The sequence below is a fragment of the Equus quagga genome, chromosome 3 (genome assembly GCF_021613505.1).
Source record: "Equus quagga isolate Etosha38 chromosome 3, UCLA_HA_Equagga_1.0, whole genome shotgun sequence".
NCBI lineage: Eukaryota > Metazoa > Chordata > Mammalia > Perissodactyla > Equidae > Equus > Equus quagga.
Genome location: NC_060269.1, coordinates 123,186,926 through 123,310,534, shown reverse-complemented (window position 1 = coordinate 123,310,534; position 123,609 = coordinate 123,186,926). Strand labels below are relative to the sequence as shown.

Below are 123,609 nucleotides of genomic sequence, written 5' to 3'. Positions count from 1 at the left end.
TCCCACATATAAAGTAGAGGAAGATGGGCACAGATGTTAGCTCAGGGCCAGTCTTCCTGACCAAAAAGAGGAGGATTGGCAGCAGATGTTAGCTCAGGGCTGATCTTCCTCAAAAATAAATAAAAAATAAAGTAGAGTTCAAAGAGATTAATCTTCAGGCCATTTACCTGGACTGCCTTTCCCCAGAGCAGTGGTTCTCAAACTTTAGTGTACACAAGAATCATCCACCAAATGCTCAGCTAAGATACAAATTTCTGCCTTCCTTCAGACTTCCTGATTCAATCTCAGAAGGTTCGGCCCTGAATTTTAAATAAATACCCCAGATGATTCTAATGCAGGGGGGCCACCCCTTAAGAAATGCTACCCTATTGAGATAGCCTGCCACAAAGGCTTTATCCTTTTCTTAGCTATTCAAGGTACCGTTCCTTGGCTTCTACCCCAATCCTGGTTTGCAGGTCCCCAGCTGTAATCCACTCTGCCACGGGAGATAGAAAGAAGTATTTACTCCTTTAAGTTTACACTCAGTAACTTATTTAATCCTCATAACAATCCAAGGAGGGAAATTGAGGCACAAAGAGGTTAAGCAACTTGACTAAGATTACGTAGATAAGAGGTGATGGAACTAGGATTCCAATCAAGGCAATCAAGCTCTATAGTCTGTGATTTAACCGTGATGTGTATTACCTCTCAGCAATGGTCCAAGAAGCTCAGACTTACAATTTGTCCAGGAGAAAACCATGAAACATTTTACCTGGACTGTCATAGTAAGCTAAAGAACCTTACTGCCCTCACTGGCAGTCTCCCCAAAGCCCATCAGGCTTCCTTAACAGTCTCTTCAAGGCCCTTTAAGTTTTCACTAATTTCCTCCTCATGGTCCTTCCAGTTTCTGTCCACTGCCAAGTCCCAAAGCTACTCCCACATTTTTAGGTTATTTTTATAGCAGAACCCCCTTTTGGTATCAAAATCTGTATTAGTTATCTATTGCTGTGTAAGAAATTACTCCAAAACTTAGTGGCTTAAAACAACAATAAATGTTTATTATCCTCAGAGTTTCCCAGGATTCTAGGAGTGGCCTAGCTGAGGGATTCTGGGATGGAGTCTTTCATGAGGTTGCTGACAAGATGTCAGCTGGGACATCAGTCATTTGAAGGCTTGACTGGGGCTGGGGAATTCACTTCCAGGGTGGTGGCTCACATGGCTTGTAAGTTGGTGCAGGTTGTTAGTGGGAATCCTTGATTTCTCCCTATATGGGCCTCTCCACAGGCTGCTTGAGTGTCCTTACAACATGGCAGCCTTCCCCAGAGTGGGCAATCCATGAAAGCAAAACAGAAGCTGCAATGCCTTTTATGACCTAGTGTTGAAAGTCTCGTACCACTATTTCTGCCAAATTCTATTTGTTAGAAGCAAGTCACTAAGTACAGTCCACATTCAAAGGTAGGGGAATTAGCTCTACCTTTTGAAGGGAAAGAATGTCAAAGAATTTGTGAACATCTTTAAAAGCCATTGTGTCTACCATATGCCAGGTACCGCTTGGTACTTTGCAAATGTATCCAATATAATCTTTATAACCACCCTTTGGGGTAGGTATTATTGCCCACATGGCAGAGGTTGTTGGCTTACCCGACAGGTAGTCTTCCTTCTTATTATAACAACTCTGTTTGTTCTCGTATCTGGTGGCAATGTGCTCAGGAAAGACTGACCTCTCTCTAGCCCCAGAGGGTGAATTATGATTGGTTGAAAAGGCAATCATGACAATCCCATTTCTCTTTGCCAGTGATTGGTTAAAAGGTGGATATATGACCAAACCAAAGGAACTTGAGGAGAATTCTACTAGGAGGGTTCTAGGAAAGGTTTTCCTTACTAATATAAAGAGGCATGTGAGAGGAAGTGTACCCTTCTTCAGCAAGACTTTATGTCTGTATGTGATGCCTGGAATTTTAGTCACCAATGTTGTAACAATGAAAAGATAAACCTAAGGCCCAAGCCAATGTGCTAAGATTGGTGGCGCATAAAGAGGAAAGAACTTTTGTTCTTGATGACATCATTGAGCCGCTGAATTAACCCTGGAACAGACGTTTAGCTGTCTTATTATGAGAGACAATAAACTACTTTTGGTTGGATTTTCTGTTACTGACAGTTGAAAGCATCCTAGTGCATATACCCCATTTTACAGATTAGGAAACAGATGCTCAGAGAGATTATGTCACTTGCCCAAACTATCCCAGCTAATGAATAGGAGAACCAGGTTCCAGATTGTGATCTGTATATTCTACCTTGTTTATTGTACCTGTTTACCATATCAATTTGTTTATAGTTATTATTGTTATTGTGTCACTTGTTTATTGTATCATTTAAGTGATTTTTCCCTAGCAATTCTCAGAAGTCAGGGATGAGAAACAGAGACATCAGTTGGGTTAAACTGGGTTAGTGATTGGCAAACGTATGGAAGAAAATCAGTGTGGGAAAGAAGGGAGAAGGAATTTATGGTGCTGTATGCATGAAGTTGAAATGGTTGACTCAGAGATACAGACTGGATAAGGGGCCAAGTGGAATCTAGAGGGGGCTGATAGACTGGGGAAATGGAGGTGAATAGTGAAGGTACGGTGTGGGTAAAGAACAGATTCAGAAAGTGTGAGGGAGAGGGAAAGTGGAAGGAGGTTGTAGGAAGGGAGAGAATTTCAGAGTTCAAGATATTAGGGTTGTGGATATTTGTTCCCAACAGACTTTGATTTGTGGCTGAGCATGGAGATGATGGTGATCAGAGTGGAGAAGGTCACAGAACTGATATAAAATTTCTGGATCAGACATTTTATGTACATATAGCCCAGGAAGGTGATAGGTAATGGAGTGGAGAGGAAGATTGAAAGTCAGTCTGCTGAAAATATGGATGAATTAAAAAATGTTTTCTTTATTTGCATGGTCCCACATCCTTCACACTGATAGGATCTGACTCAACACAGCCCCACTTTGAGGAAAGATTTATAAGGATTATTCTGCCTTAATCTACTGTTTTGCTCCTAGAGGGATGAGATGGATGCAGTCATTGGGAGGAGCTGAGAGGACTGTGGGAAATGGACAGTTTCTCAGGCCTTTCTGAAACAATTCTTTGCAGTGGGATTTCACTGTTATGGTTCAAGTCACTTCCTATTCATTTACCCCTCTGAATATATGAAAACCAATGGAATATACATTAGAAATTACCCATTATTTTGGATTATCTCAGTTTCTCTGTTTATATAAACAACTGAGAATTGATGGCGCTCTCCTGAATCTCTTTGTTAAGATTCTGAAGTGGATGGAGCTGTACAGTAAGAAGCGCTCACTGTCATTTTAAGCTCTAGGCTAAGTTTTTCTTTTCATTGTTCTGTCTTTTCTTAGGTAAAATTAATTTCTTCCCTTCAAAATTAATGTCTGGCATTTGGTTACTTAGGAATCTATTTTTAAAATACCTTATTAATTTTTTATTACACTTGTGAAATGAAATTATTAACTAGAATTTCTGAATATAGTTTCTCCCTTCGCCATTATATTTCTTGATTCCTATCCTTGGAGTCACGTTAACAATTTTAGGTCATGTGCCTGAGATTTCACTGTAAACTAACTCAAATGTTTTTAGGAAGCAGGCAGGATATAAATCAATCTATATGTTTAAGGGAAAAAAAGCAGGGTGCAAAAGGGTACTTACACTATGATCCCATTCGTGTTTTTTATAAGGGGTATATGTCGATAGATCCACTTATATATTGTCTCTCTCTTTCTCTGCACACACGTGTACACACACCCACACACATACATACATGAATGCAAACCCACACATGAAGTGGACAGAATAGATCCCAGGTTCCTAATGACTCAGCCCCAGAGGGTATCATGTTCAGAAGACAGTAAAAGTAATTCTACTCTTTATTTGTATTCCTCAAAGAACTTATATGAAACACTTGTATTTTATGTAACACAAGTTATATAAAACATAACTTGTATGAACACCTCTTTACGTCTGCATTCCCACATAGTCTTTCTGTCTCCCACTCTCTCATATTCTGTAGATACCCCAAAACCTCTGGCACCATATTTCTTACTTGCCCCCTTTCACCAAAACCCTCCCTGATACCTCTGCCAGTGACAGGCTTCATCTGTCACCTCTCCCTCTTTCTTTCCATTTCTGTTTTTCTTCCCCTATAATGAATAGGCCTGGGCTTTTTGGATATAAATCTCCTACCTCAGCTTCTTTGTTTCTTCCCTTAAAAGCCCCCCCACTCCGCCATTTGTCCTATCTGCATAATGAGGCAGTGGGAGGTAGGAAGGTAGGAGGTGGGAAGGGGTCAAGGGTACAAATGTCAGAATTTTTTTATTAGTAGATAGGAGGATGGAAAGAAGCTATGAATACTCCCACAGTAATCATTTTTGTCCCTGTTACACATGAAGAATTTCTGAAAGGTTCTATAAAAAACTCTGAAGAGCAGTTGACCCTAGGGGTCGGCCTGGGGAGTCAGAAGTAGGAGAGGGAGATTTTACTTTCATTGTCTGGACAGATTTTTAAAAAACTGTGTGCATTGCTTTCCGAATATTATTTTTTTTAACAGACATAATTAAATTATAGATGCATATTTTAAAATATAGTGAAAAATGTCATACTTGATAGCGTGAATTATCTAGTGTGCAAATTATGTATATATTATTATATTTCACTTTAGGCCACTTTCTAGTATCAAATGTTACAGTCAGATAGTTTAGCTGATGTCTGTGATGATCCAGCACTATCAGGAAATGCATTAATATACCTTTTCAAACTCTTAAATGTTTTAACTGATTAAACAGTTAATGGCAACTCTGGTGTATGTGTATATTTATGATTATATGACCAGGGAGAAGGCTATGTAAAGATAAACAGCAGGTAGTTAACTGAGATTGAGGGGCTAGATGGAGGCCAGAGATAAACAAGAAGATAAAAGTACACACATACCTACCTACATACATACAAATACAAGAAAGTGCTAGTAGATAAAAATATGGAAAGTGGGTGTGGCAATGTTGCATGTGTATCTGAGTTCTAAAGAACAAAATTTAGAACAATAGAAAAGGCTGTGATATGGACCAGATGCAGTGAGCTTTACAAGCTGCATTATCTCTATGGAGCTCTTGTAATTCATTAAGATTGGGGAATTACCAATTGCATTGCCTACGTTAACAGAAATAGACAACTCAAAATGATAATCCTGTCATCATCAGGGAAGATAATTTTGTTTTTCTTGAAACACATTTCTCCCTGAATTTTATCTTTGCTCTGCTATTATTCTAAAAATAATATTGTGTTAGCAATCTTTCTCCTTAGTGGTGTAATCTCTGACTTATGGGGCCAACGTCCGAATTGGTTACATCCACTTTATGGTTTAAAAATTTTAAGTGTACCTAGTTATAAATGATAATGGAAGGATTACTTTCTGATATCTAAACACTACATTCCTTTTGATGTATCAGTATTGCTTTTTGTTTTTGGAAATACTTTATTATGTGTGATTAAGTGATATATCTACATTTGTTAGCTCATGTATGGGTACTAATTATCCACACCTTTCTTTCCTCTCCTTGCTTGCTTTGAGTTTTCTCCTAATCACTAGCACTCTGAAGAGGTTGGGGAGATGAAGAGAAGAGTCTGAATGCAAACCCGAGTACTGTTGCTTTGCTTTGTCTGGAGTTCTTGAATAAGTCTTGCTTGCATGAGGCTTGAAATCAGCATTTAAGTGGACATCAGCCAAGGAGTTCACTAATGTCCCAAACCACCCAGGGTCAAAGAGACCAATTCCTTCTGAAATTGTGGGTGACTGTCTTCCTTTTAGTCCTTTATAGATGGATTCTCTCCCCAGTGTCAGCAGCAATTTAGAGTGGAGTATGATATATTCGAGGACCTTATTGCAACTTTACCACTAGAGGTCAGAAATTAGCCCATGAATCTGGCACAACTTCATCAAGAGTCCTGGTAGCTAATGCTTTATGTATTTTTCATTTGGTTCATGCACTTATACAAACTTACCACCCCAATGTAAGTGTTCATTGTGGTAATACATTTAAAGATTACAGATAAAACAGAAAATGAACTAGATAGACTTCTAGTAAGGATACGTGCATGAGGTCAGCAGACCTCATCCATTTTTGTGCTCTAATTGGAAATTGTTGACTATATATATATTTCAGCTGTATCTTTTTGGCCAGATGCTACCAAATGAGATCATTTCCTGTTCAATAGTTGTATCAAGTTATGCATTAACTTAAATGATTGAGTTAATGTGTCACGGTCCATTTAAGACAGTGCAACCGTATTTCAAATATCCTCATTTTGATCAATGATGTCTTTCTACTTTAGTTCCTCTTTGGTGCGTCGGAAAGGGATTGGAACTAGATAATAAGTGATATGAAATGTATTTTTTACATGTTTACAACTGAAAGATTTAATTATTTTTTGGAACACCTTTGAGATTCACTTTTAATATTTCAGTGAAAGCAGATTGGCGCATTTTATTTGGTGGTGTCCAGTTTAATGATTGTATCAGTTATGTTGGGGTTTGGTAGAGGCGTTTAGATATGTTTAGCCTGTCTGGCTGGGTTGCATATGTAAAGGACTGGGCTTCTACTTTTCTCAGGCTGTCTTCTGTGTCCTTGGCAAGCCCTTGCAAGGTGAAGTGCCAGATACACCATCACCGTCATTGTTTGCTGTGCGCCTTTCCCTGCTGCCAGGAACTGGACAGGAAAACAGTAGCCGAGCTCAAGGAGAAAGCTGCCAACCCCCTTGGCAGGGTGAGAGTGGCATGTTGTAACTTACCTATTGCTGCTGTGATTGGTGTTCCTGCTACCCTTCCTCTCAAGGATAATGCTGGGTGGCAGTCCCCATGCAACACAGCCAGAGAAGCAGTTCAAGGCTGTCTGATGACATTTGGATTTAGTTTTGGATTACCCTGTAAGATGTGAGTGGGTATTATGGGTTGAATCGTGTCCTCCCAAAATTCATGTGTTGAAATCCTAGTTCGCAGTACCTCAGAAGGTGATATTTGGAGGTAGGGTCTTTACAGAGTTAATCAAGTTGAAATAGGGTCATTTGGGTGAACTCTGATCCAGTACATTGGTGTCCTTATAAAAAAGGAATATTCGCACACAGGATATGCATAGAGGGAAGATGATATGAAGAGACACAGGGAGAAAATAGACATCTACAAACCAGGGAGAATGTACTGGAACAGATCCTTACCTCACAGCCCTCAGAAGGAACCAACCCTACTGACACCTTGATCTTGGGCTTCGAGCCTCCAGAACTGTGAGACGATAAATTTCTGTTGTTTAAGCCCCCCAGTCTATGGTACTTTGTATGGAGGCCCTAGGAAACTAATATAGTGGATTTAGATCAATTCAACTCAGCTGTGTGTGTAAGTCTGTGACAGTCACCATTTTACTACAACTTTCCTAACAATATATGTTATGTAATCTTCCAATATCCAGCACGTGGCCTGACCATGATAGTATTAATGTTTCGTTACTAAGTAAATGAATGATTATGTTGACTCTCTGATGTTCCAAAGCTAAGAACTTTTTGTCTTTTTGCAAAAGCACCACCCAGTATTCCCTGCAGGTACCGCTGGGAGTACGTCCAGTTGACACTTCCCTGATGTTGTCTATTTTCTCCTCCAACTTCCATCCCAGTCACCACCTACATCTAGCTCTACTCTCACCATCAATAGAGGGCATCCCTTGCAATCAGGCCAACTTCCTTTTGAGCCCCTTGTTTCCTCAGAGGGGCCGGTTTAGGAAACCTGTCTGCTATCCCACCTCAGGAAATTGCTCAGATCCTGGATGCGAGCCAATCGGTAAGCCAAAGTTGCAAAAGGCAAGGCTGCCCTAATGCCAAGGACTCTCTGGAAGGTACTCTGTAATGACAGAGTCCTTGCTTTGAATACAGCTGGAGGAGGACTCAAATGCAATCTCTACCATGTTAGGTACTGTGGGGATACGGAATAGCGGGAAAGCACGTAATTCCTATACTATGAGGCAGCATTTATGGTAAGTACTACAATAGAGAAATGGGGACGAGGCTATAGGGAAACAGAGAAAGAAGCTTATTTTGATTGGAACAGCTAGAAAAGGCTTCATGGAAGACAAGCACCTAAGCAGGATTTTGACAGATGGAGATGCAGGTAAATGTGCTCTGTGTGAGGAGATGGTGTACACAAATGTTCAGCGATGGTCAGGATATTCCCAGCAACACCTTCCCTTGTGAAGTGAGCCTGCAAACAGGCTAACGTTCTGTGGGAATACGCCTGTGTGGACCAGTTAGTTACAGTCCAACTGTGTGCTCATTGCATGGAGCCTGGGCCAGACTCTCATTAAATATTTTGAATATCACCCCTACTGGTAAACCAACGGTATTTCCTTTTCTTTTTGTTATAACTTTCTCCTCCCATCTCCTCCTCTCTCCTCCCTCCCCCCATCTTCCTTTCCTTTTCTTTCTCTAGAACTGACTGTAAGAAACAGAAGGTGCAGATTTGAAGTTTACCCATAAACCTCTCTTGATTTATTTCTGATTATAAAAGCAACAATGCTTCTGAGAGAAACACTGAAAAGCCAAAAAAAAAAAAAAAAAAGTATAAAGGGAAAAATACCCTCTCCATTACTCCCATTAAAAACAAAAGTCTGCTAACATTTTGTTGATTTTCCTGTCTAATCTTTTTTCTGTGTATATAAATTAAACATTTAAATAGTTGAGATCATATTTTATATATTTTTGTACCCTACATTTTGCAATAAAAGTTAAAGCATGCATCATTTCTCATAGTATTAAAAGTAGTTATAATAGTATAAACACACTCCATAATATGGATTACTGTAATGTAATTTATTTTCCTGTTGTTGGACATTCATGCTGATCAAAGTTTTCATCATTAGTCATATGATGAACATCTGTCCCCATTTCTAATTATTTCCAAAACTAGATTCCTAGATTCCTTTTCATCTTTTATTACTCCCTTCTTCTTTGATTAGATCATTGTTTATCATTCAAGGAGTAAAAAGAATATAATTTTGACCAAAAACTTCCAAGGTGATTCGAATAGGCATACCCCCTGTCCCCAGCTCTGGTTAAGAACTGCAAGATTAAGACAATGAAACCATTCTGTGGTGACTGGGAGAAAATATGAGAAGGACAGGAGCCATAACAGAGGCCCGAATAATTGTGACATATCTTTTTTCACTGAGTTAACTTTAATTATCCAAGTTCCCTGCGCTTGCATCTAAACTTCTCAGTTGAAGCAGATGTCATCAACATTAGGCCTTGTTCTTCTGCCTTCCAGAATTTTCCTCCAATTTCCAACCTGGAGGGAAGGGGGAAGCCTGGGGCAGTGCCTGGCTGAAGCTCAGCTTTGAAAATAGAATTTGTACAGTATTTCAGACTTGGGTTGCTTATGAAAGGAAACAGTTAACTAGGTTCTTTTCAGGATATTGGGTGATCTGGTATCATGCAGCGAGAAAGAAGGGAGGAAAAGAGGTAGTTCTTCGTTGCTTTGTTTTTTAAAGACTTCTTGCTCAACTGGAGGATAGACACAGTGTGAAGATATCTGACTTTTTAAAGTCAGACAAATGATTTCATTATCTCTCATCAGGTCCCCCATTTGCAGAGTGTAAGACTTTGGCTCTCCTTAAGGCTGCTCCTGGTTCTAATGTTCCACCATTTTCTCCACAGTCATCTTGCACACTGGCCTTTTTTTGAGAGAGCAACTCTTCTTTTATAAATCGTGTGTAGTCTAGATGTCTGCTGGGGTCACCCTGTCCTTTGAAATTCAAATAAAATTGCCACAACTAAATACTTGTATTATGAAATGACAGTAATTTAAAAGAAAAAGTCTAAGCATTTAACTTAAGCAACCAGAAAACAACACAATAAATCAAAGAAAGTAACAGGAGGATGAATTGTTTGCTCAGAAATGAGTACAATCTAAAATCAGCCTTTACCTTTTCTGTCTCCTGTCAGTATCAATGCAAATGAAGTCGAGAAAATCAGAAATCAGTGAATTGGAAAATAATAACATAAGCTTTGGTAAGTAAAACCAAAAACTGTTCCTCAAGATATATAAATGCTATAGAGAAAACTCTGAGAAGACTCATCAAGAAAAAGAAGAGAAAAGAAAAAAAATTCAGCTTTAGGCACAAAAAAGGTACTCACAGATACGGAAGAGATTAAGGAATTGTAGGAAGAACTAGTGGTACTCGGGCGGCATGTGCCTTTTGTGTAGATTTCAGTGATTATTAACAAAACACGGGCACGCTTTATCATTGTAAAAACAATGAACAATCTTGGTGTTCCAGCTATAATGCTTCACAAGGACAATGGACAGGCTCTCGAGATAACTACATAAAGTTGCTCAGGAATAAATCAAAGTTTTTGGAAGGTTTGAATATAAGTCCCTGCAACTTGCTAAGTGTCTAGGCTGAATGTATAGGGAAGAAGCCTCCTTTGACTGGGAATGGCCCATTTGCCTCTGATGGGATGAGGCAGGTTTGTGCAGCTGCTGTTTGAGAGCCCTGTGGGCAAGACTCCCATAATTCCTACCTTAGGCTCTTCTGTTTGCTCATAACCTGCTGTGTTTTTGCAGCTGGTCCTGTTTGATTTGCTGTGTGGCACTTTGCCCTTCTCACCTGCAGTCTTCAATTTTCCGTCTGTCTTCAGTTGCAGAGTTTCATTTTCACTGATATGAGCAGGTGGCAGAAAGGTTAAGACTATTTATGAGGATTGGGTGCATTTCTGGAGAATTTATTTATGGGGCACGTCAGAGATTAAAGCATTTTGGAAAACTACTGTCATTAACATGTAGCAAAATAATACTAGCTAATGTTTATTGAAACTTGCCGTGTTGCGTGGAGTCTCCTGAACTCCTGGTATGTGCTAATTTAATCCTCAGAACAACCCTCTGAGGTATGGATGCTTATTGTTACCCAACTTCACAGTTGAGGAAAGCAAAGCACATAGAAGTTAAATAACTTTCCTGAGGTGGCACAGCATAATCAAGATTTGAACTTAGGCGGGGTGGTGCTAACGGCTGTAATCTTAACTAGTACGTTATTGCCGTATAATTTTGAAAGAATGATAAATCATAAAATATAGGGAAATATTGTTTACATTTTGGAGTGGTAAAGTCTGTCTAAGCAATCTCTAAAATCGGAAACTTGGGCAAGGCAAAAGACACCATGAACAAAATTAAAAGACAAATAATAGACCTGGAGATAATATTGTAAAATACATCTAGACAGATTATTGATATTTTTAATATATAAACAATTTTTCTAAATCAATGTGAAGACAATAAACCATTCAATAGAAAAAAATGGGCACAAGATATAAATATGTCTTTCAGAGAAGAAATACAAATAAATAAATACAGGTAAATATGGGAAAAGATGTTGAATCTCACTAGTAATTAGGATGATACCAATTTTCAGCTGACGAAAACTAGAGAGATTTATAACATCTGGTGTGGTGAGAGGACAGGCAAATAGGTGCTCTCAGACATCATTGTTGGGCTTCTCCAGAGTGTAATTTGGCAATATCTACTACAATAAAAAATACATCTACTCTGAAACCCTGCGAAGTCACCTCCCGTCACGTATTCCACAAGATTTAACTGCTCATGCACAAGTGCATTCAACTGTTACATGGTTTTGTACAAATACAGCACTGTTTGCAATAGCACAAAAGTGAATTTACATCAATATGGACTGGTTAGATTAATGATGATGCTTCCATATGGAATATTATGCTACCATTAAAGAGTAAATTTAATCTATTCGGGAAGATGTCCATGGCATATTTATTGAAATAAAACAAAAATAAGTTGCAAAACAGTATGTCTAGCATGACCCTATTTCTAGTATAAAGAAAACAATATGCAAAACTATATAAATATATAATTAAAATGCAAAATATTGTCTGTAAAAATCATTCCATATTGAGTGGGAAATACAGCATGTTTACCCGTTTTTCTGGGGATTTGGGGAAGCTTACGCTTATCATAAGTGTTGATTTCTGGCTTCCACTGAATGTACAGCCTTTTGGTGTTTCACTTCTGCCATTGTTTTATCTGCCTTGACCCCTTTCCCTTGATTTTCCAAAAAACTTTGTCACACCAGACTATTGTGTATATTAGATTTTTACTGAGAATTTGGTGGTAACATTAGGGAATTATGTCATAGCAGAATGCAACAGGGGACTTAATATTTAATATTAGTTATCTTTGTTCTTAAAACTCCTTTGGCCAAATCTTTGCCTCCATCCTCTCCCCTAAATAGTCATTGGTGGCCCTGGCTTCTCACTGTATTGCTAGCCCCCTCTCTCTTCTTCAGCCTCTGTTTTCCTTTGCATGCCAGCCTCCAACTCCCAACTTTCTGTTCATTTCTTCTGGATAGCAATTCAGTGACATTGTTGTCATCCCTCTTCTAAAAACATTTTTGCTACTAGCTTATCTAGTAAATTAATACATCATTTAGGATTAGGTTAGATTGTGTGTGACAGAAAACCCCCAAACAATAGTGGGATGTGCAAGGTAAGAGTTTACTTCTCTCTTTGATGCAAAGGAAACCCAGAGGTAGGCGCTCCAGGGCTGGGGTGGCAGCAACACAATCGTTAGGGACCCGGCCTTCTTCTGTCTTGTTTCTCCAAGCTCAGCTCATGGCTTTCATTGCATGGTCCAAGTTGGCTGCTCAAGTTCAAGCATCAGAGAAGGAAAGGACAAAGAAGAGAGTACCTCTTCCTTTAAGAACTTTCCTGGAGGTTGCTGGCACCTCAGTAGCCAAAACAAAGCCACATGACTACCTCCAGCTGAAAGGAAGTCTGGGGCTTATTGCCTTTATTCTGGGCTGCAATGTACTTAGTTGAGAATTATTTTCGATTACTGAGGAAAAGGATTTTGGGGAATAACCAGCAGTCTCTGCCACAACCAGGAATGTTTACCTTGTTCTCAAGGAAAGGCTTTTAAGGCTGAGGTAAGAACATGCACAGAGGCATGAAAGAGTGTTCACTGTGGCTGAAAGAGGAGGAGTGGTAGGAGATGGGGCTAGGAAGGTAGGCAGCGGCCATGTTAGAAAGGGCTTTGCAAGTCAAGCTGGGAAGTTTGATTTTGGCAATAGAGAGCCAAACCTATTCTTATATTTGATATAAATTCTTCCAGAGATTTATATTGCCTGTCTATATAAGGTACTTTATTTTATATTTTTTAATGTTAAAATTGTAACCTATGAGGCCCAATATTTAGAAAATAGAGGAACGGATAAAAGCAATCTATTGGCAATCCTATTCCCCAAAGACAAGGCCTGTTAGTGGTTTGGGTTTTTTTCCTCAGAGTCTTTCAAAACATTTTTGTAATCAGAGTGCATATACAATCTCAGCTCCTATTTTTCTTTTCTTTTCATATAATCTTACATCATGAGCATCTCCTCATGTGGCCACACAGTCTTCCTAAATATTATTTTTAAATGACTGTATGATATCCCAGTAAAATAATCTACCTAACCATTCCTTTTTATTTTCCAGCTTTATTGAGATATATTTGACATACAATATCGTGTATACCTAACCATTTCTATATGACATTCTATACTGTTGGCCATTTAGGTTGGGTATTGGATAAGTTTTTTTACATTTTGTAAGATGTCGATAGCTTCAACTTCAGATTTTTGTTATTTGTTACTATATTGTTAGAAAACATTCAGTTTCAAGTATTAGCATAATTAACTGTGGCTTAGATAATACAAGCATTTAATTATCTCACATAAAAATTAAGAGGTAGTGAGTGAGTCAATGACGTCAGGCTTCTGGCTCTGCACCTCTGCAGTTTTCTTGGCTTTTCCACTTGTCCTAAGATGGCTGCTGTAGCTCTCAGAGCATCACGTTCTCATATGACAACACCCAAAGCATGAAAGGAAGGCAGGTGCTTTCTGACTGTGTCTCCCTGATCTAACTGGTGAGGAAGACCTTTCCCAGGAACACCCAAGACTTTCCCAAATAGTTCATTGACTAGAGCGGGATCACATGGGTACCCACAGCTGCAAAGGAAGCTGGGAAGCCAGGAACCAGAAGCTTCTCTTTCACTGTCTTAGACCGGACATCGTGATTCATCCCCTGGTTCAGGACAGTTTCCCCAACCCCAAATAGAGGTTCTTTTAGCAAGAAAGAAGACATGACTATTGGACAGGTAGTATCCAAGTTAAGGGTTAAACATTGGGACTTATTGTGGAGACAAAGAAAACCACAGAAATGATTTTTCAGGTGAAGTTCTCAAAACCTGCCTTATATTGCTACATGGGCTAGAATGGAGAACTAAGCCCTCAAAAATACAGCACTGTGATTTCACATTAGTTTTTCTTTTTTTTTTTTACATTGAAACCACATCTGCCTTTTTTTTAAATAAAAAATTCCCAGCAAACCAAAAAACTGAAGTGAAACCAAATGCATTACTGAAGAGATTAAACTGTGTATTTATAGCACTTTATTAAAAACAGCTTGTAATGTTTATTTCTCTGATTATAGAGTTAATCCTTAGTGATTGCTAAAAATTTGCAGAGTACAAAAAATTAAAGAAAAAGGAGTGAAAAAATTATCTCCAATTTCACCATTGAGACAATCATTATTATTTGTTATAATTATTTTTAGTCTTTCAGAAATATGAATAAATTTCTTTCATATAAAATTAGGATTTTATTGTACAGATACTTTAGTTTTCTATCTTACTCTTTAATAAATCTATGAATCTTTTAAAATAGCAGATTTTCTCCATTCTTTGCATGTCTCTTTAATTCAATGTGTACCTCTTATTATGATTTAATAAATCAATTTGGAAAAGTAGTTTGTTTTCTGGTAGGGAAAATGCTGTAGAAGTAAATTGATCTAGAGAGTTCTCTCACTCACTGGCTATCTAGCCTTACATAAGTTGTTTAACCTTTCTGAGTTTCAGTTTTCTCCTTTATAAAATGAAAGTTGCTGAGAACAATAATAATGCTTTTTGCTATTTTACAGTGATTTTGTGAGGATCAAATAAGATTATATACACAAAAGTACTTTGTAAGTTGTGTATTGAATCAGAAAGACAAAAATGCAAAGTTAAGAAAAAACTTAGTAATTCAATATTTTTCTTTCAGCACGTTAAAAAAAATCTCATTATTTTATAATTAGAAGATTAATTAAAAGACAGGAATTACAGAGAGCAAAATCAATTTTATTCTGTATTTTGAATAATAAATGCCATAGAGATAAGTTTGCCCCAAATTATGAAAGCCATTTTGTTTTTGGTAAACATTTAAAAACTTGGAAATTTTTATTTGGAAAAAATGTGTTAATAGAAATTTTGCTCTTTTAAAGGTTTATGTGGTTAAAAAATTAAAAAGAGTAGATATTTGTTTATGTCTAATCTTGAAATTTTATGCATAATTTTAAATGTCATTTAAACAGAAAGTGCTCATTAAGGAGAATTTACAAAAATACTCCCCTTTCTCCTAAATGATTCAATAAAATGCACAGCAATAATAATTTAGGTAATAATAATAATAGGAAAATAGCAGGTTTAGTTTGAAACCGAGTCTTGCAATCGTTGACTGCACTTGTCACAAACATGTTTTCCTCTAATAGGCATCGAGCATTTCCACTACCTCTTTCTTTTTGAGCTCAGACAGCGAGTAAGTTTCCCAGAAACCTCCTGCTTTTACTTCTGAGTACTCTTTTATCTTTCCCATAAGAAGAGAAAGCTGCTAGACAACCTAGGAGGTCTTTCCCAGCTGAGATTTTCATTTTAAGGGAAATTTAAGACAGGACTGTAATGCAAAAACCTCTGGAATCTCTTGTTTTTGGAGTGTATATGGAAGTGGAATTTGCATCTGCTTGGAATCATCTAAAAGTGACCCCATGTGTATAGGCTGAACGATGAGGAAGATGACTTTGCAAGCAAGGTTCAGCCATGGCTCAGTGAGTCTTCTCTGAAAATCAACTGCTATAAAATCACTGGTTATTATGCAAAACATATTGCGACTGAAGCAGTGACGGCGGTTTATGGAGAAAACTTAGGTAGCCTTGCTCAATGCAGTTAAAGAAAACAATAATTTTCTCAGCTGGTTCATATAAATAATAGATGCTTATTATGGAAAATTTGGGAAATACAGAAAAGGAAGACATAAAAATCACTGGTGTCCTGTCCCCCGGAGGTTGCCTCTTGTAACATTTGCATATGTAATAAGTTGAAGTCAAGTTCCAGTTTTGTGTCCTGCTTTTTTCACTTAACAGTATATTGTGAGCATGTTCCGTGTCGTTAAATATTTTTTGATTAATAGTGAGCTGAAATTGCCTGCTTCTTAGGCCTGAGCCACCAGCAACAAAGAAATGAAATCAGTGCCTTCTGAAGAAAGTGGTTACCTCTACTGCCCACACTTCCACTGAGTACATAACTGTTTCTCTCTTCCATTGAGTCCATAACTATTTTTCCTGAGAAGCAATGCCAACTGGTGTCAAGTCTCAGCTGGATGACATGATGTCTTGTTTCGGTTTTTATCTATGAGCCTAATTACAATTTATAAGTAAGTACAAACTTTCACACGGTTGTATCAGTAATAAAGTCAATGGAATTCACAATTTTACTTAGTTGACTCAACATTTATCATTTGAGCAAGTGGCTATTTTTCCAAGACAAGAAGTTGATTGGTAAAGAACAGGGAATATGCTAATCTGGATCTGGCTTCCCAAAGCTCTGGCCAAATTATTCCAGGTTTGCCAACTGATCGAATATAAATTTTCTATTGAGGTAAACACGAGCTTAAGGAATATGTTTTTTCCTGGTGAGCTTAAAAAGATCACTAGCTGATTTTCTTAACCATTTTTAAGACTGTGAGTGGAATCTTAAAACAAAAACAAAAAACTACATTCATCCAAAGTGAAAAATCTACACACATTCCGGGCATTGGTGCAAAAATTTTTAACATTTCTATTTGCAATTAAAACACTGCTGGTCTTATTTTTGACTCCTTGTGTTGATTATATGTTCTTATAAGACGTATTTTATTCATTTAAGAGACTCACCTGTTTAGATCATGAACTGACAAGCCAATATCAATTCTAGTTTTATGCGATTTTCAGAAGACGGTTCCAAGGCTCTTCTATAAATCAGTATATATCTGTAACAGCTTCCAGAACTTTATTCAGGCATGCATAGGAAAGCCATTTTTACACATGTCAATTTTACACATTGTCAGCACAACTATTCAGTAGTGGGTGAAATTCCTCTTGCCTATTTATAGGGAGGCAATAGCTAATAAAAACAGTATCTAAAAAAATATGTCTAAAATTCATGCCTTTATGCTAAAGCAGGAAATGAGAGGCATCTTAGAAAAAAAAGACAAAAGGGGCAACAAACTATTCTTTAAAAGTGCGAGGAACACGGAGAGGGCAACGGAAAATATTTCTGTTTTTTTGGATGAGAATAATGGCAGCTTTTGAAATTTAAAATCAATCTTTGTCAATGAGCCATGTGGAATTTGGGCAAACAGACTTGGGAGGTTACTGTACCCACCTGTTGTGAGAGAGCTGATAAATAATATTTAAACCATATTGCTGTATCCTGTAATCACAGATACCAAAGATATTGGCAAAATTCAGCTGGCTGCCATCATAAAGGAACGCAAAGATGGACTATGGAATCAGGCTGTGTCATTTATTGCCTGTGTGATCTTGAGTGAGATACTTAGTCTCTGTGCCTCAGTTCCCTCCTCGGCAAATGGAGATAACAATGGCACCTACCTCATAATTGTTGGGATGGTTGAATAAGAAAATGCATATGAGATGCTTAACTGGCACATGTTAAATGCTCCATAAATGGTAGGCCGGGGTGACTATTATTATTAAGATATATGACTTGGTTAAAGAGATCTAAGGAGCAAAGAGTAGCACTTGAAAGACAAGGCAGCTTGTGTGACCCTGGAGTTTTCCACTAGGTTCTTAGCTCTGGTCATATTTCACTCTAGACGTCAGCAGTCCATCGTGAAAAGGACTTACGAGGATTCAAGGAAGAGACTCAGAGAGGACCAGAAAGATGGAGGAGTGAGCAGTTAAGTTCAAGGCTGGGGCTGAGAGGTGAGCATGCCTAGGAGCCCCTTCCTGCCACGCAGAGCTGGGTGGTCAGCTGCTCTCTCTCCCAGGTACGGGCAGAAGAGGAAGCAGGCCTCCCATCAGTGAAGAGAAGGCAAATGATCATTAAACCTGGGGATGTTAAGGATCATTAAACATTAAAATGGCTAGTGGATGCTTTAAAAAAGAGCTTACCTTCCTCATCTTCTCACCGAGGACCTTTCTGACCACGTTATTTAAAAATGCATTCCAGGGGATGGCCCCGTGGCCGAGTGGTTAAGTTTGCGCACTCCGCTGCAGGCGGCCCAGTGTTTCGTTGGTTCGAATCCTGGGCGTGGACATGGCACTGCTCATCAAGCCACACTGAGGCAGCATCCCACATGCCACAACTAGAAGGACCCACAACGAAGAATATACAATTATGTACTGGGGGGCTTTGGGGAGGAAAAGGAAAAAATAAAATCTTAAAAAAAAAAAAAATGCATTCCACCCAAGCTTCCTACCTCTTCCCTGCTTTATTGTCCTTGTTAGTAAGTAGCACACTGTAACACACTATATTACTAAATTATCCTGTTCGTTGCTTATCTCTGCAGTAGATGTAAACTCATGAGAGCAGGCTGCTTTATTTTTGTGCTTGTTATTGCTCACTGCTATCTCCCTATCACCTAGCACAGCACTTAATAAATATTATAGTTGGGGCCAGCCCCAGTGGCCTCGTGGTTAAGTTTGTTGCACTCTGCTTTGGTGGCCTGGGTTCGGTTCCCTGGAGCGGACCTATACCACATGTCTGTCAGTGACCATGCTGTGCCAGCAGCTCACGTACAAAAAGAGGAAGCTAAAAGATGTTAGCTCAGGGTGAATCTTCCTCAGCAAAAAAATAAAAAAATAAAAAATAAATTATAGCAAGTGTTCAATAAATATTTGTTGAATGTGGAAGGAAAGGGTAAATTCTCATTTATCTCGAGGTATTTGTAGTGTGGTGAGCAGATGACGTCAGAAGGCATTTCTGAAGATTCTGTGATTGTTCAGATTATGCGTAAGGAATAAAATACCATTAACAACTTGATTTAAAGGTTTCTAGACCCTTTTAAACTGTTGAGACAATAAACACATGTCATTAGAATCCTATGCACAATGTATAAGCTTGTATGACTTTATTAAACCAGAATTTGGGCACTGGCAAAGCTCCTCAAATTCTGAGATTCAACAGTTATTATTTAAAGAGGGGACAAGAATGCAAGTAAAAATCTCCAGAAGGCAAAAGTCCAAAACAGGAGTGCTAATAACAGCCACCACGTATCGAGTGCCTGCTATATTCCAAGGAATATACAGCTTTGTACAAAACCCCTCCAACGTAGATATTATTATACCTATTTTCCAGATGGGAAGATCAGGGCCTCATCCTTGCTCACAAGTAGAGCTGGGAAGTGAATCTTGCTTTGTCTGAATCCAAATTTATACTTTCTCCAAAATTTCAGATTGCCTTTGGGTACAAGCTTCAACCTGTTCCCTCCAGAACGGTGCGAGAGATCTGTTATTTTGAAAAGATGGCAAGTTAGCACTCCCTGGGCCCTGTCTTATAACTGAAACGTTTGCAACCCCCACTCTGAGCAGGTGCGCCGAGTTGCAGTTACCCTGTGATGTTTGTGCCTAAACCCAAGATCCCTATCAGGGCAACGGGTAAAATATGAATGCGAGAAGACACAGTGATGGCCTTTTTCTTCCTTTTTTTAAAATAAACCAGTATTTCTACCTTGGAGCGAGTGCTGTGTGCTTTGGATTCCTCTGGGAGATCGTGCACTTGACCCAAAGATGCTGCTTCTACCTTATGTGTCAAACCCCTCTTCTGGATTTGCTCTCAGAGCCCCAGGCACATTCTTTTAAATCTCTTCAATGGTAGCAAATCTTCGTCCTTTTCGGGTGGATTTGATTTTAGGAGACAGCCCTTTGGAGCTACATCCAGTGAATCAGGTGGGTGACCAAGCTGGGTTATAGTTTGAGTCAAAAACAAGTTGTGAATGGAATGCAGTGATCCTGGTTTTCTTTTACGGTTTATTAGACTGTCTCGGAAGGATATTGTAAAAAGGTTCTACAAGTGCTTTGACTCATGTCTGCAGTGTTGGAAAAGTGCATCAGCTACTAAGAGACTGCTTTGAAGGGTAATGGTCATCTGACTGCATCAGCTCTGCTCTGACAGTTAAAAAAAAGTTGTCCCATAGCTTTAGAGCCTCAGCCTGAGTGATTACTTTGGTTGCTATCATCTTCTGCAACAAGGCCTTGCATCGTTATGAATTATGGCTCAGCAATCAAAAGAACCAGGATGTAAATGTTTGCTAGATAAACACAGTTATACAGGGCAAGCAGACCAGGATACAAATGGCAGTTGAGAATGCTGAGAACCTAATATTCAGTGAAACAAAAAGCAATATGTCATGTTACATTAAAACAGTTAAAGAGAAAATAGGTGATGGGAATAACAGCAGGGGAACTGATCTTTTTATGGTTATGGCTATAAGAAGGAAGCTAGAAGATGTTTGAAATGATAATCTTATCTGGCTAGGGAGGGTGTTGTTTATAATGAATTAAAATGCACAAGGAGGAAATAATTCATGTGATTTCTAGCCTGTGACATTCCTAAGATATTTTAATATTTTGAATTTTAAAGGGCATTTTATATGAATGTATTTTTACACTGAAAGTGATACATCAGAATTAAGCTCTTTCTCTTACAAAGAGCAAGCATTTTACAATCCCCATCATGAAATCTCTCAGTCAGAAGGAATGCATGTTTTTGGTTTAATACAGTTATTTATCACTCAGTGGGGAGCTGGGTAAGAATACTTACAGTATGACTAATGCCCTGAGTTTGACACTCAAAGCATTCAGACAAGGCTTTGGTACATATTTCCCATCTTCAGAACCCACTGGAATATTTTATTTTATTAGGTGGCATGTCACAAATGAGGGTCTGTATAAACATTAAAAACTACCCATAAATCTACATCATTTCAGTTAATAAGCTAATAGTAAGAAAAAGACGAGGCATCTTACTACCCAGGGTAAAAATAACTTAGCGAATGATTGATATTGCAAGGTTTCCGAGATTTACGGTTTATTACAATTACCATTGTCGGTAAGGGTTCTCTCAGGTCTAAATGGCAGAGCACTTTTGCAATGAGCAAGAATACCACTTATGCATAAGTTCAGGGTACACAGATGGTTGTCATATTATTTAAAAATCCTCAATAAAAGAGGTCCTTGCTCTTAGGAGACTGTTAAAGAGAAAATAAGCTACTCTTCTGCCATATCAGAGGACATTTCAAACGAAGGTGTGTTGGGGGAAGGACGCCTTGATCCTTAATGCCTTGTGTTTGCTTGGGAATCTCAGAGGAGCCGGGCTCAGGGGACGGAAAATGGACCTGTGACCTCTGGGCTTGGGCTGCCTCTCCCTGCCCTCGGTGGCCCAGCTCTCCCCGTTGGGACAGCAGTGGTGTGAAGAGTCAGGACAGATGGATGGGGTGAATCTTTGATCTGCTTTTCACAGGCCCTATAGTTTCATGTAAATCGTTTAACCAGCTGAGGTCTCCTTGGCTGGAAAACATAGTTAAAAATGTTTACCACATAGGGTTATTGTGAGGATTAGATGAGAGAATCAACCTACTGTTCAGCAAATGGTTCCTGAGTGACTGACTATTCAGTGCCTGAGATACATCAGTGAGCAAGACCAGGCCCTGGGCCTCGAGGGCCTCTGAACTGGACGTTTTGGGTCATTACAGGGCTGTTTGGTGAGGGCTCTGGCAGTGTTCACACAGGTACCATGGGAGCTCATGAGAGGACACCTAACCCGGCTTGCAGTAGGGGCAGGCAGTAGTCATGGAAGGCTTCCGGGAATTCGGCTTTTGACAAGGGTCTGTTTCCACACCCATAGTTTCCTTCCTTCCTGCCACTCTGGATTCCCCAGGGTTTTCCTCCACTTTCATCCCAAGACTGGACTATATATATATATATATATGTTTATAGCGTGTCTGTAAGTGTGTGCATGTTTTTTTTCCTGCTGAGGAAGATTTGCCCTCAGGCAACATCTGTTGCCAATCTTCCTCTTTTTGCTTGAGGAAGTTTTGCCCTGAGCTAACACCTGTGCCAATCTTCCTCTATTTTGTATGTGGGTCGCCACCACAGCGTGGTTGCTGATCAGTGGTGTAGGTCTACACTGGGGAACTGAACCCTGGACCCCGAAGTGGAGCACACAAAATTAACCACTAGGCCGTGGGGCCAGCCCTCATGTTCGTGTTTTTTAAGTCATTTGCTTCCTCCCCTCACCACTACCCTGTCTGTTAAGAGAATGAGTGGGGAGAGAGAAAGAGAGAGAAAAAAAGAAAGATTTCCAGGAAAGGAAGAAAGTTAGATAGCTGATGCCAAACTCCCCCCACCCTCCTCAAGAAAATCCCCTCTGAGATGAGACTGTATGTGAAGATTAGAAGGGTCTAAGGGGCAAGAGGACAAACTGTTTCTCACTGTCAGGAGCAGGAGGAAGCACAAAGCCTGAGTGTATGAGAACGCCTAAAACTCCAATTACAGACCCAGGGAGAGCCAGTCCATCCAAAGAGGAAGAGCAGTCAGCTGAGGAGCCAAGAGGGAAAGCGGAGTCTTGCAGCCAGCACGGCGATGCCCTTCCAGCACCATCCAGGACAGAGTGGGAGCGCTCTGGCCTGAGGACGCACCCCTCCATCCTGGCCCTGGAGTACGCATGCCCTTTTGTGGAGAACACGTACAGGCCTGAGGCGCTGAACTCACAAATCGTGCTTGTGGTGCCTCTTGCTTTGTTTCCTAAAGGGCAGAGTCTCGGCTCACCTTCTGCTCGAGGTGGAGGGGGCTGTCCGTGCCTAACACCTCTGCTTTCACAAAGGGACCCTGAGACACTGAGAAAACCGCCAGATCTCTTCCTGGAAGTACAACCGATTTTGAACTCTTTGCTGCCCCGAAGCTTTTAGAAGCTCAGATGAGAAAACTCTTTTATCCTGAATTTTCTGAAGCATATCTGAAGCCAGTCTTCATCTCTGCGTTAAACTGACACCTCAAAGCAGTGTCCTGGAATCCCACACACTGTACCAATCCCCCAGCACACCCTCCCCTGCGGGCACCCTGGGGTTGCTTTTAGTCGACTCTGGTGAGATGAAGTCAGTCTACCCTGAGGAAAAATGTAAGGAACCACCTCACAAAACTTGCCACTGGCTGCGTTTCGTCTAAGGATGGTGTCTCCCTTCAGTCGTGAGGTTGTCTCTGTGAGAATCCAGGAGCCTAGTTTCTCTTCAGTCTCGGTACCAAGAAGCCAGGCAGCCCTCACCATCCTGAGCAATACGCTCCTTTGATCCAGTGGGCATTCACTTTTCTATGTGGTGGTGTTTGCCGCTTCATACCAGTTGCTTAAAGTCTTAGAACAAGTTGCCATGCGTTTTCTTCATCAACCTAACCCCTGGTTCTAGCTTAATTTTTGTCTTCATTTCTCTTGGCCTCATCTTTTCATTTCTTGTTTTTAATTGGTTTTCTCTTGCTAAGCTGGATGTATCATTACAAGCTGCCCTAAATCTTTTGACGAACAAAACCAGAGGTAAATAAAGTATCCACCAAGCATATGTTCTGCTTACCTAATCATATCATGATGGTGACAGAGGTTTCCACACAAAATTTTGTAGAAGGAGATAATGTGTTCATCAGAGGGCTCAAGGATTTCACCAGACAGATTAAGTTCTTATTGTGCATTAATCAATTGACATTTAGGTTCATGTAAGATTCTCTTATGGGCTTAGTTAATGTGTGTCCATCTTTGAGAATGCTCATCTTGCACTGTTTTTTCCTCTACACACCAGACATATTAATCCTCTTTCACTCCTTTGAACATGCCAAGCTCTTTCTCACCTCAGGGCCTTTGCCTCTGCTTGGAATGTCTTTCCTCCTACTCTCCCAGGTTCCTCTTTCTCATCATTGGAGTGGTAGTGGCACATTAGAATGATCAAGGGAGTTTATATTGATGCCCAGGCCCCAAGCCAGACAAATTAAACGAGAATCTCTGGGAGTGGGGCCTAGGTATTGGTATTTTTTAAAAGCTCCTCAGGTGATTCTAATTTTCAGCCAGGACTAAGAGTCACGGTTTTAGGTCTCAGCTTAAATGTCAGCTGCTCAAAGAGGCCCTCCTTGACCACCTCTAGGATGTAGATATTATCTTGCTCTCTAGCCAGCCAAGGGTCCTTGGGATATTATGAGAGAATCCATGTTAACATTCAATGGCTATTTTAACTGGCAAAATGGTTGCACTTTCCTTTTACCTGACTCTGGTGTCCCAGAACTTTTCGTGTGAGATTTGTAAATCGATCCTGACTCACAGCATCTCTTTTATGTCCATGTCTTTCTCCTTCACTTGATTCTGACCATTATGAGTGAGAGATTCCATCTCCTTCATCTTTGTGTCCCCACCCCACCCAAGCACCCAGCACTAGATCTTGCACATAGTAGGCGCTCTATAAATATATGTATGTTTGTCGAATGGAATTGACTTTATCCTTATGGCACGTAGGCATTGCGTGGGTCGGGGGATTGTGACCACATCATGAAAGTTAAATTTCTTGGTTTAGGCAACTCAGCCGTCGTCTAAATATGGTCTCCACACCTGGATTGCAGCGAAGGACAAAACAAGTAAATTTGTGTTTGGAGGCAAATAATGAAACTCTGAGGAGTCTGAAAACAACTCCTAGTCACGTACCTCGCGACGCAGGTGCCCGTTCACCAAAGGTGACTGTATGGCGGGGCTGTTCGAGCTCTCGCTATGGCTGAGTCTGTTCTTTCCGAATCATTATTTGGTAGTTATTAATAAAGCGAAGCTGAGCAAACCACCCACCCACCGTTTTCCCTCCATGGTTACCATGTTCTCCAAGCTGACATGTAAATTCTAAGGTGCTTTTTCCTAAGCTTAAATTAACCAAGACCCATCGGTGGGGTAGACTTTTTCTCTTATTATTTGTTTTTGCTTATTTCACTTCCTTAAGGAATCATCTTGGTTTTTCACTCTTCATTTCCTCAGTTTTATGTAGGTGATTTACTGGTGGGAAATGGGGAAACGAGGGAGAGGGAAATGGTCCCAGGGGGTTGATAAATTAAATACAAATCCAGCCATGCAGCAAAGGCCTTATTCTGCCTTTTATCTGGGGAAGTTCTCATATTATCATGGAGAGAAACACACGTGCACACACACATCACCAAACCCACACAAATGAAACCCCCTTTTCGGAGAACCAGCTACAGGAAATTGACTTCTACACAGGAACTTGCTAACCTCTTTTTTCACATTGGGATTGTTCCTGCTGCCCCAGTCACCGCGCGCACTCAACCTAACCATCTTGGGTTGGATTCTCTACCAGCCCGGCTCTTATATTTTTGGTCCTTCCAGGGCGAAGCAGTTATATTCTTGGGGAAGAAGGAAAGGCTGCCCTTAGAAGGAACTCATAGCAGCGAGACGGCTTGGGCCGCTTTTGTTTTTACTGACCTGCACCGAACAAATTTGACTTCCGGAGTCAGTCATTTTGGTGTCAAGAAATTTCTTCGGCATTCTACAATGGGTAAGACTTTTGCATCTTTAAAAACGTTTCTTCAGTGTCAAAAGAAATCTTTCTAATTTTATTTAGCTTTTACTCTAGCCTAAACATAGTAATTACCCCGTTCTACCTGTTGTAAAGTATAAAACCATGTTATGGGGGACAAGGAAGGTACCCTGATATCCAGTTACACCCCGCTCCCCCAAGTCCTAACAAGATGTATATAGTTTTTGAAACAGAAAAAGTTATAATAGTTGGCTTTTCGGTTTGCCAGATGATCTCGTAGAGAATTCATAAGCTTGTGATTGACTATCACTGAACTCAAATATTTGGGTAGTCTAAATATCACCATATGTTTGATGAAGAAAGCCTAAAGATCCTCTGAGTTGTGCAAATATGAGCTTTAAAATTTTTTAATTCAGAAAATTAACAGAACCAAACATCCAATGATGTAGCTTTGGATCTGGAACTCCCAGCTTGTTTGTTTCACCCGCTGCCAATGCGAAAGTCCTCTTTCTAAAAGTGGTATGTTATGTATAGGTATATAGGTTTAAATTCAATTCAATTTAGTATTTGAAGTGGTTTGATTTGGAGACATGCTGTGAGGTACCAATCAGTTGCCTGGCCTGTACCTAAATAAAGTTTGAGAAATCACTGGTTTTAGCTTCTTTACTAAATTAAAGCTGCCATTGAAATATTCAAGCGAGCAACAAGTATTCAGCGATTACTTAATTAGTTGTAAGCTTGTGCTGTAGAGGATATAAAACAAATACAAAGAATTCTCAGCGTTGAAGGACCTTATTATCCAGCAGTTGTGGTAAGAATTAAAATGTAGGAAGCAGTGCAAGATGAGAATTTAAGTGATGAATGGGGCGGCATAGGCTGTGAGAGTTACAGGAATTACAGGAAGGGGACTTCAGGGTAAGCCAGAGGAGCCTGGACGACACGGGCCTTGGCAAGCTACCAGATTTGAGTAGATGGAGAGGGGGAGGGTTATTTCACTCTGGGACGACTGTGTGGGCAAAGGCACAAAGGTGAGACTGACTAGGAAGTGACCAGCCCAGCTGGGGAGAAAAGAAGAAAGTTTGTTTTGCACATTGGCAGGAAACAAGGTTGGAAGATTAGAGTGTAGGCAGGTTATGGAGGACCTTGAGAGGCTGCTGAGACGAGATGCCATTCAATAGTTTTCCAGTCTTTTTATGCCATTGGGCTCCTCTTTCTCAGCTTTCACAGCTCTAACAGAATTCCATCTGAGAAGGGACCTGGAGATCCTTGCCTTTTCATCCTTGGGCTGCTTTATCTCCATGTCTCTGACCCTCCACTTCTCCTCTCCCGTCTTCCCTTAGCACACCATTTATGCAGAGAGGTTTATGTGGCTGGGGGTCCCTGTAAGACCTCCATTTCTGGCTAGTACTTTTTAAGGAGGCCCTTCAAGCATCTGGTAGCTAAAATGGCCTTCCTCTTGGGAGGGTGAGTTGGTTGACCAATTACAAGCAAATCTCTATTCTTCAAAACCCAGTCCCCAAATCCTGTGAACTATGTGTTACTTCCTTTGCATATCTGAATGAGAAGTTAGGGATTTGCTGCTGCTCTTTTCCTAATGATTCGGAGCACTGTCTTTTCTGGACCGTGAAGTCTCTGCGTCCATATGCTAATAAAAATGCGGTCCGCTGAATAAGACCCAGACTTTGAGCTAGATGGCCTTCTGTTGAATTCCGGAGCTCTCGCTTCTGAGCTGTGGGAGCCTCGGACGCATTACTTAACTTCTTCAATCCTCAGATTGTAAAAAAATCTGTAAAGTGGTTCTATTAATAACTGAAAATACCTACTTCAGAGAGTCGTTCTAGGGATAAAATGAGATAAAAATACAAAAGGCATTTAGCCTAGTGCCTGGCATAAAATAAACTCTCAATAAACATGGCTATTAATGATTCTTATTAAGGCTGGGGACACTAGAAGGAAGACGGTGTGGTGCCTGGCTTGGGAACAAGATATCTGTAAAGTAACTTTTTGAATGCCAAGATTCCTTTCAAAGGAAAATGGAGGTGACAGAATTAATTAGAGGCTGGGAATTAATATTTTTTGAGCACCAAGTATGGACTAGGCGCAGGGTTAGATGTTTTATAGTGGTAATACATATGAAAAATGGAAAACAAGATTAGAAACTGATTTTTAGAGCATTTCCATATCATATTCTCAATCTTATAACGCAACTCTCGGAGGAACTGCTTTGTTCTTTGTGGCCATCTGGGGCTGATGCTCTCTGAATGCTTTGGGTGGAATTATAGAGTATTTGGAATCAGAGGTAAGAGGATGACTCTTCTTTCTTGGCCAGCTTCAATTAAATTATTTAATTTTATGATGTATTTTAATTTTAGTGCTAGCAAGGCACAGCTAAAAAATCCATTTCTATTCAGCAATTAGGACCATTTTGACAAGGAGTGCCCAAAATGCTTCTTTGGGTACTGGATGCTTGGGTCTAGGTGAAAGCCGAGATTAAAGCGCATCCTGCTTTCCCATCCCGCTCACCAGATTAGAGATTCTTTTGAGTTAGTAAGCCCCCCTTAAAAAATGCAAATACGGACAGTATGTTCATTATGCAGGGGATTTTCAATTATACGTGCCGATTACTTTTTTCAAGTAGCGATATTGCTTCTCTTTCTAGAGCCCCACTAATATCATAAGGGAGGCAATTTGGGGACTCGGTGTATGGAAAGGGGGAGACACAAGTCAGGTTGGGGTGCCAAAGTGGAGCAAGCTGGAAGGCAGCATGGCAGTGTCGGGCGCTGGGTGGGCAGTGAGAGCAAGGAAGGATGTCAGAGATGGAAAGGGTGAATAGAGAGAGGTGGCAGGGTGCCGGAAACAAAGGCTCCTCCCGTTCAGCTCTTTAGTCACTTGACTCTGGCAGCTGCTTGAATGCCCTGCTTGTTTGCCCTTCTCGATGCCTTGCCTAAGAAGTGGTCATATTGTTCCCCGGATGTGCACCATTGTTCAGAGACAATTTGATTTGTCTGTTTCTGGCCTGGAAACATAGCTCCTAAAGCCGGATGGACGTCAAAATCACTTGGGGAGCTTTTCAAAAATAATGAATCTCACATATCACGCCCCAGCCCCAGAGTGAGCTCCAGGAATCTGCGTGATCATAAATACAAACCCTGTTCCCCTAAGGGACTTGGAGGCAAGTGTTCTGCAGGTGAGCATTTGGGAGCCATTAATCCAGAGCTCTCCCACCAAGACCCCTAACACTGAGATGTGAGTTGAGTAAGTGCTGAAATGAGGCAAAATGATCTTCTTATTGTGATTAATATCTTCATTCAAAAGTATTTCCTTTGTTTTGAATTTATTTCTTAGGAGAATTCCTGGGAATTTTTGTCAACCATATTTACATTTTAACATGCAAATGTCTTTATACTTTAAAAATTCTAAAGTGTTATATACATATAGAGGCTATTCATTATGACTCAGAGAAAGCCCAAAGAAAAGAATTTTCTTTCAAGGGAGAAGCATGAATTCACTCTCCCATTTCTCTTTTCCAGTAAGACGGAATACTAATGAATTACTTTTGGAAGACAATTTCAAAGCATTACAGAATGCTCAGTTGCTTCTCAGAACATAAGTCGGAGCTTTCTTATCTCTGCACCTAATTTCTTGTACAGCTGAAGTTAGCAGTGACTTCTTCCCCATTTCGTAGAAAAGAAAACCAACGAAGAGAGTGGTTAAGTAAGATGAAATATGGTTCTTATCACATTTGCTGTGAGAACTATGCATAGTCATCCATTTGGTCATTGTCTGAGTATATGAATGATTGATTAGTTTTTGTAGGTGACCCTATGGAAAAACACTAGTAAAAGGAATGCATGAAGAGACTATTGTCCAAGTTGGGGAAGGGTGGGTAGAATTAATTGACCCAGATAGACCTCCTGCTCTATCTATTTTTTGTAATATGTTTTATTCATTATATATTTGCATAATCTGCTAACCTAAAAGCATGGTTATTGTTTGTGGCACAGATGGGAATAAGGTGAATTTTCAATGGCTTCAATGAAAAAAGAAAGAAAAAAGACATGCTCTTACAAAATATCAAGTGAGATATTTACAGTGGTGTGTGAGAGCCTGCCTGTACCTGTTTGTAAGAGTTGATTATGATATCTCCAGAAATTTTGCAAGCCAGTCATTAAACACAACCACCATTAAAAATTAAATTATGTAATTCACAGTTTAAAAAGTTGTATTAAAAATAAAGGAGATAAATACTCAAAATTCATTACTTCCTGATTACTTACTATATTTTACCATTATTTATGCTCTTGAAGTTATTTTGATTTATCTGTACGATAGAGAAATTATATAATGGTGTGCTACTGGGCATCTCTTTCTAACTCTGCATTCAGTGATGTCATGTTCATAGCTTGAAACTGGCCATAAGAGGAGTATTTACACCACAGAAATTGGCAAATACTATAAGTGAGGCTCCTCACACTTTTTTTTGAGGCAAGCTTGTTAAATGTTTACTGGCATACCACCCAGAAACTGTGTCAAATACAAATACGGCAACTCGACAATATGTGTCAAGAGCCATTAAAATGCTCACACACTTTGATCCATTAATTCTATCCCTGGTAATTTATTCTAAATAAATAATTCAAAGAAGGAAAAAATAACATGCACGAACACATTCACTGTATTATCATTTATGACAGCAAAATCTGAAAATAACCTGTATATGCAGTAGTGATGCTGGCAGCATTAACTCCGTGGGATATTTTGTTGTCATTAAAGGTAATGGTTATGGTAGTTAGGAAAATATATTTGATATGATGGCAAATTAGAAAAACAGGATTAAAAATTTCACTTGCATTCAGATTTTATGAATGAAGATTAAATATGAGCATAAGAAAAACGAAAGCATTTGGTGCGATAGAACGGTGAAACAGAATTTTGTTCTTACTTCATTTGTTGTAGTAGTGGTGTATGCGCATTTAAAAATTGTGGAGAAAGCCTGTAAATCAGTGATCTTGAGTAGTTTTACTATTGAAGGGGAAAGCTGTGAGGAGTTTTGTGGACCGGGTGAGGCTTGCCTTGACGTGCAGATGTGTGCTGTGAATCCCTGGGCAGAGTATTGCAAAGGGAGCTTGGATCCAGGCAGTCTGGAGTGGTGGATGCTAAGGGGGTTTCTTTGGAGCAGCTCAGGACAAGGGCACCAGTGGCTGGCTGGGTACTGAGGACTTGCTAAAGTAGGTGGACTTTGGAAGCTGAGAAACAGCCCAGAGAAAAGGTACCAGCAAAGGCCAGAGAGAGAGAGGAAAGAGAATTTCTTAGGAAGAGGGAGGGAGATGCTCTCTCAGAGATGAGCAAGATGGATGTGAAAATGGTTCTGTTAGATCTGAAAACAATAGGTCTCAAACCAGAGAGAAAATGGTTCTTCTAAATCCTGAGTTCTCAAATTTTAGTGCATTTAAGCCACCTGGATGGATGGGGGACATGTTAACACGTGCAGCTTCCCGAGTTTCACCTGCGTGGATGCTGGTCCAGTAGGTCTGGGAGTTGGCAGGGAGATGCATTTTTAATAAGTCCTCTTACCTCATAAAGATTCTGATACAAATGATCTGCAGATCATATTTTGAGAAAAACTAATGGATTAAAGGTAATAGTTTGGGCTGGTCCCTGGAATGTATCTGTGCGTGTGTGTGTGTGTGTCTGTGTGTGTGTTGGAGGGTGAGGCTGTTTCCTGGAGGCCTGGGATCTAAGGGCTTATGATGTAAAAGGGGTGTGACAACAGAGAAAGCCCAGAAGGAACAAATTATTCTATTGAATCTATAGAAGCAAACTGAAAACAGGAAGCTGTTCTTATGAGACTCCTTAAAGGAACACAGTTTGTACCAACAAATTCCCTTCCACGGTTTTGCCAACTGCCTTTGTCAAGCATTTTGACCAACTGAAAGTAGCTGAATAAGGGAACTAGCAGGTGGCAGCACAGAAAGAAACGGTCATAGGCAGAGTCTAGGACCCACGAACGTTCTATTTCAAACCAAACTGGGAGGTGGCCAAAGAAAGTCTAATTTTTGATGAAATGTTGTACTTATTTTAGCACTCGAAATAATAACAATAATTAGATATAGGCCGTAACAACATATCACATAATATGTGATGATTACATACCACAAAATAAGTATGTCAAAAGTGAACAATATCACCATAACAGCAGCCATGGCACGAAATTGTCTGCTTCACTTGGCTTTAGATGAACTTTACTGACTGTAATAAAGCTCTCAAATAGCCTTTAAAGATTTTGTTATCCCTTTTTCTCTCCAAAGCCCCCTGGTGCATAGTTGTGTATTTTTAGTTGTGGGTCCTTTTAGTTGTGGCATGTGGGACGCCGCCTCAGCATGGCTTGATGAGCGGTGCCACGTCCATGCCCAGGATTCGAACTGGCGAAACCCTGGGCTGCTGAAGCGGAGCGCACGAACTTAACCACTCGGCCACAGGGCTGGCCTCCTCAAATAGCCTTTAATATCTTGGATTCTTCCAACTTTACACTGAAGATGATTCTTTTACTTTGAAAAAGTTTGCACATTCCCCGTCGTCAGGATCACTAGTCTCTTGGGACATGCATGACAAATCAAGGACGAATCAACAACCCCCCTTAGCACTGGAGGCACAACGCAGGGTCTGTGGGATGTGCAAGGGTCTGACACCTGAAGTGAGACTTCCTTCCACAAGCACCTGCTGACTGTCCTGTTCCATACTTCATAGGGTTTTTCATGGACCTATTGGTTTACACTTTACAGCGGTGTTCCCTAAGCGCTATTTCACTTGCAAATTCCTTTGAGAATCTGATGAGAACCAAAGACCTCCTCCTTGAGATAAAAGACCATATACAGGAACATTTGCTATACAATTTTAGGGGATTTAGGGGCCCTCTTACACCCATCCTTGGACTCTCAGTGGTCCAGAGGCCTCATATTAAGAACTCCTGCCTCAGAGGCTGTCGGTACAGCAGAGGAGGCCTTGCAGAAAGTTCTGATTATTGCTGAAGTCGAATTTAGCTGCTGAAGAGAACTGCTGACTTTCCATTTGATGGCTAAAATGAGGACAAGATGGTAGATGTGTGTGTAGTTTTATAGCACTGGATCCTTAAGTTGAGTAAACATGTGGGGCTAGAGTTGGTTCTTTTCAGAGTATATGCGACTCATGTTCCAAGTCTTTAATTCTGAATTCTCTTACGTGAAACCAGGGTCAGTTCCCATATGGGAAAGCAGTCTCTCAGAATTTTACTTTAGTTACTGTCATGTCTTATTTCCTGTCCTATGTACCTTGGATGGCAGAAAAAATGCAGGCAGGTTGAAAATACCGACCTGGCCAACTCCGGAATACAGGGAGTGGCGCGGGTCCAGCTGCCGCCCATCAACAAGTACCGATACACAGCCGGGCAGCTCTTAGAGGTGAAATGCATTAGCCAGTGTGTAATGTGCTTTCTTCTGAGTGTAAACTGTGGGCTTTCCTATCTGAAGCTGAACATCTGTTTGAGCCCTGATGACTTTGGAGATAGTCCTTTTCCTATGTAACCTTTAGACCACGGAAGCTTAAAGTAAACATGCTTCCTAATGTAGTAGAAATACAGCTAATGCTCAAAAGGATCACTTGAATTAACAAAGGGCAACTATGGTATCTTTTCTGAGTTCCCTAGCTATCCTTTTTCTTTTCATCCTCTACATCTTAGGAAAAGCAATTTCAAAACGTAGATTGCGGCAACGTTTCTATTGAATTCTAGAGCAATGATGGACAATTTCTGAATGGTGACAGGGGAGTTCTATGTAAAACTTGGATCAGAAGTTTAAAACCCAAACCCATAGTTTCGGATTTTCCCAAGAGCTACCCGTTTGACATGTCATCCAGGAAACACCCAACACACATAGGTGGAAGGAAAAATAAAAAGTCTCTTCCAATAGGGGTTAGACTTTTGTGGTTTTCAGTTTAAAAACTAGGTTGTGCAATCGTACTCATGAAGAAAATCACCAGTGTTTTCAGCCGAAATTCATGTTCACTTTCTTTTCCGACCTGTGACCAGCCAATCTTGTGAAGTTATGTTATCTTAAAGCTGCTTCTTATTCACTGGTCCTCTTTAAAGGGCTGAAAGTGATCCTGCTTTTTAAATTGTCCTACATCCATTCACGCTATTTGGAATTTAAATACCAGTGCTTCATCCTTTATATATTTGGTCGTGACTGGTTTTATTCCTCAACAGGTATGTAGCTCATTATTTTACCTACCAATTATAATTACTTTTCGTTTCTTTGCTAGTTTTGAGAGTGCTTAAATGTTCTTAAATACCATATCTTTAACAAACTAATTACTAGGGTAAAATTCAGGATAAATAACAAAAATTCAGTTGCCTCCATCGTCTTTTGCACTTTGATCAGGAACTTTAAAGTTATCGAGTTTTTCCGTTTCCTATAAAATATTGGCCAAAGCACAATTTATAAACAATATTACCAGCTAGTCAGGGAAAAGAGTTGAATGATCCTTTTTTCTTACCACTTAGTATGCTCTGTTCTAAATTATTATTTTGAATCAGTTTAGATGGCTTTAGAAAGACCGCTTTTCAGAAAAATTGCAAGTAACTGGGCAGTATGAATGAATAGCCTTAAAATGTTCATAGCCTTTGACCACTTCTAAGAATTATTCCTAAGAAAACAATAAGAGGTATTTTATCAAAACTTTTCAACACAACGATTTTTTTAATAGTAGAGGAACATAAAAGGTGCCTAAAATGTCCAAGAGAAAGGCATGATTAAATAAATTGTACTTCAGCTTATTAAACATTCATTAAAATATTTTTTGAAGAATGTTTAATAAGTGAAAAAAATTAGAGTATAAAATTATTTATTTTTGTTTAAAAAGGCCTGTATATATTTTTTGTACATGAATTCAGAATATAAAGGTAGATAAAACAATATGTTAAAAATTATCATCTAGTAAATGATAAGATTATGTATGATTTTTAAAATGATTTTCATTTTTCCTGTATTTCCTATAATTAGCAAATATTATTTTTATAATAAAAAAGACCAAAAGTCTTTATTAAAAAGAAAGTCAATTTATAGTGTGAGGTTAATACTGAAACTAGTAAAAAGATTTTGATATAAGAATTATTTTGGCACTTTGAAGGAAACCTAATGCTTTGAAAGCCTTTAGCCTATAATTAAATTTTATCTTTTAAGATTTAGAGGATATTTAGATTTAAAAGGATTTCGAGTTTCTTTATCTTGAACCTTAGTAAACCATAGAAAATCACTTTTAATGAGAGATGTTGGAGTTATTAAATAGGTTTGCGAGTAGTTTTTGTTTTTAAAATAAGAGAGAATTAACTTTAGTTAGTATCAGAATTCAAGTAAAATATAAAATATTCAAGTGATGAATATAGATGATTATTTTTAAATTTTTAACATGTGCAAAGATTCCCAAAGGGGTCTTTTAGGAGGCACATATTCCTTATGCATCTTAAATATTTAATTTAGATATAATTGACTTTCTAATATTTTGAAAGACATACCTGCTAGGCAAATCACAAATGTATTCGTTTTGGTGTAAAATAGGAAAATTATCTTGGAGACTTTCATGCCATTTTTCTACACAATAATATCAAATATCTAAAAGTTTGTTAGTTTCAAATGCCAAATATTAGTTGGAATATTTTAAAATTATTTGAAAAGTTGATTAGTTTAGAGAAGGAGAAAGTTTTCCTTTAAACATGAGTGAAATCTCGTTTGATTTGTGTAATATTTCTGAATACACTTTTTGTTCGTTTTGTGCATGCTTCTCTCTGGCTTTGATTTAACAATAACTCATGATCACATTAGACAGTTATAGTTGATGAGACAGACATCATTATCAGTTAGCAACTTTTCAGCGGCAAGTTTTACAATACCTGACTAACAGTAACTTGAAAAAATTCAGATTCATTTCTCGCACCTAACAAGCAGTCTGGAGGTCTGCGTTTGTCACTGGTTCAGTGGCGCCATGACACTGTGTCTGCACTTCTCTTGTCTTTCAATCCGGTTGCGAGACGGTTTTTGCAGCTTCGAGCCTTGTGCCTCCATCAAGAGGTGCAGAGTTGGGAGGAGGTGGAAAGGAGGCTGACTTGGCAGTGGTGTTGCTTTTTCTAGGAAAAGTTTTCCCAGAGAACTTCCAAACAAATGTCAGCTTCCGTGTCTTTGCTAGGACTGAGTTACCTGGCCACCCCAGCTGCGAGGAAAGTGGGAAACAGGAAATAGAATAGGTATAATTGCCTTCGACTATGCATTCTTAAGGAGGAGGGAGGGCAAGGAGTGTGGTGAGAGTCGGGGTGGAGGTGGGCGTGGAGGTGAGGGTGAATGGGGTGGTACTGTTATCATCCTTAAGTAGGAGAATATGGTTTTTTGGGGAAGAGGAGATGCAGAAAAAAATCTTACGCTTTTTATATATAAAGCACAGATATACATACAATACATAAACAGATATATTGTATATGTATGTATTAAAATTTAATGGATGGAGGGATTAGGAAAAAAGTATCTAAAAATGCTCTTAGGGAGATGATAATGAAAAAATGTTGAGAAATAGTGGTCTAGACCAAGTATGAGCCATTGCCTGAGGCTTTGCACATTGTCTCACAAACAAAATTGGATTCTACTACTGATGACAAAGAGAGGCACGGATATTGAGTAGAAAACTAATGATGTCTGCCACAGACGATGTCATAAATTAACTTAATGAACAACTTACACTATCTTGCAATTGGTAGTCTTCTCTCACTGGACTGTGAACTTCTTCTTTTTTATTTTTTAAAGATTTTATTTTTCCTTCTTCTCCCCAAAGCCCCCCAGCACATAGTTGTATACATTTTAGTTGTGGGTTCTTCCAGTTGTGGCAAGTGGGACGCCATCTCAGCATGGCCTGATGAGCAGTGCTAGGATGGCGCTCAGGATGTAAACCGGCAAAGTCCTGGGCTGCTGAAGCGGAGAGAGCAAACTTAGCCACTTGGCCAGGGGGCTGGCCCCTGGACTGTGAACTTCTTAAGAGTAGGAACTGTATCCTATTTATCTTCGTATATTAGTACCCTAGGCCCTCAATATATATGTTTTGTAGGTTGAATGGAACAAACAACATTTTACCTAACATACGTTTTATAGCTGGACTAATTACCCCCAAATATTAATTTCAACATATTTCCCTACCCAAAAGCCTTCAGCAACTTCCAATTCCTTACAGGAACTAGGTCCAGCTTCTCATTCTCATTTCCTAGCACTTTTCCAACTATAGTCTGGGGTCCAGGCACGTTGATCTTCTTGGTCCCTAAACACATCTTTGGTTTCAGTCCTCTATGCTTGTGCTCATGCAGTTCTGTCTCTTGTTACCCTTCAAACACCTTTCCTCTCAAGACTGTATTCAAAGTACTTCCTCTGGGACGCCTTAGGCCATTCCACTTCCCTAGAAGACGTTTTTCTTCCTCTCCAACCTTTTCAAACCCTTCCCCTCACAGCTTGGTTTAAATCCTGCTTCCTCCCAAGTTATTTACAGGCCCGCAGCCTGCATTCATCTCCATCCTCTTTAGATATTGTGTTTCTGGTCTGTTTCATTCTTTGGTGTGTCTAGTGAATTAATTAGATGCACCTAATGTCTTTAATTGTTAGTCGCCTGACTCAAGCATCTATATCTTGTCTCCATGATCCGCTAAATGTCAGGAGAACAGGGAATGTCTTACAATGTCCAGTGTGGTGCTGCGCCTCTAAGAGGCAATTAATAAAAGCTGGCTAAGTAATAGATAAAATCTATAAATATCAATAGATAGAATGAGAGCCAATAAGTAATCGGAAATTCTACTTTCTTTGCAGTTCTAAAACCCACTCTATTTGTGCTTTAACATAAATATACCCAGCATCATGGGGATTCACTCACAAGAGAAAAATCTAAAGGCCTGACTTAGAAGCTAGAAGCTGTCTGCTAGAAGCTGTCCACTAGCTCTGTTCTGCCTTCCAGTTCTCGATCCTCTCTGCATGAGAGAAGTGGGTGCACGGATATGTGGTGTAAAGCACGGGGCTTTGCAGTTAACCAGGGACAAGTCATTTAATTTCTCTGGGCCTCAGTCATCACATCTGTAAAATGGGGATAATATTATTTACCGTAATTGGGATTAGCATTAAGTGAGATTGTTGTGGGGACAAAATGAGCTCATAAATGAAAGTGCCTGCTTCAGGATCAGGCGCCCTACAGGCCCTCAATAAATACTGCTGTGGGTGGCTTGGCTTACCAGCCTGATGTTTTGGGGACAATATGCCCTTGCTTTACTGAATTTCTCTCTCGACATTCCCTTGAGGAGAGGAGGTCACTTAGGTGTACTTATTTGAAAGGTATTTCTCTCTGAGGAGTTGAAATAAAAGTAGCATCCACGTTTCATAGCATTTTGAGCTGGGATGAAACCCTCTTGTTTTACAGATGATGAAAGAAACGCCCAGAGAATGTGAGTGGCTTGCTTCTGGTTACAAGGCCAGTGGCAGAGATAACATTGAACCCAGATATCCTGATTCTTGATTAGGGATTTTTTTTCTTGTCTAGGGTTGCCAGATCTAGCAAATAAAAAAACAGGATGACAGTTCAGATTTTGAATTTCAGATAAATAAAAACATTTTTAGTATATGTATGTTCCATGGCAATTAGTTAAAGAAAAAAACAACCTATTTGGAGAACAAATTAGAAAAAATAGATGTGTGGGGAGGATATCTGATACATAATTATGTGTACTGGCAAGTCATTTTACTAGGCATTGCCTTTACAAAGGAAAAATGGCACTTTGGGAGAAGTGAGAGTGTTGATTTTTTAAAAACTTTGTTTTATTACAAAAATTTCGAACACATCTAAAAGTCCGCAAATGCCCATCTTGCAAATGCAGCAACTGTCAAGGTATTGACATATTTGTTTAATCTATCTTTTTTCCTTTCCTGAAGTAGTTTAAAGTCAGCCCCAGACATCATGTCACTTTATCCATAAATGCATCTCTAACATCAAGAATATTTTCTTACACCACCTTGCCGCCATTATCTTCCCTAACAAAACTAGCGGTAATCTTTTAGAATTTTCTGGTACCCAATCCATGATCATACTTCCATGATTGTCTCAAAAATACCTTTTTACAACTGGTTTATTTAATTCAGTGTCCAAACAAAGGCCATCCATTATATGGTTGTTATGTCTCTTAAGTATCTATAATTTGATTATTTAAATGGCAAAAATGATGAAGAAAGACATTGATTGAAGTCTTTGGCTTGATTTATTAGGTTCACAGCAAGCTGTTTAATTGCTCTTATGTAGATGGTACAAAGACCAACAGAAGTTTTGCAAACAGCAATATCATAAATGATTATTTGTGAGATAATTAATTATGATAGTTCCATTGCTTAGTCTATATATAATAGATGAAAAAGAAAGAAAATGGAGGGAGATTTTGTTTTGGGGGCTGATTCTTTTTGTGCTGAAGCTGTTTCACATGTTAAATGGGGACAGTAAAATAATAATCCTTACTTCCCAGATTGTGAAGTTCAAATAAAAAGTTGCCTGAGATGGCCGTGCTGAGCTGTATAACAGTGTTTCTCTAATCTGACTGTGCTTCTGAGTCATTCCAGTGCTTTAAAAAAGTTTCTCTGGTTCTTCCCAGACCTACTAAATGAGAATGTCCCCATGAGGGGCCCAGGAAAATATTTTAAACAACCTCTCAGAGTAATTTTGATGATATTCAAATCTGGGAATCACCGACTTCACCCCCTTGGACCTCGATTACTTTATCTATAAATTGTGAATAATGATACTTCTCAGGTCTAATGGTACTTCACAGTGCTATGGGATGGATAGCAAATGCAGTGAATAAATACCAAATGCTTCCTTACACTTTTGTCATGATTGGTGTTATGAACCTGGGTGATCCTCATCCATAGGATGGACACCTGACTGGGATGGATTAGAATTCTTCGGCTGACTTCATCCCCTGTGCAACACCTAGTGTAGTGCCCAGCACGTAGACAGAGTGCAGCATGTGCTCAAGGAATGAACACATGGATGAGATTATTGAGAAATCAGATCAAAGACACTTCAGATTATCAATCCACAGACAATACAGGAAAATGGTAGCCACCAGTGCTGTTCTAACCTAGGAGGGCTCCAGACTTAGATGGGATTGGCCCAGAGAATGGGATTAATGCCCAAGAAAATGTATCTTCCAATGTCTCACCTCTCTTAGTATACAGTTTTTGTTTTTGGGAAACTTCCTGCTCCTCCAATCAAAACTGGCTTTGAGGAAAGAATGAGACTGCAAGAGCATTCATATAAATGTGGGGATGGTAAAAAGGGCTTTACCTTCCAAGGATATTCGCATTTCAACAAAGCACCAAGCCTCTAGAGAGGGGACTGTTCCAATGGCAGGAGAGATGTTCAGTAGGGAGGAGACTTCCCATCACCCTTGATGTCATTCCATGTAGGTGGGCACCTTCTGGTAAGGCTGTCCCTTGAAGGGGACATGCTGGGTCCCTGCTGTGTCAGCTAGCTGGAAAACCTGACCATCCGGCTTTCTTAGAGGGGATCCTTATCAGCAGGGATGGCAGCTGCTGCTGATAGATTGGGGAGCTACTTCCTGGGCCATCTTCCTGTGGGGAGGGTTCTCCTGAGTGGGGCCTCTTCATTATCCCGGATCAAGAATTGTGCTGTGGGGACCTTATCAGAAGCTTCTGAGCTACAGTGCTTCAGAATGAGGAGCCCATAACACTCAGTTCTGTGCATGAGTAGCAGTGATGACTCATAGTTGAGAAGATACTGGAATTCAGCCAGGAGAATATCATTGAAGGGAGAAGATGAGACAACAAACTTTTCATGTGATAGAGAAAGGAAGTCCTCTATCTTATTATGTGCCCAGTGATGCAAAAAGGAGGGGACATAGTTTACTACTGGTAGTTGACTCTATGATAGCGATGTTTCCTGGGACCTGATTTTAGAAGTATAGCAAGTACGGGTCTCACTCTTCTAGTTCCTGATGACATTCACACATACCTTGGGCAAGGCTGGCGAAGCTTCATGTGAAATGGAACCTTGAAGAGTTTGCTGGGGGATTTTCAAATTTAATCTTACGAGGTAAGCGCTTTGGGAATGATAAAGCAGAAGGAAGCTTTCTTATGGATGTCTGCGTGGTATATGTGAGTGTTATAAGAAACATACAAGTGAAGAGGTCGTTAAAGGAGGATGGAGTGAGGTTAGGAGACCATCCTCTGGCACATTTCAGTTCACTTTGATATTAGGTTGGCTAATGCTGATGTGTGGGCCGGTTCCTTTTGGAGTCTTAACGTTGTTTCTTGAAAGTAATTTCAGGTGGCCTTTACCATTAAGGCAAGACTAGGGTAGCCTAGTACATGAAGATGACTCGAGACTCATCTCTTGAGAAGTTGGATATATATAAAGAGGAGTTAATCAGAAAGAAGAGGTTGGTCAACCATGGAAACGGAAAACAAGCTAGTGTGAGAATCATACTTCAGCAATGCCCATCCTATCTTGGCTAATGGACTTCCTGCATTTTAGTTCCTTTCACAAAACCATGGGGAAGAAGTGAGCCTCAGGCTAAAGCATGTTCTTGACCATTCTAGTATTCAGTGACAAAAGGAAAGAAGTTCCCGTAAGTCCTAACAGTGGCACCTGTCTCTTTTACACAAGAAACCTCTTTTCTTAGGCTCTTAGTTCCCCTAGGAATTTTTCTAGCATTCTGAGCAGAGTGGTCTGGGAACAATCCAAATCACTGGAATATTCCAAGGGTTTTGTTTTTCTTTTTTGTAAAAATGTGGGTAGTGTCTGAAAGAGCCCTGCTCTGGGGAGTTCCAGCCTGAGTAAGAAAGGGACTTACAGACCAGTGAGATCTGCTCATCTGACAGATAAGGTGACTGTGGCGGGAGGGGCGTCCTGGACTTGGTCAGGGTCATTTCATTAGTCGGGGGCCTATTTGACCCGTGATCCAGACCTCCTGTGCCATGCTTTCTTGAAAGTGACTATCCCGTGATACTAGCAAATGATACTTTTACCCAGGAAGGAACTGCAGGACACACTTATATTTTCTTTTGCAAAGGATCATGAGTTATTTTTACAATTTTTTTTTGTTACAGAAGCAGTATATGTTTATGAAGGAAATATGGAAAATAGAGATAAGCACCCAAAAAAGGAGGAAAAAATCCATACTTGCACCAATAAGAGTATTGTTAACATCTTGGTATAGTTCCTTACTCCTCTCTCTATTTTTATTGAAAAATCAGGATGATGTTGCACATACTGCTTCGAACTTGCTTTTTTCATGTAACAATGTTGTCATATACTTTTTTCCACAGAATTAAATGGTTTTCTAGACTAATAAGGAATTCAGTGATAAAAGAGGTGTGTGTTTTTTCCACATTATTAAATGTTTTTCTGAAAGAATAAGGAATTCAAAGATAAAAGAGATGTGTGGGTTTTTTTCCATATTATTAAATATTTTTCTAAAAGAATAAGGAATTGAATGATAAAAGAGGTGTGTGGTTTTTTTTCTCCTTTGAAAAGTTATCCTGTGCGACAAGTTGTCTCGTATTTAAAAAGTAGAGACAAATGAAAGCAAGAATGAATAGAAATGGCAAGTCAATTCTACAGGGAGTGTGGTTTCTGAAAGTCCCTGCTGCTAGAAATAGATTTAAGATTTGCCTCCTGCCTTCAGACATGTTGGTAATACCTGCATGGAGGCACGAGACTTGGCATAAGGGATGAACATCAAACTCCAGGTACGTGCTGTGGATAACCTGGCGAGAGGCGCAAGTCAGACGGTTATCCAATGCCTCTCCCTGCTGGGACCTGTACTAGTTGCTCCCCCATGGACATCTCGTCAGCGGTTTTTGGTTGTTTTAAGGTTGTGGGGAACGCTTTTACAAGGCCTGAGAATGTCTGTCCTTGGTGTGGACATTTGGGAAGCAAATGAGTGATATGGCCAATGGCTGCTTTTTTGCCCAAGAAGGCCATGAGGATGCCTTAGAGAACTGAGGGAGGCTGTGGGGCCTAAATGACGCTCACCTTTGTACCTCTCGGCCACCTTGGCCACATAGCTGTTTTCCTGGTGAGGTCTGTAAAGGGGCTGGGTGTTTTCCCCAATCAGGCTGTCTAAGGTATTCAGTATTTGCAAGTTTTCTCTGTCACGAATTAGGCCAGTGAACTCTAAAATGGACTGGGACATGTTCTCAGGAAAAGAGGTCCAAATTCTGTTTCTATCTTGTATAAATCTAAGAGAGTTGCAACCGAACTTAGTCTTGAAATCAGACGCCTGCTGAGGCCCGTTGTGCTTAGCTTGGCTGGTGCACCCAGGCTGAGGGCTTTTTAGCACAAATGCTCCAGGTCAAAGTAGGGGGTGGGGAAGGAAGGGCAAGCAAGGCGAGGCGAGAGGAAAAGCCTGAGAGTAGAGAAAGACCATCCTCGGCAGGAACATTGAGCTGTCTGCCCCTTTACCTTCTCTGTTAACGTCTGCTCTCAAAGGGATATCATGTGACATCAGTGCTTTCATAGAAACATGAAATATCAGCACTGGATGGGCCCTTAGAGCCCATCAAGTTCAATGCTTAATTTGAGAGATGAGGAAATTGAAGTCTGAAGAGGCTAAGTGGTGTGCAAAGAGGGTAAAGGTCACGTAGTGAGAGGTAGAGCCAGGATTGGAACTGGACTCGCAGTCCAGGGCTCTGTCCACTGCGAGCTGCCTCTACGTGCAACACAGTGAGGAGGAGTCTAGACAACCACACTGATCTCCATTTATAGTTAGTGTTAAATTTATATTGTCAGGTTTGTTGCATAACTGAGGAGCAATTGCTTAGTCCTCCACTAAAGGGATTTAGAATCAGACAACTCAAAATCTACTGATAAAGAAAAAGTTTCGTATTATATTATTAAGTGAGAAAAGCGTCAGGGAGTATAGTATAGTAGGCTGTGGTTAGTATATAAAAAAAAGAGTGAGAGTGTGTGTGTATGAGAATTACACATAAGCATTCACGCATACAAGCATGTGAATACATGCCGTAAAGTACAGCTTTGGAAAAATGCATGAGAAATTTCATACAATGGTTGCCTCTGGGAAAGTGGCCTGGAATCCTGGAAGCAGGCATAGGAGGGAGACAAATTTTTCATTTTGCACTCTTTAAATTTTCCTATAGGCGTGTATTAACTATTCAAAAAAGCAAATATAAAAACATTTAAAGGTGACAAGTGAGCTCAAATAAAGGAGAAAAATAGTGCTTACTGTGAGTTTCTGGATGGCCTCATGGAGGAGGTGGCATTCGAGCTGGGCTCTGGGCAAGGAGAACTTTACCAGGAAACATCAGAGCAGGAAAGATCTATCTCAGGAGGTGAGAACAGCACGCTTCAGGTTATTGAGGCAGGAAAGGCAGGGGGAGTTTGGGGGATATTACACAGTCCTGAGAGATGGCAGCAATGGCTGGGTGAAGTAGGAGAAAAGTCAAGAGAGAGGCGGCTGGATGGAGGTAATTTTATGCAGAACGTCATCTCCCACCTGTGCCTCAGCTGCCAAAGGCAACTCTACTCTCCAAATACACAGCCGTTTCCCACACGCACACCTGGGCGCCGGCTGCTTCTTCTGTCTCCACGTGGTAGGCCAATCCCATTTTTTCCCCCTCCTCCAAGACTCATTTCAAATGTCAGTCCTCTCTGCCTCCTCCAGCCCCACCACCCTCGAAGATTCAAGCAGTCTGTCCTCAGTGTTCTCTTGGCATTTTGCATTTACCTTTATTATAGTACTGATCTATTTTAATTTTAATTTTTTGTGGGATGAAGCTGAGCGTGAGGTCGTTTGTATGCAGAACACTGTTCCTTTTCTCTCTAATTTAGGATTTTAATCTCTAAGGTCCCAGCTCTATGGGACCTTCTGACGATAAAATACAGCCCTGGCATTCTGCGTTCGCAAGGCCATCACAGACCTCTCTGTGTGAAGTCATTTCTTCAACAGAGAACAAAACAACAAAAATGTCAGGGTCAGAGACATTATTAACTAAGTAACAAAAGGTTTTTTTTAAAAGCTCTAGGCCTAGTGTAAACTGTATTAACATTTTCTTTATTGTCTTCTGTCCTCATTAGGCTTTTTAAAAGTAGGCCTAGTTAAAAGCCAATTAAAGGGAGATGTCCTGTCATTTTTTTCAGACTTCTATGCATTTGGAACTAAATGTGAATAGAGCATTATGTATGCATGAGCAATGAATTAACAGTTAAAAAGAACTTGGCTCTGGAGGATCCTGATAGCGTCAGGGTCATTGTGGACTTGTTTCTCCCAGTTTCTGCAAGTCCTTGATCTGAAGTGGAGATCTAGGGACGTATTTAATCCCACTGCTGTGTGTTATATCTGCAATATAATCCATGCAGAAAGTGCATACATCTATATTCCAAAAGGGGATTTAAAGAACCCGAGAAAGGCTGTGCAAACTTGTGTTCTTAGGGTATTCCTCTGTGCTCCTCTTCTCCCTTAGACAACTCAGGCATAACTTCCGTCCCCCCAGTACAGTTTTATTTATGGATGGACGTGTGTAAGGTGAACTGAGAACTCACAGTGAGCCTGGACTTGCCCACCATTGCACAGATATGTCTCCTCTGCCTGGACCAATGTCCTTCTGCCCATTTTGCCCATTCTGGGCATTTAAGGGCATCACATCAGGCTTGTGCGTTTATTTCTCTACATAGATGAGATCCTTACCAAATTATTCAACTGCTTGTTTTTTTTCAGTTACTAATATATCATGAGTACCCTTTCTGCGCAACACATATAGGCTGACCTAATTCCTTCTAAAGCTGTATCGGATTCCATTGTATGGACATGGCAGAATTAATTCAACCACTGCCTCTTGATGGACCTTTCAATTATGCCCAGTCCTTTTTTTGCTGTTACGAATAATGCAATGAAAATTCTTGCATATACATCTTGACTACTTATGTGGGGACAACAGGGCAATGTGTTTAAAGAATTGGAATTGCTGGGTTAAAAAGTACATGCATTTAAAATTTTGATAGCTACTGGCAAGGGCATGCCAAAGGCAGGGTATGGAGGGTGTCCACTTTAGGCACCAGCAATAAGGGAGTACATCATCCGCTGAGAATTTGAAACCCATGATAAAACCATTGTAGGGCTGCTTTTTATTATCACCATGCCTGGCAGTGATAAAGTCAGCGTGAGTTCTTAGCGGTGTGTATGGATTCCATCAGAGCTGACTTCAGGGGCAGATCGCAATTCTCATCCCTATGGCACTACATATTCCTAAATTTAAACAGTAGATTCAAAATGAAGAGCGATGGCACAATGATTATAGACACTCTGAAACAGCACTTGGTTTACTTCAGTTCTGTGGTTCTTTGTGACTTCCTGGAGCTGGGTGTTTAAATGTAAAACAGTGAAGCAGACTGCAAACTGCAAAGTGTAATATTTTTGACTGATAAATGCAAGTTTTAGTTCATACATGAAATATTTTACTGTGTTTGAACAATACTTCTAAAGTTGAAATTTATATTTCTTAAATTGTTATTTGTTCATTTTAAAGCTAAAGAATGAATCAAGAAAATAATGATTGTTCCTGACTCTTACACATTATTACTGAAACTAATTTTGTCATAGATGAGGGAGATTAAAAAATGATCAACTGGGTGTCAAACACATTAAGTGCACTGCTGGATTCTGTCAAATTGCCTTTCACAAAGATGGCACTCTTTTACACATCTACCAATGGTGTGTGAGTGTCTGCGTAAGGGAGAAATCTTTTAAATGTTGTTAGAAACCAGGACTGTAGTAAGAAAGAAATCACCCACCACCTGAAAAACGTCTTTCCATCTCTCCCTCTGCACCGCCTGCCTTTATTTTAGGGTTGTGTCTCAGTCCCTTCGGGCTGCTGTAACAGAATGCCATAGACTGGGAGGCTTATAAACAGCTGAAATTTATTTCTGACAGTTCTGGAGGCTGGAAAATCCAAGATCGGCACTAATCCCATTCACGAGCGCTCCATTTTAATGACCTGATCACCTCCCAAAGGCCCCATGTCCTAATACCATCACCTTGGAGCTTAGATTTCAACACAGGAATTTTAGGGGCACACAAACATTCAAATCCTAGCAGATTGCTTCGTTTCATCAAGGTTGCAAAGGTAGGTAGGCTGCCCCCAAATGAAAGACAGTGGGAGGGGGGGTAGAGACAGCTCTACGAATGGGCTTGGAGGCCAGCCTACTAGGGTTCAAACCCCAGCCGCCCTCCTCACTAGCTTGTCATCTTGGCCAGGTTACCTTACATCTCTCTGCCTTAGTTTCCCCGGATGTAAAATGAGGCAAATGGTATTGACGCCATAGTATTGTCACCATGATGAATGAGCTAATTTTCATAAAGCACTTCAAATAGTGTCTGGCCAATTGTAGGTACCATGTGAGTGTTTATTGTCATCCTTATCCACTAAGGGTCAGGCACTCCACTGGGCATGGGAGCTAGATTCTTTTTAACTGCCTTAAGAATCTACGCGTCATTACCCACATTTTGCAGTTCTGATTATGTGACTTACCCAAAATTATTCTGCTAATCAGCAATGGAGATGAAAATCTAACCAAGACCCTGACTCCCCAACCTGGGCTCTGTGCAAACTATGGAATATCAGCAATTTTATATGTTGAACCTGAAAACTAAATCACCTCACTCTAATCAGCGCTCTGGGCTAAATATCCAGAACAAAATACCTTGACTTCTTTTCTAGTTTGAGCAATTTGTAAATTAAGGATTTATCCTAATTCTGGAGAATGTTGGAAGGCTGAATGATCTACCCTAAAGAAAGATGATCTATCTCTCAAACGAAGTTAATGAGAAAGGCAATATCTGTTTGAAAAGTATTTTTATATTAAAACTGGGAGCCAGCTTTTGAGTAAAATATCACCAATTTGGAAGATCTATCTAAGTTATCTATATGGGCTTTGCATTTAAAATATTAAGGAAATTAAGTATGGGATGTAAAAGGTAGATGTAATATATATTTGAAAAAATCCTGTGTAGATGGAAAGAATGCTGACTCAGGCAATCTGGTTTCTCGGCCTCAAGTCAGCCCCCAGGAGCTAAACCACTTTCCTCTCTAGGTCTTGGTTCCCTCATGCGGGAAATGAGTGGGTTGAACTAGATGACCTTTCAGGCGTCGAAATATGCTACATTTCTTTCCACATCAGGGGACATGCTATTTTACATTCTGTTTAGGGGTTGATCAATGATGGAGGAGTGCCAGGAATTTTGGGAATTCCCAGAAGACACAGGCACAAAATATATATATATACAAATTTGCAACATATTTATTTAACCAAGAAAAGATTAATATCCTTTATCTCTAAAAAGATTTTAAAAATCATTGAAAAATGATGGCCACCTTGCTAGAAAAGTTGGAAGAACAGATGACTTACAAAATAAAAAATATAAGTGGTCAATAAACAGATGAATTTTAATTTTCACTAGTCATAAATGAAATGCAAATGAAAATAGATCAAACTGGCAAATATTATATCCAATGATAGTTGATAGTGTGATAAAATGAACACTCTGATACACTGCTTATGGACTAGAAATTGGTCCAAGTTTTTCATCTCTTTTTTTCCAGTAATTGCACTCATATCTGTTTATACTAAAGAAATAATCATATATTTACACAAATTTATTTTTAAAATGTTCACTCAGTGCTGTTATAGTAAAAATTAGAAACAATTTAAGTGTCCAACGATAGACAATTTGTTAAGTAAATATTATGTTCGTATAATGAAATATTATATAGTCATTAAAATTATGTTTGAAGAATCTTAATGGTATAGGAAATATTTATGATGTAGATTTAAATAAAAAAAGCAAGATGCCAAACTATGTATAAATTAGGATATTAGTTTTGAAAAAAATGACACACTGAAAAAAAGAAACAGGAAAAGTCACACTAATATCTCACAGTTTTGGTTCTAGGTGGCAGTTGGTTTTCTCCAACTAGTTAGTTGTCCTTTAGATAGTTCAGTAGTTTTGAAATGTTCTATAATGTGTATGTATTATACACATTATGTATATATTACATTATGTATGTATTTTATAATCAGAAAAAAAGGTGTAGTAGAAATGGTCCAGAGAAAATGAGGTAAGAAATTAGCCAGTACGGGGAGGCCATCTTCAGTCTGATTGGATCAGCAAATAAGAGAGGGAATGCTGTTCACCACCAATGGCTTGAATGTGCGTGTTGAGAGGTGGTGGTGGTGGTTGCTGTGTTCGGGCATGGGGAAACCCTGGGCCGTGATGGTTTTCTTCGTCATAGGTGTTGCTTTAGAGCTGGGCGGGATCCAGGCTTGGTGGAGGTCTACCCAGATACATGGAAGATTTCATATTTTCACTGTAAGTAAAGATTGGACAGGGAGCTACTTTTAAGTCTAAGGGGAAAACGTAAAATCCTAAAGCAGAAATGCCCCAGTGCCCCCTCACCTTTTCAGACAAAAAGGACCACCAGGTCAGAGGGTCTTTGTCACTTTCATAGTTACTTTGATTTGTGATCTGGTTTTGCATAGGTAATACATTTTCACTCTTGAGTTTCTTTTCTTTTTCAGTTATTTTCATTATGACTTTTTGCTCTTTTGCAAAGAGCTAATTCTGCAGAATTGGAGAAAGAAGGGCCAAGGGCCCTCCTTAGTGCAGGTGATTGTACAAGTCAGGAAGTTGAGTTCAGGTAACCTCAAAGTACTCCAAGAGTAGCCCTTGGTTAGAATTTTTCTAGAAGAGACACTTACTTCCTGGGCACAGATGATGATGTCTTATTGAGAGGCAGGTAGAGCGTGTACTTGAAGCTCCAGTTTTCCTTTCTATGGTTTGGTGGGGCTCCTTCCCAAGGGCTGCTGCTTTTCCTCCTCCACATCCCTTCCACTGGGAGGCAGGCTGTAAGCCTTTGCACTGTCTGCCCTACGTCACTCATGTTATTTGATGCACCAGCATTCCTTCAAATACTTGAAAAATCACTGTTGCATGATTTATACTTTTTTGGGGGGGGTGATATTTTTCTGCATTTTCTCTATAAGTAAAGATGAGAATAAAACTACAGCTTGGACAAAATGCTACAGAAAACAAAAGACCCCACTCTTTAAAACTTTTATCATGAAAAATTTTGAACATCCACAAGAGTAGAGAGAATAGACTAATATACCCCCATGTACCCATCATTCAACTTCAACAGTTCTCAACATTTTCTCAAACTTATTTCATCTATCATCCTTACTTCTTGTTGTGTTGTTTTTCTGGAATGATCTAAAATAAATTCCAGACACCATATTCGTTTCTCCTCTCAGATAAGGACTGAAAAAAAATATATATGACCACAATATGATTATCACCTAAGAAAATTACCAAGAGTTCCTTAATGTCATCTAATACCCAGGCTTGGAATGTTTGTGAGAGGAGGCAGAATTACTCAGCTCTGCCTGTCTTCTTTCCATGACAGACCTTTACAAAGGAACCAGAAGCCAGAGATAGTGCTTCTAGGAATTTTAAGCAAATTCAGCTGTCCAGATCTAGAAAATTTTTGTCTTTGGACACTGACGGGGGCTCATAGAGACCCTCTATAGCCTCAGGGGATCTCACATCAGCCTTTTCTTTCCCTTCCAAGCCAAACTTAAAAAACGAAATAACACTTCAAAGCACTTCAACGTCACGCAAGTAACACACGCTTATTGCAGAAATATTTTAAAATGCACATAAGCAAGGAGAAGAAAATGAGACTCACCTACAGTCCTGGGACCTGAGACAGTTCACCTTAGCATGGTGGGACACATTGCTCTAGACTTTCTCGTATCTATGGAATCATACTGGACATATTTTAAAACCTGCTTTTTTCCCATTCAGCTTAGGGAGGCTTTTCCTGTGTCAGTTAATGTATCTCTACACTGCTATTTTAAAGGATATTGATCATAGGAATAAACTAAGTAGTTTATCCAAGAACCACCTTTTTTGGATAACTTTTTTCCCCATTATAGACAGCGTAGACAAGAACACGTGTGTAACTGAGTATTTCACGTCAGAGTTCAGGAAAGAATAAACACTGTCCTGGCTGCCACCACTGCTTCCCTTCCCACTCATCCTTATCACTTCTGATGTGCCCACAGCCCCTGGGCTCTCCTGAAATCTCTCGGCACCTCTGTCTGAGACACTGAACTCTCCGCCTGGTCTCACGGCCCCGTCTCTCCTCCAGCAGTTCCTCTTGCCACTGGCTTCCTCCCAGGCCCCCAGCCTGGGGCCTCAGAGTCTTCTCATCACAGGCCTGTGTCGGTTCTAACTCACGGATACTCTAAGGTCCCTTTCCCCTCCTTTCTAGCCTCCTAGCATCCCTCCTAGATAAAGCCTCCTTGTTCCCACTCTCTTGTATTCCTCCAGGGACTTCCAAACTCGCCTCTCTGAGCCTTCCCCTTGTAATCCAGCCTGACCTGCCACAGCAATGCGCTTCCTAAAGCCCAGCTTCATCTCCCATTCTGGACTCTACATCTCAGCCCAGCCGAGCTGCTCGCCGTCCTCTTACGCGCCCCAAGAGTTCGTCTTCCCTTGGTCATGGTTCTCTTTCCCTTTCATCTCTGTGCATCTCAAACTCTATTGTTTTTAGGCCATGTTCTAATATTGTGGCCTCTGCAAAGCCTTTCTTGATTCCTGCCTGCTGCAAGCAGCACTTTTTTACTTTGTTGGCACTTGATGTGCTCCTCATTTGGACACTCGTTGAGTTTTATGCTTGAATTGCCCTTTAGCCTTGAAGTTTCTTGAGGGCATGGACTGCGTCTTATTCAACTTGGTATCAGCCCTATTGTGTAGCACAATGTCTGACGCATAACAGGTGCCCCAAAACTCTAGTGAACAGGTGGGATTTCAGTGAAAAGAGAGTGGATGGGTAAGAGTATACGTGCAAAAGGCCCAGAGATTTTCATCGGCTATGGAGTTAACGGTATGCTATAAATGCTGACAAGCTAAAAACAATTTTGGATTGTATGAAAACAAACACAGTTTCGTTTCCCATAACTCCCTCCACTGTCCTCTTCCTACTTCCCACTGAGCATCCCTCAGTGCAGCCTCCTTGAACTATGTACTTCCACTTCCCCAACCCAAACATGTACTTCACTGCTGCTGGGCCTTTGCACATGCTCCCTCTCCATGTCTTTTTTTCTCCTTCTTTGCTTGTCAAAATCTTATTCATCCTACAGATCAGATATCACCTTTTATTTTATTTATTTATTTTTATTGAGGTAAATTAGTTTATAACATTATATGAATTTCAGATGTACATCCTTATATTTTGATTTCTGGGTAAATTACATCATGTTCACCACCCAAAGACTAATTACCATCCATCACCACACGTGTGTGAATCACCCCTTTCTCCCTCCTCCCTCCCCTCTTCTCGCCTGGTAACCACCAGTCCAATCTCTGTCTCTCTGTGTTTGTTTGTTGTTTTTATCTTCTATTTATGAATGAGTTCATAAGGCATTTAACTTTCTCCACCTAACTTCTTTCACTTAGCATGGTATAGATATCACCTTTTAAATGTAGGATTCCCTAATCACCACTCTATTCTCCCACCTCCAGAGAATTCATTGCTCCTTCTTCTGGGTTTTATAGTAGTGGTTCTATCAGCATCGTCATAGCAGCTACGGTTTGTGAGGACCTATTTTGTTCCAGGTACTGTTTTAGGCTCGTGACATACACTAGCTCTTATAATCCTACAACAACCCTTTAAGGTAAATAATAGTAAATACTTCTATAGTACTCACTCTGTGCCAGGCACCGTCCTATGTGCTTGACATGCACTAACCCATTTATTCCCATACGATAACCTTGCACGACAGGTACTATCATTACTGCCTGTTTACAGTCAGAGAAGCTACGGCCAGGTAACTTTGGTCACTAAGGTTAAGTAACTTTCACGAGATCACACAGCCAGTAGTTAGTGGAGCAGGGAGGCAGTACTGTCCCAGAGTCGGTGCTCTTTATCACTGTGCTATACTGCCTCTGTTGACAAAGGAACTGAAGCTCAGAGAGGTTAAGTAATTTGCCGATGATCACTTAGTAAGTGGCAGATGTTGGAGCCAAATGCAAGCCTGCCTGACCCCAGAGTCTGTGCTCTCCTTACGCTGAATCGCCTCTCTTTATACAGCGTGGTTGTCAAACGTTTTCTGTAAAGGGCCAGATGGTCAAGATTTTAGGCTTTGTGGGCGATAAAGTCTCCTTGAGTTGTAGCAAGAAAGCAGCCATAGATAATATATAAATGAAAGAGCATGGCCGTGTTCCAGTAAAATGTTATTTACGAATGCTGAAATTTGAATTTCATGTAATATTCAGATCATGAAATATTGGTCTTTTGATTTTTTCAACAATTAAAAAATGTCTAAACCATTCTTAATTTGCAGGCCATACAAAAACTGATGGAGGGTTTGGCCCGTGGGTTAGCGTAGTCTGACAATCTTGCTTTATAGCATCATTATGTCATAGAAAGGTTAGATATGCATATATCTGCCTCTCTTCTCTGTGCTTGAACAATTCAGCTTGGGCCCCCAAACATGCATTGCTAATGGGGAAGACATGAGTCCTTCACTAAAAGCGATTCACAGTCCTCAGAGAGCGGCTCAGAGACCTGGGACCTTCCCAGAGCATGCCCCGTGGGGGCTGCACCCTCAACTCCAAGTAGTTTTTCAGAATATTCCTTCCAACCACTTTGAGAAAAGCTGTGGTAACTACATTTTCCCATCACCTTAGTTTTGAGACGAGATTCTAGTGTCTTTTAATGGTGCTCTGGGTAGTTGCCTGGCTGCCTGGTCTTGTTTTTGGCTCTCTACTTGGACCAGATTGAGAACTGTAGACCTGTGGTGACAACTCGATTACTGTGCTCCTAGGAGTAGAAGGGACCAGTCAGGGCAGGGTACCTGGAACAGAGGAGGGGAAGGGTGCCATGGTCTCTACTTGGCCTGGGGGTCAGAGGGGCAGGGTTCATGACTCAGAGAGGCTTAGGGTGCCTGGATCATGGGAGGCCTCAGGGCCTGGTGATGTTCTGTTTTAATTAAACTAGAATGGGGCTAAATAGGCTTCAGGCTTAGCAATGTAAATACGGCCTAGAACCTTGACTCTGGAGAACATGTATTGAAAGTTGCAAACCAGCATCTTGCAAGTGAACTTTCAGAACAAAATCCATTTGGAATTGAGATGATCTGTGTATAAAAATAAACTGATTTAAAAATGATTTCCTTTTGTGATTTTGAGGGAGGATTTAGTCATTATGTGTAGCAATTATAAACACTCAGGGGAATTACTAAAGTAGGGTTGAGAATTAGTGAAATGAACTCTTGCAAGATGAAACTTAAGATAAAATACTACTTGAGAAGATGGTCGCAGCAGTGGCAGTAACCTTATTTTTAAAAATACTTTTTACTGAAGTTTAATCTACATACAGACAAGTGAACACATCCTAGGTCTACTGCTTGATGAATGTTCACAAACTGAACACACTTGTGGGCCCTGCTTCCAGATCAAGACCCGGCACACTTCTTGTAAAATATCAAGAACTCCTTCTTTGCAGGGGGAGAATACGAGTAGGGACCTGGTTGGAGGGGATGGCTAGAAAAATGTCTTGAAACTGGGTCTGCTTAGGAAGCGTAGTTTATTTGAGACGCCTCGGATAGGACTGACAGAAATTACAGGGTGGGGAGGACACGTGGAGCTGCTGCAGCTTTGGGGTCAGACTCTGTTTGGGTCTAACTTTACCTCTGCTGTTTCCTCGCTGTGTGACTATAGCAAGATTCTCATCCTCCTGAAGCTCTGTAGTGGCGAAACAGTAATCTCCATGAAGGCATCAACTCTCTTCTTCACTATGATGCTCTCAGGACCTGTTACAGTACCTGCCACACGGGAAGCCCTAAACAATTTTTTTTAAATGAGTAAAACAGCTAATGAATAATACACAACAAAGTACTTGGTATGGCCCCTGGAAGATGCTTAATAATGTAAACAGAATTCACAAAATGACCCAGTAATGCCACATTTGTCAATGTATCCCCCAAGAAAATTGTCCACATAAAAGTAATTTATATATATGTATGTTTATATATATGTATATATTTGTGTGTGTGCGTATATATAAAAAATGGTACAGTTATCAGTTACTGGGACTGTAATTACTGAAATACTGGAACTAACTCAAAGCCTCTGCCAGCAGTGGGGAATTGCTGTGCAATTAGGAATTGTTGAAACAATGGAAAGCTATTTATTGAAAACCTGGCAAGTATGTAGACTATGTTGAAAATAAAATTTTTTTAAAATCTGAAAAAAATGCTTAGAAGATATACACAAGTATATATACATTAGAGAATGAAAACTGAATAAGAGCTTGGAGTGATAAAATTTAGAGAAGGTCACGATTTTTTATTAGTAAGTTGCTTAAGATTTCTTGAACTGATTCTCTTTCCCCTCAAGAGAAAGAAAGGAAAGGAAGCACCCAGCCGCCCTTGCCAGATGGGGTGCTCTCCGTGGGTTCACCCATCCTGAGCAAGGCCTGCTCATGCCACGGCCTCCCTGCTAGGCTGTGGAGGGGTCGCGGATGGAAGGTGCTGGTGGGAGATGGGTTGCTGAGGAGCATGATGATCTCCTAATCCTGGGAATGTGTCAGACTCACAGCAGAATCAATTTCTGTAATGAGCGACTCGGCTGCTGCCAGCGCAGGTCCTTCACCAAAGCTCTTCTGAGCAGGATGACATTTAGATGCATTCTCTGTAACTGACAAGCTGTCCCTGGCCGCTGGCTGCCGTGGGTTCATATTTTTGAAAGACTGTGAAGATTTTATCAGCATTTTGAAGTAAGCCACCTCAATCAAAGCCCACATAACCTAAAACCTGCCATAATAATAATTAGCTCATCCTAATTTCACCGTAGTTTTATTTTGGGCTCTGTGGTTCTGAAGGGGCTTCCTCGCAGAGCAAACAAGAGAGTCTTTCCAAAGGTACAGTCTTGTGAAAGTACAAACCCGAATTATTGCTGTATTGTTATCATTTGCAGCGGATCCTCATACACTCCCTGTGAGGAAGGGAGGGCGGATCTTATTCCCGTTTTACAGCCGAGGGATAAGCACAAGACGACTGGCAGTGTGATGATGGCTGTGTTAGAGGCGCAGGGCCAGAGGGTCAGCGATCAAAGGAGACTCTCAAGAAGAGGTGGGAGTTGAGGGGTGGGTGGAGGGCAGGACTTTCCAGGCAAATAGAGAAGCACAGAGTGTGTCTGAAGAAAGAGTGATAGTGAAGAGTGGGTGTCTGTTAGTGGGATGAGAATTGAGGCTAAAGTGAAACCGGGATTTCCTACTGGACAGCCCTCAGCTCTCCAGGAGATGCAGTGGCTTAGATGCCTCCTCTCTACGCTCTCCCTTTTGTCGGCCTTTGACCCTTTGCTGTAGTAGACAGGAGCACCCAACACCTTTTCCTTCACAAGACTGAGCCTCCCTTCCCTCCTGCTCTGTGTGCGAACCGTTGGGGCCTGTTGATGGCATTCTTGCTGTGAAAATGTTAAAAAGAGGAGAAAGGGAAGAGAAGTCAAGTTATGGAGACCTGAGAGATTTGGGATTGAAGGTTCCTTAATTCCAATCTGATTTAAGTCCTAAAAGGTTCACACTGTGGCATCAGTCACCACGCTGTCTGAAGTCACTTTTGGTAACTCTTCTGCACTGAGAGACATATGACTGGGGTGCCCCTGCCAGTTAGCCACTTGTGAAATACTGCTGAAAACGTGCTTCTATTTTTCACCCAAAAGCCCTTTTAGGGAGAATCTCTCCCTTTAAGGAGAAATTTCACTGAAATCAAGCCCCCTAGGCTTCCACACTGACGATGTGACCCAGCGGCTCCGTCTTGGGCACATGTGGCACGCTGTCTGATCTGGCATGTCTATATAGGGTATTGCTCTAATCTAGACTGGAGCTCCTCCCTGCCCCTCCTCTCCCAGCTCCATATTTAGCCATCTGCTGAAGGCTATGCATATCATCCAGGTTTATCATCCGTCTTTACTGCTCTGGAATAAGGCAGAGGTTTATGTTCCTGTATTCACTGTGGCAGGCAATAAAGATTTCTCCTTTGGCCTGTTTTGATAGAACCACAGAGAAAGCTAATCTCATCTAACCACTTTACAAGTTGAGAAACTGAGGCCCTGAGAGCTGACTTGATGTGCCTCTTGGTGCCAGAACTGGCTGGGGAAGGAAGGTCACTTGACTGAACAGAGCCTTTCTCCAGCCTGATTCTTTGGAGCTCTCTGCGTGGTAAAACTCAGACATGAATTTCTTTGCTCATTTTTTTTTTTTATGCTACCAGAAGAAATCCTATATCTGTATATTTTTTGTAGTCATAGCTTGGCGTAAGATACCCAGGGCACCCTTTGCAGGAGAAAGCTGTTTGGTGCTACTTCAAATTCCCTACTTATAATTCATAATTGTTTACCATCATATTTAGTAGTTACTATTTGACAATGACATTAATAATAAGGACTCTTACTGTGTGTTTGCTCAGTGTTGCCTGTGTGCATACAGTATATTTGCATCATGCACCATGCTAAGGATTTTTTACGTTTAAGCACACAATCGTTTCAACAACCTGGTGTTATAGATACTATTTCCTCAATTTTACAGAGGAAACTGAGGCACAGGGAGGTTACGAAACTCCTCCAAGATTGCCGCACAGGGAGTCGGTTGGGCAGCCTGAATTCAGTTCTAGATCTGTCAGATTTTAGAGCCCGTCTTCTTAATGATTTTACCTCATTAATTTCCTTTTGCAGATGTTTCCTTAGGAAATTTGGCTTTACTTGATCTATTAGAAAGATTTTATTTAATAACCAAAATCCTGACATGTGCACATTTTTCCTAGTTCTGGTTTTGCTACATTGGGGTCAAAGTCAAACTTAAAAGATATCTTAAGAGGTCTTGGCCCAGACTAAGTGCTGAGGGGTCACAGATGCATCCACTTAAGTCATTCGTAGGTCTAAGGAGCTGAAGTTGAGACCCAAGGGAGCTCCCAAGGAAACGTTGCTCAAAGATCAGGTGACGAAGAGGTTTCCAGGACCCTGGTGTCTGAGAAGGACCTGATGTGAGTCTTTAGGTAGAGTCCAGCAGAAAATTTGACATCCCAGCCCCTGTGCTATGGACATGCAATATTTAGCATTTTAAATAAATAGTAGTAGAAATAGAAAAATATGGTGCCTTGCTATAGATCCCATGTGCCAGGTTCTGGGTTAAGCCAGACTTTCCGCACACTGACAAATCTTTACGATAACTGCATGAAGGTACTTTTCTTATTCTCATTTTTATGAAGAAACCAAGGCTCAGAGAGTTTGAGTACCTTGGCCAAGGTCATCCAGCTTATATGTGGTTTAAAAAGTGAGCACATGAAAGTGATGTTTATTATTTATTTGATTAACTCATTTGCAAAGGCTGTTATGTTTAATGAAACAGAGACAGCAGATTGACAAGGATAAAAATGTCTTGGAAGGGAATGTCAGGATTTAGACGAGTAATTTTTAAAAATTGTGTTAAAAATTATTTAAAAACTATATTACGTGTGACATGGAAGATTGCCAGTGTGGGAGGTTATAAGTTCAGATTGTGTTAATAACATTTACTTAGAATTTTGATCGGAAACACATTTCCTTTGAAGCTGGGCTGGCCTTGTGATGACGTCCTTTGGCAGACGGACGCTGTCCCCAAGGCTGGTCTCATTGTCTGGAGCTCTCTCACCTGCAGTAAACGAGAATTTGTTTGATCCTTTTATGAAATTCAGATTCCGTCATATTTATGTAGCCCTGTTTAAGTGACAGTCACTGAATATGGTTGCTTTTAGGAAAGTTATTTGGTTTAACCAAGGGCATAGCAGAATTCCGGATATACAGGTAGCTGTCCAGAGACATTGAAAGAAAGAGAATTTAATCTTTACAACATTTCTGAGAAGCGGTTCCTAAATTTATCACAATCCTGCAGAGGTGTAAACTGAGGCTTGGAGATCCAGTAACATGTCTCAAAGCCTTGTCATTGTAGAGATAATGGAGTCTTATTTCAGATGCAGAAAACACCAAGGACGGTGCCCTTTCCATTACATCTGTAGCCAGTTTTTGGAAAAACCTCAAGGGAAAAATCATAGCAAATTTTTAGAGTTCTGGTAATTTCTTGTCTTCAACCTCAAATTCCCACATAAACCAAGGACTGGCTGATTAACCAATAGATGAAGGGAAGTGTTTATAGTAGCTGCCGCTTATTACATTTTTTTCTTTCTTGCAGTTCCCAAAGTGGCTGGGATGCGTTAGAGACTGAAGGGGACGCAGAGCGCTGTCAGGTGCCTTCGCTTCTTGGAGCAGAAGCCAACAGAGAGCTGTTTGACAACGTCTCATTCACACACCAGGTTGCTATTGAGGTCTTTTTCATGTTGTGATCAGAGCGGTTGCTTGTGTTTTTATCACTAGGCTGATTTTAGAGATAAAGTCAGCTTCTGCTTCTTGACTGGGTGGAGCTGTGGGTGCTTGTGCTGGGGGATAACCGATCCAAGCTTCTTTGTTGGGGGGAAGAGTGGGTTGGGCGAGTGGGGTCTGACGGCTACACTGAGGTGGGTGTCATGTTTAACCAGTTTGCCAATGAGGAAGCGCCCCGTCATCAAAAGAGAAAGACTTAGTTTTCCCCCTTCTCTTTCTGTTCCAGTTGAAGACTAGCCCTTGGAGGTTTTCAAAGTAGATCGTGCGTCTTCCTCAGATGGATGGGGAGAAGTAACATTCTGCAAGTTGCTGTCAGAGGTCCTGAGAACACAAACGCATCTGGTTTTTATCCCCCTTGTTGAATGGCCTTTGCTCCAGCAGCCCACTGAGGGCTCTTTTCCTCGGGATTCTGAAGTCTTAAATAACTAAGGATGCAGGCTGGGAAGATGCTGAGTTCCATCAAGTGTGTGCTGGTAGGAGACTCTGCCGTGGGGAAGACCTCTCTGTTGGTGCGCTTCACCTCAGAGACCTTCCCGGAGGCCTACAAGCCCACAGTGTATGAGAACACGGGTGTGGACGTCTTCATGGATGGCATACAGATCAGCCTGGGTCTCTGGGACACAGCTGGCAACGATGCCTTCAGAAGCATCCGCCCGCTATCCTACCAGCAGGCAGATGTGGTGCTAATGTGCTACTCCGTGGCCAACCATAACTCTTTCCTGAACCTGAAGAACAAGTGGATTGGTGAAATCAGGAGCAACTTGCCCTGTACCCCCGTGCTAGTGGTGGCCACCCAGACTGACCAGCGGGAGGTGGGGCCCCACAGGGCGTCCTGCATCAATGCCATAGAAGGGAAGAGACTGGCCCAGGATGTGAGAGCAAAGGGCTACCTGGAGTGCTCAGCCCTTAGCAACCGGGGGGTACAGCAGGTATTTGAGTGTGCCGTCCGAACTGCCGTCAACCAAGCCAGGAGACGCAACAGAAGGAGGTTCTTCTCCATTAATGAGTGCAAGATCTTCTGAACCCCAAGAGACTTCACCCAACACTCATTTACTCACCCTAAAGGCTAACGGGGACGGGGAGAGCAGAGAAGTCAGCAAGGGTTGATGCTCTTTCTGGGTGCGTCCCCAGCAGCGTTTTCGTTTGGATACAGTTGCTGCTGGGCCTCGGCCATTGGATGTTTTTCCTAAGTACGCTCTACAGATGAACTCTTTGCCCGGTTCAATTGGAAGATCCCCTGGGAAGCTAGAATGCATATTCCTTGTTTGATTAAAAAACTAAAATGGTCTGCATAATTTTGGACAATGAAGTGAGTTTTCCAAAGAATTCCATATTTAAAGACATGTTTTATTTAAATAATAACAAAATGTTTAGCTCTGGTATATAATTAGTTTTCACACTTGGAAAGTCTTTTGCTCCATACTTACAAACAAACTTCTGTATGTGTGAAATAATCTTCTGGGGCTCTGCCATGTGTTTGTAGTGTTATTTTCACCCGAAGTAATAATTTTGCTGAAGCCACTTGCCTGCTAGATTTTACTAGATAATCAAATTTTTTTTAAATGACCATAAATTGATCCTTGCAATTAATTTTCCACCCAGATGTTATTCAGAGTTGTGTATAAAATGCAGTTCAATAACGTAAGATCCTCTACTACTGCGTAATGATTTTAAACAGTTGTCACTATATTTCTCCATAATTATAAAGAAAGAAGTGTTTCTTATTTACGATATTACCTTTCACTCAAAGAACTCCCATTATGCACTAAATATTTCTCTCTCACTCACCAAAAAGGAAGAACCTTTCAGGTAGAGAATCAGACTGTTCTAAGTAATGGCAGCAGAACTTGGACCAGCAGAGAGGGCGTCTCACTTTCATTCAGAAACGCGTGCACTTACCCTGCTTCTTCCGACACTGTGGCTCCCATTTGGTTGTGGGTCTTGTGAAAGAGAGCGGGCTCAAAGTTCTGTATGAGGGGAATTTGGCGAATTTGTTACTTGAGCTCTAAACTGAGTTGGGATGGGAAGATAATTTTAGGATCTAATCAGAATAATTGAGAAGGTGTCTAGATATGTATGTGTATGGGGAAAAAGGAATTTATAGCTTTTACTATTTCATGACTATGAAGTAACTGAGTCAAAAAGAAATCACAAATTCTACGCACAGAGAACAGGCGAAATGTACAGCAATTGCTTAGGGGATAAAAAGTTATCAGGGAAATACTGAATAAATAGGGACACCCTCCCATTCTGATAGCTTAAAGGCTTGTCCTCGCCTCTGTGTCACCCGTGTCCCTTGACTTGAGAGTTCTGTATTCAGCTCTCTGCATTTGGTCTCCAGAGGGTTGAAGGGCCTGAAACCTGACCAAGCAGGGAGGTGATGGGAGCTCATATTCTCTGATATCCCTGTTGATCCTTGCCCTCTTTTCCAACAAGCAGATTTTCCTTCAGGCCAGGCTTTGGTGGTGGTGGTGGGGATATTTAACATTGTAGTAGGAATAAATTTCTCTTCACTAAAATTGGCTGTCCCCGAAGCTTTTCTTTCTTACTTGTTGAAGGGAGATGGGGGTGGGGGTGTGTCTGAAAATGGGAAGGGCCCGTTACCTGACTTTAGGTGAGGGAAGAGGAGGTGATTCCATGGCAGAAGGGGAGGAGAAAGCCTAGGCCAGAGAGGGCACAGTCAAATGGCTTTCCTTCACCTGGGCAGACACACAGATGAGCCTGTTGGCAGGAGGCAAGCTTAAAGCTTCCCCTGGAAACTCTCACATCTGAGAACAGGAATCCACACGTAAACCCTCCCCTGTGATGGGATCTGGCAGAAACTGAGGCCAATAGATGTTTGTCTCCCCTACTAGATTATGAGTTCTTGAAGGCAGAGTGACCTCCTGAGCGTCTCAGTGTCCTCAGGGCCCAGCGCAGGGAAGGAACCAGACCTAAACAAAGCTAAACAAAGTTGTGTTGAATTGAATCAGAGAGAGGAGAGGAATGGGGCTGCTGTGCCGCAAAGTGGGTAGGAAGGAAGCCAACCCCCGTCAGCCTTGCAGGGGTAAGAAGTGAAAATACGTCATTTTGTTGGAATCCATGCAATGTATGTTCTACATGAGTATATATTTATTTTTGCCTTTCTAGACTCAGGCGTATGCTTCCTCCACTTCAAAACTCACAGTACCTTTTTGTAGACTATTGTATGTCGATTGTTAACTGTTCCAAGTAGCAACATTAAATATGCTCTTGTTTACATTAAAGAGTTGATTTGAGTGGTCGAGTAATTCATCCTATTCTGTTTTACTTTATGCTGACTGTCTCATTGGGGCGGCAGAATCTGGTGTGCTGAAATTAGCTGAGTGACAAGAAAGCTCAAAGCATCCTAATGAGTAAAGTTTGTTGAGTGCTTTGAATGTGCCAGGCACTATGCTAAGCACTTGAGTGTGCATTATCTCACCACATGGTTTGTAGGTGGCTGCACTATAATGAGTACCATCTTACACAAGGAGACTGAGGCTTGGAGCATTGACTGACAGGGCCAAGGCCATTAGGCAGGTGAGTGGCAGCACCAGGACTCTCGAGCAGGCCTATCTGACTCCAAACCTCTGCTCACTGTGTATGAGAACCACTGTGCCCCACTTCCTCCCAGAACAGCCCAACTGTACGGCTTTGCCACATCCGATCTCATGTAGCCTTGGAGGCCCCACCCGCACCAGTCAAATGGCCTGCATTAAAAAAAATTTTTTTAATAGGGGCCAGACCAGCGGCATAGTGGTTAAGTTCACACACTCCACTTTGGTGGTCTGGGGTTCACAGTTCAGATCTCAGGCGCAGACCTACACACCACTCATCCAGCCATGCTGTGGCAGCATCCCCCATACAAAACAGAGGGCAACTGGCACAGATGTTAGCTCAGGGCCAATCTTCCTCACCAAAACAAGAAAAAAATTATTTTTAATAAAATATTCCAAGTCTGATCTTAGTCTTCCTCTTTTATTTTTCTTTCTAGCAATGAGAATGAGACCTGCCTAAATCATAGAGCGTCATCATTTGCAAAGATCCTTGCTCCAACCTTTGGCTTTTAAGTATAATTTCCCAGGTTGATTGCATGTGAATTGGCAGAGATGAAATACATCATGATTTGATGCTTTAAGAAGCTTGGAAAATATTCTCCTTTTTCTTATCTCACTTTTCTATCCCTCAGGTTTTAGGTATTTCCTTTGAATGAGGGAGTGACAGGGGAGAGGAGAGCCTGGTTCTTTCCTTTTAAGGGTTTGGTACCAAGGAAGGGCACCCTTCCCAGCATGAGATATGATTAAAGGGTTCCACTTTGGCATATCTGCGGGGTTATGATAAAACAGAGGGGACAGGGCACCTGCGAGTGTTTGTCCCCAATGCTGAGGTAATCATATGGGTTGATTCGGATCAGAACAACTCAAGAGTAGGGCCTTATTTTTCCTCAGGCTGTATCTCTCCTGATAAAGCAAAGAAACATAATCACTGGCTAAGATCTTCAGCGGTTTTTCACAAAAAATGATAGAAGAACCATACAAATTACTTGTGAAATAAGTTCATAAAGAGTACTTGATTGCACCTAAAGTCCACATTAACTTTTTTGGTCAATTCTAAAATATATCCTGACATGGAACTTAGTACTTAATGGTAGATAGACAGCCATAGTGAGGGAGTAAGAGGCCAGACAGTTGTGACATATTTTGGAGTCAGAAAGTCTGGGTCATGTGTCTTTCAGCCTCAGTTTCCCTATCTTAAAACAGATACTAATTCCTGGGTTATTCTAAGAATTAGTACAATAACGATTGTGGAAGGGCTTTTCATCTGTAAACTATTGTGCAAATGGTGGTGTCACTGTGTTTTTGATGGATCCCTATGCAGATACATAGGGTGAATATTCTAGATCAGGTTAGAATATTCTAGAACTTGTCGATAGTGAGCCACATGATGGGAAACCCATGCAGAAGCAACTCCATTTGTAGCAATGTTAAATAGAGTCAGATGAGTAAAATAACACATAATGATAATAGCAACAAACTACATTTGGATGCCTCTGGTTCCAGGCCCTGTGCATCCCAGCTTACATACGTCATCTAATTAAATTCTCAGAACGTGCTCATCAGGTCGATATTATTCTTTCTGTTGATAAGAAACTGAGGCTCAGACAGATAAATGGAGATATTTTCCTTGTACCATTACTTTTCAAAATGTCCTAGTTTTACCACTAATGTTGGTGTAATTAAACTTGACCAGCTAAAAAATGGTATGATGAAATATATATAATTTTCATTACACTTGCTAATTTAGCTAAGATGGTGAGAATGATCCCTGTTACACACTGTAGGGGCACACTTATGATTAGAGCTTGGCAGCCTTCCTGTGTGAGCTTCCTTTTGTCATTCTTCCGGTGAAAGCCTCAGGTGGTTCATATCCCACTGTCCTGGTGGTCTCTGCTGGCTGTCCCCACCTCCTCCATTTCCATTTTCCAGCCTTCGCTGCCCTCCTCTGTGCCTGGGAGGTTTACCCTGTGGACTCCATCACCCAGGATCTCTTCCTGGCTGGCTTCCACTTGGGTGCAGCCAGTGGGAGACTCTGGCTGGAAGTCAGAGGGTAGGAGGAGAGAAGGGTTGGGTGTTTTTTTCCTACTCCTTTCCTGCTTGGTGATGCTTATCTGTCAATAGCTGTGAGTCCCTCCACGGCTGCAGCTCCTGCTGGACCCCTTCTCTACGTCTCCAGCATTCACTGGAGCTTTTCCTTGTTCGCTTTTCATAAGTTCGCTTTTCAATCCAGGTTGTCTGTACTCTATCATTTATAGTATTGTTTCTTAGCACAAAGCAGGTGCCTTTCAGTTTCTGACAGGAGGGCTCCACAGAGCCTCAGTTCCTTAAGTAGAAACAGATCTGCTTTTATTCCTTCAGCATTTACTAAGCTCCTTAGGTCCTCGATGGGGGTGATTCAGAGAAAGTAGAGGGCTCAGTCCGTAAAAGAGACAACGACGGAGCATATCTCCATCACTGGATTTACCACTTTGTCTCAGAATCATGTGTTTATGTCTCCATTCCCCACTGGACCCTGAGCTTCTGACCACCAGGACTGCAAATAGCCAGAGTTCCTGCTTTTGGGCATTTCGGATCTAGTTAGGCAGGGAGAGGTTGAATGTGCGGGCAATAATCATGTAAACAAATCAGACAAATGTGGGTGGGGGATCAGGGCTATAAAGAAAATAAATACCAAAAAGGAGAGAGAATATTCAGTAGTTTCTTCTCCTAACTGAGGAGAAGCCTGGGTGATGTGGACAGACGGCGTCACTTCAAAATAAGCCAGCCCTCTTAAAAAGAAAGCAGGCTTAACTTTTTCTCTGTAAGTCCCCGAGAAGGGACACACATATTTTCACAACAATCAGTGCTCAGTACTCAGTGTCCTCCAGAAGTGACTCACTTCAGTGGGGAGTCCAACCCATTGCCTATGGGTTAGGGCTGTTCCAAGGAATGGATTAGCAAACAGACTGGAACAGAAAAGTGACATGATTGACAGAAGCAGGGTGGTGCCGGCGGCTTACACAGGCAAGTGGTTTCCAACGAATTCTGAAAATGAGGAAGGAAGTGACTAGAACCCAGGGTCTAGATAGGACTCAAAGTAGAGCCCAGGGCCTGTCTGCTGGGCCCTGTGCAGCAGTTCCAAGAATCCGTGTGTGTGCGTGGTAGCACGGGCTTGAGAAACAGCAGGGTTACGGCACACGAGAGCCCAGCTGCTGATGCAGTTGCATGCGTTTGCCCTTCCCAGCCATATTGTTTAAATAAAACACAGTGAGCTGCCCCCATATGATGGTGGAACTTTCACACTGGTGGAAACAGGCAGGGGTGCGATTTACGAGTGAGTCACTGGACTTAACCCAAGGCCAGTTGTTGGGCGGTAGAGCTGTCATCTCAGGGAACTGAAGATTTACTGAGGATTTTGACTGGGAAGTTTCTTTTTTTAAGTTTCCAGAAAGGCCCCAATCAATCACTGTACACATATACTTCTCAAATACATCTCTTCTTCCTCCTTTTCCTCTTTGTTGTCTTCTTCATGTCTCTCTGCAGCCCGGTGCCCCTCTCACCTGTCTCTCGTTGCTCCAGCATCTGAGACAATGCTGTGCCCATAGGAGATGCTGACCTCTATTTCTTGAGTTAATCAATCCTCATTATCATCATCTCACACTTTCATTCATATAGCACTTTAAAAGTGTCCGAAGTACTTTTCCATATCTCCTGGTAATAATTGCCAGCATTTGCTTAGCACTCTATGTGTACGTTGTTTCACGTGACCTCACAACAATGCTGTGCATTATTATTATTTGGCTCATTTTACAGGCAAGAAAGCCAAGCCTCAGGAAAGCTAAATGACTCACCTACATGCATCTAACGAATGCTTGGCAGAGCCAGAACCATTCTTAGATCTCTTAGCTCCAAACTCCCCTTTTTCCACTCCGCCAGGCTTTCATCTGAGGCTCAGGATGAGCCTGTGAAATAGAAGTGAGAGAGATGAGGCCCAGGAAGGCAATGTGACATGTCCAGGCCACACACACAGTTACTGACCAGCAATGAGGTCTCCATTTCCATGCCCTCGTTGTCACTATTTTAATCCTTATTATCAGAACACATTTCCCATTAAAATTGGACCACTACTGTCTGGTTGTCTGCTAAGCACTCATTTGGTGAGATGTAGATTATATCTCTGTTCGACAAATGGAAAAGTCTGAAAAAAAGAAAAGTATCTGTTAATCCAGGTTCCAGACCACATTTGCATTAATTCTCTGGACACTGCATGCAATCTTCTACTAATTTTTTTTTTCCTTCTGTTAGTGTGTATACTTTGATTGAGAGTCTAATATCTATATCAACCTGGCTGGAACATCTTCTTCTGTTTATTATTTTTAACATATTGTTCCTATTATTGTACTATATAGTATTACTATTTATATTATATAGTGTATTGTTTTATATTATATAAGATATTATATATTATGATATTATATTATTACAACTATTACTAGACTCACATTTTTAAAGTTGGAAGCGACCTCAGGGAAGATTTAGCCCAACTCCCCACTTTACAGATGAGGAAACTGATGGTCCTAGTTGCCCAAGGACACACAGGTGGCTTCAGGCAAAGCTGGGACTCGAGTGCCAGGTCTCGGCTACCAGGCATTCTTCCCTTTTCCCTCAGGCTTCAGACTTTCCAGCCTCTACCTTTGAGCTATAAACTCTGTGTCTATTTGTTCCAGGTTTCAATAATGGAAGTTTAAAGATTTACCCTTTGCTTAAAATGTCGGGGGCATTGGCAGGTGATTTTAAAAAAAGTGAAAACGTCAGAGGCAAAGGCCAGGACATGAAACCAGCAACAGCAGAGAAGCAGGAAGACAGAGGACACAGCAGCCATCCAGGAGCACTGCCTTGCCTGTTATCAACAAGCTCAACAGCCAGAGCCACGAGTCCTTAACAACCCAGGGCTGGGGCTTTGTGGGTTCGGGGGGAACATGAAGGGTGCTCTCCCACCCTCCACCCAAAGTCTCAGAAGGGAAATTTGCAAGCCAGCCTTGTTAGGGTGGGTTAAAGGAATCATAAAGGAGAGAGATTCTTTATATTTCTATGTCTGTCCCCCCCAAATTATACAAATACTTCATGCTTATTGTTAAAAAGATTAGGAAAAAAACAGCAAAGCAAAAAGAGAATAATAAAAATCACTCTGACGATCACCGTTACATAAATTTTTTGTATTTACTCTTCCAGAATTTTTCCTATACTTATTTGTGTGTATTTTTATAAAAACAGGATCGTATGGTACAATTTGATATCCAATCGGTTTTTTTTCATTTACTATATTGTGAACTGCTTTCAGCGTCAGCATGTTAATGAATATACATACTCCTATGCCATTGTGTGTAAAGGGGCGTGGTAACTACCCCAGATTTTTCCAAGGAATCTGTAACCAAATGTTTGTTAATTGCGTCTATGGGCCTCTAGTGAACTTTGTACTGGAAATGTAAGTCTGTGTGTGTGTGTGCGCGCGCATGCGTGTATGGCCCTGCTTAAAGCCATAGTAAAAACCACAGATTTATCTAGCACTATGCACTTTACATACATATAATTGTTTTACTTGTAAGCACCCAAAATAAAGGTACTGTTATCATCCCCAGTTTACAGATGAGGAGGAAACTTACTCAAGGTCAGACACCTAGCACGTGTCAGAGTCAAGATTCAGTCCAGGCAACCTGGCTCGAGCCTGCGTTCCCGACCACCACACTTCCAGTGGTGGTTCCACCTACTTGGTTTCACACTCTAGCTTCCTTGTTTCATAACTGGGAGGGCCTGTAGGAACATCCAGTCCCAGAAAGAAAAATCCTCGTGAGCCAGATGGGAAGTCCAGAGATTTCTTTACTTTTCTACCAAGTCACCTGTAAGCTCATTGCAGTATCATGGCCATCCATCCAGCACTTCTGTCTCTGATCTTCTCCGCCTGTCTTTTCCCCTCTCTCCCATCACCTTTTTCTACCTTCTCTGCCCTTCCTGCAGAGCTGGGCTGTATGTAGAAGGTCCCTGGAGGAGACTTAAACCCTTCAGAGCCAAACAGCTACAAAACAAACACAACTTTCTTTTGTTACTATTGACACCTGTCAGACAGAACGATTCATTGTAAGGCTCTCAGAGTCACTTTCCTCCATTTTACCAGACTTCCTCCCAGGAAGGGCTGGGAGGGGGCTTTGGGGAGGAAGGAAAGGAGAGGGTGAAGGTGGGGGGGGGAAGAAAACCCCCATCCTGCCACAACACAGAGCCTCGGATTTTGCTCTGCTTTGATGCTAACGTCTCTGATTCTCCCTGGTTCGTTCTGAAGTTTGGGGGTGGGGTAGGGAGGTGAGCGTGAGAGCTGCCGTGCCTCCAAGCTATGGCATGGCTCTAAGAAGCTGTAGGTGAGGAGCCTTGAATGGACACCTCTATTTCCCTCCCCTCCAAAAAATGACTCGTCATCTTAGGTAAGGCTGAGGGGCTGCAGGTTTGTGTAGGTCAGACCCAGGGTCTCTTTCTCTGGGTATTTTCTTCAGAATGGAACTTATGTGATAAACTCTTTTCAAATGGGTATATGATGGTCTGATTAAACTGCTGTGGTAAAAGACCTTTTCTTAAAAAATTTCCAATCATTGCAAACCAGTACTGTTCGAAAGTGCAGTGAATTCCTAGAAGATGAGGAAGAAAAAAAGACAAAGTATTAATAGGAAAAAATGAAATTAAAAAAAGGACATGTAAAATGCAAGTCCCATTTTATATTGTTAGATTCCAATTATCCAATTGCTAACACACTTTGTGAATATGTGCTCTCGATTTCTGTGCTTATCTGGCTGTGTCCAGTAACAGTTTGCAGACCTACCCTGCTTGGTCTTTGACCCACACTTTGAGTAGCATTGATCAAGTTCACTCATTTCTCCTCTTTTTGAGGAAGTCCATTCGTTTTCTCATTCCTTCTCTGAATAAACATTAAGGACCTGTTATAGGTGAGGCATATAGGTTGATCCCAACTTTCTTGGGATTGCTGTGACACCATGATTATGTGTTATTATTACATACTTAAATTTCAATAGTCATGTAATACATCAATGTGTTGTGATATTCACCATAGTAGCACTGAAGAGAAAATTTGTTCCAGACCTAGTCTGGGAGAGACCTTTCTGTGTGTGATGTAACTCAAAACCTCCTTCTGGGAAGAAAATCGGTGCCCCTGATAAAATGCCTGTGCAATTTTCTGATGTATTGTAACGGGATTAAGACTTGTTCTGGGAAACCAGTCATCCTCGCCGTCCCCTTCCCCTACCCCCAGGTGACTCTTAGACAGCAGTCTAGTTGACCTTTAACCAGATGTTCATTTCTTTCTGTGTCTAGTCTAATAATGATTATCCGGCCATTCTTGTCAAGTGTAAATCTTTGAAATGTTCTCCTAGAGGCCCCTTCCCTTGAAGAAAGGCCACAATTCAGTTTGACACATGATCATATGTAAAGAGGAAGGAGGAGATATTTCTCATGGGTTGGTGGAGTGGGTGCAAGCCAGGGACCCTGAGCAAGCTTTTATAATATTTCTGAGTCTCAGTTTTTCAATCTATGAAATGGAGAGAGTAATACCTCAGGAGGTGGTTGGGAGAATTATGAGAGGTATTGAGTGGAAAGGGCTTGGTACATAATAAGTGCACCTTAGTGTTCACCATTATTGTGATGACGACTATGGACTTCTGGTCTTCCTGAAGTAAAAAGCCCTATAGTATCAGGTTACTACTGAAATGGGGGGCCAACCAGCTTTAACTATGCTCAGTTAGTTGTCTGTTAGCAAAAGTAGTTAGTCAATATATAACTAAAACCCACCCTATAAATAACATCTCTGATGGTTGGGTCACCATGGTAACAGGCTGGGTGCTTAAGTTGTTTTTCAGGAACTGAGAGTTGACTCCTTGTCCAATTCAGGCTGGTGAAGACCACCGACTCATCACCTGGGTCTTTGTGAATGCCTGATAGGTGACTGTCTGACGTCGGAGAGCCCAAAACTCCAGCTTCAGATCATGCTATCACCTTCATTTCGTGAATGTGCATCCTATGAAGAGCCATGAAGCCCTAGTACACTTGCACAGATCATTAATTACCTCACTTCTCCTTACCTCTGATCATCTATCCTCACACTTCAGACCACCTTGCCCCTAAATATCCCTAATCCCCATTTTTTGGGGAGGCAGATTTGAGATTTCTTCTCCCACCTCCTCACTTGGCTGCCTTGTGAATAAACTCTTTCTCTGCTGCAAACTCGTTGTCTCAGTGATTGGCATCTCACAAGGCAGGCAAAATGGACCAGTGCTACTGGTTCAGTAACACTACTTGGCTCCAAATCAAGCTCTGGGCCTTAGCTTACTCTCGCAGGAATGAGACTAGAAGGAGCAGACCCATCACAGGACTCAGGAAAGGGGCTCTCCGTGGTAGCAGGAGCCCAGTCCCTCAGGGGAAGTAGGGGGCTGCCTGAAGCGGTAAGTCAGCCGGGCTTGCATGTAGGGTAATGCTCGCATTTCCCACACTTTGAAAGCTCCTCCTAAGGCAGAGGGGAGGGAATTAAACTAGAATGAGCTTGGGGCTCATTCTGGCTGAAAGACTCACACCGGAGCCTGAGCCACAGCAGGTGTGTGATCTGGAACCCCACCAAGCCTGTTCACCCCACAGCTGTGGGCGAAGGCAGAGCTGTCCTGCGGTTTTGTGCTGTGGCTGTTGCTCAGGTACCGCTTATGGGCTGTCCCTTTTCACAGCTTTTCTCTTAGCTCGAGATTTGGGCTGAGTCGGGGAGGGAAGCTGCTGTATTCTGTCTGGGTCTGTTTTCTTTCTGCTCTTGGTAGAAGAAGTACACTTGTCAGGTAGTGGGTAATTTTTCTTCTTCAACCTCCATCTGCTTTTTCTGAGAAAGTGAAGTCCATACATAAGAGGTTCTGGGAGAGACGTGAGGGGGAGATGGAGGAGCAGAGTGAAGGGAGAGGGAGGAGGGGAGATGGGAGTCTGGCCAGTGCTCCCAGCCCATATTGTGTTGTGGAGACTTACAAACTGACAATTCTCTGCCATGGTCCTCTGTGGTAAAGGGAAGAGGAGGAGTCAGGAGAAGAGAAAGAGCAGAGAGTTAGGCAGGTGGCACAGTGCTGCTCGCCTGCAGGGTGCCTTTGTGAGAATTAGAAAATGGCGCCTGCTCTGGGTGCACATGGTCTCATGCCAGCCCTCACAGAGCTCTGCACGCACAGCACAGGCTGGGTTTCGGTCTCTACTGTCTTATCTGCTTAGAGGCTTGTTCAGTGAACAGCCTGCACAACTGTGACCAGCAGGCCTGACTAGGAGAAGACCGGTCCCAAATGCTGTGGAAGATGAGGGCTCACAAAGGAACTGAGATAAGTGAAGAGGTAAAACCTTCCCTTAGTTATGGCTATAATGTCTGGTGGGTGTAAAGGTATGGTCCATTTCCAGAAGGAAAGCCTCATTACTAGGCCGTCACCTTACTCGTCGAGTGCAGCTCTTGACTTTCTCCATCAAGGCATCGCTCAAACCTTGCATAATCTAGTTCACCCCTCCTCTTCCACCAAAATTGGACTCTGTCCCTGTTCGTCAGGAAGAGGCTCCCTGGACTTTAGAGTGAAATTTCTGCCCCCAGCCTTTCTGCTGATAATGCTCACTTCCTCTTTCTGGAAAGCTCTGGTGCCTTATTCTGCTGAAAGAAGCTTTTTGTTTTTTTCTCTTACCTAATGACACTTCTTTTAGAGAAAAGGAGAAAAGAAGATAAGAGGGTAAATGAATATGAGAGTGGAGAAAATCATGCCTAGTCACACACAATTTTTTGCCTTAATTCATTGTTTTTCCATGGAGAGAGTATCTAAAGATTTCATCAGATTCTCAAAAGAGTCCATGACCCTGATATTTCAAGAACCACCACTGTAAAATAATTCATGAAATCCAAACAAAGAGGGCAGAGAAAGTTCAGGGAGGGTTTATTAAATTTATTTTGTCCCACTGTCTGATTTTCAGCAGATTATCTAATTTCTTTTAGACCATGGGCATGAACATTGCTGCTTATTTTCCTGCCTGGCTTGGATGGCCCCCAGATTTACGTTATTCTAATCACCAGCTAGCAGGTTTCCCGTTCTTCAGCCCCTCACCCTCCATTATGTCACCAGAGTTGCAATCCTAAAACGTGTCTTTCATCATATCTCACTAAACTCCAAGCAGCTCATTGCAGTTAAGCTCCTCCATCATCTGGCCCACTCAACCTTTCTGACCTTATCTTGTTCTGTTCTCTAGCCAACCCTCCATGCCAGCCAGGCTGGTCAACGTACCGCCCACCACGTGGGCATCATGACCATCTGCCTCCAGGTCATCGCTCATAATCTAGGCCCTTGTCGCCCCTTTCCCCTTGATTTCCCAGAACCTTCCATCATTTAAGGCCAGCTCTTTGAAGTGGGGCACCCAGCTTCTGTGTTCTCACAGCACCGCATTTTCCCCATCACGAACCCCGTGACGGTGTGCTGGAACTCTTTCCTGCCCTGTCTGTCTCTCCCACTGGTCAGTGAATTTCTTCCAGACAGGGCCTGTGTCTGACAATGTACCGAACATTGCCTGGAACTGAGTCTGTGCTTGGTAAATGTTTGTTGGATAACTGAAGGCTTCTCTGGCCATTGTAGTACAGACCCACCTCGGGGATGTAGGTCCCCAAACTTCCATTGTATTTATTGTTTCTATCAGTGACTGGCGATCAGAATTACTGGGAGAGTTCTTATAAAATACAAATTCTTAGGGTTCTATCTCAGCTCTACTGAATTAGAATCAAGAGAGGTAGGGCCCAGAATCTGTATTTTTAAAATCCACAGGTGATTCTGATAATCTAGTTTGCTTTATATCTGCAGTTCTCAAATTTTTTGGTCTTGGACCACTTCACGCTCTCAAAAATCATTGAAAAACCTAAAGAGTTTTGTTGATGTGAGTTGTAGCTACTAATATTAACCAAATTAAAATTACAATGGATAAATGACAAAATATTTATATATTCATTCATTTAAAGTCACAATAATAAATCCCTTAAATGTTAACATAAATAGCACCTTCTTAAACAAAAAATAACTATATTTTCCTAAACAAAAAATTTGAATGAGAAGAGTACCATTGTTTTGTAGTTTTGCAAATTGCTTTAATGTCTAAACACATAGGTGATGGCTGGATCTTGTATCTGCTTCTGCATTCAATCTGGTGCCATTTGCAATTTGTAGTTCCGGATGCAATAGATGAAGAAAATTCAGTTTCACGCATATGTGTCGTTAGAACAAAGAGAAATATCTTAATAGCCTTTTCAGATCATTGTGGATGTTTTTCTTTGATAGTACTCCAAAAATCGATACGTTGTAGTTTCTTAAAGGTTAGTTACAATATGGAATCTAAACTGTATCAATGAATTCTGCACCTGTAGAGAATGAGTGAAATAGACAAGTAAGCCCTTAGTATTATTATGAAATTAGTTTTGACTTCATGGTCCCCTGAAAGAGTCTTGGAGAGCCCCAGGGGTTCCTGCACCACACTTTGAGGAGCACTGTTATATTCCACAACATTCAGTACTTATATCTTGTTCTCAGATTGTTGTATTTTCATTTATTCAACAAATATTTGTTGAGTGCTATGTGCCAGGTAGTGTTCTAGGCATTGGGATCCTGAATGTAACTGACCTCTCGACCAAATGATATTGAAGACAGAGGTCCCGATTTCAGAGTTGCCTCTTGACAATCCAGTTTCTGAGTTGCTGTGAGGCCATTTGGCACCTTTGTGTAAATTAGAAAAAGTCACTTCCTCTGAAGAGACACGTCTCATGGGCACACACCCCTGCAAGCGGGTGGACATAAGATTGCATCTCATGGGCACACGCCTCTCCTTCAGGTGGACGTAGCCCTGCACTGGACACAGGGTTTGGTGAGAGGAACATGGGCAGAATTGCAGCCACCACTCCCTCGTTGGCTGAGCACTTTTATGCAGTGAACAGCTCATGCAACTGCTGGTGTTAGCCTTTCATGTTTTATGTTTCTCTTGTTCTCTAAGCTGGTAAGCCTCAGTGGCAGAATCCGAACCTAGACAGTGGGGCTCCAGAAGATTCCAGTAAGTCTGTGACCTTAAACCACTAAATTACGCAATTCCTGATGCACAGTAGACTCTCATCCTCATAGGTGTAGCAGATTTCTGTTAACAGAATTATATAGACTTGATAAATTTGGCACCTCCTAAAGACAATAAAAAAGCTAAGTTGAGAAGAATCCAACTTATTTCACGGAGGGACCTATACACAGTTATCTTAAGCACAAATATATATTCAACAGCCACTAAGCATGCCGGTCCACTTTGGCGTTAACTACCAAACCTTTGTCACCAGGGCACTGATGAACCTGTCAGCCAAGTGAAATCATTATCTGGGCACTGACCCTGTCTTCAACTGTGTCAAACGCTAGTGATGTTCAAGTGGAAGAGCACGGAGAATTGTCCCTTGGATTTGTTAATGTAGTAGTGACCTTCTCAAGAGCAGCCTCATCTGAAAGGTGTTGGCAAAGCCTTGATGGCAGTGTGTTCCAGAGAGAATTTTCCATTTGAATCAAGTGAAAGGTTAAAGATTGGGGCCTTCATTAGCTGTATCTCTAGCTCTTTATTTCGTTTAGTTATATTTTATTCCTTTGCTCCTGCTTGAATCTGTGCAAAGGTTGGAGATGCTGTTCTGCAGACGCCTCGGCTGCAGTTGCCTTCGCATGACGGGGACCCGCTCTCTGCAGCGGAGTGATGAGACTACTGGAGTATGAGCTGAGAACAGCTAGGCTCCAGAGGGAGTCTCTCACCGTTTAACCAAAGGTCACCCCTGCAGCCCTTCCTGTACCTGCCTGCAGAGATGTGAGAAAGCAGGCAGCCCAGCAAGTACAGACAGCTTGACAATGACCTAGGGCCCAAGGATGTGGTTGGTGGGGGCTGGGGGAGGGACAGACACAAGAAGGGAGGGGGGGCAGGTGAATTTTTCAGAGCTTCCAAGAACAATCTGAACAGAAGTTAAAGCTCTGAAGAAGGGGCCAGGAGAAAACCAAATGGGACCTGGCAGAATCAGGCTTGGACTGGAGCTGTGTGTGGTCTTACCATGACCCTCTGCTCTCCCAGCTACAGTGTCTTCAGTTATGAAAGGAGGCAACTGGCCTCTATGACCGTGAAGGTCCCTTATGGTGCTCTGAGCTGATCTCACATGACTGTAAGTTCCATGGGTTGAGAGCAATTTTTGTGTGTGTGTGTGAGGAAGATTGGCCCCGAGCTAACACCTGTGTCAATCTTCCTCTATTTTATGTGGGATGCCGTCACAACATGGCTTGATGAGCAGTGCCATGTCTGCACCTGGAATCCAAGCCTGTGAACCCCTGGCTGCCAAAGTGGAGCACGTGAACCTAACTGCTATGCCACCAAGCTGGCCCATGAGAGCAATTTTTAAAAAATTTTTTTTGTTTTACTTCCTGACAAATAGGAAAGATTGTTTCAGAAATGAAGTTTATTTTGGAGCCCCATACAAAGAATAATAACATGAAACTGTCTTTCCATTCCTCTTTTAATATGTCTCTGCCAGGCTTTTTGAATATTTAACGTGCTTTCCTGTGACATTTTAGAAATTTTCATTAAGGGCATATGGTTTAAAGCTTAAAAGCCAGGTTTTAGCATCAGATGGATCTGAATTGAAGTTCTTTCATGGCCATTTGTTAGCTGTGTGACCAAAGGCAAATTAGGCAGCGCCTCTGAACCCCTGTTGTCTCAAACATAAATTGGGGATAATACAAATACCTTTCTCATGGGTTTCTGTGGGGATTAAGTGAGAAAAATGAGTGTTAAGAGCCTGGCATGCGGTCTGGCACATAGTATGAACTCACTAGCTGCTCTCACCACCACCACCACCACCTGTGAAGTAGGAAAGGCCAAAGAGAATCAACCCATATTGCAGATAGAGAAACCAGAATCCATATTTGACTGGCCAGAAACAGCAAGAGAATCGAGTTGCACCCGCTCGTCAATTAAGCTGTCTTTATTTATTAGCTTCCTTCCCCCATTGTGAACGTAAACCACAAAAGCATCTAAACCCTGCTTTGGAAGAGTGTTGGAGTGGATGGAGGGGCTTCGCCTCAGTGGGAGCATCCAGGAGGAGGGAGAGCTTCCTTTCCACGTGCAACCAGAGGCGGCCATGCCGAAAGCTGAGTGTGACGGTGACACACTGGGTGTGAATGTTCCAGCGAACAACTTGGAACCAGGGAGAAGAGGGATGACGCTGTTCCAACTGGGTGGCTGACCGCAGCACCCTGCTCTCATGGCAGAGTAATCGGCGAGGACGCAACCTTTGTCTGATTCCCCTGATATAGTCTGACCTGGAGCTGGGAGGGTTGGAATTTTGTTTCCTTCTGTTTGGTTTTTAACGACAAAGAGGGATGAATGTGGGTTTGGGAGTGGGGGAAAGATCCTGAGCGTAAGCGTTCAAATGGCAGGTTTTAAGAGAACAAAATTTTTTGCTTATATAATAGCTTGTTCTTATGTCTACCAATAAAACATATCAATACTCAATTAAATTTATTGATAAATACTGATAAAATAATATATAGGGATTCACTTTGAGTAATGGCCTACAAATACTTACTTTTTATGATAGTGTACTATAATGATCTACATTTTCCAAGTTTTAAAATTGCAGTATGCTTGTCAATAATTTTATTAGAATCTTATAAACTTGGGATGGCAACTATTTATATTATCCAATATTCTCTTTCAGTCATTTTCATTGTGTAGTTATATTTTTGTAGACTTGCAATTATTGTGTATATACTATTTTGTGTATATATTTTTTCACTTAATATTATTTTCTGAACAAATTTCCATATTTTCCCATGGTGATATGTATTTTATGGCTAAATATTTCATTGTATGAGTGGATGCTATAAATATTTAAATATTTTTGCATTTATATTATTTCTCTGTGTATCTTCAGAAGTTGTTTATACCTTAATCAGAAGGTATAAATATTCTATAATTCTTGTGCAAGTTACTTAACATTTAGCAAATTGACATGGTTTTGGCCACTATCAGTTCTTAGGATATTTCTAAAATAATAGTCTCCTTTAAAGTTAGCTTTGATTGATAATAACTTACTAGCATAATGTAAATATTAGAAATAATTCTTACAGGGCAAAGGGACTCAAGTAGCTTTACTGAACGCCTATCGGGGGCAGTTTGCATGTGTCTAGATACTATGCATGGATTCAGTTAGTAAATGGCAAATCTGGGGTTTAGACTCTGGCAATTTAGCTCCAGGGTTTATGCACTAAACCATTATGCTGTTCTGCTAAACCTAACTCAATGCTTAAATAATTTTCTGAGGCATGTGTATTTCACTCCATTTATGGAGAAAACTGAGGCTGAGCGGCTTTAAATCAAGAGCTCAAACTGAGGTACATACAAGGACTTGGAGTAGGAAGATATTTTTTCCCTCCGCTGTCTCATTTTGCTTAGAATATATAGCTCTCTCCATCTCTATGGATAGTCATGGTTCCAAGAAGTATTTAAGTCTGCACTTACCCCTATGATGAGAAAACAACAGCTCAAGAATGATAATGTCAACTGTCACTCAGCTACTGTGTCAGAGAGACGAGGTCAGGGGGACAGTGGCAGGAACAGTGGGGAGCTGCAAAATTCATGCCTCATCTCAAGGGGCTGCTCATTCCAGCCAAGTATTGCCATGAGTGACAGCAGGTGCAACATGGCCAAGCGTATCAAGCAGCTATTGCTATGTAACAAACTACCCCAGAACTCAGTGGCTTCAAGCAATAAGCATTTATTATTGTCCACAATCCATGGATCAGGTGGATAGTTCTTCTAGTCTGGCTGGATTCACTTAGGCATGTGTGGTCAGCTGGTGGGTTAGCCGTGGGTTGGCTTTGCTGATCTTGGCTGGCTCTTCCACATGTCTTAGGCCTTGGCTGGGACAACTGAGACAGCTTGTCTTTGTTCAATATGGTCTCTCATCCTCCAGCAGGCTAGCTCCAGCTTGTTCACCTGGAGTCTTGCCAGTTTTCCAAGAAAGAGAGAAGAAGTATATATACAAGCCCTCTTAGGTCCAGGCTCAGAACTGGCACACTGTCATTTCTGTTATATTCTATTAGCCAAGACAGGTCACAAGGCTGATTCATAGATAAAGGGTGAGGATATAGATTTCTACCCTTTATGGGAAGAACTGTAAAGTGACATTGCAAAATGTGTGGACGAAGGTGGGGGAGGGTAAAGAATTGAGGCCGTTTTTGCTATCAATCTACCATATGAAGCTTCCAAGGTTTCAGGAGATGCCGGAAATCCAGATCTTTATGTGAAATCTCTTGAGTTTTAAGTATTGTCAACTTATTTACAATCTTTTAAGACAAGGTTGGGCCAACACTCTGCGGGCCAAATAGATCATGTCTGAGCTGGATGTAGTTTGTGAGTCCTCTGTTTGCAATCTCTGTAATTAATTTGCTCACATTTCCACAGTAATTGGCCAAGAAGGAGATTTAACCCTAGGACTATTTAGGTTCCACGTCCATATTCATTCAGCAAACATTTGCATGCCTTCCAAATACAAGGCTTTGACAAAGATAAATAAATAAAGCACAATCCCTTCCCTCAAGGGGCTTCTGGTCATAGTTGGGAGACAATGTGTAAACAAACATTTCATTTGTGTGAATAATGCTACAGATGTTTGCCAGTGGGGGAACACATCTTTCTCATTCCTGATGCTGCCTTCCTGGGAAGGGAGCTTGATTAGTCCAACTCTGGTCTCTCTCTCTGTGCCCTTTTATGTACTCCACACCCTGGAGGTGGAGTGACTGATCACTCTGGTAGACTGGGGAAAACAACTGGGTATGTTTAGCTCAGTTCTCTCTGTTTTCCCTCGGGGCTAGGAATAGCCAAGGAGAGCGTGTGTTCTCCTCTGATCCTTCATGGGGAAAGTCCTTCCAGAGCAAATTCCTCCACCCTGGCCTCTCTCCACCCCCTGCCCCTGGTGAGCGCTGAGAATGGGTGAGAAATCCACATCATTCTGGGGCCCAGGAAGCATGCTCATTTAGTTCTCACACTAAGCCATGTCTTTCTATTTAGCATTATCAGTAACAAAGGTGACATGTTGGCTTCAGGCTTTCTCTTCTGTTTTGTTTCTTAACTTGCTGAGAACCTGGATAGGGAAGAGAAATGTTACTGACTGAGGGACAGCCTCCGAGGCCTCAGCGGTGCTGTGGTTATGATTGGAGTATGCATACTCTATAGGTCTATGGGCAGACGCATAGGCTTATATACACATATGCACACGTACAGACACGGCACCGTGAGGGTCCTGGCTGCTCGTACCCGTCACCATGCTGCCTCCCAGTCCTCAGCCTTGAGTTCGCGTGTACCTAGGTGGGGATGTAAGTCTTACAATCAAGCAAAGGAAACAGAAATGCTCTTAACCCAAATAAAAGCAGGCATTGAAAATGTGGAGCAGCACTTCCTATCACGTTGCAAAACTGCTCTTGGTCTTTTGACACATCCTTTTCCTTTTCAGAGTCTTTCTAGCCATCATCTGCTCTGATCCCACTCTAGCCTCTGTTCTCATGTGGCACGACCCGTACTTTCTTAAGCTAAGGGCCTACGTTTCCCAGGAGAAAATGGGTTTGATTTCAAAGGACTCTTTAAGCTGAACCCTAGGTTTCAGAGTTTCATGAGTTTATTTACCAAAAGGGTGCTGAGCACCCACTGTGTGGAGAGCGCTGCGCTGGGCGCTGGAGAAACAATGGGACGCGGAGCTGCATGCCTCTCCTCAGGGAGCTGCCATCTGGGAGGGAAATACGAAGCAAAAAGAGGGAAGTGAGTGCCCTGATTATGCTGGGGCCCAGGGCCCAGGAAGGCTTTAGGTGCTGGGGTCCTTCGTAAGAGGCTGAGAAACAAACTCAACAAGTGGTCCCCTCATTTCTTCTGGCAAGGTTCTTATTTCATAGTGTTATTTTTTCCTGGTAGAGCTCAAGGTCTGTTGTGTTGTGAAGACAGCTTGAGGGGAACCACCCACCTCTAAGTGTATTTTCCATCTGTCAAACGTGAATGGCAGAGTGGCAGGTTGTGCAGGTTGGGGAAGCCCATCTTCCTTACGAGCCACAGCTAGAAGCTCACCCACTCGCTCTCTTTAATTCTCTTTGCTTTTCCTCCCTCCTATGTGCTGCAGCCAAGATGAGTAGGAATTTAGTCCAATGGAAGGAATTTTATTTCTCTCTAGCAGTTTGGCAAGAGACACTTGAGAGGAAAGCCACATCAGAAAAGGAGGCTGCTGCCACCACTGGGTCTCTGCAGTGGGTATGAGTCATTCCCGTGTTTCCATGAGGCACCTATAGCAAGATTAGGGGCAGTTAATATTTTCCATTTACAAAGGTATCTGTGATCATTTTATGGTAATGTGTAAGAGTCCCCATGACACAACATTACCCATGTCACCTCATGTTGACAAATCAATTCTGGACCTAAAGTAAACTTTGGTTTAATCACTGCTGCAATGATCTAGACCCATTCTTTGACCAGGGGACAATATCTGGGAAAATAAAAGCCATGGAGTCAGATGTCCTGAGCTTAAAACCCTGAGTGATCGCAGACAAGTTATTGTATCAGTTTCCTGTCCTATAAGACAATTTTTTATTGGATGAGATAATGTCTACACCTCATAATGTAATTAAGTCTAAAGGAAGTAATGCATTTAGCACAGGGTTGGGCCATATGGAGACTCAGTAAAAAGTTCACCTCTGTCATTTCTGGGGCCTCCTCAGTCTTGCTGGTGATAGCGAAATAAAAGGGGTGGGAAGATGCACCACTTGGCCTAATGTAAGTTGCCCACCGTGCACCGAATGCACTTTGCCCCCAGGGTGTTGGAATGTTTCCCAATCCAGTAAGGTTTTAGTGAAGTGGATGAAGCCCTCACACAAACCAGGGTACAGAGCTACTGATGTTTTTTCTCATCCTGGAGGGAGCAAGTGGAGGCAGGGCTCCTACTGCCCCCACATACCTCGATGAAGCCTGAAGAACCTGTACTCCAAATACTTTAGGCCAAAGTGCCAACTAGAAGGAGATCCCAAGAGGCATCTTGAGAGGAAGGCTCTGAGGTCAAGTTGTTGGACAGATGGCAAAAGGAAGAGAAAACCAAGAGTGAGGGAGAAAATAGAGAAGGTTTGACCCAACTCTCCCCTCTTCCTGATTCTCCCTCTTTGTCTCGTCTCCTTGAAACTAGACAGGAGACACTTCCTGGCTGAGTTGGGCTATTTTAGGAAAGTGAATACAGCACACATGTGACCTCTCATTTAGACCCTTAACAACTTTGGGAGAGAAACTTCTCTAGGAAGGGAGACAGACCCAAGAGTACACAGAAGTGCTCACCGGAGCTTCTGCTGTCACCAAAGGAGGAGCAGTCCCTAGTGGGCTGGCGGGCCGCCCTGCCGCGGGATGCTTTTAGCACCTCAGGGTGCTATGAGAGGATGGAACCAGCGCTTAGAATGGAACGCCTCTCCTCCTTAAACTGATTTAGGCCAATTTTCACTGTTAGACTCTTTAATAAAAGCCCTGGGTTGCCATGGTTATGCTGGTTTTAACAGGAAATTAGGGCTAAGTGGCTTCCCTTAGGGCCCTGCAGCTTTTAGCTGCTGCGTTTGGATGTTTAATTTCTCCTCCTGGGAGATGCTGCTCTGCAAAGGGGAAAGGATCATAGACAGGTGTGTCGTGAGAGCCGCTGGGGAGGTGGATGAATTTGATTTGAAAGAATTTATGCTGTATTTATCTATCTTATCCAGATAAGAGGTAGAAAGGGTGGTCGTCCAGTGAAAGGGCTTGGAGTCAATGGCTTCATCTGAACCCCAGCTTTGTCATGTATGTCACCTATGTGACCTTAGGAAAACGACTTAACCAACATGTCGCAGAAATGGAGACCCTAACAGTATGCACTTCACAGGACAACAGTATGCATTCATAGGGTAAAATGAGATGCTGCATGACCCCTGGGAAGCTCCCAAGGTGTGTTGGTTCACCAGGTCCTTTTGCTCACATTGTCTCAAGGCCTTCCAGCATAAGCCCTCGGTGTTGGTGTCAACGCCATCCTAATTTTCAAGAAAAGGGAACTGAAGAAGCTCAAGGTCTTCCTTTGCTGGCCTGTAAGGTTGACGTGTGCCTGCTTCTCTGACTTATCTCCCTTCTCTGCCAAGCCCAGGCCTGCCTCTTACTGTCCTCTCTGCGACGCTCTTGCCTGGCTTTTCATGAGACCAGCTCCTCTCTTCCTTCGCGTTTCAGCTGAGGTCACCTCCTTGGGATTTTTTTTCCAATCATGCTAATCAACCACCCTAGTTACTAGTTAACCTCTACCATTTTATTTATTTTCTTTAAATAACTCATTATAATCTGAAACTATTTTGTTCATTGTCTTTAAACAGCTCATCACCATCTGAAGTTATTGTGTTTATCATCAGGCCCCTCCCAACCAGAACATCAGCTCCTGTGTTTCCTCCTGTATTCTTCTGATTTAACCTAATTCTGGGGACCCTGTAGAGTCTGTGGGTAGAATTTGGGCTCTATGAATTTGGACAGAAAAAAATGACGTCTTTATTTTCACTAACCCCTAACTGAAATTGAGCGTTTCCTTCATCAACAACAAACCACAGTCTTACGAACCGCACTTGAGACTGTCACACACAACCGTTTTACAGATGTCTTGAAATATCATTTACACTGATCACGAATATGAACTTACAGGATTTTTTAGACCCACTGCTAGATCTTGTTATTTAAGGCAATAATAAAGAAACATATATCTTACTATATCACAATTTAAAAATATTTTGGTAACTATTTCAATGCATTTGGCTTCTTTTAATTAGCTATATTTATTTTATGCATTCAAGGCAGCTCGACCCGTAGCAGTCCTCTTCTCCATCTTCAAAGCCAGCCATGGTGGGTCGAGTCCCTCTCATGTTTCACATCTCTCCTACCTCTTTTCCATCTTATCTCTCTGGCTAACTCTTCTGCCTTCCTTCCTCTTCCTCTTTTAAGGGCCCATGTGATTATGTTGGACTCACCTGGATAATCCAGGATGATCTCCCTGTAGGGATAATCTCCCCATATTAAAGTCCTTAATTCTGTTTGTAAAGTCTTTTTTGCCATATATCATAGCATAATTCACTGGTCCCAGGGGTTAGAGCATGTCCGTCTTGTCGGGGGGCATTGTTCTGCCTACCGTACCAGTGTTCACTGCAATAGTCTTTTCAACTCTGTTTGTAATGTGCTGGGAAAGAGAGGGGGTACAATACCATCTCCCGTGTCTAACCACAGGCTTGCGTTAAGGCTCCAGTGAAATAACTAAACAATGATACAAAGTGATATTTAAATAAAATTCATCACCCTAAAAAAAAAAGTATTAGCCTGAGAAAGGGGGCCATAGGTTTCACCAGACTGCCAATATAGCTCATGGCACAAAAAAGGCTGTTTATCCCTGTGGCCTAGAACATTGCATAGCATATAGTAGGAGCTTGATACGAATGTTTTTGAATGAACGAGTTAGTTAGATGAAGGGAAGTGGAGAAGGAAACAGTGTCCTGTGCAGAGGAAACGGCACTCAAAGGCTGGGAGCTCTGTTCTAGAAACAGAAAAACCGTGTAGTGTGGTTTGAGCTTCGAGAGCTGGGGGAGTGTTATAAGCTGACGCTGACACAGTAGGCTGGTTGAACTTCATCCTGGGGCAGCGGGAAGCCAACGAGAGCATCATGCAGGGACAGGAATAATTATGTTTGCGTTTTAAAAAATCCCTATGGCTGCCGAAAGGAGAGGAAAATGAAGAAAGCCAGTGTGGACGTCAATTAAGAGGCTACTGTGGGTGGTTTGAAGCAGGCTGGTGGGAGTGGAGGGAGGAAGAAGTGGATGGATTTCAGAGCAATTTCGGAGATGAAATAGACACCACCTGGGGACTGATTAGAAGTCGGGGTTGAGGGAAAACAGGAAGTTCAGAACTGCTGTGGCTTTCCTGCCCCAGTTCCTGGGTGACGGTGGGTGGTTCAGTGAGGGGGGGAACACAGTGGGAAGGAGGAGGGACGTCGAGGGGCAGGCTCCAGGGCACCTGAAACTGCAGGTGAAAGTGTTCTTATTTTGTTCTCACTCTGGCTTTGCTAAAATGCCGTGGAACTCAAATGATGGGTTGAGTCCCAGTTTTATTCCTAGTTCTGCCACTTCTTGGCTACCTCAGGCACCTTTCTCAATTCTCTTCTTTCTCACGCAAACAGCGGAGCTACTAAACTGAGTCCTGCACACCTCAAATGCTGGCGGACACCCTTCTCCCACCCACTTTCCTCAGGTCAAGTGAGAAACATTTGAGCCTATGACTTTGCCAAAGGAGTCTCAAAGGTAATGATTTTACTCTAAGATTTGAATAATAAGTTAGGGTCTCATATTAATTTTATGATGAAATTAATGATGATGATTATTAATAATGAAAGCTAATCTGTATTGATCCCTCATCATAGAGCACTTTGCTGAGCGCTTTGCATCCATTATTCCTTTTAATTCTCTATGATCACACTATGAGGTAGACATTATTACTGTACCCAATTTACAGATAAGGAAACTGGGGGTGGGGATGCCCTGTGGCATAGCGGTTAAGTTCTCTGCACTCTGCTTCAGCAGTCTGGGTTTGCGGGTTCCAATCCTGGGCGCAGATCTACACCACTGGTCAGCTATGCTGTGGTGGCCATCCACATATAAAGTGGAGGAAGATTGACACAGATGTTAGCTCAGGGCTAATCTTCCTCAAGCAAAGAAAAAAAAAGAGGAAAATTGGCAACAGATGTTACCTCAGGGCTAATCTCCCTCAGGAAAAAAAATAAAAGGAAACTGAGGCTTAGGTTTTAAGTAACTTCCCTGAAGTTTCAAAGTTGTAGGTGGTAGAAACTGGAATGCATGCATTCTGACTCTGGAGTTTCTACTCTCCATCACTACATATTCCCGCCTTCTGGGATTAATTGCTGTTTTGGTCCAGATGTTCATTGGAGTTATCCTGACCCCTACCACCTAGATTGAATGGATCACCCCTCCATTCTGTATTCTGTGCAAAGTCCAGCTATCCCTGAGATTTCTGTAAATTCAGGAGAGCTCACATTGCCATGGTAATCTTTGGCTCAGAGCTCCTGCTTCTGTGGAATGATTTCGGTTTATGGATCATCCAGCATGTGTTCGCTTGCTTGTCTTTGCTTTTTCGGACCAGCTATGCGACCTGGTTACTCTCCTTGATTTCTACCAAGCCTCTTACTCACAGAGGGCTTTACGTTTCTAAGACATTTTGCCAAAAGTCAAAAGATGGAAGGTTTACAACATAGAAAAATGCACATTAAAAACACTGTATAATAGTTATCTCCATGTTCCAAAAGGCTCCCAGGGATTTTGACAGTGTATTAGTTAAGATTTAGGCTAAGCTGCTGAAACAGGATCCTCTCCTCAGCCTCCCCACCCCCCACCAAATACTGCTGTGGCTTTATCTGTCTCTCCCAGTCCAGAGGTGAACAGTCCAGGCTGAGTGGCAGCTTTGCTCCCCACTGTCACTCGAACCACACAGCTCCTTCAATCTTGTTACTTTGCCATTCCCTAGGAATGACTGTCCTCATCTCCAAAGTCAAAGCTGGGTCAAACCACACCCACAAATAGCCCATTTGAAGAGGAGAAGAGGAGGGAATGGAAACTACGATTTTCTTCTAAGTAAGTAGTTGCATGCACCACTTCCATTCTCATTCCATTGGCAAGAATGTAGTCATGTGATCACGCTGCTTCCGAGGAGCCTGGGAAATGTAGTCTCTAACAGGGCGGTCATGTGCCCAGCTGGAACTCTATTACTGTGCAAGAAGGGAGAACAGGGTTTTAGAGACAACTGGAGGTCTCTGCTTCGGCCAACCTGGGTTCCAGCCTCTTGCCCTTTGCTTAATCTTGCTCTTTCTCTTTGTTCTCTCTTTCCACTCTCCTTTAATCTCAGCTCTCTCCCTCTGCCTCCCCCGCCCCATTCTTATTTATTTCTAAAACAGAACAGTTTACCCATCTCTCATTTCCCCCTCACCACTTCTCCCATGTCTCAGGGTCTCACTTTCCATCCCAAATGACCTATAAAGCTGTTGTCTTAAACAAAGATATTTTATATTCAAATCGGGAGTTGGCGCTAGCTGTTAAGATATTTTTTCCTACCCTGGTACATGGTAAAAGTAAAACAAGGCATCATCGTAAGACACTTTTCCCAAACACGCTGAGTTGAGATTCAAAGAAACCCGTTGGTGTGCAATGTAAACATTCCAAATCCTCAGTGACTTAACAAACCCTCGAGAAACACAGGCTGTTCATCGCTTAAAATGAAACAATTTCACACTACAGCAGAGCGTAAAATCTCTACTTCCAAGAAAAAGTTTCAGAAGGGGCAGCTGTTACTCTTACTACTTGAAAAGTAAACCGATCTTCGTGAGAGAGTTCTACACTCTTCTTCCCCATCTTCCTAGGGGCCACCTACTCTCAGTTCAGCCAAACCGCACAAGCATTTAAAGTTTCTGCTAGGACGAGTATACGTCATGTCTGATTGCGTTTTATTGGGCAAAGCAAGTTATGCGGACCAGCCCCAAATCAACAGAGCAGGAATCTACCCTTCTCCCATGGGGAGACTACAAGCCACAAGGCAAAGGATGTGGATTTACAATCCTATTAGGGGGAGGGAGTAGATACGGTGCACAATAATCAATTTATCAGTCATGAGAGGTAGGATGGGGAATGGAGATCCAGCCCAGGGCACAGAGAACTCTGAATGTTAGACCATGTCATTGGGGCTTTATTGGAAAGCTACAGCGAATCACTGAAGATTCTGAGCAGGCAGGCATGACCTACTCCACCTTCTGAACTCGCCATTGTGCCAGGAAGTGTGGTGAAGTTAAATTAATAAATTGTTACAAATCAACATTTTATTCTTGCCTTTATCTGGACAAGGGTGTAACTGGACAATGGGGTAAGCCACTGTATTTGTCATGGTTCTCCAGAGAGACAGAACCAATAGGAGATATATATATCTATCGATATATATAGATACATCAATATCGATATCAATGTATATCGATATAGATATATTGATAGATATATGTAGATGTGTATATATACACACATGTACATATATATATACACACATAGAGAGAGAGAGATTTTAAGGAATTGGCTCATGCAATTGCAGAGGCTGGCAAGTCCAAGATCTGTGGCAGAGGCTGGTAGGCTGGAGACCCAGGGAAGAGTGGCAGATTGCAGGCAGAGTTCCCTCTTCCTCAGGGAAGTCAGTCTTTTTTCTCTAAGGCCTTCAACTGATTGTATGAGGCCCATCACATTATGGAGTGTAATCTGTTTTACTCAAATCCACTGATTTAAATGTCATTCTTATCTAAAAAATACCTTCACAACAACATCCAGACCAGTGTTTGACCAAATGTCTGGGTACCCCTAGATGTTGGCCTGACCAAGTTGACACATAAAATTAACCACCACAGCCACATACCTCTTTGTTCTTACCTTTAAAATAGGTATTGATGCAACTGGGCTGTTGGGATTACATGGGTAAATGGCTGTGGAAAAACGGTGGTATGAATGATGGACTGCGGGATTGCTGAAGGGGCTGACATCCCCCTCAGGCAGCCAGGCCTCCCTTTATGAATCCTCTAGAGGAGAACTGTCTTCTGAGAAGTTGTATTAGTGAAGTGTTCCAGCAACCCACCCTCTCCTTGCGCGGCCTCTGCCCTCAAGCCTTTATGACCTTCCCCCTAGAGTAAGGCACTTCCTTTTTATGCTGCCACTCTCTTCCCCAAAGCACCAATCTGAGCACACACTCCTCAGATGAAACTCCCTCAGTGTTGCCCCACTGCATTCCTACAAAGGCTGAGTACTTTAGGCCACCCAGGACCTGGCTGCTCCAGCAAAGTCACCCTCTTTGTCCTCTGTGCTGCAGGATCTCCAGTCCTACCCCCTGCCCCACTTGGAGCCTTGGGCCTTGTGAGGACATGCCTCATGGGCCACCTCTGGGGAGAGGTATCCACTACAGGCCCTACACAGCCAATCTAATTTTATCTACGGAGTTCCCACATACGACTTTTTCTTTGAAGACCGGATTCTGTGAGTGTTTGGGGGGTTAGCTGTTGAAGAGCATTCATTTGGTAATACCCACCTGCTCATATTTTACTGTGTATACCGTGTCATCTCACACTTCAGTCCCTTTGTTTATGCTGTTCCTGCCTCTGGGAATGCCCATCTCTCCATGCCTGGAATTGACGCTTCCCCTGCTATGGACAGAATGTTTGTGTTTCCTCAAAATTCATATTTTGGAGCCATAATCCCCTATGTGATGGTATTTGGAAGTGGGGCCTTTGGGAAGTAATTAGGTTTAGATGAGGCCATGAGGATGAAGCCCCCATGATGGGATTAGTGCCCTTATAAGAAGAGGAAGAGACCAGAGCACACTCTCTCTCCACCACGTGAGGATACAGCAAGAAGGCAGAGTATGCAAGCCAGGAGGAAGGGCTCTCACCAGACGCTGAATCTGCTGGCACCTTCATCTTGGACTTTCCAGTTTCCGGAACTATAAGAAATGTCTATTGTTTAAATCCCCTGCCTTTGGTATTTTGCATGGCAGCTCAAGCTGACTAAGACACTCCTCAAGAATTCAAGAAACTCACTTCCAAGAAGCTAATTTGAACTCCGGGGTGGGCTGACGCGCTTTGTCTGTGTTTCCATTGAAACCTGTGCATTTACCTTTGTTAGTATTTACTGTATTAAATTGAAAGATTACTTGTTTATGTGTATACCTTTCCCATTAGGCAGTAAACTTTTGAAAATAGGGATTCTTTCTTTATTCTCTAAGCACCTGATGTTGTTGGAGCTCAAAAGAATGTGTGTGTGTGTGTGTGTGTGTGTGTGTGTGTGTGTGTGAGAGAGAGAGAGAGAGAGAGAGAGAGAGAGAGACATGAATGGAACTGGTCCTCTGGAAAAGGCCCCTATCTTCCCATGTCCACCTTGAGCCCCACACCTCCAAGAAGCCCACCATGACTGCCGCAGTCCTCAGTGATCTCCATCTAACCATCTAATGAAACTCTATGGCATCTTGAATCTGTACCACATGGCTGAGCATGAATTCATTCTCCATCCTCATTTCCTTGAATCTCAAAGTCTCACCCATTAAGTCAATTTAAGAAAATTGAAACACTGAAAAATAAATTTATAAACATTAAAAATGTTATCCATAATTCTATTATCTTTGCAGTAACCACCTCCATTTTTAAGTTTTTTAATAGTTTCTACTGAAATGATGTTTTTAAAAAATTAGTGAAAGAAATACAGGTTCATTATAGGATGTTTTAAAAATATAAAAGAGTAGAAAGGAGAAAATGAAAACCATCCATAATCCTATCACCCAGAGAGAACCACAGTAACTGTTTGGTGAAACTTCTTCCATTCTCTTTTCTATGTGTGTGTGTATATGTATGAATTACTATAACAACTAATATTCATTGAGCATTGTCTATTCTAGTGTTTTTAGTCTAAGCTCATTTACTTTTCAGTCCTATGAAGAAAGTATTATTATTTCTATTTTGGAGACAAAAAACCTGAGACAGAGAGAGGTTAAGTAATTCGTTCAAGACACACAATAGGTGAGACAGTGGGGCGCTGTGTGTATGTGTATGTATGTATTAACGTTTACAGATACCTATTATTTTGTAGCTGCCGAGGGTTGGAAGTTTGACATCCACAAGCGTTGACCACAAGGTTAGCTCCTAGAAAACTCCTGGCAGTTGGCTGCTGGCTTGCAGACAACCTCTACATCGTTACTTCACAGCTTGACATGCTGGTGCTGCCTGGGGATCAAAGCTCTGCTTGTCTTTTGGCTCCAGTCCTGCTTCAAAGAGGACTTCAGGGGTCAATTCATTCTAAAGCTTCCCTGCTTCTGGTGGCTTAGGGAGCTAAAGAATGCTTCTCAGGTTTATTCCAAGGAAAGGCTATCTATGCTTTTCCTTCAGGAGAACACATAAAGTGACTCATATTTCCAGTTCTTATTACAGAGTTATTTTTAAATAAATGGATAAAAATGATTACTGTGGATCATAAAAATATTTGATAAATACCTAACAAAAAGGAGTTATTATGAGGGCTGGCCTGGTGGCTTAGTGGTTAAGTTTGTGTGCTCTGCTTCGGTGGCCTGGGGTTCACAGTTTTATATACTGGGCGTGAACCTACACACGGCTCATCAAGTCATGCCATGGTGGAGTCCCCCATACAAAATAGAGGAAGATTGGCACAGGTTTTAGCTCAGGGCCAATCTTGCTCAACCAAAAAATTAAATAAATAATTATTATGTGTCATGAAAAAACTACTAAATTAATAGTTTCTAAGAAACAAAAATCAGTGTAACATAAAGCTCATGGTAGCTACCAGTGACCTGTAGGCAGAGCTTTGTGAAATACATTGCAGTGTTCTAGTTATTTACTGCGCTATACCAAACCACTCCAAATTTAGCAGGTTAACACAACAGTCGTGTGTTATTGACTGGGCTCGGGAGGCGCTGCTCACTTGGAGTCTCTCATGAGGTCACAGTCAGATGGTGGCTGGGGCTCGCGTCGTCTCAAAGGCCGTCTGTTCTCTGGGACTCCAACTGGACTGAGGACTGGAACTCCTATCCTTGGCCTCTGCATTGTCACTTGGGCGTCCTCATACCACGGCAGCCGAGTTTGGAGAACAAGCATCCTGAGATCCAGGCTAAAACACCTTTTATAACCCAGCCTCGGAAATCACACAGTGTCACTGAGTCCAGCCCAAGTTCAAGGTTAAAAGAATGAGACTCCACCTTTGATGTGAGAAGTGTCCAAGAATTCACAGATGTGTTTTAAAACCATCAGATGTAGAAATTCTGTAAACGTCATGGTTCTCATCAAAGAAGGGTCATTCCTCAGTTCACTCCTTGCAGTGGGCTCATTCTCGGCAATGTCCGGGGTCACGCAGAGATCTTCAGCACGCTTGGGCTTGTTCTCAGAGGCCCCCATATTGGGTACATTAGCTTTTATGACAAACAGCTCTATGATGCCATCTATCTCTTGCATTTTGTCACTGCCTTTACGAATCCTTGATGGCTCTGAAAGTGCTTTGTGGGGCTTGCCATGATCCCCTGCGTGATGCTCCAAGAGGAAGAGGCTGTATGAGGTGGCAGGATGAGTTTGTCTCTGTCTCGTGGGCTTCCCCTCCCTAGATCAGCTGCATGGGGTGACCGAGGTAAAATGGAAAGTTCTGCTTAGGTCAACAGTGGGTAGTAACTGGGAAGAGGACAGCCATTAGAGAAGTAAACAGGAAGTGGATTAATTCTTTGGGCAATGATTATGTTGCTAATAATACTCAGCATCTATTGAGCTCTTCCTGTATGCTTGGCACCATGCAAAGCATGTTACCCGCACTACCTCATTTAACTACTCTTCTTACCAGCCTTAAACGATCGGCATTATTTTTATCCTCACTTTACAGATAAGAAAACAGTGGTCAGAGTGGTCAAGTGACTTGCCCAAAGTCACACAGCTACTAGTAGATAGAGCCTGGATTTGAACTGAAGTATGTCTGACTCAAAAGGCAGCATAGCGGTTATGAATTTGACCACTGGGGTCAGACAGCTTGGGCTTGAATCCTCGCTCTGGGTGATCTTTGACAATTAATCCCTTTGTGTTTCAATTTTCTCACTGGCAGATATATATAGAGAGATAGATAGGTATCTATCTATCTCTCTATATATATCTTTATCTATCTATCTATCATCTATCTATCTATCTATATCTTAGCATAGGGGTTTTAGCATTAAATGGGACGAAGCATTTGAGGTCTTTAACACTCAACAAATGTTGATCATTCCTCCTCCTGCTCTACTACTTGTGTCTGGTAGGATGGTGGTTTATTCAAAAGGATAATATGCTAAAGATCCAGAAATCTAAGGAAGTACAGAATGAGGAATCTGCCATAGACCCACTGTCAGACCTCAGCCTTCAGCCACTCGCTTTAGTTTCTAGTGACTCTGTGTTCCCATCTGTGAAGTGGGCACAAGACTGGGATTTTGTGATGAATGGGATTTTGTGACAACGAATGGAGGACCTGAAACACTTCTCACTATGGCAACCGAGTCCTTTCTCTATCTCCAGGTCCAACTAAATTTGCCGACCACTTACCAAACCAAATACAAATGATACCTGATGGAAGTCGATTCAGGAACTCAGAGACAGAAAGGAGGGTTAGTGACAAGCCCTCTCCACCTCCTTGCTGGGTTCCCAGCACTGTCCGGCTCACAGAGTGGCCAGATGCTGGTCTCTTCTTCTTTTTTCTTTTAAAGATTGGCTACCTGAGCTAACATCTGTTGCCAATCTTCTTTTTTATTTTCTTTCCTTCTTCTTCTCCCCAAAGCCCCCTGGTACATAGTTGTATATTCTGGTTGTGCTATGTGGGACGTTGCCTCAGCGCTACCTGGTGAGTGGTGCCATGTCCGCGCCCAGGATCCGAACCGGCGAAACCCTCGACCGCCAAAGCGGAGCACATGAACTTAACCACTCGGCCACGGGGCTGGCCCCTGGTCTCTTCTTTTGGGTTAAACCTTGCACAGTGGGAGATGATTTCCTGAAATGTGTTCACACTGCAAGAAAGCCGTGCTGTCTGTTGCAGCAGGATTTCATTCCTCGTCTCAATGAGTAACAAGGAGGCTGAGGCTGGAAAGTGCCTGATGCAGAGCCCAGCAGGGGGTATGGCCTATCCCTGACCATCAATGCTGCTCAGCTGTGGATCAGTGCTGTCTTCTGAACCCAAAGAGGCTGGGAGTTTTCTACACAGGCCCCACGTTGTCGATGTGTGTGGTTCAGCCCCCTCCCAGGCAGGCAGATTTGTGAATGTGCTGAACTCCAGTGCACTAGGCAGCCTAACCACAGAGCCGTGTTTTGTTTCTCTACCGGATACACCTGCCCCCAAAGCAGGGTTCACTCTGCTGAAGGCTCTGGTGTGTTTTACTTTTGAAAGATTGCACCCTCCAGATAAACCAGAGGGTACACTTGTGTGCACTGAGAACCTGTGAGGCTGAAAAGTGATAAAATGGATTTCCTTTTCTTTGGGGGGCAAGGGACAATTGTATAGAATTGTTTTTCTATCCAACGACATTCTCCGCTTTCACATCAGTCCGCATTTCCCAGAGCGTACCACCCAAGAGGGACACGCGGGCGCAGCACTGAAGAGCACGAGCCACAGACTGAGAAAGTTAGTCCCTTTTCAGTTTTTTTCAATCTTTCTGGTTTTGTCAAGTAAAAAAAAAAATCTTCATTTGAAGCTCGTACTTCTTTAACATCTAACACTTGCTAATCTTCCTTTCAAAACAAAACACAAGGAATGCAGACCTCTGATTTGGAGTCTTCAGTTATATATAGTGTCTACTTAAATGTTGTCTAGATAAAGTTCAATAACAATGTTTTGTTTTAATTGTGATTCTTTTGGGGATTATCTTTAATTTATGGCAAGGGATAGCAGTTTGCTATTTATTTCAGAACTACTGTTTCTTTTTAAAATGACTATATTCAAGTTTTAAAAACTAGTTAATTTAAAGAAAAACATTAAGTAAAGAGCTGTACAGGTGCTATTCATAAGGAATATAAGTCACGAAGGTCGTATGTGGCGATGTTTGGATGTGGTAGAAATGGGGAAGGCAGGACGCAAACATCTGACGTAGAAGCAACCGCGCTTTGGAGTCAGTCAAACTCGGGTTTGAATCACTGTCTGCCCCTGTTGGATGCATAACCGTGAGCAAGTGATTTAACCCAGTTCCACGTCTCTAACATCAGAAGAAAGGCAGTTCACTACCCGCCTTAGAATTTTTGTGAAGACAATGCCTGTAAGGCCGTAACGCATGGTCCTGGAACATACTCAATAAAGTTAGCCATGATTATTACTACTATTGCCAGGGGACTCTGCTTGGATGAGCATAGTGCCTGGCACATAGCACACCATGAAGTGTAACTGCTCCTATGATTCCTGTCGTTTTCATTAGCGTCATCCGTTAGTTGGCGTCTACCCGTGGCGGATACAGGAGGAGGGAGCAGGAGAAAGCGGCGAGAGAAGTTCTGACACCTCTGAGAGGAAGGAGGCCTGGGCCAGAGGAGTCGCAGACCGCAGTACAGTTACAAGAAAGGTTTGGCCAGACCGCTGAGGAGCCCTGGAGCCAAAGTCAACCACTGGAGAAGTCCCCCTTCCGTGCTAAGTCATTGCTTGGGAGCAGCTCGTGGGGAGTGTGGCCTTCGTATGAACACAGTGGCGGATCCTGAAGGACAGCATCTCGGGTGACAATCAGTTATACTCCCCACAGCAGGAGATCCGAGTTGCGTATTTCGTGGCTGTCACGCGTATCATTTCCATCCTACATGTGAAAAACAGATCCTGAGGGTTTCCTCCAATTCGTTTCTCTGGTTAACTAACTACCTGTCACTGCAACCCAGAGAGAGAGAGAGTAAAATTATCTCACACCTGAAAGTGAAATATCATATTTTAAGGATAAAAGAAAATCATGGGAAAATCATGAGTACGCCATGATCTTCTTGCTTCGATGCCCAATTAACAAGCCAAAGAATTATTTACTCTAAAGAGTTTGTCTTGATCACAACTCCTTACTAAACCTATTTGCCTTTTAGCTCTAATTTTGGATTTCAAAAATTTAGCACTTTAAGCAGACAGTCAAGCACAGTTGACACTTCATGCAAATCAAATCTAACACAGGGCCCCAAATACCAGCGCACAGATATTTTTGGCCCATACAGTGTTTAAAACAATTTTTTTGAGCCAACATTTTAAAATTGAGAGGTATCATATTTTCTAAAAATGTTGATTTTTGGCTTCTTTTGAAAATCAGCTGATCTAGAACATTGAGCCTGAATTTCTGCATGACGTTATTATCAAGGGTGAAAGTGGCTGCCCCTCAAAGTGGGGCTCTCCCGTTTACTCCACCTGTAGGCTCCACCACCCACATAAAACATGCATATGTCCTATAGCCAGCAGGCTCACTGATTCATAGTCCTGTCTGGCCCTTTGTGCAGAGTGCTAACTGTCCCCCAACATTACACTGTATCCTTCTTCTGTAGTAATGGTTCAGCTGGACTCGTGATAGCCCATCTGGGACTACATTTCCCAGCCTCCCTTCTGAGTGTGGTCATGTGACTAACTTCCGGCCAATGGTATGAAAGTGGAATTGATGTTTGGAATTTCCAGACTGCTTTTAAAGGAAAGCAAGATGCCCTCTCTTGCTCATTTTCTTCTTCTTGCCAGATGGAATGTGGACGTGATGGCAGGAGCTGGAGCAGCCATCTGACGTCACAAGATGAAAGTTATGCATTGAGAATAGCTGAGTAAAAAGATAGGAGGAAACTGGGTCTCCAATACTAAGGAGCCACATACGTGCTCTAGAAAGCTTATGCTCAGACTGTTACATCAGAAAAATAAAATTCCACTTTTGTGTCTCTTTTTTTACAGCAGCCTCAACTTCATCTTAACTAATACATCCCTGTTTGCAGTTGAGTCTGTGGCCCCTGGCTTAATTGGAACTGAGGTAGAAAGGAAAAGAGAATTCATGATTTTGCAAGTTGTTTTTCCTTGTAAAAAGAACCTTTGAGGGCAGCATCAAATGAAATTGCACTGTGAGCCGAGATGAGGCATAATCCTCTTTAAGGTAAAAACAATATTGGGAAACCCTGTCCGTGTCCCACAGGCTCCATTTGCAGGTGGTTCCATCTTCTACTTGTGAAGTGGTTTGTACAAATGGCTCCTTAGGGGCCACTAGTCCCCTTACTTTCCTTTAAAAGCAGTCTGGAAGTTCCAAACATCAATTCCACTTTCATACCATTGACCGGAAGTTAGTCACATGACCACACTCAGAAGGGAGGCTGGGAAATGTAGTCCCAGATGGGCTATCACGAGTCCAGCTGAACCGTTACTACAGAAGAAGGATACAGTGTAATGTGGGGGACAGTTAGCACTCTGCACAAAGGGCCAGACAAGACTATGAATCAGTGAGCCTGCTGGCTATAGGACATATGCATGTTTTATGTGGGTGGTGGAGCCTACAGGTGGAGTAAACGGGAGAGCCCCACTTTGAGGGCAGCTGCTTTCACCCTTGATAATAACGTCAAGCAGAAATTGCTCGGTGTTCCAGATCTGCTGGTTTTCAAGAGAAGACACACACAGACACTGTGTCTCAGGTTCACAGGCTGCTGTGCCACCTTCTCACCTCTTTTCGAGCTCCACCCTGTCTTTGAGGGCCACACTTGAGCAGGCAGCCCGCCAGCCTTTTCTCGTCAGGGTCCTCTGAGTGGAAGAGAAGTAGAACTTCTCAGTTGACAGAGGCTCCTGGTGCTAAGCGTGAAACTATTGAGGATCCTCACAGTTTCGATCTGAGCAGACCCTGCTGTATTATGTGAGGGTAAAGGGCCAGTTATGAAAATGATCTCTGACAAAAAAAGACGTTACTATCTCCCCAGAGGCAGGTGCCAGAAATGATATGTTACCACATTGTAATGATGAATGAAAGTATTGAATGAAATTCAGGTAGTAATAATGTCAAACTATTTAGTGTAGCCTGTGACAAAGAGTCTTCCAAACCAGGGCTATTTGGGGAGAACAGACAGAAGAAGAAAAGAACGATTGTTTCCTGAGCACTTAATGTGCCATGAATGTTATACACATTTTCTCATTTAATCATCTCAAAAGTGCTATGAGATAGTATTACAACTACTTTTTTTTTTTTCTGCTTTATCTCCCCAACCCCTGCCTGTACACAGTTGTATATCTTAGTTGCAGGTCCTTCTAGTTGTGGGATGTGGGACGCCGCCTCAACATGGCCTGACGAGCGGTACCATGTCCACGCCCAGGATCCGAACCCTGGGCCGCCGCAGCGGAGCGCGCGAACTTAACCACTCGGCCACGGAGCCGGTCCCTACAACTACTTTTTCTTAAAGCAGAAATGCTACATAACTTGACAAAGAGTGCACAGCTAAGAAGTAAAAAGCCAGATTTTGATGTTCTGGTGACATATGTTCCTTCCACATCCTGCAGCCTCATGGAAGCTCTAAGGCTGGCCTAATCAGAGGAGGAGGCGAGTAAGATCATGGACAACACTGCCAGGGGTGGAAGTATCATGGTGAGGAGAGTGGTCTGTATTAGATGCAGGAAAGCAAGAAAAGAAAGTGGGAGAGCCATCTTAAAAAGACTACATACCTGCCTTAGATCGTGCTAAGGCCCCACAGTGTACAGAAGATATCAAGACGAGTGCCACTCGGTCCCTGAGGGAGAAGGGACTGTGGAAGAGGGAGACAGCACATGGGCATGGGGAGGGCTGACCTGGCAGCAAGATGCAATAAATCTGAAAAATAAATATTCGTGTGCTCTTTACATTGAAGGCTGTTGCTGAGCCACTGGTTGGGATGATATGGAGTAGAGAAGGGATTTCAACTTGACAGTCAGCCAGACAGAGGAGTTAACGTTTCTGCTTATTTACATAAATGTGCTTTTCTCATTCCTGGCAAATTCTTTCGTTTTTGCCATTTGTACCCAGGTTATTCTTTTGCATAGACGGCCTCTGTGTCCGTTCATACTGTTCTGCAAGATCACAGGGGAAAATAATTACCAAAGCAGTGTTCTGGGACACCGAATGTCCTCAAACATGAAAGAAAATTGTGTCAACTTTCTTCCTTTAAAAAATTATCTCTTATCTTCTGTCTCTTCAGAGAGGCAGTTCATCTTTAATTTCATTTAGTGGTAAAATATTTTCTAACAGCATCAGCAAAACCCCAAAGTCAATGAGCAGCTTTTTAGACGTAAGACAAATCTGAGTTCTGTTTGGCACAGGTGACTGCTAACGGATGTTTTAACATGTTTCTTTCCCTCTCAACCATTGACAGCGTCTGATAGCTCCAAACTCCTCCACACTAAGACCATTGGTCACACGGATAAAATCCTCAGAAATGGAGAAGCTGTCTAAGATGGAGCTGTTTAGACTTTGTGATAGTGGGTGGACAGGCTGGCATCCCAGGCATCCACATTCAGGCTGTAACAAGTCTGATGTCTTCTCCCCTGGGTCATTCAAGCTCTTTCTACAGAATGTGTCTCGGGTGATTGAACACCATTCTCCAGACAGAGGCAGAGAAGGGTATAAAATAGAAACATTGACGAGGCACAGAGAATGATGCTCGCAAGGCTCTCCGTGGTTCTGCGGAACTTATGTTTGTGCCGGGACAGAGCAGGGCGACGTTGGAGACGAGGCTTGCAGAGGGCCATAGGGGATGGGAACGGTCCTGAGAAGGACAGGGACATCTGGTTTCCAGAAGGCTTCTCGGTGATTTCATCATGCAGAAGCTTTCCGGGGCTGATGCGTGGCTCCATGATGTTGGAGACCCAGTCTCCCTTTACCTTTCGGCTCTGCTGCTCTCCATATGTCGCTTCCGTCTTGTGATGTCAGATGGTAGACAGGCAGCAGACAAAGGCAGCTTCACTCATCCTTCTTCACCGATAGTGCTAATACGTGGCTTTGTTAATGAGACCATGGATGCCTGCTGGATTTGGGCTGAGAAAGGATGACAAAGAAACGTGATGAGATTCCAGTGTAAGTGGCAGCTGGAAAATTTGTTGCCTCACCAAGCTCTCTGACTTAAGTCCCTTGCCTGCCTTGCACTGACAAAAACAGAAATGCAACAGGGCCAGCCCGGTGGCGCAGCACTTAAGTGTGCACGTTCTGCTTTGGCAGCCCAGGGTAGGCGTCCCACGTATAGTGTGGAGGAAGATGGGCGCGGATGTTAGCTCAGGGCCGGTCTTCCTCAGCAAAAAGAGGAGAATTGGCAGCAGTTAGCTCAGGGCTAATCTTCCCCAAAAATTGCAGCCCCTCCCACCATGGAAGACAGTTCTCCATGGCCGTGACCCAGGCCTGGTTGGGAGGAAGTGAAACCAATTTGGGCAAAGATGCATCCTGTCTGTCTTATCCCTTCCTTCTGTGGGGCCCTGGGGTAGAAGCAAAGGGTTTTGCGTGTTGGGCTAGAATATCAGGGAAGAGGAAACAATGTCTGAAGTGGAACTTTGGGGTCAAGGATAGTTCAAAATTTAACAATTTCCTTTTGCTTTAGGAATTGTTCTTTCACCTCATTTTTTTGTGTGTGTGAGTTTCCGAGTAGAAAAGGCAATATTTGCCAAGTGCTACAATTTACTTTAAGCTGGGTTATGAACACAAAGGCCCTTTTTACTCTCACAGTAATTTAAAATAATAATAGTAGTAGTGTATTTTAGCACTAACTCATAGATTCCTCATTCAATGCTATGATAGCCCTCTGAGACAGGGATTGTTATCCTCTCTTCTGGATGGGGAAATGGAAGCTCAGAGAGGGTGAGCGGCTTGCCCAAGGTCACACAGCTGGTAAGTGGCAGAGTCTAGGGTTTTCTCTTTCTACCACACCAGTTGCCATAATTCGAGGGTATGAGCAGTCACTTCAGATAAACGTTAAGGTTTCTACTCCCAGCAGTCCTCAGGGCTCAGTGTGATAAGTCCACTTTACTCAGCTTTGCGCAGGTGTGTAGCAGAATCTCCCGAATCTTTGGTTCTTCCTCTCTCACACTGCATCCAGAACTACAAAGAGCTGAAATTTTTTATTAATTTAAGAAGTGATAAAAATTCCCAAAGGGGATTTTATCCCTGCTGTTGAGTTGGCAGCCTTTATGCATAAGGAGTGCCTGCTGGGGTTCTCTGTTCTGGTGAGAGGGAGACATCCTTAGATACCGAAGACAAAGAAGAAGAGGAGGAAGTGAGGAAGCTCGAAGGGAGGATGTTCACGTAGGATGGGGAGGCTTCACTCTTCTTCCTCCTCTTCTTTAGCTTTAGGGGTCTCTGCCTTCCTTCTCCCGGGAGAAAGCAGCGGCCACTGCCTTTTAAGTCAAACAGACTGTGGTTCAAATCCCAGTTCTGGTGAAAACTCTGGAGGAAGCGATTTAGCCTCTCGGAGCCTCAGTGTCCTTGTCTTGTAAAATGGGGATGATAATATTACCTTCTTTGTGGGGTCGTTGGGGAGATTGAAAGAAACAACGTGATGCCTCTCCAAGCGTGATATGCGTATCACTGGTGGTAGCAAGATGATTTGCTGGTGACACAGACATTTTGTCGTAATTATGCCACATGTATATAGCTAGTACATCAAACTTGTCCTTTCACGGGTCTTACTGCTTAGGGCAAGGCTCAGTAAAAGAATGCAATCCAATTTAAAGTCTTTTTAAATAACATGTTAAATGTGTGATCTAGAGAAGCGAAAGTGGTAGAAGGAAGGAGTGACTTCCTCAGGGGACCCTGAGCTGATGTACAGGACAGCTGCGGGCCCAGCCTCTTCTGCTCAGGGAAGTGACTCTTTCCCCACTCCCCTTAGTTAAGAACAGTGACTTTGGGCCAAGAAAAGGAAAGAGGCCCAGACTGGACCGGAAGTGGGTTAAACTGGGGACCTGGAGTTCACCAGCCTGTGAACAGTTCCTGGAATGGGGTCTCCTGCCACTGCCCCTGGTGGTCATGGGCTGTCCCAGAGTCCTGAATACAAGTCAAGCCAAGCAGACCCACTGCAATTTAGAACCCAGAACCCATACACCTTTCTTTCTGGCCCCTTTCTCACCTCTTTATTTCCCTTCCTCTGCCACTTCCCCTCCCCGAGCTCCCACATCAGCCGTGGTCTGCCCTCCCCAAAGTGTCACTTCCTCCTCCAGCCTGGTGGCAACATCTCCCTTCCCCAAACTCCTTACAAACCAGTGGAGGAGTTTCTGATTCTCAGGTGTGAACAACCAATGAGCTTCGCTTTCCCGGGGAGGTTTGTTTTAAAAGAGGAACTGGTTTAAAAAGCGAATGAAGTCAAACTGGCAGGAAGTGAAGTGGCCATATTTTCGTATTTTCGTGATGGGTGTCTTTCCTCGCCTCCCGGCTTCCTCTTTGTCACAGATGCTTCTCTTTAAGTAGGCATCTAGGTCGAGGGAATGAAATCCCTATATTTATTTCCAAGAAATTCTGCAAGAAACTTTCAAAATAGTTTCACTGCTGGGGTTAGAGTCACATTATTTTGCTTGAGACTGAAAACCCAAAATAACAGTGGTTTAAAAAAAATAAAAATTTCTCTCTCACGTAAATAGAGGCAACCCAGGCCTGGTATGGTGGCTTCCTGATCACCAGGTTCTTTCTGTCTTGTTATTCTACTCTTTTCAATATGTGGCTTCTACCTTGTGGCCCAAGGTGGCTGCTCCAGCTCCAGACCTTCGGTCAGTGTTCCAGTCACAGGTCAAGAGGAAAGGTACCAGAGAAGGGTGCACTCTATTCCTTTAGAGTGCTCACCACTTTCCTGGTCATCCTGCTGACCAGGACTCAGACATGACTTCATTGTAAGTCATACTAGAAAATGTGACACTTTTTTCCTGAGCAGCCATGTCCCCTGCTAACATTTGGCATGTTATTACTGAAGGGTGGGAGAACGGATTTGGGAGATAATTAGCGTCTCCTCCACAAGCCTATGGCTACGTTTGTGAGAAATGTTCAGACCCAGGTAGGACTGGATCCCAGGACTAGGATCAGACGCTCGCACTTCTCTCTGTTCATTGTGGAAACGCCACCGGTTCGAGGGAAAATGCTCTAGCCCTGTGGCCAGGATAGAGAGTTTCTAGTTTCAGCTCTGCTGCTCACCACTGTCATGGTCTTGAGAGAGTTGCCTAACATTCCCGGGCCTCAGTTTCTCTAAAATGAAGTTACTTAATTTGATCTCCAGGGTCCCTTCCTGCTCTAACATTATGTAACATTATGTAACACTGTCTTGGCATCTATAACCAAGCATTTAAATAGAGAATGAGCATATTCTTTTTCCTTTCCATTGTGAACATAATACTGTGGAGAATTAAGACTAGATAAGCAATTGCTGGCCCCCAGTTATCCTCTAACCCTCGTCGTCCCTCAGCAGGACCCCCTCCTGCAGGAGCTGGCTCACAATGGAGTCGTTGGCCCGGGGGTGGACTTTATTTTCCCACCGAGCTTGGGAAGCAGAAGGGCTCAAGGGAAGGACGGGGAGCCTCGCAGTCACCGAGTCTCTGTTCGCATCCGGGAGTAGTGGCTGTAATTGCCCATCTCAAACCACCGCAACAGGAAGTGCATGCAGCCAATTGATAAAGAGGGTATCTGCTGTGAGCATTCCAACCTCACAGGAGGAAATGGGGATCCCAAAGGCACCTGGATTAGCCACAGACCAGAAGGGAGCCCTCTTGGAGTTCCTTTCAGTTGCCAAGGAACACTATGTTTGAGAAAACACCTCCTAACCCCACCCAGAGGGGGAAAGACATAAGTCGATGTTACTTAAACTTCCTTCCAAATAGCCAGTGAACACCAGTATCTGTGCCTTTACACACGGCGAATCTGCAAACAAAAGGGCAGCCTTGTCTGCTTCTTGGGGCCAGTGAACCAGCTTGCTGGTTGGTCACCATGGCTATGTCATATTACTTTTCCAGCCCCATGTGACATAGTGGATGAGCTGTATGGTGTCAGGAAGAGGACAAAAAGAACACCCAGCAGGAAACGAGGCACCAACCTGCCGTGCCCTCAGCCCCAGGGAGCCTTGCTCCTGACTTGAGAGAGGCTCTCCAGAGACTGGCCCGTCTGATGAGGAGGACAGGCCCTCCCAGGTGTAGCTCTAGGATAACATCTGCCTTCTTACTAGGATGACTCCTCAGGGTCAGGAAGACCAAGCCTGGAATCAAAGGGGAAAGGATACAGAAAGTTCTACAGCAAGGCAGATTTGATCTGACACTCTGGTAAAAACTGTCTGACTTAGTTAAGTGAGAGCAGTTTCTTTCCTGGGGCTGGCCAACCTTGTGATCTCCTTCTGCCTGAGTGGTGGCCTCGATCCTCCATGTCAGCTTTGGTGGCTGTGCACTTTGGCACGACTCTCCCTGACACACCTCTTTTTTCAATGCTACATAGCTGATATCGATAGCTAACATTTACTGAGTTCTCACTGTGGGCCAGGCACTATTCTAACATGTATTATCTAATTTAATCTCACAAATACCATTCTCCCCACTTTACAGGTAAAGTGACTGAAGCACAGAGAGTTTAAGTAACTTGCTCAAGGCCACACAGCCAGTTCATGGCATAGCCAGGACTCTAGCCCAAGGCCATCTGGCTCCAGAGTCCATGATTCTAACCATGATGCCTGTTCATTCAACAAATATTTATTGAGTACCTACAATGTACAGTGCTTGTGTATGATCCTGCTTTTGACACCTACCGTCCCTGCTCTGACTTTGACCAGGGTAAAGGTGGCAACTTGGACACCAGCTGGGTATCCAGGGTCTTGAGTATGGATATGTTTACTTTGGCCAGAGTGTAGGGTGGCCTTCAGCTGGTCTGTACTCCTGCTGATTGTTTATGCTGCTATCTGTTCTGAGGGGTTGGTGCTGATGTTGTTAATTACTTTCTTTCTTTCTTTTTTGGTGAGAAAGGTTGGCCCTGAGCTAATATCTGTTCCCAATCTTCTTCTTTTTGCTTGAGGAAGATTGTCACTGAGCTAACATCTGTGCCAGTCTTCCTCTGTTTTATATGGGATGCTGCCACAGTGTGGCCTGATGAGCGGTGCTAGGTCCACACCCAGTATCCAAACCTGTGAACCCCAGGCAGGGAAAGCAGAGTGTGTGAACTTAACTACTATGCCACTAGGCTTGCCCCTGTTAATTACTTTTAATATCTCCCTTGCCCACACAGTGTTTTCAAAATACGAATTGGAATTCTTGAGTTGGTCATGATAGCACCAGCTCCACAGTCCCCACTACTCCCTATTGCCTTTTTTATTTGCCTTTTCACTTGTTTTGGCTAATACCCCACATTTGAGTTCATGACTCTTGTCCCATCCCTTCATCATCCCAAACCAGGCCTGGGACTGACTCTCTGGTTCTCCCGTGCCTAGGCCTGGGAAAATCAGAGTAGGCCTGGTGAGGACATTTAGAGCCTGGGGAGGTAGGATTAGATGGGCAGAGAGCTGATCCTGACTGAACTGCAGTCACATTTAACATTGTGAAATGCTGTCAGTATGTCATGGGGAATGGTATACATGGGTAAGTTTGCTCATTCCTTTACATAACAAGGAAAACAAGAAGCTGGAGGGGAGGGGAGAGACAAAGTGTATAAACAATGAGCAGGCGCTGAGTGAATGCAATGCTGCCTCCGTGAGGAGAGCTCCCGGGCTGCCTGAGAGTCCTTCTTCTTTTCCTCCCTCTGGTCTAGCTCACTTCTCATTGCCTTCAAAGCTCCCAGGAGGGTTACATCTTCCTTTTTACAGCACATCTATTGCTGTACTTTATTTTAACAACAGCGGACATTTATTGAGAGCTTACGGTGTGCCAGCTGCCGGTTTACGTACTTCACATGCACTAACTCATTTCATTGTTACAGCAGTGCTATCAGACAGATGTACCATGATTACACCCAGTTTACAGGTGGAGAAAACAGAGGCACAGCCGTGTTAGGGAACTTGCCAAAGTCATACAGCTGTGGAGTGGAAGAACTGGGTTTCAACCCAGCCAGTCTGGCACTGGGGCCTCTGCTCTTAACCACTATGCAACACTGCCTCGCTTTGCTTTGTCCCTTTAGACATCAGCCTCCCGGATGCACCTGCATGCTTCCAGAGCTCTTTCTTACTTGGCCCTCCATGCCCAGGGCATCGCACCTGTCCCTCAGGAGGGTGCCGTAGTTGAGCCAGTGCATCCATAAGCACCGTGTTGTCTCTAACAGACACCTTTTCATTCAGGGCGAATCGTTCCTTACGGCCCATGACTGTCAGGGCTGCATGCTATTTCTTTGAGAGAGGGCTCTAAAACCAGGGCTAGAGATAGGCTCTCCATCTGGAGAGGTGGCAGGGCCGGAAGTCAGAACAGAGGAATTACAGGATCCAATTTTAAAACAAGGGCACCGGAAGCAGTGTGACAGGGTGACCACTGGCCAAATCTGGGACAATTTGAGCACCAAAATAATAAGGACAGCCACAGGTTATAGAATATTGAAAAATATGCATCTACACGTCATACTGGTAATAAATAGATAGGGGCAAGGGAGGGATTGTGCAGACAGCAGAATGCAGCATGCTGACTAGAAATGTGCAGGTATGCTGGAATCAGACCGTTATCATTTACAATCACCCATCTGAAGATTAGCCCAGGCAAGAATCCTCAATGTTTGCTAAACCCAAGTGGGAATTTTGATGAGGAAGAGGATATTTGTGTGGTCTCAAAGTGCCTACTCAAAAATTGCTTATTAGTTGCAAGAGAAAAAACAGTAACTATGCAGTGGAGAAGTCAGACCACACCTTGATTGGCGATTAAGATTCCCGCTGCCAGTGAGGGGCCGATGGACCTCGTAAGCTTCCAGATGTGATGCCCTGAGAAGGACACAACATCGCTACGTAACGTTCTGGCCAGGAATTCATCACCTGAATTTAATGGTGAGGAGAGATCAGAAAACCCAAAATGAGAAAACTCAATTCAAAAATAGGGGACAGACAACTAGTATTCTTCAAAAATGTCAGTATCATAAAAAAACAAAGAAAGATGTTGTAAAATGTTCCAAACTAAAGGAGACTAAAGAGTTCCTACAACTGAATACTGTACCTGACCCTGATCTCAGACTGGATCCTGTACTACAGGAATTAAACTGTTGTACAGGACACTATTGGGTCAGTTGACAAACTAGGAAGACAGATGCTAGGCTGGATAAAGTTACTGTATCAATGCTATAGTTACTGAGGTTTGTACTGTACTATTGCTAAGTAAGAGAATATACTTATTCTTAGCAAATACACTCTGAAGTGTTTAAGAGTAAAGGACCACAATATTTGCCCTTTAGAATGACACATGATAGCTGGATGATAGGTAGATAGATAGGTAGACAGATAAACAGATGGGCAAAACGTTAACCATAGGTGAATATGGGCTAAGGGAATAGGGAGTTCTTTGTACTATTCTTATTCTTGCAACTTTTCTGTAAGTTTGAAATTTTTCCAAATAAAAAAACAGTACAACTTTTAGAAGGCTCCCCCATGCTGCCGTGATGCAGAGATGGCGGGGGAAAGGGCGGAAGAGGGGCAAATGGTCAAGGTGCCACTGGAGCGATTGTAGGTAAGAGAAGATGGTGGCTTAGACCAGGACCGTAACAGGAGGAGAGACAGGAAGCGCTCAGGGTCTGCATACGTCCCTGAGGTGGAGCTAATAGGGTTGCTGATGAAGTCCAGGTGGAATGAGAAGGACAGGGGGCAAGGGACAGACACAAGTTTTCTGGCCTGATCAAATGAGGGGAAGGAGTTGTCAGCGACTGAGACAGGCAAGATGGCGGGATGAGCAGGTCTGAAGTGGAAGGGCGAGGCTCTGGTTTGGAACATCTGCTTGGTTAAGTGGATTTATGGAGTATATTACCTAATTTTAATAAGCAAAAGTTTATAAAATGCATAGCTGGCTTTAAAAGATTTCTCTAAAGTATGAATCATGAGTCAAAGATAAACTAACAATGTGAGTACAAGTGAATTTACAAAACAATTTTGCATATTTGGTGGGCTGGACTAGAAATGGGACCAGCAACACTCTTCTTCCATTTGAAGTTACGTATATTTGTAAGGAGTCTTTTCCTGAGATGACAACCCTTAAAATCAATTATCGAAATAAGCCGAACTTAGAATCAGACCCTAAAATAACTATGATGCAAGACGTTAAATCAATATTTTAAAATATAATAAAGCATATTCAGTCACATTGCTCCTATCAGAAAGAGTAAAATGCTTTTATTGTTATTTATTTTTATATAATTTATTATTATAAAAATAAATAAATTTAATATCTAACTCATCTTTAATTCAACTCATTAAAATGTCCATTTTTAGTGTATGTTCTATCATGTAAATAGTAATATATTCATAGAGCAATATATGTATATAGTTTATAAATAAACAAATATACATAAATGGCAGCGAGTACACGCTCAAAATTTTAATAGATATGGAGATCAGAAAAGTTTGGAGATGCAAAGGCAATGAAAGCAAAAATAAACAAGTGGGACTACATCAAACCAAAGAGATTCTGCAAAGCAAAGGAAACCATCGACACAATGAAAAGGCAACCTATGGAATGGGAGAAAATATTTGCAAACCATACATCTGATAAGGGGTCCATATCCAAAATACACAAGGAACTCATACAACTCCAGTAGCAAAAACCCAAATGACCCGATTTAAAAATGGGCAAAAGAACTGAATAGATATTTTTCCAAAGAAGACGTATACATAGCCAACGGGTATTTGAAAAGGTGCTCAACATCACTAATCAACGGGAAATGCAAACCAAAACCACAATGAAATATCACCTTAACCACCTGTTAGGATGTCAACTATCAAGAAAATATAGATAACAAATGCTGGTGAGGATGTGGAGAAAAGGGAACGCTTGTGTACTGTAGGTGGGGATGCAAACTGGTACAGCCATCATGTAAAACAGTAGGAAGGATCCGCAAAAAATTAAAAATAGAACAACCATGTGATCCAGCAACCCCTTTTGGGTATATATCCAAAGGAAAAGAAATCACTATCTCGAAGAGATATCTGTATTCCCAAGTTCATTGCAGCTTCATTCACAATAGCTGAGACGAGGAAACCCTTCATTGTCTGTTGACAGATGAATAGATAAAGAAAATGTTTTATACACACATACACAAACACACATATGATGAAATACTATTTGGTTGTAGAAAAGAAATTATGCCATTTGTGACAGGATGGATGAATCTTGAGGGCATTGTGCTAAATGAAATAAACCAGACAGAGACAGACAAATACTGCATGATATCACTTATATGTGGAATCTGAAAAAACAAGTCCAACTCACAGAAAGAGAGGGTAGATCGGTGGCTGCCAGGGGCTGGGGAGTGGGAAAAATGGGGAGAGGTTGATAAAAGGGTACAAAGTTTCAGTTAAAAAAAAGGAAAAGTTTGGAGACCTCTATAGACCGTAACAGTGACTAATTCCAACCAGGTAAGTCTGTTACCTTTGCCACCATCTGTTCCTTCTTCCAGCAAAGATATGGTGTAGACGGAGCAGTGTCGATTTAGAGTTGCTGCTGGAAACCCAGCTCATTGAATATGTTCCAAGTGCATTAAAAAATTGTGTCTAGGGCAAATAAGTGATAATACACCATCTAATTGAATATTGTGCAACTTCTAAAAAGAATAGAGCAATTTGGATTGATGTGAAAAGATGTCCAGGGTATAATAACTGAAAAAGGCAAGTGGTAGCACAATGTATAGTGTCAAATACACAAAAAAATATATGTGCTTTTATATTCATAGAAAATTTCTGGTACAGTGATTACCTCCGGGAGAGGTACTAGATAGAAGGGAGAGGGAAATTTACTTTGTAATGTATTGTTTAAATCTTTTAAGAAATCATTAACATATATTAGTTCAATTTTTTTTTGAGGAAGACTGGCCCTGAGCTAACATCTGTGCTCATCTTCCTCTGCTTTATATGTGGGACGCCTGCCACAGCATGGCTTGACAAGCGGTGCCATGTCCACACCCGGGATCTGAACTGGTGAACCCCGGGCTGCAGAAGTGGAACGTGTGAACTTAACTGCTGTGCATGGCCCCTAGTTCAACTTTAAAGAAAAAAAAATGATTTAAAAATTTTCAGGCGCTTTGAAACTCCATTTATGATTTTATCCTAAGGAGATAGAGATAGAGCAAATATTTTGTACTAAGATGATCATTTATTAAAATGCTGTAAGATTGGAAATAACCTGTGTCTAGCATTAAGAGAATGGTTAATAAATAAAGGAAAATGGACTGTAATAAAATACAGTCATTAAAAATTCAAGTTTCTGAAAATTTGAGCCAGATGGAGAAATGCTGACAATATGCTAAGTGGAAAAAAGCAAGATCTATGTAAATTCAGCATTAATATCAACAATGTTAAAAATACATAGGCATTATGCCAAGTGAAATAAATCAGACAGAGAAAGACAAATACTGTGTGATCTCACTTATACTGTAAGTGGAATCTAAAAAGAAAAACACCAAACACATAGAAAAAGATATCAGACTTGTGGTTACTAGAGGTGGGGGGAGGGGGGTGGAGTTGGAAGAAGCTGGTGAAAAGGCACAAACTTTCCGTTATAAGATAAGTAAGCACTAGGGATGTGATGTACAACATGATGACTACAGCTAACACTGCTGTAGGATTTACAGGAAAGCTGCTGAGACAAATCCTAAGACTTCTCATCACAAGGAGAAAAATTTTTTTCCTTTATTCTTTCCTTTTTATTGCGTCTATATGAGAAGAGGGGTGTTAGCTGAACTTACTGGGTTAATCATTTCACAATATATGTAAATCAAGCCATCACGCTGTACACCTTAAACTTATACAGTGATGCACGTCAATTATTTCTCAATAATATTGTGGGGGGGGGGGGGGGGGGAAGCTTAGGAAAAAAAGCCTGGAAGAAAATATCCCCAAATGACAACAATGGTTGCCTCTGATAGTGAGATTATGGGAGATTTTTCTTGTCCTGGACCTTTAAATTTTCATACTCTTTTCAATTTTTCTGCAACGAGCATGCATTATTTTGTAATGTGAAAGAAAAAGAAAGTAAAATACTGAGAAAACCATGACATTCATTCCTGGCATGAGTCAGGCGCTGAATTTTCATGTTTAAATTAGTTTCAGAAACACAGGAGTGGTTTCTAGGCAACCTGCTTGGGAAATCATGTTCTTTTCCATTGTTGCTGGAGTGTGCATGAGTGTCTCAGAGAAAATGTAAGAGAGGAACCCTTGCGAAAGCCGACTCCTGCTAAAGACATAAAGGCTTTGCAACCCGGTTTTGGTCACAGGGACTTGAGTTATCATGACCCCAAAAACACATAGGGGCCTGAGATTTTTTTTTTTTGGCAAATGATTTTAATGGGGATTGCCATAGGTAGGTAGAGTACACAGCTTTTCCAGTCTCTGCATATAGTGTGGGAAATTGGGTGAGGGGTGAGGAACAAGAGCCAAAACCAGTAACTCCGGCTCGATGGCTTTGCTGAGAATCCAAGGCTGTGAATTCAGACAGTGGCAAGGCTTTGCAAGACGGATTGCAGCTCACGATGTGAAAAGATTGCTTCATCATCATGTGAACCATTTACTATCATTACAGACAATCCTGCTGAGCCAAAGGGCTTTTAATCAGAAGGCAGCACTGAAAAATAGAATGAGAGATAAGAAACCCTTGGCCCAGCCTGATGGGCTGTGGAGGACAGGCTGAGCTAAGAATGCTTTTAGCCTCAAGGGAGCCGTGTTCTTTAGGAAAAGTTTGCAGAAGGTGTTGTTCCCAGCCCACAATGTATGTGTCGTCGACTTTGCCTACATTTTTCAGCAAGAAAGGCATGCTGCCTGATAAATGGGGTCAGAGCTCAGCTCTTGCTTCTAAGCCCCCTAGTGGTTGTCTTTTGCAATTAAAAAAATTGTGAGGATGTAATGGCAGGCATTTTGGGTAATGATAGCAGTTGACTAAGGGTTACTGCCTTTGACTTTGGCTCCCCCCAGATTTCATCACAGCTCAGGAGAGAGGCTGAAAATCAGGAGCTTGGCCTCAGAACTGGGACAGACCCAATACCTAATAGAAGATGGGACAAGGAAGCTTCCAACATGGAAGATGAAGAGCTGATTCTGTCTCTAAACTTCAGAACCCATGTCTTACATTCCACTTAGTAAGGTCCCCTGGGTCTGGCCACCTCTCCTTTAACGTGAAAGACACCTGGAGGGTAAAGAAAGAGGGGGCCTCGTATTTGCCGACCCCTCCTCATGTAGTGGCTCTTGAGGGCAAGACCCTTCTCTTTCCATCTTTGTACTCCAAGGCTTAGCACATGTGTTTGTGCTAAATGTTCGTGGTCTTGGGTGATATACGGAGCCCATGAGGTAGATAACGTTATTCCTGCTTTACCGACGGTGCAGAGGGGTTTAAAAGTGCCTGAGGTCTCTAGCTAATAAATGACAGAATGGAAACTCAAACCCCAAGTTCCAAAGGATCTGCTCTTTTTTTTTCCACCAAGATGCCCCCCACTCCTGCCCTATGCCCTCCATCTTGCCGGTCCAATCTGTGAGGTGAGAGCCCCACTGTCTCTGTGTCCTTTGAATGCATCTACCCTGGGGGCCAACTTCTCTTCTCTGAACCTCTCACTTGGCAGTGAGTCACCCTTTAAGGCCTATTCTTCTTGTATTATTGAACTCTTTTATTATTATTCAGCTTTTCTTAGAAGTTTGTCTTTTTTCCCCAAACAGTCCATAAGTACCTTGAAGGAAGGGACAATGTATTAATTCTTTGGTAAACTCTCTGCCAAGCATTTGGTAAATATTTGCAGGAGGAGTGAATTAAGAAGCAGAGTTCTGGTCAGAACTTACCTCCCAAGGCCCGGTTGTACTAGGAAACCAGGATACCATTTTGATTTTTACCTGAAAACATTTATTCTCCTCAAAAAGACCCAGTTAAGTGACTTTTGACCCTGATGAGGAGCGTTGTGACCTAAGATAAGTTAAATACAGATCTCTTTCTCTAGAAGCTTAGAATCTTCAGCGCATGTATAGCTTGGCTGTTCCTACATTGGATTTGGGTCAAAGGTGGAATCTAAATTCACTTAGCTCCTTCTGTTCTGATGGGAATCTGTCGGCTCCAAGGCCAAACACAGCACACCCCTTCAGAAACGGTGTTCCTCTCTGACAAGCTGGGACACTGATGGACCTGGGAACAAGTAGTTGGGTTCTCTGCCAGGCCCATTTACATCCGGGTTTGTTTCCTCTTCCTGCTAGGGCTGGCTTCCAGGGAGCCAAGCTTGGCATAGGTTTGGTGCAGTAATGTTAAGACCTAGAGCACTCAGCTCCCACCGTCGTCTCACAGTGGACACCAGGCAGCGCCATGTCTCAGAGGAGGCTGGCCGAGAACGCCTGGGGAAGTGTGGCCTGGGAGGAAGTCAACTGGCCAACAGGAGACCTCCTGACAGGCTCTTGCCACTACAATCATTTATTTCATGAGCATTTATTGGGCACCTCTTGTGTGCCAGGCACAGGGGATACCAAGACAAATAGACCATTTGGGAGGTGTTCAGTCTGGTTGGGGGGACAAACATGTAAACAGTTAAACAATAGGATAGGCCTTATAATAGTAGCATGTAAACAAAACCTCACGGACACAGAAGTACAGAATTCTGCCCAGGGAGGTTGGAGAAAAGCTTCATTGATTAGGAACTCTCAAAATGAGTCTTAAAAGAGGAGACACTGTTCACTGGTTGTGCAAGGCGGGGTGAGTATTCCAGGCCGAGAGAGCAACATTTACCACATGACTTGCAGCGTGAGGGAGTGCAGCAAATCCACCTTTTTGCCGAAGCTGTTTGGGGACGGCAGGAGATGAGTCCAATGGGGAAGGCAGAGCTGAGAATATGAAGGGCCTTCTAGGCTGTGACTTAGAGTGGGGCTCCATCCTACGGATGATGGGGGAACATGGAAGGATTTCAAACAGGGAGGAGGGTGTGACGCAGTCAGGTTTCAAAAGATCTATGTAATGACAAGGTAAAGGAAGGACTAGAGGAGAAAAAGACTGAAGTAGAGCGACCAGCCCTGAGGTCATTTGCAATAGTCCGGGTCACACTACCTTGTTATGTGTTGGGGGAGATGAGGAGCAGGATGGGTTTAGGAGGTGAGACTGATGAGGCCTGATGACAGATGGGATGTGGTGATGTGTGAGGGGAGTCTAGGACAACTCCTAGTTTTGGCATAGGTGATAGGAATGGTGGCTCCATTCGCCAAAGTCAAGAACAAATGAGGGGAGGTGAGGGAGAAGCTCAGAGGGAGGTGAGTTAAAGTTTGACCACATCTAAAATGACGGACGACTCTGGTGCAGCCAAGCAGAGCTATCTAGTAAGTGGTTGGTAAGTGGGAATCTGAGCTCAGGGAAGGCTCTGTTTTCTGATGAAAGAAACTGGATCAGGCTTCTCTCTCTGTAGACATTCAATAAATGTTGTTTTGAGTAGCTAATTAATGATTACAGGGCACTGGGAAAACAGAACGATGTTGCAGTGTAAACGTGGATGCTCTTACAGTAATGGACTGATGGTTGCAGAAAAGCTCGAGCTACTAATTTTTTCCACCTATAAATAAACCTTCTTCTGCAGTCAGAGTTTTAAATTACACAGTGAAAAAAGAATGTTGCAGTGGAAATGAGGGAGAGGGGCATGTGGAGGGCACATCGTGCCTGCAGGGTGAAAATGTTAGCAAGTTCCAGCTAAAATGGGTAAGGCAGAGATCTGATCGGGGGGAGAAGAGGTGACTGTCTAATGTCCTTGGTTCAAGTTCTGATTCCTTAACTAACTAGTTGGGTGTCTGAAATAGATTATCAGATGGGTAGTAAATGTTTGCTACCTCTTTTAGAGACACAGTAACAGTTTTAAGCTCTTTACATGTTTTACTCATTCAGTCCTCAGAACGGCTTCATGGTAAGTCCTTTGCTATGCCTCCTTTGGTGAGGAGTGAACAGGACACAGAGAGTGTAAGTGACTTAACCAAGACCGTTCGACTGAAAAGTGGCAGTTCCAGGATTTGAACCCAGACAGTCTGGGCCCAGCGTTCTTTGAGAGGCAATTAACTACTGTGCTATGATGCCTCTCCATGTAAAAAAACGTGAGGAAATATCACTTTGCAGGGCCTTCGAGTTCTTATCAGTCCATGGATTTTGTAAAGGGCAAGTGGCGTGATTTATATTAAGGCCTAAATTCTAGGTGTGTATTTTCTTGTGTTCCCCCATGATTGGTCCTCCCGGGAAGCAGTGTTTAAAGATTTGTCCCAAATCTTTTTTAGGAAAGGTCTGGGACTTCCCGTAATTGTGTGACTTTGTGTTTGCAAATCATAGCAGACTACCTGAGCAGCGTCATCATTCAGCGTTAGAGGTTGCTGTTTACTGAACTCAACATTATAATAATGATCAATCATGGGCTCATGAGTAAGAGAGACCTTGGTTCCAGCGTAGGTTTGCCACGTGGACATGCTACTTAAAACCCTGCAAGGCTGAGGGCTGACCCCGTGGCCTAGTGGTTAACTTTGTGCACTCTGCTGTGGCAGCCCAGGTTTGTGGGTTTGAATCCTGGGCATTGACCTATACCACTTGTCAGCTGTGCTGGGGTGGTGACCCACATAAAAAATAGAGGAAGATTGGCACAGATCTTAGCTCAGAGCCAATCTTCCCCTGCAAAAAAACCAAAACAAAACAAAACAAAAAACTCACCCGGAATTCTCCAAGGCTGCTTTCCTCATCCATACATGGTATATTGTGAGTAACTTCGTAGGGCTATAAGGATTTTGGTGGCATAGAGTTCACAATCAAGGGTAAGAATTATTAAGTGCACTAAGACACAAATAGATATGTCAAAACTGGAGGAAGTATATTCTAGGGAAAAGGAATGGCAGAAGTCTTGCTTTGACAGGAAACTTGGAGTGTGTGACACCCTAAAGAAGGTCAATGAGACCGTCTCATAAATTTATTAAGCAATTCGCATTCTTTTAAATCTTCAGCAGTCAGCATTTCTCTCTTTATTCACTACATATATAACTAATAAAGCAAGACTTAGGATTTTAAGAAAATAATTTCCCCCAAACATTTAAGTATTGATTGCAAACCTCAGTTGAGTTCTTCCATTCATTTAATTAAACTCACAATGCGAACACATTGGATTTTCTTAAATACATCAAACACTTTAAAAACTGAGAAAACACACACTACTCACAATGATTACAGAAATTATGTAAAATTTATTTTTAAATTAATATTATCATGGATTTAAGGCTATTTGTTCATCATCTCCATTGTTACCATAGTCTAATTTTTATTTTATGCCTTTCTGGGATTCCTATTTCTATATTAATTTGCAGTTGCAATAAACATACAGATCACCCTCCTGCCAAAGTTGCAGTTTCTGCGTTATCAAATCATTCATTTTTGACAGGGATACTGGACCTCGCAATTCAAACCTGCACAGTCTTTAGATTAAGCCCTTTTAAAAATAATCAAGTATTATTTCAGATGTCATGGAACTTTTAAGTCCCTTTTAAGTTCAAATCGATTTTGAGTTTTGGAAACCAGAAGCATGTATTCTTTAAATTTTTCACAATCTATATTCCCCTTCCCTGAATTTGGCTATTATTGTACATTGATCTGGTTTTTGGTGTGATGGGCAAGTTAGGTATGTGTTATCAGTGCCTCTTTATAATTATAGAGTCATCTAGAGCCTTGCTACTCAATGTGTGGTCCACGGACCAGCAGCATCAGCATCACATGGGATGAGGAATCTCAGCCTCGCTTCAGACAAGCTGACTCAGAATCCGCATTTTAACAAGACATTTCTCCCATCCCCTGTCCTGTGATTTGATTGTACTTTAAAGTTGAGAAGCGCTAATATAAAGAATTCATCTACCTGGAAATGAGGGATCAAGCCTGCAGTTGGCATCCCTCTTCAGGACATGCAATTAATTTATCATCTTGGAACTCACAGTTTCTCCCTCTCTTCTTATAGTTTGAGATTTTATTTTAACTGCTAAGATTTTCTGCTACACTGGTCAAGCGAAGAGGGCTTGGGACTGAATCTGAGAAATCCAATAGCGAAGGAGGGGGTAGCTGAGGAGAAGTTGCCCAGAAAGCTAGGAGAAAACCAAGAGAGTTTGTCGTGGAAGCTCAGAACAATGACCTTCCAAGGACACAGTGTTTGCCCGGTTCTCTTACACACCGACAGGCATGTAGTGAGCAGTCCGTAAACATCAGCCATTGTTCCCGTTGTGATTGTTGTTAGCAGTGATTCAAAAATGAAGGACAGGTGCTGTCTTGGTCAAGGTGGGGATACTCAAGAAGCATCATCACAGAGCCTTCCCAAAGGAGACATTTTCTCGGACGCTTGGAGGAAGGATCTGTGGTCCTGTGGGGGATTGAATGAAGGAGGGCTGATTTGCAGAATGAACTCAGAAAAAAAATTAAGGTCAGAGGAAATAGTCTGTTCACTAAAGTGTTTACCTTTCCTTCTGAGGGCAGGGCGAGGTGGCACGAAGGGAGAGGATGATAACACACCTAAGTAAACTTATTTTTGAGGAATGGCACAAATTTTCCACCACCTCATTTTCTGGTCCTTGACTTCATGCATTTAGTTAAAAAAAAATTTATTGAAGTAACATTGGATTATAACATGCATTTATTTTTTTAACAGAAGCAAATGGTTTGAATATCATTTCCAAAATTCCCTGCCCTAAAGGTGTGAGTGAGAGATCTAGTTCCAAACCCAGGGAAGAATTAATTCCTCTGAGACCCTCCTGGAATACTCTGTTTTGGTCTTGCAGGATTGTGCTCTGTTAGAAATTGATCTGGCTAAGGGATGAGGAAAGAATAACGCAGGAACATTCTAGAAAGTGTATTGACTAGGAGAGATGGACTCAATTTATTTCATAGCTTAAATCATTATTATCCTAAGCATTTAGCTATTAGCCAGAAATCCTGGCTAAATGGATGGATCTCCGTAGATTTGGCATATGAGGCTGTTGCGTTTCAAACTGTTTTTGTGTGTGTGTGTGTGTGTACCATCTCCTTGGAGCCGGTTAAAAACCACAGATTTCACTTATGACGTTACCTTCAGCGCCTGTGCCGGACCTGCAGGGAGTTTAGAGACACCTGGTGGCTGGTAAGGTGAAGTCCCCTGGCTTTGTTAGAAAATAAAGGGTTTGAATTGTGTCTAAAATTTTGCTTATTTTTGTGATTGAGAATTTCATTCCTTTTCCTATTCTTTCCATAGGATTGCAGTTGCATATTTTAAAAATAGACTTTGATTCTTCTATATTATTTTTATAGCCTCCAGCCTTTCTTTCCTAAAGAAATCATCAACCAGGTGAATTGACCAGTACCATCAGCTAGGCTAAATCTATCAGAGCCGGGAGCAGGGCGAGGTAAGTGCAAATTTAAGGAAGTGCCAAAAATCTCAGTATAAATACAGATAACATTTTAATGCAATATTTTAAAACATCAAAATGAATTCAAAAAAATCATAAACAAAAATATCAAAATTTTAAATATAGGATCAGTATTACTGACTTTCTCTTTTGTCTCAGGCTCCAATACAGATCTGAAAGGCACTGAAAAGAGCTAATGTACCCAATGGCCTGGCCCTGGACCTGGCTCATTCACGGTCAATGAATGCATGGCCACCACTCCCCCCACCCGCCATGGTTTCCCTTGTCTTTTCTGTGGTTTCCCTGTCTCCTCTCATTCAGATCAAGCGTAAGGGAGCCTAGGTCAATGGCAATGACAGGTGAGAAGAAGAAACAGAAAATACACAATTAAAAAGTGATCCTGAAGGAAAAAATTGGGAATTAAATCTTCCAGTTGTCCTGTTTTACTTTTGAGGACCCTCCTTCCTCCCAAACGTGCTTCTCAGAAGCAGGGCCTAAATCATTCATCCCAGTGAGCTGCTCTTTGCCGATGAGACGTGGACACTGAGGGCAGGTGGGCATGGGAGATGGAGGAGGGTGTTGCTCTGGGGAGAAAGCCACTTCTTGCTTCTTTTCTGTTTTAATGCGTTCTGTAGTTTCCGCTTACCAGGACCGGGGCAGGGGATGGAGGTGGGGTAAGTGAGGATCTGGGACCACAGGGACATGTTGCTTTTCAGGGGTCTCATGTCTGTGGGAGATGTTGGTAGCTAGTATATTCCCAAATAGCCTGCGAAGGGTACCAGTTTGGTTTGGATGTGCTGTCTCTGCATTTCCCCATTCCCCTTCACGAGGATCGGCAAGCTGGAAGTAGCGTGCTACTGTTGACCAGAGAAGAGCGTTGCCCTCTGCCTCCTCCCGGGCTCGTCTTTCACCTAACTCTTGCACCGTCATCAGAGAGATGGTCACTGCAAATAGCAGGAAAATATTGTGCAATTGTAACCACACAGGCTGCCGTGAAAAGAGGAAGGAAAGCTGGTAGGGTGAGAACATACCGGAGTGAGAAGGGATCAGAAACTCAAGAACAAAGGAAAATTTCAGAAGAGCTCCAAGAATCAAGTGACCTAACAAGGAAGCCAAAGGGTCTCATGGATGGGGGTTCCTCAGCCTATGATGAAGAAAGACCCAGAGATAAGAGGAAGCCGAAGGTGCTCACCCTACACAACTGTGTCAAGTTTTATGGCTTTCAAATATATTCCCTTAGGGGATTTCAGGGGGAATAGTATGCGCTCTCTAACAAAGCACAGACACCAGAGCCTGCTACAGCCCCCGGATCATTCACCTGCTCACATCGGATACCCCGTATCATGTACCAGCTGTTATCCTGACCCAGAAAACTGCATATCCCTTATCACCTGCTCATGTCTCTTGATGAAACTGGCTCTTCTGTTGGCAGTGTAATGAGTCTGTTTTTACCAGTAAAGGTTCAGCGGGGTAATCATATGAACATTTATTGAGAGCCTGCTATATGCCAAGTGTATGTTTGGCACTTTTTCTGTCTTCTCTTTAATCCTCACAATACCCTTTTAAGTAAATATTGTAATTATCATATTTACAAATGAGAAAACTGAGACTCAAAGAAATTATGTGACTTGTTCAAGCTCGTGTAACTAGTAAATGGTGGTCTCAGGACTTGAACCTGGGTCCCAGGACTCCTCCTGTCTTAACGTTTTTTCTGTTACATTAGGTCCGTGGAGATATAGGGGAGATGCCTCCACTCCCTCCTCCTGCATCCATGGCAGACACTGCTAATTGATCTTGGTGGTTGTTCCCCTTGAGCCAGGACTATGTATATGGCACAGGTTACATATAGAGAAGTAGAAATTGTGATCCATGTTCTCAAAGAATTTTGCTTTGACATAGGTTAAAATACAATACAGCAGTAGACTAGCCAATGTAAGGCCGTAAATAACACCCCAGCCATGAGTGAGAAAAAGATTCTGGTAAGCTTATGAATCATAGGAAATATATCCACCATCCTTTTTCTGAAAGCTGGCCTTTTTCCTACTTTTTAATTTCCTAGATTTCCTTTCTCATTCTAGATATTACTCATTTATTCAGTCAATAAATATCTTCTCCGTATCTGAGAGTACAGCCCAGTACAAGGCCAAGTCTCCACTCTCATGAAACAATTTCTTGTAGGGAGACAGACAATAAACAAGCAAGTGCACACACGGGCACATATATCAGTGGGTCATGAGTACAATGAGAAAGTAAAGCAGGGAACATGGCTAGAGAAGGGTGGAGAGTTACTTTATGGAGGGTTGTCAGAGAAGGGCCTTCTGATAAAGGGGCATTTCAACTGAACCAAGAAGGAAGAGGGAAAGGGAACCGAGAGGATATGGCCAAGGGCCCCCCAGGTCAAGGGAGCAGAAAAAACAAAAGCCCCGAGCACGAGTGGCATAGTACATTTATGGAACAGCAAAGAGGACAGCGTGGCTGGAGTGCAGTAAGCAAGGGGGAGTGTTACAGATGGAAAGCCAGGTCCCTTGCAGTCACTGGTAGCATTTGGGCTTTTACTCTGAGCAAGATGAGAATCCACTGCAGAGGCCTGAGCAGAGGGATGACGTGGTCTCACCTGTGTTTTAAAATGCCCACCTGGCCCGTATACGGAGAATGGAATGCAGGCAAGGTTTGTTGGTAGGAGGCTAACCCAGTGGTGCTGATGGGAGTCGGCAGTGGCTTGAACCAGGATGATAGCAGTGAAGGGGGTGAGAGCTGGCTGGATTCCAGATACATTGTGAAGGTGGAGCAGCCAGGATATGTTGGCAGATTGAATGTAGGGTATTATGGGCTGAATTGTATCCCCCAAAACTTGTATGTTGAGGTCCTAACCTGCGGTACCTCAGAATGTGACTGTATTTGGAGATAGGGCCTTTAGAGAGGTAATTAAAGCTAAATGAGGTCGTTGGGGTGGACCCTAATCCAATATGACCGGCATCCTTATAAGAAGAGGAAATCAGGACTCAGACACACAAAAGGGAAAGACCACATGAAGACGCAGGGGCAAGATGGCCGTCTGCAAGGCAAGGAGAGAGGCCGCAGAGGAAACCAACTGTGTCGACACCTTGATCTCAGACGTCTAGCCTCTAGAACTGTCAGAAAATAAATTTCTGTTGTTTAATCCACTCCGTCTGTGGTATTCTGTTACGGCAGCCTGAGCTGGCTAACACATGGGGCGTGAGAGAGAGAGGAGTCAAAGACGATGCCCAGGAGCGTGGACTGTTCTAAGTCATGGTCAGAAAAGTTTAAGAGTTGGACCTTTCTTCACAATGCTCAGAAGCACCAAGACAGCCTGCCCCTCAGGGTTTCACTAGGAAGACCTTTCCAGTCCACTCCACCCTTCTAACACTGCCAGAAGACCATGGGGAAAGATCGAGACACAGACACGTGCAGTTACAAAGGAGGAATGGGCCCCACACCAGCAGGAGGGCTTTTTGGTGCCAGCCCCACACTGAGATCTGTAGCCGCTCTTCCTGTTCCCAGATCCTCCCTCCCTCCCTTCCGGAATCCCTTTTGTTCTGATTTCACCTGCGTTTCCTAAGCCGAATGGATTTGGGTACAATTGAGGGCTAGGAGTCACCATCCTGGAAACAAAACAGTGTCCTGGGACTCTACTTAGTGAAATTGCTAGAGCTCTGCCTCCAGGCTCTGTCTGTCTCATTCGTGGGGACCTGAGAGGGACTCACGTGTACTTCTGAGACATTCCCCTGCTGTCCACTGCTCTCAGCCACTAGCCTGGCTGCAGCCACAGTGTGTGTCATCACTGGCATGTCACCCATATTTGGAGACTCTGATTCCTTGCCTGTGACACTCCAGTGGTCGCTATGTGAAACTGAGGAGGCCTGTCCAGGCTCCAGATATCAAACAGGGCTGCTGTGTGTTCTCCTGTTCCCAGGTGGTCTGGCTCTTCAATGGAAAGGCTCCTTTTATGCATGAGAGCACTTTCTCCAGGAATCAGGGACGGGCACCCCCCCCCCCCGGGGGCCTGCACCAGAAGACAGTTTGAATTTACCGGCTGAGCCTCACTCAGCATCTCCTTGGCCTCACTATGCCCCTGCCCACATCGAGCTTGTGCATCGTGACTCTCTTTTCCCTTCAGGCTGTGCTCCTTTTTCACCTGGGATGCTGACCCCACTACTGCAGTTTGCTTGAGCCTGGTTCAGTGATTTAAGGATTGGATGACATGTATCAAAGCTCAGCAAACTGTGGCCAGCCAGCTATTTTTGTAAATAAAGTTTTATTGAAACACAGCCATACTCATTCATTTACGTATTGCCTGTGGCTGCTCTCACAGCACAACGGCAGAGAAGAGGAGTTGCTGCAGAGACCATATGGCCTGCAAAGTGAAAATCTTTACTATCCGACCCTTTACAGAAAGAGTTTGGCAGCCTCTGATAGATTTAGATCGGCTAACTCTCATCAAGTCGGTAAGAGAATTAAAAAGACTACCACAAAAATAAGTAAGTAAATAATTAAATCCACTGTGGGTTGACAATTGCAATAAAAAAAAGACAACAAGAAAATGGCAGGACAGATATTCTCCCACCATAGTACAAACAGCTTGTCAGATAAAATATTAATCCTCTAATCAGGTCTGTCAAGAAGTGGGTGGAGAGAGAATGAGAAGGAGAGAGAGAGAGAAAAGAGCTGGGGGCAGTGGGGAGGAGAGAGAAATGGATAGATAGATGGATGGACAGAGGAATTGTGGCTACAGGTTACATGCTCAATTTTTAAAAAAAATGCTGGGGTGCATTCCCCCCCCCCTTTAATTATCACTTATTTAGCGCTTTTTGTGGCCAAGCACTGTTCTTAGGGTTTCACATATATTAACTCATTTAGTTCTCAAGACAACCCTAAGAGGGAGGCACTATTATACTTGTCCCCATTTTGTAGATGAAGAAACTGAGGCACAGAGAGGTTAAGTAATCTGCCCAAAGTTACACAGCTAGTAAGTGATGGGCAGGCTTGAATCCAAGCAGTTTGACTTCAGAGTTTATGCTCTTAAACTCTATATTATACTGCTTTTCTCTATTACAAAAACAAGGACAGAAACAACCCTGAAAGTGTTTAGAGAGATCTGCCTTAGTGGGCAGCCCTCTTGGCATGGCTTGGTATCCCAGCCACCAAACCTTATCTCCGACTCTGGTGCTTGGTGAGAGAATTTGGAGACTACTCCTTTAAAGGAAGTTTGAGTTTTTAGTTTCGAGACACATGCCCAGGATGAATCCAGCAAATTTAGAAAGTGGTAGTGAAATAGGTCCTCAGGCATGGAGGCCCACTGAGGCATCTCCTGAGATGTCAGTGAGTCAAGAAGCATTGTTAGCAGGTGACGTAGTCTGAGTGCCCAAGACAGCTCTCCTCTACCAGGAGCTTGGGCTCCTTGGGGAGGCTGAGAGTCTCTGGCTTGGCTCTTGATGGCAAGTTAACATCCTTTCCCATCTATCCTGTCTCTGGTGGGCCTCAGTTTTTTCATCTGTAAAATGAGGGAGTCAGCCACTCATATGAGGAATTTAAAACTATGGACCAAGAACAGTTTAGTGGATACCAGGGGAAAGGTGGGGTGGGGGGTGGGCACAAAGGGTGAA

At 42.4% G+C, this 123,609-nt stretch overlaps 1 protein-coding gene and 1 long non-coding RNA gene across 5 annotated transcripts; both read left to right on the top strand.

The window, feature by feature from the left end:
- The first annotated feature begins 25,510 nt into the window (after positions 1 to 25,510).
- On the top strand, positions 25,511 to 67,561 carry LOC124236876 (rho-related GTP-binding protein RhoH). Of its 3 annotated transcripts, XR_006887866.1 has the most exons (4): positions 25,511 to 25,743; positions 59,085 to 59,205; positions 59,499 to 60,581; positions 67,536 to 67,561. XR_006887866.1 is itself a non-coding variant. In XM_046655819.1 (3 exons), the coding sequence occupies exon 3, from the start codon at positions 59,704 to 59,706 to the stop codon at positions 60,292 to 60,294; it is 591 nt and encodes a 196-aa protein (XP_046511775.1). In that variant the 5' UTR covers positions 25,511 to 25,743; positions 59,085 to 59,205; positions 59,499 to 59,703; the 3' UTR covers positions 60,295 to 62,477. The 3 variants fall into 3 exon arrangements, 2 of the variants coding, with proteins under 2 accessions (XP_046511775.1, XP_046511776.1); XM_046655819.1 differs by lacking the exon at positions 67,536 to 67,561 and having other exon boundaries at positions 59,499 to 62,477; XM_046655820.1 differs by lacking the exons at positions 25,511 to 25,743; positions 67,536 to 67,561 and adding an exon at positions 33,915 to 33,964 and having other exon boundaries at positions 59,499 to 62,477.
- Positions 67,562 to 71,231: 3,670 nt separating this feature from the next.
- On the top strand, positions 71,232 to 95,390 carry LOC124236868 (uncharacterized). Of its 2 annotated transcripts, none has more exons than XR_006887863.1 (4): positions 71,232 to 71,306; positions 85,145 to 85,265; positions 86,503 to 86,609; positions 94,966 to 95,390. It is a non-coding gene; the product is annotated as an uncharacterized LOC124236868 (long non-coding RNA). The 2 variants fall into 2 exon arrangements; XR_006887862.1 differs by lacking the exon at positions 94,966 to 95,390 and adding an exon at positions 88,870 to 89,281.
- The last annotated feature ends 28,219 nt before the right edge of the window (positions 95,391 to 123,609 follow it).

Coding starts and splice junctions, on each gene's coding strand:
- LOC124236876 (XM_046655819.1), top strand. CDS start 59,704: ATGCAGGCTGGGAAGATGCTGAGTTCCATCAAGTGTGTGCTGGTAGGA.